Below are 111,799 nucleotides of genomic sequence, written 5' to 3'. Positions count from 1 at the left end.
GGAAAAATAGGAAAAAGGTGGTGCTTGCAAGCCGAAGAACACCATCCCAACCGTGAAGCACGGGGGTGGCAGCATCATGCTGTGGGGGTGCTTTGCTGCAAGAGGGACTGGTGCACTTAACAAAATAGATGGCATCATCAGGAAGGAAAATTATGTGGATATATTGAAGCAACATCTCAAGACATCAGTCAGGAAGTTAACGCTTGGTCGCAAATGGGTCTTTTTATTTATTTATTTTTTATTTCACCTTTATTTAACCAGGTAAGCCAGTTGAGAACAAGTTCTCATTTACAACTGCGACCTGGCCAAGATAAAGCAAAGCAGTGCGATTTAAAAACAACAAACACAGAGTTACATATGGAATAAACAAAATGTACAGTCAATAACACAATAGAAAATCTATATACAGTGAGGGGAAAAAAGTATTTGATCCCCTGATGATTTTGTACGTTTGCCCACTGACAAATAAATGATCAGTCTATAATTTTAATGGTAGGTTTATTTGAACAGTGAGAGACAGAATAACAACAACAAAATCCAGAAAAACGCATGTCAAAAATGTTATAAATTGATTTGCATTTTAATGAGGGAAATAAGTATTTGACCCCCTCTCAATCAGAAAGATTTCTGGCTCCCAGGTGTCTTTTATACAGGTAACGTGCTGAGATTAGGAGCACACTCTTAAAGGGAGTGCTCCTAATCTCAGCTTGTTACCTGTATAAAAGACACCTGTCCACAGAAGCAATCAATCAATCAGATTCCAAACTCTCCACCATGGCCAAGACCAAAGAGCAGTACGCCACAGGATGTTTTTGTGCTGGTCAAGGACAGTCAAGTCTGGGGTGAACCAGGGGCTATATCTGTTCTTAGTTCTGAATTTTTTGAATGGGGCATGCTTATTTAAGATGGAGAGGAAATAACTTTTGAAGAACATCCAGGCATCCTCTACTGACGGAATGAGGTCAATATCCATCCAGGATACCCGGGCCAGGTCAATTAGAAAGGCCTGCTCGCTGAAGTGTTTTAGGGAGCGTTTGACAGTGATGAGGGGGGTTCGTTTGACCGCGGACCCATTACAGACGCAGGCAATGAGGCAATGATCGCTGAGATCCTGGTTGAAGATAGCGGAGGTGTATTTAGAGGGTAAATTAGTCAGGATGATATCTATGAGGGTGCCCATGTTTACGGATTTAGGATTGTACCTGGTAGGTTCCTTGATAATTTGTGTGTGATTGAGGGCATCTAGTTTAGATTGTAGAACGGCCGGGGTGTTAAGCATATCCCAGTTTAGGTCACCAAGCAGTACGAACTCTGAGGATAGATGGGGGTGGCTGCAGCAAGCGGCAACAGTGAGAGACTTATTTCTGGAAAGGTGGATTTTTAGAAGTAAAAGCTCAAACTGTTTGGGCACAGACCTGGATAGTATGATAGAGCTCTGCAGGCTATCTCTACAGTAGATTGCAACTCCGCCCCCTTTTGCAGTTCTATCTAGACGGAAAATGTTGTAATTCGGGATGGACATTTCTGAATTTTTGGTGGCCTTCCTAAGCCAGAATTCAGACACTGCTAGAACATCAGGTTTGGCAGAGTGTGCTAACGCAGTGAATAGCTCAAACTTGGGGAGGAGGCTTCTGAGGTTGACATGCAAGAATCCAAGGCTTTTACGGTTACAGAAGTCAACAAATGATAGCGCCTGGGGAGTAGGAGGGATACTGGGGGCTACAGGGCCTGTGTTAACCTCTACATCACCAGAGGAACAGAGGAGGAATAGAATAAGGATACGGCTAAAGGCTTTAAGAACTGGTCTTCTAGTACGTTGGGTACAGAGAATAAAAGGGGCAGATTTCCGGGCGTTGTAGAATATATTCAGGGCATTATGTACAGACAAGGATATGGAAGGATATGAGTACAGTGGAGGTACACCTAAGCATTGGGTAACGATGAAAGAGGTAGCATCACTGGAGGCACTGATTGAGCCGGTCTCTGCGTGTATGGGGGGTGAGACAAAGAAGCTCTCTGAGGCTGGTTTAATGGGACTGGAGGTTCTACAGTGAAATAGTACAATAAGAACTAGCCCAAACAGCAATAGGCTAGGCATATTGACATGGGAGAGAGGCATAACGCAATCACAGGTGTTATTCGAGAGGGCTAAGACAACAACTGGTAATGGCGATGAAAGTTTGGGCTGAGGCTAAACAGATAAACAGGATAGGGTACTGTGTAAAGGAACAGTCTAGCAGGCATCAGCTGTGTAGCTGAGTGATCATAAGGTCCAGTGAACAGCAATAGCTGAGTCCGGGAGCAGTTCGAATGGCTGCTACAGCACAGGCGAGCAGGAGGCACGGCTGTTGATTGCGCATGCTAGCGGGCCGGGGCTAGCAGATGGATCTTCGTGGTCGTCGCAACGGGAAGCCTGTTGAAACCACATCAGACGATTACGTTGGCAGACCAGTCGTGATGGATCGGCGGGGCTCCGTGTCGACACTAGGAGGTCCCGTCCGGTTGACAGAGAGGTAGATAGCCGGGAGATGGGCCTGGCTCGAGGCTAGCTCAAGGCTAACTGGTGCATCGGGACAGTGGTGAATTAGCCAACAACAGCCATTCAGTTGCAGCTAGCTAGTTGCGATGATCCGGTGTTAAGGTCCAGTGATTCAGTGATTCCGGCAGAAAATCCGATATGCTCTGGGTCGATAGCACGTTGTGCAGACCGATAATTGTCCAGGCTAGAGCTGGCTGGTAGGTAGTGCAGGCCACGGACAGTGGGGAAGACCGCTAACGGTGGCTAATAGCAAGTAGCTAGTTAGCTGGCTAGTTTCAGCCGTAGGTTCTTGATAAAAATAAAGAAATAATAGAATCCGTTCCACATTTGGTGAGGCGGGTTGCAGGAAAGTATATTTGGTAAAGGATGGGAAGTGAGAGAGAGAAATATATACGAAAAAAAGAAAAAAACAGGCTATTTACACGAGGACACAACACAATACACGACCACACTGCTACGCCATCTTGGATTCCAAATGGACAATGACCCCAAGCATACTTCCAAAGTTGTGGCAAAAAAAATTGGAGTGGCCATCACAAAACCCTGACCTCAACCCTATAGAACATTTGTGGGCAGAACTGAAAAGGCGTGTGCGAGCAAGGAGGCCTACAAACCTGACTCAGTTACACCAGCTCTGTCAGGAGGAATGGGTCAAAATTCACCCAACTTATTGTGGGAAGCTTGTGGAAGGCTACCCGAAACGTTTGACCTAAGTTAAACAATTTAAAGGCAATGCTACCAAATATTAATTGAGTGTATGTAAACTTCTGACCCAATGGGAATGTGATGTGGGAAATAAAAGCTGTTAATAAATCATTCTCTCCAGTATTATTCTGACATTTCACATTCTTAAAATAAAGTGGTGATCCTAACTGACCTAAGACAGGGATTTTTTACTAGGATTAAATGTCAGGAATTGAGTTTAAATGTATTTGGCTAAGGTGTATGTAAACTTCCGACTTCAACTGTATGTCAAGTGCTCGACATGACAAGTAGATCTGCATGCCTTAACTATGGTTACCATAAGATCACCAAGATGAAGGGATATGGGAAGGAGAGTCCTGCATTGTGGGGTGGGGTTCAGAACTTCCACATGCTTTCATTTTGTCTTGGGTAGTTTACGTAGACCTATGGCCCTCCATAAAAACTTCTTAACAGCTGACATAGGCATTCATAACCGCACACTGTGCTCCCAAAGAAAACACGTCATGTCATAGACAATTATACATCCAGATGTGTGCTCCTCAGTTGGTGTTACCAATGTATCCCACCTGTTGACAACAAAATTATTATACTGAACAAAAAATATAAACGCAACATGTAAAGTGTTTGTCCCATGTTTCATGAGGTGAAACATGTGCACAAATTTGTTTACATCCCTTTTAGTGAGTATTTCTCCTTTGCCAAGATAATCCATCCACCTGACAGGTGTGGCATATCAAGAAGCTGATTAAACAGCATGATCAGTACACAGGTGCACCTTGTGGTGAGGACAATAAAAGGCCGCTCTAAAATGTGCAGTTTTGTCACACAACACAATGCCACAGATGTCTCAAGTTTTGAGGGAGCATGCAATTGGCATGCTGACTGCAGGAATGTCCACCAGAGCTGTTGCCAGAGAATTGAATGTTAATTTCTCTACCATAAGAGAATTTGGCAGTAAGTCCAACAAGGCCTCACAATCGCAGACCATGTGTAACCACGCCAGCCCAGGACCTCCACATCTGGCTTCTTCACCTGTGAGACCGTCTGAGACCAGCCACCCGGACAGCTGTTGAAACTGAGGAGTATTTCTGTCTGTAATAAAGCTCATTCTGATTGCCTGGGCCTGGCTCCCCAGTGGGTCGGCCTATGCCATCCCAGGCCCAACCATGGCTGTGCCCCTGCCCAGTCATGTGAACTCTATAGATTCGGGCCTAATTCATTTATTTCAATTGACGGATTTCCATATATGAACTGTAAATCGTTGAAATTGTTGTATGTTGCGTTTATATTTTTGTTCAGTATATTTGTATCCCCTTCAATTTTATTTATTTGGTCATTTTTCTATTCCAAGCTGCTAAATATTTATATAATATTTTCTTACACTGTTTATTTCCTTATGTGGGAACATGCAATGCAATACATCTTGGCAAGCACAGTCTATGTAGCTGCAGCTTTCATATAAAGATGTTGCTGTGCATGTTCATAGCTGTCACTGGCTCAAATTGAGAGAAAAAAAGTTACAAAATAATGCTTATTATTAAAGCTGTTGCAATAAAGTTGTTTTATTCACCAAAGCTTTGTTTCATTCTGACCTAACTGGCTGTTCAAGCAAGCCTTTTTATGAAAGCACCCATGCAGTCTTTGTAATTTAGTTGTTAAATCACTATGTGTAAAACATCACTATGTTTATTTAATGAAAATAACTCCAATACAATTTTTTACATTTATTTCCCTAAGCCTCCTTTGGCCCTTGAAATGCTCAGTCTGATTGTGTTGGCGTTAGGAAACAAATGTGGAGATATTTACATACACAGCACTAATTGGCTGAGAGGATAGTCTAGAGCCCACCCCCTTACCCAGATGAACATTAATTGGTCTATTATAATCAGATCACATTGTGATGTCATGATGTGGGCCAAAAGGCTGAAATTCAGTTTTTTCTTACACAAAAAGGCCATTATTATGATTTTCACAATTTCAGTGTTATTTCGACCTTATAGTATGGAAATATATTATTCTTTTTAAACAGAAAATCACGTTTTTTACCACTTCCCCTTTAAGTAGAGGTCATCAGTTGAAGCATTATTAAAAATGTTCAGTGGATCCTTTAAGGGGGTGAACTGCATGGATCAGTCCAACAGGTTTCTCTCTTGCCTGAACAACAGAGATGTCTATGTACAGTGCCTTCAGAAAGTATTCACACCCCTTGCCATTTTACAAATGTTTTTGTTTTACAGCCTGAATTTAAAATGGATTACATTGAGATTGTGTCACTGGCCTACATACAATACCCTGTAATATCAAAGTGGAATTATGTTTTTCACATTTTTTACAAATGAATGAAAAACTGAAATGTCTTGAGTCAATAAGTAATCAACCCCTTTGTTATGGCAAGCCTAAATAAGTTCAGGAGTAAAAATGTGCTTAACAAGTCGCATAAGTTGCATGGACTCACTCTGCGTACAATAATAGTGGTTAACATGATTTTTGAATGACTACCTCACCTCTGTACCCCACACATACAATTATCTGTAAGTTCCCTCAGTCGAGCAGTGAATTCCAAACAGATTCAACCACAAAGACCAGGAAGGTTTTCCAATGCCTTGCAAAGAAGGGCACCTATTGGTAGATGGGTAAAACATGTAAAAAGCTGACATTGAATATCCATTTCAGCATAGAGAAGTTATTAATTACACTTTGGATGGTCTATCAATACACCCAGTCACTACAAAGATACAGGCGTCCTTCCTAACTCTGTTGCCAGAGAGAAAGGAAACCGCTCAGAGACTTCACCCATGAGGCCAATGGTGACTTTAAAACAGTTAGTTTAATGGCTGTGATAGGAGAAAACTGAGGATGGATAAACAACATTGTAGTTACTCCACAATACTGACCTAAATGAAAGAGTGAACAGAAAAATGTGGCAAGAAATGAACCTATTGTCCTGAATACAAAGTATTATGTTTGGGGCAAATCCAACACAACACATCACTGAGTACCACTCTTCATATTTTCAAGCATGGTGGTGGCTGCATCATGTTATGGGTATGCTTGTCATGGGCAAGGACTAGGGAGTTTTTTAGGATAAAAAGAAAAGGAATATAGTTAAGTACAGGAAAACCTTGTCGTCTGCTTTCCAACTGACACTGGGAGACAAATTCACCTTTCAGCAGAACAATAACCTAAAACACAAGGCCAAATATTCACTGGAGTTGCTTACGACATTGACTGTTCCTGAGTGGCTTAGTTACAGTTTTGAGTTAAATCAGCTTGAAAATCAATCGTAAGACTTGAAAATGGCTGTCTAGCAATGATCAACAACCAACTTGACAGAGCTTGAAGAATTTTAAAAAGAATCATGTGCAAATATTGTACAATCCAGGTGTTCAAAGCTCTTAGACTTACCCAGAAAGACTCACTGCTGTAATAGCGGCCAACGGTGATTCTAAACTGTATTGACTCAGGGGTGTGAATACTTATGTAAATGAGATGTTTCTGTATTTCGTTTTCAATCAATTTGAAAAAAATCCCCAAAACATGTTTTCAGTTTGTCATTATAGGGTACGATTAAAAATTATGAATTTTGGATTCAGACTAACACAACAAAATGTGGAATAGGTCAAGGGGTATGAATACTTTCTGTAAGAATTGTATTCCGTTGTCTCCTGGCTGGTTAAATGGTCCACTCCATAATATATTACACATTGAGTCATGTCACATGTCCATGCACAAACTCATTGTCAAGACAGTTGCGCCCATGATTGAGTCTTGGAGCATTATATCTGTAGCAAGATATACACTGAGTGTACAAAACATTAAAACAACTCTTTTCATGACAAACTGGCCAGGTGAAAGCTATGATCCCTTATTGATGTCACTTGTTAAATCCACTTCAATCAGTGTAGATGAAGGGGAGGTCACCGGTTAAATAATTATTTTTAAGCCTTGAGACATGGATTGTGTATGTGTGCAATTCAGAGCGTGAATGGGCAAGACAAACGTTTTAAGTGCCTTTTAACGGGGTATGGTAGTAGATGCCAGGTGCACCGGTTTGTATCAAGAACTGCAACGCTGCTGTGTTTTTCACACTCAACAGTTTCCCGTGTGTATCAAGAATGGTCCACCACCCAAAGGACATCCAGCCAACTTGACACGACTGTGGGAAACATTGGAGTCAACATGGGCCAGCATCCCTGTGGAAGGCTTTCGACACCTTGTAGAGTCCATCCCCCGACTAATTTAGGCTGTTCTGAGGGCAATGTTTTGTACACTCAGTGTATAGTATCTGCATGTCTTCTATTTCCCCCCAGATTGTTTTATTTTATTTTTGCAATAATTATCCTATGCTGTTCATTGTTGTTTTCTATTTTTGTCTGACCTTTTTATGTGGGCATGTTTGCCATCCACAAATCACCTTATGAATATCTATGCCTTAACATTCAAATGACACTAAGTGGTGTTGCGCTCTGTCATAACCTGGACATTTGTATTATTTCAAGCTGAAATAAAAGACAATCTGAAGAAGAGGAATGTTCTGGATTTGAATATCTTAAGAGAACCATTTGTTTACTGCAATTGGGTAGAATTTTTTTGAGCTCAATGTTTGTTGCGGGGATTATGCATACCGGTATTCCTTTAATATTTGTTTTCTTATGGCAGTCATATCTTTAATACAGCCCAAAGGTCCTTCTTTGTTGAACAGTCTTTAATTTCCTTGTTAGCTATACTTAACCAAACTCTATCGATCTACAGTATCTATATCTCTATGAGAATGCAGCCTTTCCATTCAAACTTCTACTGCTATATGCCCACAAGCCTACCTCAACATGCAAGACTGAGAACACACTTCTCAAGATGTCACCAAAGCAGGAGTAAGGGACCATTGGAAAATACTACTAAGCTATGTTTTAGGGAATTCTCTCATAGCCCAATGTATGATTATGTGCGTATGTTCAGTGTCAGGAGAATTTTCCCAAATGGAACACGATAAATCCACTCTGTCAGATGTCAAAGGCTTCCCATGTCCTTCATCCAGCCAATACAGTGATTTTAACCAATTTAACTAGCAGATGTTATATGGTTGTGCAGCCTTAAAACTCATTCTATAAGACCAAGACACAAGTGGTTTCTGAGCAAAGAACAAAATGCATGTTTCATCATTTTTTGTGAGGTTTAGTAGGATAAGATTAACAAGAGTTAAGTATTTATTCAAATAGCTGCAGTTCATTCAAAGTATTTCCACCGCTATGTTGTGCTAATAGTTTTGCCTGGGATACAAATCCAGTCTCCTAAAGTTAATATAAATTAAGTCATTGAGAAAAAATAGAAAATGGTTATATATACAGTATATAGTGAAAAATACAGTTCTCATGTAATCAAACAAATAAATCTCATGGTTACAATAGAAAAATACACACATTGACCCAATAAATGGCTCCATCTACCAGCCGATAGAAATACTGACTCAGAAGAATACTGTAAGGCATAACGTGGTTAATGGAAAGGACTTATTTTCACCATGTTAAATATAGGTTTTCTTGTAGGCTTCTGGTTTCTGGAGGAATAATCCATAGCCAGCAGCATTCTAAAGAAGCTGTTTTGCGTTTTCCCCACAAATTGTTAAGGTTATGATTGTCAGAGGGGAAGCGGATCCTAGATCTGTACCTAGATCAAGAGAAACTTCACCCTGGAGTGGTCTAGACATTGTTTGGCAGGGCCACTTTGACAGTCTTTATCTCTGAGATGTGGGAGGACTTCTGGATGATGCAGCTGGTGGTGGTAGTCCCTGTGGTGCAGCACTGCCCCTGGGCCAAGTTAGTCAGAGCCATGGCAGCGTGGATCTCTCTCCACTCTGCCTCCTCCCTCCTCTGGCCTCTCTCACTCTTCCCCTCACTGCGAACGACATAAAGGAGAGATTTTGAGCCTAGACCGTATCATTACTCCCCAAGATGAAATCATCATTCACAACAGGGAGACTTCCTACTAACAGACAACAGCATGTATTAACAGAAATGCATCTGTCTAGACTGCCATTATTTGCTCACCCCAATGTGGGTGTGCCACAACGAAATGTTGCATTATTACATGTTTATGAATAATACTACATCTTTATGCTGGACTGTTAAGGGAATATAATAATAATAATAATAATAATAATATGTCTGCATTCTTATGCAGCTAGAACACTTATACTCGCTATAAAGAAAGGTACACCAGTTAGAAGGGCTCCATAAACAAACATACTCTTACCTGTCACATCTAGTTGATGCATAGTCCATCGTGTCTGAAAACATGAACAGAAAACCCCCAGAATTACATTTATTGTACAGGAAAGGCCAAAAAAGGATCAAGTATGCAGTTTTCTGGAACCTATACTTCGCATACATTTATATATGTGTGAGTGTTTGTTGGCATTGTGTTTTCTATTCAGGTTTTTCCGTTTCTGTGTGCGTTACAGTATTTGCATATGTGTTCTCTCTGTGCGTGTACATGTGTGTGTGTGCATGCACATGTGCACTTTAACTGCCCCAGAGGGCCTTAACTCACTGAAGTACTCCAGTCTGGCTGCTCCTAAGCACTCCGGCCAAAACAAATGCAATTATGTTTCTCCTGTGCCTTTTGAGATGGAAAAATACGATATCTGTGCAGTGTCATGAACAGGTCTCCAGAGCTCGTTTGCGTCCATAAAGTTATTTCACTGTTTTTCAATCCACCATCTGCCCTCGCCCTTTATGTTTGGACTGAGAACTGCAGATCATCATACATCATAGAAATGTGCATGGGAGTATTGTGTGAATGAGCGACATGTACTGTAATACTCCCTCTATGGCTCTTTAGTGGCAGTGTCTCACCTTCTGGGTGTCTTTGGTTCTGCTAAACTGATCGAATCACCATATTGATTGATGGCCATCTCCCGTTGTATTCTTTGGATCTTAAGTGCTTTTTGAACAGTGTTGTTGCCAGGTTGAAACTTTTTATGGAAAATGTATGCTCAAATGTTGGTTTATCAATCTACAAAATACACTTTGTGTACAGTTTGGGTGTTATCATAATTTGTTATGTTTTAGTTTATAAATTAGTAAGAAATAGTGTGTTGATTTGCATGTTTGCAGACATGTTTTTCATGTGTACACAGCAGTAGGGCTATCTGTTTTGTTGCGTCAAGTCAGACGGGTCAACATATATTTCTCTTCAGGGAGCTATAAGCAGGAAAATTAGAGGCCAATTGCGAGCATACAAAATGCCGCTTTCAATATTCGCTGCCTGAAACATCTCAGACTCCGATTTCTATAACAAGGCCCAGGCCAAGAGCAACTATAGGCAGACAATAAATCATTTGGCGCCTCTCACATGTTGCTACTGAATGTCTCTACTCTTTTTTTGTTGGTTCTGACATTTATGTTTTAAAAAGGAAAATAGTACTTTTCTGGAAAACTATCACTAAATCAAAATGTACATGTAAATCATTATGGGGAAATTGGACTGTGCTGTGTTTGTCTTGTGTCATTTATGTTTTACAAGAATTCTCCATTCGTTTTACTGAAATAGTGTTTTGTGCAAGACCTGTAAAATCATGTTAGCGTCTATCAGACCAATTCTGACCTGGGACATCGACTACAACAAATATTAAATTCCTTGGCTTACTCTGAAAATAGCATTTCCATTCTGATCATAGAAGTCCTCCTAAGTCATGAACTCATAAAGGAGTGTTGCTCAACCCTGGACTTCAAGGGGATGCAGTGGCGGATAGTTTTCACTTGCCCTCAAAAGTTAGTCAAAGCTTGATTGGCACTTCAGATAGACAAATCAGATATAAAAATCTAAATCAGTTGCTAATTGAGAGACAGATTGAAACCAAGCTACCAAGAATTATAACTGTTCATCTAGAGCAGGGCTGCCCAACCCTCTTACTGGAGATCTACCGTCCTGTGGGTTTTCAGTCCAACCCTAATTTAACACACCTGATTCTACTTATTAGCTGCTCAACAAGACCTTAACTAGCTGAATCAGATACGCTAAATTAGTGTTGGACTGAAAACCTACAGGACAGTAGATCTCCAGGAAGAGGGTTGGACAGCCCCGATCTAGGGTATCAGAAAACGAGGAACTTCTGTCTCAGCATGAATGTTTTAATTTTGCAACAAACTAGGTGAAAAAAGTGTGCAGTGTCTAGATGGGCTTTCCTCACTCCATATAAGAAATGAATGTAGTAAGATTTATTCGTCTCTAGCTCATTGAAGGGAAATCCTGGACTTGATGGGAAGGCCACTTGTTATAGTTTAACAGCATATTTCAACGTCAAATTCAAACTTCAAATGAAGACTTTCACTTGGCAGGCAGATTTAGTGTTTGATGACCTGTCGTTATATTGGACATCCAAGAAACAACACTAATTAGCATGTCCCAGATAGGCGTAGTGACTCTTTTACCCCTCCCTAGTGCAGTGTAAAAAAGTGTTAACGTTCTGAGTTCTTTTGAGGCTGCATCAAGGTTCAGCACTGCTCTTTTTGCTGTGTGCCTGTATAGAAATCTGAAATATTTATTGATATCTGACTGTAATGTTCTGTTCTACCAATGTTCTGTTGGTAGCTTACCCTAAAACTAGGCTAATGAGGTAAGAAATTAATGTGATATATACTGTCGTGTTTATGAACCAATTTGAGAAACTATACTTGCAACTTTGAGTGTGGATATAGTTGTTTGAACTTCCAGAAGCAGGTCTGTGGGGCTTTAGTAACAGGGTCAAAGCAAAAATCCACATTGAAATGCCATTTGTACCAGAAACTTTGGCAAAGATCCTCATGTCTCACCTTGGGAACAATAAAATCTCAGACATTCTGTAATTGACCCTGAGACCTGACATTTTCCACCATGGCAAGGAAACAACGCACTCTAGAATATGATCATGGAAATCATAGGACCAATGAAGTAGTCTCCTACTTTGGCTAAACAAGATCAAGGATTTTTTAAGCAAGGGATTTAGATGTCAGCACAAGTTTCTATTAGCTGTTGCTTTGGCTCCAGGACCTTTCTGGAGTTTAGAGTTGTCAACCTGATTTAGGGCAGTGCTCGTAACTTCAGGTCCTGAAGTGCATCCAAGTGTCAAACATGTCTCCCTCTAACCTATTTGTGTCCTGTTAAAGCTTTCAACATTGACAGATAAGACCAACTGAATGAAAAGAAGTTCTGCAAACCTAAAGCGGCAAATCTTAAAACTGCAATATAACTTTTTGGGCGACCCGACCAAATCCACATAGAAAAGCAAGTCTATGAAGCGGTAGATCTGTTCTATGTGTGCTATTTCTATGCTTTTTGTTTCTCAAAATCATTTTCACTTGGTTAATAATACAAATCGGAATTAAAATGATAAAAATGAAGTTAAAATGCCACCAATGCGAGAGCACCGGCCTCTGCTATAGACATTGATTATTGATTCACCGTGAACCATTGGCAGCTAAAGAAATGAGAGACAGCCTAGGCCAATGTAGCAGTAGGCCTGTAACTTCTATTGTCAACTTAGTAAAAATGCATAAACCTGACAAATAATAAAACGTAAAATATCCTGATGAAAATGCAGGTTATTTTATCTCACTATACTCTGCCTGTCTGTCTCCCTTTCTATCTGTCTTACTGGGTCCGGCCCAATGACTGTATATGAAGGTCCAGCCCTAAGCTTGCTAACTTGCAACAGTATATCAGCTAGCCTATTCCGGGCCCTCCGAGTTTCCGCACCAGTGAGCTCCGGACAGACACAGCTGTTTTTGCGCAAAAGGAAATGTGTTCAGGTAGGCTAAATGACTGAGAAGCTCAGCTTATTAGTGGTGGTGAGTTAAGACAATCAGAAATCAGACATCCAGTTAGCCTATGCGTGCTCATGCGCTCCATCAACATTAAGAGGACAGAAAAAAACAGGCACGTGCTCATTGCTCACATTTAGCGCTCCCCCCAAAATGAAAACATTTACAAAACTCGTAAATGATGTTAAGAAATATAAACCACAACTTGCTTCTCACAAGTGTAGCAGGTTGTGATGTTTCCACTCCAACTTCACAGTAAATGACTGTAGGCCTAATTCATCCATGCATTAACAGAAATTAATGTAACCAAATGACAGGGATTAACGGTAAATTTACTGCTGGTGACGTGTAATGGGGAATTGATACGCTACGGTCACAAGACGCAGGCCTCCTAATTGTCCCTAGAATTTCTAAGCAAACAGCGGGAGGCAGGGCTTTCTCCTATAGATCTCCATTTTTATGGAACAGTCTGCCTACCCATGTGAGAGACGCAGACTCGGTCTCAACCTTTAAGTCTTTACTGAAGACTTATCTCTTCAGTAGGTCATATGATTGAGTGTAGTCTGGCCCAGGAGTGTGAAGGTGAACGGAAAGGCTCTGGAGCAACGAACAGCCCTTGCTGTCTCTGCCAGGCCGGTTCCCCTCTCTCCACTGGGGTTCTCTGCCTCTAACCCTGTTACAGGGGCTGAGTCACTGGCTTGCTGGTGCTCTTTCATGCCGTCCCTAGGAGGGGTGCGTCACTTGAGTGGGTTGAGTTACTGACGTGATCTTCCTGTCTGGGTTGGCGCCCCCCCTTGGTTTGTGCTGTGGTGGAGACCTCTGTGGGCTATACTCGGCCTTGTCTCAGGATTGTAAGTTGGTGGTTGAGGATATCCCTCTAGTGGTGCGGGGGCTGTGCTTTGGCAGAGTGGGTGGGGTTATATCCTTCCTGTTTGGCCCTGTCCGGGGTTTCTTCGGATGGGGCCACAGTGTCTCCGGACCGCTCCTGTCTCAGCCTCCAGTATTTATGCTGCAGTAGTTTATGTGTCGGGGGGCTGGGGTTAGTTGGTTATACCTGGAGTACTTCTCCTGTCTTATCCAGTGTCCTGTGTGAATTTAAGTATGCTCTCTCTAATTCTCTCGTTCTCTCTTTCTCTCTGAGAACCTGAGCCCTAGGACCATACGTCAGGACTACCGGGCATGCTGACACCTTGCTGTCCCCAGTCCGCCTGGCCTTGCTGCTATTCCAGTTTCAACTGTTCTGCCTGCGGTTACGAAACCCCTACCTGTCCCAGACCTGCTGTTTTCAACTCTTAATGATCGGCTATGAAAAGCCAACTGAGAGACCTGAGCCCTAGGACCATACGTCGGGACTACCGGCCGTGGTGACTCCTTGCTGTCCCCAGTCCGCCTGGCCTTGCTGCTATTCCAGTTTCAACTGTTCTGCCTGCGGTTATGGAACCCCTACCTGTCCCAGACCTGCTGTTTTCAACTCTTAATGATCGGCTATGAAAAGCCAACTGAGATTTATTCCTGATTATTATTTGACCATGCTTGTCACTTATGAACATTTTTGAACATCTTGGCATGGTTCTGTTATAATCTCCACCCGGCACAGCCAGAAGAGGACTGGCCACCCCTCATAGCCTGGTTCCTCTCTAGGTTTCTTCCTAGGTTTTGGCCTTTCTAGGGAGTTTTTCCTAGCCACCGTGCTTCTACACCTGCATTACTAGCTGTTTGGGGTTTTAGGCTGGGTTTCTGTACAGCACTTCGAGATATTAGCTGATGTACGAAGGGCTATATAAAATAAAATTGATTGATTGATTGATTGATACAAACAAGCAAAGGGCAAACAATTAACACAATAAAACAATAATGTGCAAGAATTGGCGAGAGATGCATCAGCACATTCAGGAGAATTGAGCGCATTCTGGAGAGAGACAAGCCAATATATTTGCCACACCCCCCCTCCCCTTCTTCTTGTCTCAACATTTCAAATTATACTGAAGACACATTATCTTCACATATTTTACATGCATTGCTTTTCATTGACAGCGGCGTCTCAATAATCAGGCCTATTAACACTCGCGCTGCCCAAATTGTGGGCTTCCCAACTAGGCATAGGCCTACACACTTGTGGTTTGAAACAATACAGCTTTAAATAAGCTAATGATCCTTTTTGGCTAAGTCATGCTCTCTGGTGAAGTATTTGGAATGATTTTATTTCTGTAAACAGGAGACAGGAGGAATTATATAATTTTGGCAAATGTATTTACATTTACTTTAGAATGCAGTGATACTGTTACCGAATCTTGTCCCATGCTTAGGCGACTCATCACAGCACCCTCCTACGCAAAACATCTTCCCGCGGCTGTCTCCGCCCCATGGCAAAATTGGTAGAATTGCATGAAATTTGTTATAAAATTGCACAATCTTCTCTCCGCCCCATAGCAAAATGTGTAGAATTGCAGCAAACTTGCTATAAAACAGCAACATTTTCTCTAAACCCCATGGCAAAATGTGTAGAATTGCACGAAATTAACTCTAAAACTCTAAAAATTAACTCCATCCCTGGTTTAGACGGTACAATGATTCTCTACACAATGACTGCTTGTGTTGTCACGTAAACTGAAATTAGGAAAACAATTCAAATTTTTTATCAACCAGGAAATGGCAGAGCAATCTCTACATATTCTACCGTTAACCCTTGAAGTAAGCTAGTTGGTTAGCATTATGCCAAGCCAGTGAGCCAGTCATTGTAAAGCTACAGTACGTTAGCTAGTATGTCTGCATATGACATCTCTTATGTCCTGCGTATGGCAGTGTTCTGTAGACTTTGGTCAGAGTTTCAAGTAAAGTGTCACCAAAGAATAAGGAATCTCTTACCCATATGGTAGAGCGAGTTTGTCTCTGCCTCAGAGGAAGAGGGCGAGACGAGGTCGTCGTCACACTCGTTGGAGCTGAACGACCCTGAGTGGTTCCTCAGGTGGGACTTTGTGATGTCATCAGGGGTCGCCATCACGTGTCGTAGGGTGTCGTTAAGGTACCGGTTCAGCAAACTGCTCTTGTACTTGGGGGGTGGAGAGACGTAGTCGTCACTGAAGGCAGGATCAGTCCTGTTCTCCTGTTTGATGACACTCTTAAGGGAGGGCCTGGAGAGCTCTGATTGGCTAGCTGGGGTTTGTAAGGGACACTCGTCATCTGCAAAAAAGTTAAAAATAAAAACATAATGTTGGTCCCTCGTCAACTGCCACTGGTCTCCAAAAGAGGCTGAATATCTCACACATTCATTTGAAAGTTTTAACTACAGTGTTAAAAGGTTAGCAACTCTATTAGTCAAAAAATTACACAGAGAGTTGATTTTGAATAACATAAATTCACACCCTACAGTGTTATTGTAGTGTGATCTTTTTGTGAATGGCCGGTGTTCATTTTCAACTTTTTACAGAGTTACAGAAATGTCAAAAGTGTAACATTAACTATGTGTGGGACACTATAAACAGTTGGTGGGTGTTAAAATGAACACTTAGAGTTGATTTTAAACTTGCGGTGTTGCTATGTGTAATGCATATTTGTTGAGATGACATCCCCAGCTATAACCCTGCTTAGCATACGTACCGCCAGTCCCTCTTACCCTCAGAGTTGGTGTCTTCACTGCTTACACTCAGTCTCTCAGCGTTGCCCTGGATGTATTTGTTGTAGAGTTTGATCCGTAGAGCCCAACTCAGGTCTGGCTGCCTCACTGTGTTCTTCAGCCTCCGCCGGGCATTGGCAAACCAGTTTGAGACCTGCAACATAAGCATCAAGAAAATAAAAAATGAACATTCATTTTATGTATTTCAGAACTTCAACTTGTCAGAAAAAAATAAAATCTGCCTGGCTTCTGCTTTTACTTCTATGGTAGTATCCATATGACCCAACCCATACCTTGCTTTGAGGGGTGTGTGGTTTGCCTCAGCTCACCTGTACTAAAGTCATGCGGGACCCCAGGGCGAGCAGGACCTTCTCTGTCTTGGTGGGGTAGGGGTTGTCCTTGTGTTTGTACAGCCACTGCTTAAGCGGCCTCGCCATGTCCTGAAGCACCTGGCGCTTGTGGCAAACTTTGACCCCGCCCAGACAAGACCTGTGTATGAGGTGATATATGATATGGCATTTTTCCTATTTTGTTGCCTTACTTACCACTTTGAAGATGCAAAATATATTTTCTTGTGAAATAAACAAGAAATAAGACAAAAAACTGAAATCTTGAGCGTGCATAACTATTCACCCCCCCCAAAGTCAATACTTTGTAGAGCCAGCTTTTGCAGCAATTACAGCTGCAAGTCCCTTGGGGTATGTCTCTATAAGCTTGGCACATCTAGCCACTGGGATTTCTGCCCATTCTTCAAGGCAAAACTGCTCCAGCTCCTTCAAGTTGGATGGGTTCCGCTGGTGTACAGCAATCTTTAAGTCATACCACAGATTCTCAATTGGATTGAGGTCTGGGCTTTGACTAGGCCATTCCAAGACGTTTAAATGTTTCCCCTTAAACTACTAGAGTGTTGCTTTAGCAGTACGCTTAGGGTCATTGTGCTGCTGGAAGGTGAACCTCCATCCGAGTCTCAAATCTCTGGAAGACTGAAACAGGTTTCCCTCATGAATTTCCCTTTATTTAGCGCCATCCATCATTCCTTCAATTCTGACCAGTTTCCCAGTCCCTGCCGATGAAAAACATCCCTACAGCATGATGCTGCCACCACCATGCTTCACTGTGGGCATGGTGTTCTCGGGGTGATGAGAGGTGTTGGGTTTGCGCCAGACATAGCGTTTTCCTTGATGGCCAAAAAGCTCAATTCTAGTCTCATCTGACCAGAGTACCTTCTTCCATATGTTTGGGGAGTCTCCCACATGCCTTTTGGCAAACACCAAATGTGTTTGCTTATTTTTTTCTTTTCTTTTTTCTTTAATGGTTTTTTTCTGGCCACTCTTCCGTAAAGCCCAGCTCTGTAGAGTGTACGGCTTAAAGTGGTCCTATGGACAGATACTCCAATTTCTGCTGTGGAGCTTTGCAGCTCCTTCAGGGTTATCTTTGGTCTCTTTGTTGCCTCTCTGATTAATGCCCCCCTTGCCTGGTCCGTGTGTTTTGGTGGGCGGCCCTCTCTTGGCAGGTTTGTTGTGGTGCCATATTCTTTCAATTTTTTTTATAATGGATTTAATGGTGCTCCGTTGGAAGTTTCAGATATTGTTTTATGACCCAACCCTGATCTGTTTGGAGAGCTCCTTGGTCTTCATGGTGCCGCTTGCTTGGTGGTGCCCCTTGCTTAGTGGTGTTGCAGATTATGGGGTAATTGGTTGCACCAGATCTTATTTAGCGGCTTCATAGCAAAGGGGGTGAATAAATATGCACAGACCACTTTTCCGTTATTTATTTTGTATAATTTTTTGAAACAAGTTATTTTTTCCATTTCACTTCACCAATTTGGACTATTTTGTGTATGTCCATTACATGAAATCCAAATAAAATTCAATTTAAATTACAGGTTGTAATGCAACAAAATAGGAAAAACGCCAAGGGGGATGAATACTTTTGCAAGGCACTGTAACTATGCTGGAAGAGGATTTGTCATCATTTCATAGTTTATTACAATGATAGGGTTGGTATACCTGATAGTTCAGGAACGGACTAGGACCAAAAATCAGCCCGAGCATTTTTTGTCTTTTCCCACTAGCACTAACTTTGCTGATAACGTCTTTGAAGATACATTTCCGACTGTGAAATGTGGTTGTCTCTTAGCTATCTTAAGATGAATGCACTAACTGTAAGTCGCTCTGGATAAAACCGTCTGCTAAATGACTAAAATGTAAAGTTATTTTTGGTGTCAATCCGTAGGTGCCACTGTTGGGCTGTGTAAGCAACCTAAAGTTTGCTCTCAGTGATGGGGATGTATGGATCAGGTTCCTTAAATATGCAGATATAACCTGGTTCTCCCAATTAATTCGAACATGCTTTTTGATCATGATCATATCTGTCATCAAGTAATGTCTATCTTACACAACACTTACAATTGATTTTCCATATGACAACATTTTTTGCAGCATTACAGACAATGTTCAATATATTTAATAAAATATAGTGTTTTATGTGTGAACATTTTTTGTAAATGCAAATATGGGGCTGCACTGAAGATATTTAAGCTGTGTGTAAAAATACATCTGATCAATTACCACGTTTCCATCCACAGTTTTTATGAGAGTAAAGTCATACCGTATAAAAACCATCATATCGAAGTAAACTTGGAGTCACTCGATGATATGCTGTGTGTTCCACTACGACTCGGTTAACCGTGCAGTTTATTAGGCTACAGATTAAATAAATTATGAGGAACTTCACAGAGTGTTGGAGCTTGATGCTCCTTTCCAATAAATATTGAGGGTCTTCTTCTGCTGACATGATGATCGATGCTTGACTGCCATTTGACAAATACAAATATTCTCTCTCTTATCCATATTAATCTCATCAGTATCTGTATCTGCGAGCTGTTGGCTAGAGTCTTGGCCTTTTGTTATTTCTCTCAACAGTTTTTGTGACAAACTATCATTCAATTTGAAAATGCGTGGGAAATACGTTGAACATTCAATTTTTATTCGGTACATGAAACGTAAGCGAAAAAGTACATTTTGTGTTCACTACGTCATCACACATTGAGTTTAGTGGAAACACACCACTGGTGGGAAAATGTGCATAATTGAATGGAAAGCTAGCTACAGGTTTGTTTTTTTTTGCCCTTAGTAAGTTGTACTGTATATGACAAAAAAAAAGAAAATGTGCTCACCCATACCTCCTATGTTTAACAACAGGGTTGTCTTCTATTGCCTCTTGGCATGGTTGTAAGTCTGTATGCTGTCTATCTGTTACCAGACAGTCCACAATGTCTCTCTCCCCCTCACTCCTGCGCTCCTCCAAAAGCTTGTGTTGATTTGACCTCTTCACAACAATGTTGTTCATCTTTTGATTGCGCATTTTATCCATACAACATCAGGCGCAACTGCAGAAGTTCAAATCCGAAGAGATGTTGTAGCTTTCCATCCTCACTGTGACATATACAAGCAGAGAAGTAACCCAGAGGTCTCGAAGCGCTCAGGACTTAAGCCATCGGTCCAAAAGACAGCTCATCTGGAGGAGTCCCTTGGAACCAGACCTTTACAAACCAGACACTGATGCCAGTCTTGCCTTTACCAATGAGAGAGTGTTGTCTGGGGAGTTCAAGTAACCTGCTCTCCTGCGTCTAACTGGCTGGCTTTGGCTCTTTCAGCATCCAATTACAAGTCAAGAGATCTCTCTGCTCGGTGGAGGTAGCTGTTCTCTGTATGTCGTACCAAGACTTGGGATGAATACCATGCGACAAGAACGCCAATAGATGAACTAACGTGTATGGATTGTGACGGGGATCAGCACATTTTGGGCACTTTACTGAGCTTTGTTGAAGTTTGTAAGCGTTAAGAATGTAGGCTATCCGATATCCCAATGTCCTGATGTCTTAAGTCATCTGACACATGCACCCAATATTTACTTCTTAAGGATCATGAAACCTTGTGGTTTCCTCAACTGCCATGTCTGCAGATAATATATGTTTTACAAAAGGATTCTGGAAATGTATAGGTGTAACGACACGGTTTCTAATGTCCACTGAAACCCCTCAGCTGTGTTTTGAATTAGCTCTGTTACTGTAATAATACCAGCATTACTACACAGGTGTAAGAGGAACATAATGTAGTGTTACCAGACATTTGAAAAATAGATATACTTTACTTTACAACATCGGCGCTCCTCCACCCCAAGCAACTGTGTGTGTGCATTAGTGCGAGCGAGTGAGTGAGATAGAGAAGAGTGAGTGTAAATATAGTAGTGAGCACACTTATGTGTTAAAAAAACAAAAATGAAGCAGCACTATAATTGATAGTCAGCTGTGCAGTGATGAAAACTCGCTCTAACAGAGGCATCTGACTGTTCATAAGTTACTTTATGACAACCTTCAGGCTCTGTGCCCAGCACGATGTTGGACACTTCACTTTTACAGTAATCCCTCAAATGGAAAAGGAGTCAAATAAAGGCCTCCAAATACTCCCAACACAAGCAGAAAATGTGTTTTTCTCTATCTCAAATCTGTATTGCAGACAGTGCATACCTTCCACTGCAGTTTGACACTATAATATAGTTTTATACCCTATTGAACACCAGATGACCAAAACACGACAAGATCCCTGTCTCTATACTAGGCTACTTGTCACACACACTTGGAATGATACGGCAGCTTGTACCAAAATACAGGTACACTTCCCATGACACTCAACCACACACATAATTCAGCAACAACAGGGGAGGTTCGGGTTAAACGTCTCCAAGCTGAAAAACACATGCAGCATCTACCATCAGGTACCATACATTTCACACATGCATTCCTTAGCGGTAGTCCGAGAATATTACATGGCACCACAGCTCATAAAGTCCTGTCCCTCAGTGATACATTAGACTGCTCTTTCTTCATTCAGTAGCTTGAAGACCTGTAGAATAAACACATTGGGAATTGACTTTGTCTCGTTTAGGTAGCTTGGAGCTGTTATGTTCCACAATAAAACGGAGCAGGTTGGTTTCCTTACTTTTTTAAACTGTCTGTCTGCTTTGAGAACATTAAGGACCCAGCCTGCTCAGACACGGTTACATTATTGTGTCAACAAGGGTCAGAGTCAGTTCCATTTCAACTTGTTCCAATTCTGAAAATGAAACTAAATGTAACATGTCCAATTGCCCTCTATTCTTAGTTAGGATCCTCAAATAGGCATGACATCGTATACTTTTAGCTTGTGAAATATTGCACGTTTACAAAATAGGAATCGATCATATCACTGTGTATATTTAACTGTACTGAAATCGATGGTTCTAATGACCAGTCCACTTTATAAGGCATTTTAAAGGATTATACACGCTTATAACAAGTTATAAAGCATTATACCTGGATGCTTTAAGTAAAGTATTGCCCTGGACATTCCTTCATTCTCTGAAATGGATCATAGGTGAACGGCGAGCCACTGTAAACAAAGAATAGAAGGATTTTCATTGGATCGTTACACTCTTTTTAATAGGATCGTTATGATGTCAGAGGGTGCCTGTGGATGCTCAGTCCGGTTATAAAATTATATTGTCACGCTCAGATGGATCCATGGCTAGTGTCTAGCAGCAAGGCTGCCACGGACAGTGTCCAAAAGTCTGGTATTGGACGGTTGGCAAGATTATGAACCGTATACCACTATTTCATCATCAAATCATTTAGCCGTTGAAAACATCCAACAGTAAGCCTGTAACAACTTGAGGAGATACATTTTTGAAATGATCTTTAACTTAGCAATATTTGTATTAAATCAATCTCTAGTTCAGGCTAACACATCATTTCCCTTGTAAGAGTTGCCATGTTTCCTCCCTAAAGCTACAGGATTGATTTGACCTCGGAATAAAGTATTCTCTTCCTCTCGTAACTTCCCTCTCTCTTTAAAGATACTACTCCAAAGTCTCCACTGTGTGGATACCCGCACAGTGGCACTCCCCTCATGCACCCTTCTGGACACCCTGTTAGACCTTGCATGTCATCTCCAAAATGACCCACCCATAGTGTTACACAATTTGTCTGTTTGCTGAAATGAGACCATGGACCATGCTGTTTTGCATAAATGTTTATTAACTGTAATGTTACTGAAAGTGCTGAAAATAGACTCATGATGTTGTATTTCTCTAGAAGTCAAGAATATATATATTTGTAGTGTTTCTGTATGCCTTTGCATGCACCAAAAATAGTGAAACCTGACTTGATGGCAGGACAACTCATTCTTTCTTAATATTTTTATTTCAATGCTTCTGGATGATTCAGCCATATTTTCATCAAACAATCAACAATCTTATACAATTACTAAATTCCTAACTCCTAAGTGAACATGACCAATTATAGTAAGGTCAGTGATTTGGTCATCTCAGTCTAATTCCACTCGTTGAGCCTCCACATCTAATAAAAGAAAAGAAAATACAGTATGGCTTTTTATGTTCCTAGTAACTCTTAGGCGGCTCGAGAGCCTAAATCCCCGGGAAACACATAACTGCCTTCACATCACGGCGGTTTCCTCTTGAAGACATGATGGACACATTTACATTCTTTCACACCCAATTGACAGCATGATCCAAAAGAGGAAGGAAATTCCCCTGTACTCACAGGAATGCAACCATTAAATGGAATTACTGAAAGATTTACTGGCTGTGTTGTGTGCTGTATGTCATTCTCATTAGCCGTGAAGTCTGTAATTGTTGAATGGGAATGTTTGTCAATGATGTGTCACTAATGACAATTTTCTGACGTTGTCTGTAATCATGAACTCTTGCCAAGTGCACACTTTGCAACTTTGAAATCATACACTTGCTTATTAACTTCACACATGAATAGAAACAAATTCTAATTACAGTTATCTTGCAACGTAATCCTTTCATATTCAACCACTCCTCCCACGTCTGTACAATTCAATTGCTATTACACCATTTCAGCAACAAAAGCAATGAATCTGCTTCATCTTGTCCATGTTCCCTTGTTAACCTTTCCCTGTCAAAATGTCTTCAATTCATTTAGTTTCACCTACACCTTTTTTTCATATATTTTGTTAAGTGTTGACTATGCTTGTGTGTACTGTTTCCCTGTTCTACATGCCACATGCTGTTAGTGTTGGTGAGTGTCTGGGCCGGGTAATATTTGCTCTGGGATACATTACAGTTAATTGAGGTAGTGCAGCTGTCAAAGTAATTACATGCTCGTGTTTGTAACTTGGCAGGGAGAAGGTCTGTGTGGCCACAAGCTTTTGGAGGTTTTTTTATGTTTCGACCCTAATTGCCAACGTAGAAATGACAACTCGAAGAAAAGAAAAGCTGGCACATAGGCGGCAGGGACTGATAACACTTTTTTGGCCATGTAAGTACTATGATCAGACAGGAGGCGTAGGGATTTGGATTCCTATAGTTCTTTAAGAGCCGTGCTCTGTGACTAACTTGAAGTTGGGACTAGTTCTTTCTCATGAAGGCTGTCTAGATTCTGTCTACATATTACACATGTAAATAACGATGATAGTATTTTACATTTAGTCAAATCTGAGTTTGTACATTATTTTCTCTGCCTTGAGTGCTTCCCCATACACTTCTGTATTCCTTTCAGGGGTGTGACCATGTTCCATGACATTTCCTCTGTTTTGGCCAAATAGTATTTTTCCAGTTTAAAATGGGCAATCTGGGATTCAAACAACAACAAAGTGGTCACCCCACAGGTGAGGGATGGTGCTGGAGAAATGTAACCACCCTCAATGTTGACTGAAAACCGGTGGCCGGTGGCATCTTAATTGGGGAGGACCGGCTCATAGTAATGGCTGGAACGGAATTAATGGAATGGTATCGAACACATCAAACACATGGTTTCCATGTATTTGATACCATTCCAGTAATTCCATTCCAGCCATTATTAGGAGCCATCCTCCCCTCAGCAGCCTCCTGTGAGTGTGAATGAGGCATGTTTGACCAGGCTCTTAAAGTGTGTTCAGCACAAGCTCTCTGTGTTCAGTTCGGTGTGACTGGTCCACTCCACAGGAATCCACTGAGGCTCCTCCGTCTCAAGCTTTTCCAGCTCCGCCCTCAGTTTGTTGAATGCCATGGCGAAATCGCCGTTGACGATGACCATCTCAAACAGGTGGCCGTACTGGCGATCCATGGCTTCTGCTGAGCTAATCATATCTTCAAAGTCCTCTTCCTGTGAGAAACAGAAAGTACATGTGTGAATTCTGAATTCATAAATTCTACAGCTGAATTCTCACCTGTAGGCCAATTGTAGGTCATGCTTTGGAAGGATGGTAGTATGGGTCTTTCCATCCAAAAACATGAGTTTTATCACTCACTGTCAGGTGATCCTGCCTTTAGCTGCAAAGGGGTTTATGTGAAATAAACCCTGCACTGTTGAAACATCACATCAATAAACACCAGCATAAGGCAGGGATGGGCAACTTTGATGAGGGTGGGGGCCACAAAAAAAAAACGAAACTCATCATGAGGGGCCGCAGTGGCTCGTGGGTCTGTGTACCCACATTTCCTGCAATTCTACACATTTTGCCATGGGGCGGAGAGAAGATTTTGCAATTTTATAACTAATTTCATGCAATTCTACTCATTTTGCCATGGGGCAGAGAGAAAAATGAGCTATCTTACAGTTAATTTCCTGCAATTCAACACATTTTGGCATAGGGTGGAGGCAAATGTTTTTAATATGATAACTTATTTACATTTACATTTACATCATTTAGCAGACGCTCTTATCCAGAGCGACTTACAACTTATTAACTTATTTAACTTATGATCAAATGGGAAAGTCGGTAATTCGACAATGCTTACTACAAGTTTAGATAGCTGGCAGCTAGACTAACTTACGAATCAAAATAAAATTAGCTGACATAGGATAATTGAGTGACTGCTGATGAACAACCAAATTTCGAAATGACACCTTGTAAGTTGTAAATTAATTAAATGTACGCAATGATTCTTCAAAAATATAACTTATTATTGCCTCATGAGCTTAGTTCAACTGTCATACCCCATCAGAACCCAAAATTAAAGCTTGTTTTACTAAATGTGAAAAAACACTAAATAGCCTCAAAAATGGTTTTCATCCATAGCTCTGTCTATGAATTTGAGAGTGGTTACATTACTCCAGCCCCATCCCTCATATCTTTACCGAAACAGGGGCGGGGAGATACTTTGTTTCAACTGCTGATTGACGCTTTAAGCATGGAGGCATATAATATGCTTAAATCGTGTTAGGCTCTGATGCCTGACATCGGACAACCTTAGACCACGGTCCAACCCAGATGTGTGACCCAATGTTTTCATAGAGGTGGCTGTGACCACAAACTGAATGAGAATACAGATGGGAGTTATGAGAGTGACCTGACAACATCCACCAAGGCCCTCTGCCCCACCCAGAGACACTCATATGCTGGCAAACAGATATGTTATTTTGGAACATACAGTGGGGTCCATAATTATTGGCATCCTTGATAAAGATGTGCAAAAAATACTGTATAAAATAATACAAATACTGAGCTATAATGTATGCTCCAAAAAATTCGGAAATTATATTATTTTATTGTAATACAATTGCTCAGAGAAAGAGATGTTGTTTAACAAGTAATGAAAAAATATATTTTTTAAGATAGCCGGTCAAAATTATTGGCACCCCTGTTTTCAGTACTCCAGCACCCTCCCCTTGCAAGGATAACAACACTGAGAATTTTTCTAAAATGTTTTATGACATTGGGAGTCGTCTAAGACCATTCCTCCATACAGAATCATTCCAGATCCTTGACATCCTTCGTCTGCCTTTTTCAATTCAAACCACAGGTTTTTAATGGGGTTCAAGTCAGGAGACTGAGATGGCCAGTGCAAAATGTTGATTTTGTGGTCAATTAACCATTTCTTTGTGGATTTTGACGTGTCCTTGGGGTTATTTTCTTGCAGTCAAGTGTCAGCCTCCTGGCAGAGGCAACCAGGTTTTTGGCTAAAATGTCCTACAATATACAGTCTTTTTTGCTCATCTTTATCAAGGATTCCAATCATGGACCCCACTGTATATGCAGCCCACCCAGCAGCCATTTTATTTGTGACCTTTTGGCCACTGACTACTCTTATAAGTCAGAGGATCAGCCATGTGTAAACTGAGGTGTGTGTGACCTCACACCACCTCATGCTTCCATGTTACAAGACCTGGGACACAAACATGTTTGATTATGTGTGTGTGTGTCCGACAAGTGAGAACAGATGACTTTTTTCAGTGTTCCCCTCCACCTTAATGATGACATGTACGAAAGCTACATTGCAGCAAAAACATAAAGAACAGTTTCCATTCAAACATAGGTTAAAAAAAAATATAATAATACTTACTTATTATGCATTTAAACAATTTGCGCACCATTTATGAATCATTGTAAATGTTAGTAAGCTAGTTATTCACATATGTATAAACAACTTTTAAATAATGTATTAACGATTCATCAGATTTATAAAGTATTTATAAACTATAAATAGCGCTCACTTTAGATCAGGGACTGCAAAAAAATTACTAATGATTAGGAAAATGGTTTATAAGGATCTATATTAAACACCTTATGAATGAGCTTAGGAATTATTAATAAATGTGTGAATAACTAGCTTTCAAAGAAAAGAGAATCCCTCACATTTACAAATGTAGGAGTACTGATTAAACTATTTATAAATGTCTTATAAATGGTTTGTTACTGAACGTTTTTATAAACTGTTACCAAAAACTGTTTCACCCAGCCTTGACATTACCGAAAATGTCTTTGTCAGTTTCGTCATATCTTGGGTGGAAATGAATTTAGCTTTCCTTCGGCTTAAACGTAGCTCCTGAATCGATGGTGGCTTCACAAAAACAACACACGGTTTGAACTCGGTTGTGTGCAAACGCTGTACAATCTGTGGTATTGAAAAGAGGGAAAGAGAGCCAAGCAGAAGGATAGAGAGAGAGACAAAGAGAGATTTGAATAAAATTATAGTTAAGAAGCACACAAATTAGGCCCCATGTCACCATTTTTATGACGTGATCATTAGAAGATTAATACATCTAATCAATCAAATCATTGGCTCCTTGAATTGTAATTTACTGGTCTGGGATTGTGATTGGCCTGCTGGCCTGTCACTCACATGAGGCTGCACATCGAGTAGGCACACCTTGCCCTCCCCTATGACCTTGTGCACCGACTCCAGACTGGTCCCGTAGTAGTTCCCTCTGTGCTCCCCATACTCTAAAAACCTGAGACACAAAACCATACAGAAACACTATTTAAAATTGAGCCAATCAAATATCAACTTAATGGAATACTTTGATATATGCTAAACGGAGGAGACTTACATGGGGAATTGATCCAAAATGCTAATGTGTAACGATCCCGGCAGTCTGAGTCGGGTCCTGTCTGTGGACTAGTTTTTCTGCTCGGGATCTCCAGTTTCCCGAGGGTTCTGGAACGCTCCGGGGAGCTCTCTTGATTTCCGCACCTGCATCCCATCAGCAATCTGCACACCTGGTCCTGATCATCACCCTTCTTAGGCTCTGGCCTAACATCCATTCCCTGCCGGATCGTTAGCCATGAACAGTAGGTTTACCAGAGTATCAGTCTTAGAGCCTAGCGTTAGTTTTGTTGTTTTTGCACCTTGTTGGTTTGTTGCTTACTTACCCCCGTTTTGTTCCATCTGCAGTCACCCGTCCGGAACCTTCATCCAACCTCTGCCTGGTGGTCGGCGGCTGCCGACCCAGGATGGGATCAACCACTGCACCCCCAACAACTAATCAACGCCGCCCGCTCTGTTCCCTGGATTATTCAGCATCACTCTTGAATTTGTAAATAAACACTCACCTTCGTTTCAACTTACCTTGTCCTGGTCTGCTTCTGGGTTCTGGCTTAGCAACTCGTGACAGAACGATCCGGCCAGTAATGAACCCAGCGGACCTGGACTCTGTTCGCCATGCCATTACCCAGCAGGAGAAGATGTTGGGCCATCATAGCACGGTACTACAGGAGATCGCGTTGTCAGTTCGGAACCTTTCTACCGGTCTGACGGAGGTCCAGAACCAACGCAAGTTTCCGGTGGAGGATCCACTACCGGTTTCACCCGTCTCGCCTGCCGCTTCTGAAGCTGTGTCCTTCCGTGAGCCCAAGGTTCCGACGCCGGATAAATATGAGGGGGAGCTGGGAAGATGCCGTTCCTTCCTTATGCAGTGTGGATTAGTGTTCGATCTACAGCCCTACTCTTATGCCACAGACAAGGCTAGGATAGCCTTTGTGATTGAGTTGCTGCGTGGTCGAGCGCTGGAGTGGGCTTCAGCCGTTTGGGAACGACAGGATCCCTGCATGGCTTCATACCAGGGGTTCACGGCCGAGATGAGGAAGCTCTTCGACCATTCCGTCCGAGGGAGGGACGCAGCTAGGCGCCTGTTTTCGCTTCGCCAAGGAACTCGCAGCGTGGCCGACTTCGTGATCGAGTTCAAGACGTTGGCTGTGGAGAGTGGGTGGAATGAGGAGGCTCTGCAAGCGGCCTTTACCAGGGTCTGTCGGAGCAGCTCAAGGATGAGTTGATCTCCTATCCGGAGCCTAGTGACCTGGACAGCTTGGTAGCCTTGTCTATTCGGGTGGATAATCGAGTCCGAGAGCGAAGGAGGGAGAAGCAATGGGTTCCGTCCAACCGATCAGCTTCTCAGGTTCCAGTCGGGTCGTCAAACTGCGCGGCTCGCTAAAGTTGGGAGGACTTTTAGCGAGCCAGTTTCGACCTCTCAATACCTCTGTCAGACCCCGTTTCCCGGCTACCCTTATGAACAGGAATCAGAGCTTAGCGATTAACGCTTTGTCGATTCAGGTGCCGATGGAAGCTTTCTAGATGCCGAGTTGGTGGAACAGCTGGGGCTTTCCAAGGAGCAATTGCCGGAAGCCATTGAAGCTACCACTCTGGACGGCAGTAGTCTGGCACGTATCACGATGAGGACTGAACCGGTTAAGATGCTGTTGTCGGGGAATCATTCTGAGATGATTTCATTCTTCATTCTGCCGTCTTCCCATGTTCCTCTGGTCCTTGGATACCCCTGGCTGAAGGAACACAATCCCACGTTCGATTGGGTGACGGGCAAGGTAACGAGTTGGAGCCTTGATTGTCATGCTAACTGTCTCAAGACTGCCTGCCCCCATTCGGTTCCCAGTCAGGTGATTGAGGCTAAACCCCCAGATTTGTCCCTGGTTCCCGAGACATATCACGATTTGGGGGAAGTTTTCAGTAAGCAGAAGGCTCTGTCACTCCCTCCCCACCGACCATATGATTGTGCCATCAACCTGTTCCCTGGAGCTGTCTACCCCAAGGGAAGGTTATACAGTATCTCCCGACCTGAACGTGAGGCTTTGGAGACCTACATCAAGGAGTCCCTAGCTGCTGGTCTCGTTCGTCCCTCGTCATCACCCCTGGGGGCAGGATTCTTCTTTGTGGGTAAGAAGGATGGCTCTCTTCGACCGTGTATTGATTATCGGGGGTTGAATGACATCACGGTCAAGAACAAGTATCCCCTGCCCTTGATGAGTTCTGCCTTCGACTCCTTACAGGGTGCTACGGTGTTCACCAAGCTAGACCTACGCAATGCGTATCACATGGTCCGGATCAGAGAGGGGGACGAGTGGTTGACGGGTTTCAATACACCGATGGGTCACTTCGAGTATCAGGTGATGCCGTTTGGACTGACCAATGCTCCAGCGGTATTCCAGAGTATGGTGAACGACGTCCTGAGAGATATGATCGGTCTCTTTGTGTTTGTTTACCTGGATGACATTCTGATCTTCTCGAAGGAACCTTCCGACCACGTCCAGCATGTCCGGCAGGTTCTGCAGCGATTGTTGGAGAATCGCCTGTTCGTGAAGGCCGAGAAGTGCGAGTTTCACGCCCACACGACATCCTTTCTCGGGTACATCATCTCCAGGGGAGAGATTAGGATGGACCAGGAGAAGGTTAGAGCGGTTCTGGAATGGGCCCAGCCCGGTACGAGATTGCAGCTCCAGAGATTTTTGGGGTTTGCGAATTTCTACCGCAGATTCATCCGGGATTACAGCCGTGTGGCCGCTCCGTTAACTGCCTTGACTTCCAGTATCAGGACCTTCAAGTGGAATCCGGAGGCGGATCGAGCGTTTCTGGATTTGAAGAGGCGATTCACCAACGCACCGATTCTCTCTCAACCGGACACGGCCCGTCAGTTCGTCGTTGAAGTGGACGCGTCTGATGTGGGAGTTGGCGCCATCCTGTCGCAGCGATGCTCCACGGACAGTAAACTCCATCCCTGCGCCTACTACTCTCGTCGCCTTTCGCCTGCGGAGAGGAATTACGATGTGGGTAACCGGGAGCTTCTCGCGGTGAAACTTGCCTTGGAGGAGTGGCGCCACTGGTTGGAGGGGGTGGAGCAACCGTTTATTGTCTGGACTGACCACAAGAATCTTGCTTACGTGCAATCGGCTAAACGTCTCAACTCCCGTCAGGCCAGGTGGGCGTTGTTTTTCGGACGATTCAAGTTTTCCCTGACGTTCCGACCTGGATCTAAGAACGGCAAGGCGGACGCCTTGTCTCGGATGTTCTCCAAGACGGAGGAGAGTGGGTCCAAGACCGAGACAATTCTCCCCCGGAACTGCGTTGTGGGAGCTGTTAGGTGGAAGATTGAGGAGGAGGTGATGGCGGCTCTTCGGACGCAGCCCGGTCCCGGTAACGGTCCACCCGGGTCGGTTGTTTGTGCCTGAGTCGGTTCGTCCTGCGGTCCTCAAATGGTCCCACGCCAGCAAGATGGCTTGTCACCCTGGCGTGGCTCGGACGATGGCGTTTCTTCGCAGACGCTTTTTGGTGGCCTGCCATGGCCGAGGATACTCGGGGTTATGTTGCTGCCTGTCCAGTGTGTGCGCAGAATAAGGGTACCAATCGGCCCAGCTCTGGACTACTTCACCCCCTTCCTATTCCCCGGCGACCATGGTCGCATCTGGCCCTGGACTTTGTCACTGGGTTGCCCGCTTCTGAGGGGAACACGGTCGTTCTGACTATCGTGGACAGATTCAGCAAGTTCGCCCACTTTGTGCCAATTGCCAAGCTTCCCTCTGCCTCGGAGACGTCCGAGATCCTGGTTAGGGAGGTTTTCAGGGTCCACGGGTTGCCCAGTGATATCGTTTCCGACCGTGGCCCTCAGTTTACCTCTGCTGTCTGGAAGTCCTTCTGTTTGGCCATTGGAGCTACAGTCAGTCTCACATCTGGTTTTCACCCCCAATCTAATGGTCAGGCGGAGAGAGCCAACCAGAAGATGGAATCCACGCTACGCTGCCTGGCCTCTTCCAACCCCACCTCCTGGGTCTCTCAGTTGCCTTGGGTTGAGTATGCCCACAATACTCTCCCCTACATCGGCCACTGGGATGTCTCCCCTTCCAGTGCCTGTATGGCTACCAACCTCCCTTGTTCCCTTCTCAGGAGAAGGAGCTCTCAGTGCCTTCTGTTCAGGCCCATATTCGTCGTTGCCACCGGACCTGGCATCGGGCCAGAAAGGCACTCCTTAGAGTTTCGGACCGGTATCAGCTCCAGGCGAATCGTCGCCGGATCCCCGCTCCCACCTACACCATCGGAGATAGGGTCTGGTTGGCCACACGGGATCTTCCTTTACGGACTGAGTCTAGGAAGTTGTTACCGAAGTTCATTGGTCCGTTTGTGGTGGAGAAGGTGATCAATCCGGTGGCAGTTCGACTCAAACTCCCGAGGACGCTCAGAGTCCATCCCACCTTTCATGTCTCCTGCCTCAAGCCGGTTTTCCTCAGTCCTCTGTTGCCTCCTCCGCCTCCTCCTCCTCCTCCTCGGATGATCGGAGGTGGTCCTGCCTACACGGTGCGACGCATCATGGATTCCAGACGGCGGGGCCGGGGTTTCCAGTATCTCGTGGACTGGGAGGGGTATGGTCCTGAAGAGAGGAGTTGGATTCCGCGGCGACAGATCCTAGATGCTGACCTCATCCGTGACTTCTACCGCCTCCATCCTGGCGCTCCGGGAGTCCGCCCGGTGGCGTTCGTCGGAGGGGGGTACTGTAACGATCCCGGCAGTCTGAGTCGGGTCCTGTCTGTGGACTAGTTTTTCTGCTCGGGATCTCCAGTTTCCCGAGGGTTCTGGAACGCTCCGGGAGCTCTCTTGATTTCCGCACCTGCATCCCATCAGCAATCTGCACACCTGGTCCTGATCATCACCCTTCTTAGGCTCTGGCCTAACATCCATTCCCTGCCGGATCGTTAGCCATGAACAGTAGGTTTACCAGAGTATCAGTCTTAGAGCCTAGCGTTAGTTTTGTTGTTTTTGCACCTTGTTGGTTTGTTGCTTACTTACCCCCGTTTTGTTCCATCTGCAGTCACCCGTCCGGAACCTTCATCCAACCTCTGCCTGGTGGTCGGCGGCTGCCGACCCAGGATGGGATCAACCACTGCACCCCCAACAACTAATCAACGCCGCCCGCTCTGTTCCCTGGATTATTCAGCATCACTCTTGAATTTGTAAATAAACACTCACCTTCGTTTCAACTTACCTTGTCCTGGTCTGCTTCTGGGTTCTGGCTTAGCAACTCGTGACATAATGTTGCTAATTGTTTGAAGTGGCTAGTTTGACAGAACCAAAGTGTGGATTGCAGTCATTCCTTGTCCATAGACAGCTTTCAAGATAAACAAAATATGTAAAATAGCTGAACTTTCCCTTGAACTATTGGAATTTTCCTTAATAACATGTCATTCCTGATTAAGAAAAAATCCAAAAGTTATCTCGTTCCCTGTCGCTTGCTATCAGTTTTGGTTGTAATGAACTATCAACCCTTATACTTGCCTGCTACAGTGGTAATTACATTGATGTCTTCGCACTAAAAGACACACAAAAGGAGGATGGGAAAACAGGAATCCATCCCAGGTCATTACCTCCTTTCTTAATCTCCTGTCCTGGTTCAGCATTAGCGATAGTAAATGCCATGAAAACAATGGAATATCAGGCTCACTACTTCTCTCTGAGTAATGGCCTAAACTCGCCAAAGGCGAGAGTGCGAGGCATGTGTGTGATTTATTTTAGAATGCGGGTAGTCCCTCAATTAGAACGTGTCTCTATTTTTGCTTTTTATCGCTGGCGCTGTAGTCTCACAAAACAATACAAATGTTGTCATTATTCACTTTTGTTTTTGCTGATTTGAATTGGAAAAGGTAGCTAAGGGTTGAGGCTTTACCATACATGCTAAATTAGACCAATTCATCCACTTGAGGAAACACAACATCGCTATCAGCAAAGATGATTGGAGATATTGACTATCCTGCAGGCATACAGTCACTGCTCTGTCTGTCCCCTCCTTTCCACCCGCCTCGCTCTGCTTGCTCCGCCCACCCGCTTCTTGTGAGTTTTTCGCTTAAGATATAGCATTTTGCAGAGCCCTGGCTGTTCCAAACATCTTGGAATGGTAGCGTTTCAGCTAATCTCCCATGTTGCATATTAAATGGGAACCACCTGCTTGTTTTATTGTTCAATGACTAGATGCCTGAATGTGTCTTATCCAAGGCTCTTGTTAAATGGAATGCCAACAAAGGAAGTGCTCGTGTGGTAGCACTGCACTCAACATGCAAATATGCATTGTTGGTTAACACCTTACTCAAAAGGGTATAACTTACTAATAAAGTACTAACGTAGTAACAATAGATACTGCTAATTTCTTTAACCATATGATGATCACTGCCTATTGAACAGCATAATCAGTAAAGGTCTTTGGCTACTTTCTCTCCCATCAAGAAATACATACATGTGGTTGACGATGTCCATTTCAAACGTCTGCCTTGAGACAAAGTGGTACTCTACCCCATCTTTCTCCTGCTTCCTCTTCTCTCTCGTGGTGTCTAAAAGGGAGAACGTTGTAAATTACATTGTGGAGTAATGTTGTGAAAAAAGCATCACTGTGGGGAAGAAATAGAGCTGAATTTAAAATACACTAATCACAGTTCTAGAATCAGCTCGCCATACCCCAATTCAAACCGTGACCATTAGGAGAGCAAAAACAACCCTGACCCTAGATCCTGGCCTTAGGAGCAGTATAGTGAAACATGGTTTAGGATCCAGAGTTTAAACATATCAAAAGGTCAATTCTGGGACCTAACGTGGTTTAATAAATGTCCGCGCCTGCAGTGGAACGTGGCAGAGCTACAGGGGTGTTAGTCAGACCAGGAGACATCCCGAAAATCGGTATTTTCACGAAAACGTCTGTAGCGTCTGAACTGTTTGGGCTAAAAACTAATATGACCCTCTATGGGACTCTCATGAGACTCTCACGAACATGATGGTATTCTCTGTTTTGCTCTACGACCCCCACAAGCATGACGGGACTCGTCTGAAGTCGGTACGGCCGGTCTACCAACTTCTGTCTGTAGTGTCCGAAACGTTTGGGCTACACACTAACATGACCCCACCAGCAAAACGTGAGACTCTCACGAACACGTACATGTCGGCTGTTTTGCTCTAGGACGCCCACATGACTCACAAGACTCATCTGAAGGTAGCCTGGTACCAGTTTTAAAAATGAATGGAGGTACAGTATACAGTATATGGAAGTAGTTTAGTGCCAAAAAAAGGGGTTCAATATTATTATAATTTCCTGATCTTTCTTATATCGCTCAGATATACAGTAGGACAGACACTTCAAAACAAACTTCCTTTAGACTATCTGTTTTGCCATGTATGAATGCTATTCAATGTGTTTCTATGGGCTAAAAGCAGTAAGGCCAAGTTCAATGTTTAATTAAAAAATTACAAATAAATATGTCTGTATGCCTACAGAGGTCCTACAATTCTAAATGAAATAGCAAAATGATGCATGGTATGATAATCTTAAAACAATTCCATATGTTACCAAAAGGATGAGACTTTTAGGGGTTTTATCTCACGTGGAACAGTGACACCAAAGTGGTCAGGGTCCGAGAGCAGGAGTCTCCTCTTCAGCTTACTCAGTCCAACTCCATTGGGCCCTAAAGGGTTAACCACAACACATTATAGGTCAGCACCTCCATTGGGCCCTAAAGGGTTAACCACAACACATTATAGGTCAGCACCTCCATTGGGCCCTAAAGGGTTAACCACAACACATTATAGGTCAGCACCTCCATTGGGCCCTAAAGGGTTAACCACAACACATTATAGGTCAGCACCTCCATTGGGCCCTAAAGGGTTAACCACAACACATTATAGGTCAGCACCTCCATTGGGCCCTAAAGGGTTAACCACAACACATTATAGGCCAGCAACTTCATTGGGCCATAATAAAGTGTTAATTACCACAACACATTATAGGTCCATAATAAATTAGTTATATCAACAGCACTTTATAACAACAGTCAGCATATAGTGTACAAAAACACTCTCAAATCTCTACCTTTCATATTGTCAACCTGCACATTTACTCCATAATACCACCCTCTTAAATTACAAAGTGATCTTTATTCACATAAAAACATCAGAATGAACAATCCTCGAAATGAAAGAAGGCCTTTATCCTAGTGATCCAGCTGTGTTTCCCATCATTGACAGGATTGCGTGTCTGTGTGTGTCTGCGTGTGTGTGCGTGCGTGTCTGTGTGTGTGTGTGTGTGTCTGCGTGTCTATGTGCGTGAAAGAGAGAGGTTGATGCTATTTTGATTATAGACTGTGGCTTTACTGCTCCAGAGACCTTGCTTCTCTATCCAGGTGGTTCAGTATCTGCTCCATCTGTCCACAGACGCTCTGGAAAAGCAATATCGCCCCATCTAGATGAACTGAGAGCCATCTGCGATTCCTTCAATGACTCCACACAATATCAATGTCATGGCACGTCTTCGGACAGGATTGCATACACGCACACGCAGCATCTGGGAACATCTTTAGGGATCCGGGTTGCGTTCTGGAACATTCAATAGAGTGCAACGTACTGAGCATTGCAGATAGAAATGCCATGAATTTACAGTCAGCTGCCATGGTTCCATACCTCTACATGTCGGAGAGGCATGACTGTTTTGTGTAACGCAGGGTTCTTCAATTCCGGTCATGGAGGGCCGAAACACCTCTGTTTTTCATCCTCTCCTTCTAATCAGGGGCTAATTCAGACCTGGGACACCAGGTGAGTGCAATTAACTACCAGGTAGAAATAAAAAACAGGTCCCTCCAGGACCGGAATTGAAGAACCCTGGTGTAACGTATTTCTGTCTGATCGTTCCACAACGCTGTGCCCTACTGAACATTGCAGATAGAAATGCCATGAATAAAGCTGTGTCACGATCGTTGAGAGACGGGTCAGACCAAGGTGCAGCGTGGTATGCGTACATGTTTATTAAGACGAATAAACACTTGACAAAATAACAAAACAACGAAACGTGACGCTCAAACAGTGGCTACACACAACATGCCAAACACGAGTCAAGATCCCACAACAGGTAGGCAACCAGGCTACCTACGTATGAACCCCAATCAGAGACAACGAGCGACAGCTGCCTCTGATTGGGAATCACACCCGGCCAAACATAGAAATATCAAACTAGATCTACAACATAGAAATACAATAACATAGATCTCAACAGAAACTCACACCCTGACCCAACCAACAAGAGTTCTCTAGATCAGGGCGTGACAAGCTGCCATGTTTTTGCATGTTCACATCACGGGCCATAGACCGGTGCATCGTGGTTCAGCTTAATCGAATGCTGCCATTGACATTGGATGCTAGAAAGAGCGAGATTGAGAAAGAGTGTGTGTGTGTGTGTGTGTGTGTGTGTGTGTGTGTGTGTGTGTGTGTGTGTGTGTGTGTGTGTGTGTGTGTGTGTGTGTGTGTGTGTGTGTGTGTGTGTGCGTGTGCGCGTGCGTGTGCGTACGCGTCTGCGTGTGTGTATCTGCTCATAAATATCTAAATGAAACAGAAACGTCCACCTAATTATCAAACCTGATCCATCAATACACATTTGTCACTTGTGGAGGAGTGCCCAGGCAAGGTCTTCCCACTCATAAGAGATATATACATATATCTCCCTCCCCACTGATGACTTCTGGCAATGGTGGATGGAGTTGGTCCAACTCAATTACAGGGTGAAGTCTGGATTCAAACTTTGTTATTTTCTTTACATCCCTTATGTCTGGATGATGAGCTTCCCTGTCATTATCTGTGATCCTATTCACAGTCCAGCCCAGACCTGGGTTCAAATAGGATTTGTTTTCTCACAGAAACTGCGCTCGATTGAGCTTGTCTGGCACAAAGGAACCAATGGAATAGTCCCAAAAGTGGCGCTACAGACAGGCTCAAAGTAAATGATTCTGTGTGTGACGCAAAATAATATTCTCTCTTCAGTAACGACCAGAGGTTGCCAACAGATATGACATTACAAAAAAGCTCTCAGCAAATGCCTGAACCCCATAGGGAGAGACATCGTAAAAGATACAGACACCAGACTAGATTCCCTGGCCGTAGGAAAGCCCTGAAGGTGGGTTCCAAATATAATCTGTCTGAGAATATTTACATTAGTATGAAAGGAGTGCTTTCCGACAAAGACCACGCATTTGGTTGCCTAGATTTTATTGATTGAGCCGTTAATTAAATAGACATTAAATAAACATTAAATAAACTTTATCTGATCAGAGCCAGAATTAAATATGTGAGTGTAATTTAAGAATGATGACAGCCATGGATCAGACAGGAAACAGTTATCCACACCAAGAGTATGGCAAGGCCAATGCTAGATTTAACACCAAGGATGACCGTAGAAGAATTCTAAATAAGTGAAAACATTAAGTAACGTTCCTCAACATTTCCTTATAGTTTACATGTACTTGGTCTGGATTCCTTAGCTACACCAACAAACTTAGCAAACCTAGCACTCTCCAAATTTGGAGAGTTTCCCTATTGTTTATTGTCTTACACAGATCCCGCAACCCATTCTATAGACCAGGGTTTTCAAACATACGGCCCGCGGGTCCTATCTGACCAGCGGGGCGTTTTAATAAATAAAATATATATATTTTTTAAATAGATATACTGTAACAGTCAAAAGTTTGGACACACCTACTCATTCAAGTTTTTTTTTATTTATGTTTACTATTTTCTACATTATAGAATAATAGTGAAGAAATCAAAACTATGAAATAACACATATGGAATCATGTAGTAACCAAAAAAGTGTTAAACAAATCAAAATATATTTTATATTTGAGATTGTTAAAAGTAGCCACCTTTTGCCTTGATGACAGCTTTGCATTCTCTCATCCAGCTTCCCCTGGAATGCTTTTCCAACACTCTTGAAGGAGTTCCCACATATGATGAGCACTTGCTGGCTGCTTTTCCTTCACTCTGCGGTCCAACTCATCCCAAACCATCTCAATTGGGTTGAGGACAGGTGATTGTGGAGGCCAGGTCATCTGATGCAGCACTCCATCACTCTCCTTCTTGGTAAAATAGCCATTTCACAGCCTGGAGGTGTGTTGGGTCATTGTCCTGTTGAAAAACAAATGATAGTCTCACTAAGCCCAAACCAGATGGGATGGCGTATCGCTGCAGAACGCTGTGGTAGCCATGCTGGTTAAGTGTGCCTTGAATTCTAAGTAAATCACAGACAGTGTCACAAGCAAAGCACCCCCAACCATAACACCTCCTCCTCCATGCTTCACGGTGGGAACTACACATGCGGAGATCATCCATTCACCCACACTGCGTCTCACAAAGACACCAAAAATAAAAATCTCAAATAGTGTTTTTTGGATACTACATGAGTCCATATGTGTTATTTCGTCATTTTGATGTCTTCACTACTATTGTCCAATGTAGAAAATAGTAATAATAAAGGAAAACCATTGAATGAGTAGATGTGTCCAAACTTTTGACTGGTAGTGTATATACTGAACAAAAATATAAACGCAACATGTAGAGTGTTGGTCCCATGTTTCATGAGCTGAAATAAAAGATCCCAGAAATTGTCCATACGCACAAAAAGCTTATTTCTCTCCAACACAATGCCACAAATGTCTCAAGTTTTGAGGGACCGTGCAATTGCCATGCTGACTGCAGGAATGTCCACCAGAGCTGTTGCCAGAGAATTAAATGTTAATTTCTCTACCAACATTGTTTTAGATAATTTGGCAGTTCGTCCAACCAGCCTCACAACCGCAGAACACATGTAACCATTGGCTGGGCCTGGCTCCCCAGTGGGTGAAAAATATGAAAGCAACATGCAACAATTTCAATGATTTTACTGAGTTACAGTTCATATAAGGAAATCAGTCAATTGAAATACATTTACTAGGCCCTAATCTATGGATTTCACATGACTGGGCAGGAGCGCATCCATGGGTGGGCCTGGGAGGGCATAGGCCCACCCACTTGGGAGCCAGGCCCACCCATGGATGCGCTCCTGCCCAGTCATGTGAAATCCATAGATTAGGGCCTAGTAAATGTATTTCAGTTGACTGATTTCCTTATATGAACTGTAACTCAGTAAAATCATTGAAATTGTTGCATGTTGCTTTCATACTTTTGTTCAGTATATATAATTATACATATTATATTATTAGTTTGGGGGGTTTGGGGGTTGGACAAACTCAGTATACTTAAAAATTACTACAACCAAATCAAAACATGTAGAAATTATAATGGACATACATTCATACAGTTTCTTTGCTATGTCCCACTCGCTAATAATCACCGAAATGAAAACTAGAGACAGTCAGGGATCATCGAAAATTCAAAAACTATCTTTTGATTATTTTGATGGCGAGGACATATAACCAATTTTCAGTGCAGCCCTCCGGACCTCGTTGAAGAGCGAATGGGGCCCCCAGGGCAAAATGAGTTTGACACCACTGCTTTAGACAAAGAAGTCCTTTGGAGTGATCATGTTACAATTTAATTCCAACTCCACTGTAACCGTTTGTCACGATCGTCGGGAACAGAGGACCAAGGCGCAGCGTTGCAGGCAAACATACTCTTTAATTAGAGACACGATCAAAACAACAAACGATACGTGACAGTTCACGGTCTAACATCAACAGACTTGAAACAAGATCCCACAAACACAAATGGGAAACAGACAGTTTAAATATGGCTCCCAATCAGAGACAACCAACGACAGCTGACACTCGTTGCCTCTGATTGGGAGCCACTCAGGCCAACATAGAAATACACATACTAGATAAACAAATGAAATGCACACCCTGGCTCAACATACAAGTGTCCCCAGAGCCAGGGCGTGACAGTACCCCCCCCTAAAGGCGCGGACTCCGACCGCGCCCACCAAACACCACAGGGGAGGGACCGGGTGGGCACTCCGCTTAGGCGGCGGATCCGGCGCCGGGCCTGATCCCCGCTACCTCTCCAACCCCCCAAAGTACTCCTGGTCCGGTCTGGCCCCGCTGGCCGGAGCTGGACTGCACACTGGTGGAGCGGATTGCTCTAGCTCCGGCGTGAAGCATCTGACCGGTGCCGGACCAGCCACCGGTGGAACAGGCACGGGCCGTGCCGGACTGACGACGCACACCACTGGCTTGGTGTGGGGAGCAGGAGCGGGCCGCGCCGGGCTGACGAAACGCACCATTGACTTGGTGCGGGGAGCAGGAGCGGGCCGGACCGGGCTGACGAAGCGCACCACTGACTTGGTGCGGGGAGCAGGAACGGGCCGTGCCGGGCTGACGAAGCACACCACTGACTTGGTGCGGGGAGCAGGAACGGGCCGAGCTGGGCTGACGAAACGCACCACTGACTTGGTGCGGGGAGCAGGAATGGGCCGGACCGGGCTGACGACGCGCACCACTGACTTGGTGCGGGGAGCAGGAACGGGCGCGCCGGGCTGACGCAAACGCACCACTGATTTGGTGCGGGGAGCAGGAGCCGGGCCGGACCGGGCTGACGAAGCGCACCACTGACTTGGTGCGGGGAGCAGGAACGGGCCGGACCGGGCTGACGGCGCACCACTGACTTGGTGCGGGGAGCAGGAACGGACGTGCCGGGCTGACGGGCGCACCACTGACTTGGTGCGAGTAGCAGGAACAGGCCGGACCGTACTGGGAACACACACCACTGGCCCTACGTGGGGATCAGGAACAGGCCGGACCGGACTGGCAACACACGCCAGTACCTCTCGCCGTGCCTCTACATCCTCCTTCCCCCTGGTGACCAGTGACTCCCGTAACCTGGCGGCCTCCTGCTGCCCCCGTCGTCCCACGGCGTTAGCCCCCCTAAAAAATTTATGGGCTTCACTCCTACCCGTGGACCAGGTCTCCATGCTCCTCGCCAGCCTTTCGCCCTTCTGCCTCCACGTCAAGCCCCTCTCTTCCTCACATGGCTTGACCCAGTCGAGGAGGCGAAGGAGATCCGCTAGAGATCTCTCAGGCGCTGGCTCCTGGACTTGCTGCTTGGTCCAGTCTTGGTGGGATCTTCTGTCACGATCGTCGGGAACAGAGGACCAAGGCGCAGCGTTGCAAGCAAACATACTCTTTAATTAGAGACACGATCAAAACAACAAACGATACGTGACAGTTCACGGTCTAACATCAACAGACTTGAAACAAGATCCCACAAACACAAATGGGAAACAGACAGTTTAAATATGGCTCCCAATCAGAGACAACCAACGACAGCTGACACTCGTTGCCTCTGATTGGGAGCCACTCAGGCCAACATAGAAATACACATACTAGATAAACAAATGAAATGCACACCCTGGCTCAACATACAAGTGTCCCCAGAGCCAGGGCGTGACACCGTTCACGCTGTATGATGGCTGCTATGCCATATCTGCTTTTAGCAACCTTGGTGTATTTACACTAGCGTTGCTCCCTATTGGGTTAAATACAAACTGTCCATGGGAAGCCAGAAGTGAAATAAAATTGAATTTCAACTTACTGTGCCAGTGGGCAGGAAGGTTGGTCCTTCAAATGGGGGTAATTTGAGTCAAAATATCTAAACGAACATATTATTAAACAGACTTTCCAAAATGTGGGTCTGTTGTAGTCCCACTTCCTCTCTGCTTAAATTAAAAGTATTGCAGAAGTCTTGCAGGTGTGCCATATGTGCCAAAAAAAAATGAATAATTTGGGGGGGACTTTTATTTTGACATGAGGTAAGCAGAGAGCACCTTTTGGAATGTCTGTATAATTGGACGTTCCTTTAGATATTTTGTCTCAAATTCACCCTGTTTTAAGGAACAACCATCCTGCCCACCGGCACAGTAAGTTGAAACTGAATTTTATTTAACTTCTGGCTTCCCAAGGACAGTTCAGTTTTTAAACCCAATAGGAGGAAACACTAGTGTAAATACACGAGCGTTGCTAAAAGCAGCTAGCTATGGTGCATTAAGAAAATATTCAGACCCCTTGACTTTTTCTACATTATGTTACGTTACAGCCTTATTCTAAAATGGATTACATTGTTTTTCCCCCTCATCAATCTACACACAATACCCCATAATGACAAAGCAAAATCAGGTTTTTAGACATTTTTGCAAATGCATAAAAAAACTAACTGAAATATCACATTTACATAAGTATTCAGACCCTTTACTCAGTACTTTGTTGAAGCACCTTTGGCAGCGATTACAGCCTCGAGTCTTCTTGGGTATGATGCTACAAGCTTGGCACACCTGTGTTTGGGGAGTTTCTCCCATTCTTCTCTGCAGATCCTCTCAAGCTCTGTCAGGTTGCATTGGGAACGTCGCTGCACAGCTATTTTCAGGTCTCTCCAGAGATGTTTGATCGGGTTCAAGTCTGGGCTCTGGCTGGGACACTCAAGAACATTCAGTGACTTGTCCCAAAGTCACTCCTGCGTTGTCTTGGCTGTGTGCTTAGGGTCGTTGTCCTGTTGGAAAGTGAGCCTTTTCCCCAGTCTGAGTGCTCTGGAGCAGGTTTTCATCAAGGATCTCTCTGTACTTTGCTCCATTTATCTTTCCCTCGATCCTGACTAGTCTCCCAGTCCCTGCCGCTGAAAAACATCCCCACAGCATGATGCTGCCACCACCATGCTTCACCGTAGGGATGGTGCCAGGTTTCCTCCAGACATGACACTTGGCATTCAGGGTTCAATCTTGGTTTCATCAGACCAGAGAATCTTGTTTCTCATGGTCTGAGAGTCCTTTAGGTGCCTTTTGGCAAACTCCAAGCGTGCCTTTTACTGAGGAGTGGCTTCTGTCTGGCCACTCTACCATAAAAGCCTGATTTATGGTGTGCTGCAAAGATGGTTGTCCTTCTGGAAGGTTCTCCCATCTTCAAAGAGGAACTCTGGAGCTCTGTCAGAGTGACCATTGAGTTCTTGGTCACCTCCCTGACCAAGGCCCTTCTCCCCCGATTGCTCAGTTTGGCCGGGCGGCCAGCTCTAGGAAGAGTCTTGGTGGTTCCAAACTTCTTCCATTTAAGAATGATGGAGGCCACTGTGTTCTTGGGGACCTTCAATGTAGCAGAAATGTTTTGATACCCTTCCCCAGATCTGTGCCTCGACACAATCCTGTCTCGGAGCTCTACGGACAATTCCTTCGACCTCATGGCTTGGTTTTTGTTCTGACATGCACTGTCAACTGTGGGACGTTATATAGACAGGTGTGTGTCTTTCCAAATCATGTCCAATCAATTGAATTTACCACAGGTGGACTCCAATCAAGTTGTAGAAACATCTCAAGGATGATCAATGGAAACAGGATGCAACTGAGCTCAATTTTGAGTCTCATAGCAAAGGTTCATTTCTAAAAACCTGTTTTCGCTTTTTCATTATGGGTTATTGTGTGTAGATTGACGAGGAACAAAATTAATTTGATCAATTTTAGAACAAGGCTGTAATGTAACAAAATGTGGAAAAAGGGGAGGGGTCTGAATACTTTCCGAATGCACTATATACCCAAGCATGAACATGCTGCACCTACTAAACCTACCCAAGCTTTATATGTCCGTATTGGTCTTTATATGGCTGTTTTGGTCTTTATATGGCTGTATTTGTCTTTATATGGCCGTTTTGGTCTTTATATGGCTGTATTGGTCTTTATATGGCTGTATTGGTCTTTATATGGCTGTATTTGTCTTTATATGGCTGTTTTGGTCTTTATATGGCTGTATTTGTCTTTATATGGCCGTTTTGGTCTTTATATGGCTGTATTGGTCTTTATATGGCTGTATTGGTCTTTATATGGCTGTATTGGTCTTTAAATGGTTGTGTTGGTCTTTATATGGCTGTATTGGTCTTTATATGGGCTGTATTGGTCTTTAAATGGCAGTATTGGTCTTTATATGGCTGTATTGGTCTTTATATGGCTGTATTGGTCTTTGTATGTCTGTATTGGTCTTTATATGGCTGTGTTGGTCTTTATATGGCTGTGTTGGTCTTTAAATGGCTGTATTGGTCTTTATATAGCTGTATTGGTCTTTAAATGGCTGTATTGATCTTTATATAGCTGTATTGGTCTTTATATGGCTGTATTTCTTGGTATAGGATTGTCTCCTACTCACCAACCAGCAGGACCAGCCGACGGCCCTCTTTGGGGTCCCTGCAGTACGGGGCCACCTCCAGGTAGGTGGGGGTCTGCGTGACTCCTCCCATCTCCTGGCTCTTCCTTTTAGACTCAACACTCCCACTCCTACTGCCTCTCCTGCCCAGCCTGAAACTCCTCCTCAGACCAGCTGCAGGGAAAGAGATACCTGTCACACACCTGTCACTGTTTGCATGTGTGTGGGGATGGGTGTGTGTGAATGTTTCTTTCAATGTCTGTGTCTGTGAGTTCTAACAGTCAAATCAAATGTCTCACCAGAGGCAGCACATGCAACAGAGCAAAATAACACAGTATTAGATGTTAGGCAGTTGGCAGCTAAATGTTGTACATGAATCCTACTGCATATTGTGAACATATTTAATGTAAACACAACACTTAAGTACAGGGAGGGCACTGTTTGAGTGAAATGAATAATTTAAAATGATAGAATTATGTGTGTTGGAGGCCGCATGTGCCAGGAGCAGAAGAAAACTAATGGGGTCCAATGGAATAGAGCAAACATAAGTTATGATTAAATAAAACTTGTTCACAGTGTTGTACAATATCTACCTCTTATTCTACTAATTTAGCTTGATTGCCATAGAAAATATGACTTATTTTGTAGTCGTGGTCAAAAGTTTTGAGAATGACACAAATACTAATTTTCACAAAGTTTGCTGCCTGAGTTTTGATGATGGCAATTTGCATATACTCCAGAATGTCATGAAATGATCAGATGAATTGCAATTAATTGCAAAGTCCCTCTTTGCCATGAAAATGAACTTAATACCAAAAAAACATTTCCACTGCATTTCAGCCCTGCCACAAAAGGACCAGCTGCCATCATGTCAGTGATTCTCTCGTTAACACAGGTGCGAGTGTTGACGAGGACAAGGCTGGAGATCACTCTGTCATGCTGATTGAGTTAGAATGACAGACTGGAAGCTTTAAAAGGAGGGTGGTGCTTGAAATCATTGTCTGTTAACCATGGTTACCTGCAAGGAAACACGTGCCGTCATCATTGCTTTGCACAAAAAGGGCTTCACAGGCAAGGATATTGCTGCTAGTAAGATTGCATCTAAATCAACCATTTACCGGATCATCAAGAACTTCAAGGAGAGAGGTTCAATTGTTGTGAAGAAGGCATCAGGGCGCCCAAGAAAGTCCAGCAAGCGCCAGGACCGTCTCCTAAAGTTGATTCAGCTGTGGAATCGGGGCACCACCAGTGCAGCGCTTGCTCAGGAATGGCAGCAGGCAGGTGCGAGTGCATTTGCACACACAGTGAGGCAAATTCTTTTGGAGGATGGCCTGGTGTCAAGAAGGGCAGCAAAGAAGCCACTTCTCTCCAGGAAAAACATCAGGGACAGACTGATATTCTGCAAAAGGTACAGGGATTGGACTGCTGAGGACTGGGGTAAAGTCATTTTCTCTGATGAATCCCCTTTTCGATTGTTTGGGGCATCCGGAAAACACCTTGTCCGGAGAAGACAAGGTGAGCGCTACCATCAGTCCTGTGTCATGCCAACAGTAAAGCATCCTGAGACCATTCATGTGTGGGGTTGCTTCTCAGCCAAGGGAGTGGGCTCACTCACAATTTTTCCTAAGAACACAACCATGAATAAAGAATGGTACCAACACATCCTCCGAGAGCAACTTCTCCCAACCATCCAAGAACAGTTTGGTGACGAACAATGCCTTTTCCAGCATGATGGAGCACCTTGCCATAAGGCAAAAGTGATAACTAAGTGGCTCGGGGAACAAAACATCAAAATTTTGGGTCCATGGCCAGGAAACTCCCCAGACCTTAATCCCATTGAGAACTTGTGGTCGATCCTCAAGAGGCGGGTGGACAAACAAAAACCCACAAATTCTAACAAACTCCAAGCATTGATTATGCAAGAATGGGCTGTCATCAGTCAGGATGTGGCCCAGAAGTTAATTGACAGCATGCCAGGGCGGATTGCAGAGGTCTTGAAAAAGAAGCGTCAACACTGCAAATATTGACTCTTTGCATAAACTTAATGTAACACTTATGGAATGCTTGTAATTATACTTCAGTATACCATAGTAACATCTGACAAAAATATCTCATAACACTGAAGCAGCGAACTTTGTGAAGACCAATACTTGTGTCATTCTCAAAACTTTTGACCACGACTGTAGGATTGAATGTTCTTTCACGCATCACTTTAATGAAAACAGAGCCCATGCCATGTGAACGTGGTCTGGCCCGGATTGGCATGTCCTCCATGGTGTAACTGCCCGCTATAGTATGAGTTTCACCGACTTTATCAAAGACCCTTTTGTCAGACAGTCAGCACAGTTGGAAGAGGGTGGCAGAGCTCAAATTAAACCAATATCAGATTTGATTAATTTGATTACAGCGACATCAGGATATTCATGTAGTTTAAGGAAATAGGATATTGAGCATGCTGAAAACAATCTCCAAGACGCTGTCACCAAGGGTCAGTCTGATAAATGATCGACAGAATCTAAAATAGGAAAAATAACTGTTATGTATTTCTCTTCTAGCTGCACTGCCAAACACCCTCCGTATAGTACTGTACTGTTCTGAACATACTAAAACCTATGCAGTCAGTGCATGTATTATTTTGCTTCACTTTCAAATTCAAACTTCCTCCTACAGTACTAAACTACTATGAAGTGCACACTACATCCTCCATCACTCTGAAGTTTACCTATGTTCCTTTTCCCTCTAAATCATCTAGAGTACTTCAGTGCACTTCACATGTAGTGCACGCGCATGTCATCCCCCACTAGTTCCTCCTCTCCAGTATCTCCTCTTCCAAATTCTATGTAGCTAGTGTGCAGTCAGTCGTGTGGCATCCATTAAACAATCAATAGCACTTTGGAGCTGAGACTCAGAGAAAGTACAGAGCGCTACCACATCCTGTTTTGGAATCTGGACAGAGACTACACATGTGCAGCACAAAGATATGACATGTTGTAACTTCAGTAGCCAATAATAAACAACACCTGACACTTAACTCAGTCAAACCTGAACCAGGAGTGCAAAATCATACATGAGGATGCCATTGACATCAAATATGCGGGTATCTATTCAAATATGCGGGTATCTATTCAAATATGCGGCTATCTATTCTTCTCAAGATCTTGCTGCTTAAAACCTAATAATGCACCTGTGACCATGAACAAGGATCAGACAGCTACCCATTGTTTCTATTATTCTGTCTGGCAAATGCATTATAAGTTTCGATAAAGCGGAACACACAGACACACATTCTCTCTCTCTCACACACACACAAACACATTGACACACACACTATTGCTAAACCGACATCAAACACATCCAACGGATCTGGAGAAATGGGGGAAATGATCTGGCTGTTTAAACCTCGATGGCGTTCCTTGGCTTCCCCTATAGCTCTGGGGAGCACATACTGATTGAATAATCTGGTTTGTAAATAGAGCTTTTTTTTCAAACCAGAAATGGACTGGCCATATGGCAGTTCGGGAAAATGCCAGATGGGCTGGTCCATCTTTAGCCTAATGGTCCTCTCTAAAAATGGGCCGGTGTGTTAGAAATGCCCTGGTCGATTTCTGGTTCCAGTCCGTCTCTGGTTCAACCCCTGCTTGGTTTTTCATTCCGTGTCTGGATCTTATTGGTAGTAATGAGTTGATACCTTTTCCAGGGTTAGGGATGAGGAAAATGTAACATCTCACCGATGTGGATTCCAGTAATAGCTCCATAGTCTGCATCCTCCACCACTGGAGAGAGAGAGAGCAGAACACGGGAGAGAAAAGGATGGATCAAGGAACAGAACCTTGTGACATCATTTTAATTCCTAATCAAATCAGTACAGTTCATTACTTTTAAATTTTTTTAAACACAGAGAGTATTTTTTTTACATTGTTCGATAGGACAAAAAGGGAAACAAGACCAACTATGACAAGCAAGCAGTACCTTCCTCCTTGTCTGAGCAGCATGGATACAAAACAAGACAAGTGAATCATGGAGACAGTAGTTAGTTATGTCTCTACACAGATGAAGGAAGAATTAGAAAAGAGTGATTCATAAAAAGGCCCATAAAGCAGGGGTCGACATCAGGCAGTCCAAGGGCCAAAATCAGGCCACGAGTGATTTTTGGGGGCCCACAAAGTTTTTAGTCAAAATAATAAGAATACAAAAATGTTGGTTAAAAAAAGCCTGTAAAATCACCAGGAATTCAGCTAAAAATGTGTTTAATTTAGGAAATCTGTTCCCAAGTATTCCCACAAATAAAAAAGAGATATGTGATTGTGTCTCAATCAAGGTATGACATTATTGTTATTTTCAAATACAATCTATTTTTCGGCTTAGTTGTGGTCAATTTGCAGTGTACAAATTATTATATTTATTTTCCGGCCCCCGACCATTCGCTCCGGCATTTTGAACCATTTAATGTGTCTGAAGGTACAAACTCTGCCTACTCGGCGTGCCCGGAGAGCAAATCAAGTGCACCTATAGACCTACCGCTAGCCAATTGGTTTGCTTAGATCACAGTATCAAAATAAGTTGATACTGTGATTTAAAAACGTCTAAAACCATGACTAGAGAGAGACTGTCAAGGAATACAGAAAAGAGCTGCTGTTTTTATGAGTGAGTTCATGTTAAAGTTTTTATTCAGCACTGTCCACACTTTTTGTTCAACACTTTTATAAGCCATGAAATGCACTCCTCCACTCATGCTGCATCCAGCATTGCAGCTTCAATGAATGAGCAGCAATGTGTATCGATAGGCTTGCGTTATAATTATTAACGGCTGTGTGTTTTTTAATATCAAGTGATATTTTACTTTCTCTTGTCATAGAAGTAACAACATGAATTTGTGCATGCGCCAGCATGCTTCCCATGCGAAACAGTTCGGAACAGTTCATGTATACTATATTGTGACAACATTTTGTGAAGTTTTTGTTTGTTTTGGTCTTTGGCAAGGGTTTTCTCGGTTGTTCATGCACACAATTGTTTTCTCGAGGCAAGTCGAAGTTCGGGAGCCGAAGTCTACGCCCCTTCGTCAGTCATTGGTCAACAGTAGGGATTCCTCAATGAAGTGTTTGTTGTCATTCAACGATAGACGACTTGTTTCCATGCAAGTTTTTTCACTTGAGAAATACTGCACCAAAGATGTAAAATTGTGTGACTAAGATCTCCTTAACAAAAACGTCAGAATTCATGACAGATTTCTTGCGTTATCTTAGAATAATTCGGACTACTTTGAGGAAGTGTATACTGGCTACGGCATCTCAAGATGGACAAACAGTTCTATTGCCGCTTTTTCTCGTTTTTCAAGCAAAGGTCTTTTAAAGGAGTATGCAAGCACACTCGTTCGGTTCGCCTACTAGGCGCCAGCCGAACCTAAGCATGCGGAAGCCTTCACTATTAATGGAGAGGAGAGAGCTGAGGGACGGTCCGACGGTAAGAGGCGGGCCCTCTGATGCTCTCCCTCCGCTGAGACTGACCATCAGATTCAGGCACAATCAGTCCAGTAAAATAAAGAAAGCACATTATTTCAATTTATGCTCACTCAGCTTTGCCTCACAAGTAACACAACAAATTACAATCTATCCTTTACCAGTGTGATCATAAACCTCAAGTTTTGAAATATCATTTTTAAATGGTCTGAGAAGAACAACATTGGCAGGGCAATTCAAGCATAGCCAATATGCAGTGATAATGTACTGGGCATATAGCCTACTACAAACCTCATAGCTACAGAACTGTTTTTAAGTCAAAAAAATAATAATCTGAGCAGTAGATCTCAGCCGTCATTTTGACTCAGAAAGTGATCTCGGCTCAGAAAAGTTTGGGGACCACTGCCCTAGATTAACTATTCAAGACCCAACAGTTGCTACCATTTGGGAAACACTGACGTAGAACATAGTGCTTGACTATGTTAACTGATTAACTGATCTGCTCCTGAGATAATTAATTTTGTATTGCAGTATAGTATTTTAAAGTATTGTGTATTTAACCCAGATCTGGACCCGTATCCAAACAGAATAGAAAATGGGTTGTAAGTGCTGAGAATAGAGACTTCTTTCACCTACTCTTATGGGTAAAAATAAAAGCTATGTCTTAAAACAGGTTTTAACAGGATTCCTAGGACCTTTTCTGAGACGCTTTGTGGATACGGCCCTTGGTGCGATCCTAAGGGATTCCCTTCAACATGTGGCATTGCCCTTACGTGTGACTTTCACCTTGACCTTCAGGTATGACCTTAGATTTTCACCCTTTGTCCTGGGGAGAGTGTTACATTACTGTTTTATTCCCTGCAGGTGGGGGTTTACTGGAGAGATCATCACCTGTCAGTCTTTTTTGGACTCTCTGAGGTTTAAATAAGGCTTTGGGCCGCTGGAGAGCGACTCTCCTAAGGGAAGGAAAAAGAGAACAACAGTTATGTATACAGTACCATTACCTGAGTTAACCATTTTGGGTGCCATAATGGATCAGGCTAGGGATAATGTTCCTCAAACCTCGATTTGTCTAGTTTTCAGTTTATCAAAGGGTTCCGAACTCCAGGTTAACCCTCCTTGACCACTGAATTATGATCTGAGGAGGATTTTTTTTTTTACTGTTGTTAAAACCTTTCTGGAGTTTCATGCTTGACTGAAAACATTCAAATTTAGAAGACCATAGAAACTGGGGACTTTACTGTGTTCTCATCTTCTAATTGTACATTCATATACTGTTCTCGTGTTAGAGATGTCATCTCAAGGTGATATAGACGTACAATAGCTGTTTGTATTGCTGTCAAATAACTCTTTTCGAGTTAAAAAAACGGTTAAGATTGGAGTTAAGAAAACTATCCCTTTAAGTTATCAAATAAAGTCAAACTAACACAAAGCTGATGTGAGGGTAGTTATAAATGGCTGTGCATGGATTGACCATGGACATGGAGGCCCACCTCTCCTGAAGTTGCCTGGAGGGGATGAGTCCTGCTCGGGAGTTGCTGTCACCATGACGACAGGCCTGCCACCAGGTGTCGTCCTCCTGGCTAACGATCTGAAGGACGTCCCCCCTCTTGAACCCCAACCCCGCCTGTCTGCAGGGGATGGCGGGGTCCTCCTCAGGGTTGTAGTCAAAGAGCGACCGCACAAATAACTGAGAACAACAACAAAAAACACAAGAGCTTTACTTCATTAAAAAAATTTGACCAGATAGGTGCAATGAAATATGTTAATTTACAAGGACAGCGATAGTAGTACGGCGCCCCTGGAGCAAATTAAGGTTAAGTGCTTTGCTCAAGGGCACATCGGCAGATTTTTCACCTTGTCTCGGGCTCAGGTATTCGAACCAGCAACCTACGGTTACTGGCCCAACGCTCTAACTGCTATGCTACCTGCCGCCAATGGTTCAACAATAGCGTCTTGAACATCCTAGGAGAAAGTGCTGTGAAGGTGGTGTGGCGGTGTATGGTTTTCATGTTGCTATCTTATACTCTGATGCTGTCATTTGCCTGAAATGTCAAAGAACCAATGTAAGCAGAGCACGATAGCTTTACCATAGTCTCATTGGCTGACAGCTCTTCCTTGGTGCCAGGTACCGGTATCACTTTAAACGTCACCTCTCCCTGCGATTGAGCCTGGCACGAAAATAATCACAAAATGTAGACTTGACTGACACACAGACATGTACACATTAAACCACACAAATACATCCGGGATGTACACACAATGATCCAAGCTAACAAGCAGCTAGACACTAGCCTCACTTGGCCAGACTTACAGACTGAAACAGACCAAACACACACACACACACCAGAATAGGAATGATTTCCTCCGGTGTCTTATCCTCCATTGGGACTCCATTGACTTCCCTTAGCTCATCGCCCTCATGAATCAGACCTGCAAAATATCTTTGATTTCAGATCACTGATTTCTCTGAAACGGTTTATAAATGTATGATTACACTGTTATTACATTGTATATATGTAAAGGACATCATGCTGCTTGCTTAGTGAGTACCATTTCCCCCTTATATGGCCCATACCTGGCAATAACTCGGGACCTCTGCCTTGCGAGCACACGTGACCACCCTCCTGAAGCGTCTTACCAGTTGGCGCCACTCAAAAAGCTAGCTATTTGCTGGCGCAAGTGGGGACACTTCAGGCTGAGGAGTAAGCTTCACACATCCCCATGTGCTACATAGTCATATATTATCGATATAATGTCATTGTTCATGAATTCACTTTCTAAATGATTTTTACCACTTCTGTCTGCAGCACCCCCTCTCATGATCCTTGCTACAACTATAGCTCCAGTGGATTCATCCCTCTTTATGGTGGCCCCCTGAAAGAGAGAGAGAGAGAGAGAGAGAGAGAGAGAGAGAGAGAGAGAGAGAGAGAGAGAGAGAGAGAGAGAGAGAGAGAGAGAGAGAGAGAGAGAGAGAGAGAGAGAGAGAGAGAGAGAGAGAGAGACAGTGAGAGACAGAGAGAGACAGAGACAGAGAGACAGAGAGAGAGAGACAGAGAGAGAGAGAGAGATAGAGAGACAGAGAGACAGAGAGAGACAGAGAGAGACAGAGACAGAGAGAGACAGAGACAGAGAGAGACACAGAGAGAGAGATAGAGAGACAGAGAGACAGAGAGAGACAGAGACAGAGAGACAGAGAGACAGAGAGACAGAGAGACAGAGAGAGACAGAGACAGATGGATAAACAAAGGGAGCGTGAAGAAAAAGAGGAGGGATGAGAAAGTGAGTGAGGGCCAGAAAGATATAGAGATGCAATCATACAACAAGTTCTTCATTGATGTTAATAACAGAGAAAAAAAATAATGTCTGCGCACGTTTGCTGCTCCCAATAAGCAATCTTCTAATAAAGCCATGAACATTGATGCTGTTACCCCAGGCCATAAATGTCACTTAATTTGCCACTGCAATTTGTTTAGAGACAGAACCATTTTGGCAGTGTGTGATGGACACAATCACATATCTGGAGAGGTTATCCCACATCTTTTTTTTACCAGATGTTATCAATGGGTGGAAAAACACAATGGGAACAGAGCATCTCATGCCGTTACCAACGATCAGGTCACGCCAGGGTGGAGCACTTTGCATTACGGATTAGAAAGATGGCGGCATGTTGCATCAATAAAACAGATCCAGTCTTAAAAAGGTCAGCACTAAACTTCCATACGTATACGTTTGGTAATACTTATCAGTCTGCATAACGGTATGTTTTCTATTATTGGCCGAAAATACCATCCAACCTCGATCGTTCACACACACACACACACACACACACACACACACAAAGAGAGAGACGCACACACACAACAATGCTCGAACTCTGCAATGTGTCACTAGATATATGGCAGCAAAGATATGGAAGAATTGACTCTCCAAAGCTTGAGTATGGAAAGACTTTGCAGCCCCCAGGTTTTTCTATATCCCTGCTCATTATGTTGTCTTTCCATCTTGGGGCTTTTGTCATGGTTACACCTTTGCTTGTGTGGCTTCCATGGACTTGGTTGTGTGGCTACAATTTATCTCAGGACCCAGAAACAAATCAGCTACTTAGGCTATAAAAGCTATTTTATATGGCTTTAACCCTCAGCACATGTCCCATATTGTTGCAGAATGAGCCAACCTGGCCTCAGGGCAATTTGCATGATTTGGGATGTTTATTTTACCCCTTTTATATGTAGACAAAAACCTGCAATCTTTACCATACAAACTTCTTTATACCGCCTTTTCTTTATATCTGAACGGTGTAGGGGGTACAAATCGCGGTACAGTAAAACCCGCCAAGGGACCTAGACATGATTGCAGTATTTTCTTAAAAGAGATCATTCAGAAGTGGCATTGGCACGCACTAGGCTCTTATGCGCTGCGACTCTCACGTCCTGACGCACAATGCTCACTTGGGTGTACCACTTCCTGCCTCTGTTTCCAACCCCTCCCACCCTCCCCAGTGCCGGCTACACACAGGGATGTATATAACGGGGTATACTGGCAAGAAAGTGGTAAAAATTGGACTGTTCTATTTTTTTTTTACAGGTAACATACCGTGAATTCTGTCTGAAATACTGTAGGTATTTGTGTCCCTCCATTTAGTAAGATATGTTAGGTTACGTTACATTACGAATGGAATAACGGTCGTACAATTGCATACAAATTGGAGGACGTATAGACGGGTGCAATAAAACTAATGCGTGCGCAACTTTGGGGCAAAAGAACTGTCAACTCCAAAGGATTATTGACAACGTGAACTATATTTAGTCTCCAAATATTTATTGAAAACATAAATACATTTACACAATAAGCACTTGAATTGGAGGCCAGGCTGCTTGTTGCTTTGTTAGCATTTGTGGCTAATGTTAGCAGCTAATGTAGCGAGAATTCACGTATCGGTTAGGAGAATAAGGTTAGGGTTAGAAACGGGTTAGGTCAAATGTTACATTTGTCCCCGACAAGATTCGAACCCGCAAACTTTGGGTTGCCAGACAGTCACATTATACGCCCACCCACCTCCTTTTATTTAATTTGTAACGTAACGTAACAAAATGTTACACAAAATGGAGGTGCACAAATGTAAGTAAAATATCCCATGTATGGCACCGATTTCAGGCTGCATGAGCACAATCCTAACTAGAGATCTCAATTAAGGATTCATCCCTACGCCCATGATCCACTCACCAGTGGCTCCTGGCTTTTGACCAGGCTTATAATCTTCACAGAGTCCTCATCCTCTTCCTCGATGTCATCAGGTAGGGGTGGCAGCTCGGGGTCATAACCTTTCTGTGCTACTGTGTCGTGAACAGAGAGAAGGCCCTGGACAGAGAACATTAGAAAACAGCGAGAGTAGCTTTTCATATACAGCGGGGTTTGAATTTACTGACACCCTTGATAAAGATGAGCAAAAATGACTGTATAAAATAAATAATTCAAATACTGAGCTATATTGTGTGCTCAAAAAATTGGGAAGTTATATTATTTTATACTAATACAGTTGCTCAGAGAAAGAGGTTTTGTTTAAAAAGTAATATTTGTATTTCTCAAAAATGTAGGGGTCAAAATTATTGACACCCCTGTTTTCAATACCTTTCAATACCTCACCCTGCGAGGTTAACGGCACTGAGCCTTTTTCTAAAACGCATTCTCATTTCGACGCCAAACCTACCACTGGTGTGCATGGCCAAAGAGCACTATTTTCACGTCATCTGACCAAAGCACCGGTTGGGCGCCGAAGACGTGGATGTCGATTAAGGCAGCCCTCCGCACCTCTCTGATTCAGAGGGGTTGGGTTAAATGCGGAAGACACATTTCAGTTGAATGCATTCAGTTGTACAACTGACTAGGTATCCCACTTTCCCTTTCCAATCCAAGTGCCAATGCCGTTTAGCAAACTCCAGGCGTTTACATTTGTTGGATGACATGAAAATAGAGCTCTTTGGTCACTCACACCAGTGGTGGATTCGGTGTGGAAATGAGAATGCATGAGCAGAAAATAACCCCATACCTACTGTAAAATATGGTGGTGGATTTTTGATGTTATGGGGCTATTTCGCTTCCACTGTTTCCGGGGCCCTTGTAAAGGTCAACGGCATCGAGAACTTTACCCAGTACGAAGATATTTTAGCCAAAAATCTGATTGCCTCTGCCAGAAGGCTGAAACTTGGCCATAAGTGAATCTTCCAGCAAGACAATAACCCTAAGCACACGTCAATTATTTGAATTATTTATTTTATACTTTCATTTTTGCTCATCTTAATCAAGGGTGTTAATAATTTTGCACCCTGTATGTATTAGTGGCGGTCGGTCCAGGTAGGAAGGAAAGAATCCATATATCTATCCATACTTTAATCTATCTATCTGTCTGTTTGTGATACATCTGTCCATAGTCATAAGAATTAAAAGGCCAATACAATACAATATAATACTGGTCAGTTCATAACAGGTTAAAAAATCCAGTAACGTTAACAGTAACAAGCATATGTATGAGCCACCAAGCGAGAGCCAGGAACAAACAGGTCGTTAAAGCTATCCAGATAAATCTGCAGTGAAGTCCTGGGTTGCATCCCAAATGGCACCTTGTTCCCTATATAGTGCACTACTTTTGATCAGGGCCCATAGGGAGTAGGGTGCCATTTGGGACGCACTCCTGGGCTGGCAACAATCCCTCGTTAATAAAGGAGCTCTACTGCAGCCCTGGAAAACCAGGCACTCTGTGTGTCTGCTTTGTAATTAGACCGAACAATTCCAGAATATTAGTGCTTCTGAGATGCAGTCGATAGGATTGAATAGAAACACATGCAGTAAAGGGCAATCTGGGATTCAAACAGGTTATATTCTTCAAGAATCAATTGCTATATATAATGAATTTAAAAGTCAAAAAATGTATGCACCAATCCTAGATTTCCCCTTTAATCGCTCAGTTTCTTTCTCTGCCCGATGCAGACCGGCTGCAGTTGTAATGACAATAATGAACATGATTGGTTATGTTACCTTTGCTGCTAATGACGCTAATTTGAAGATCTTAATAGCTTTGTGTAAAGGGCAGATGAAGGGAGGGGGAAACCAAACTACATTTCAAGCCTGGATAAATTTTTCTCCCAACGAATTGGGCCATGTAAGTAGTAATTATAGGCTATACTGAAACAGCACCTGTTGATTAGTCAGAAGAGGTTGTGTGTGTGTGTGGGTGGGTGTGTGTGTGTGGGTGGGTGGGTGTGTGGGCGGGCGGACGTGCGTGTGCGTGTGGGCGGGTGTGTGTGTGTGTGGGTGGGTGGGTGTGTTTGTGTGTGTATGGGTGGGTGTGTTTGTGTGTGTGTGTGTGTGTGTGGGTGGGTGGAAAGGGCAGCGGGTGTGTGTGTGTGTGCGCGCGCGCATGTGTGTGTTTACATGCATGCAATAACATTGGCAGGAGGAACAGATTACTTTAAGGCCAGGCACCACAGGCTAAAATTACATTTTTGCATCTACTTATCAATTTGGAGATTTTCTGTATTTTGGTCCATTAATGTTAGTATTTTCAAAAAGTTAAAAAACTAAAAAGTCAAAAAGTTGATGAAAATGCATATTTTCATTAGTCATCAAAATGTCATGAATTGTAACCACTTTTAAATGGACATATATCCATCATTTCAAAGCTCACTACATTGAATCACACAAAATTTAAAAGCTAATTTCAAAGAGAATGTTATAAACTGGACTATATATAGTAACTTACTTTGAAGCAATGGTGAATGGGTCTAAATAGGTGTTTGGCGTTTGGTAGTCTAAATTCAGTGTCCTTGTCTTTAACTGCTATTTCCCTAAAGTCAGACTCTTCCCACAGGCCAACTAATTTTTTTCAGACTCAGAAGAATCTGCATTCACCACATTTTGTGTGGTTCTCTTAAGACTTATAGTATACATAGGGAATTGTTGATATATTGTATGTAAGGGTTGGTGTGAGGTGTGACCCAGGTGTGGGGCAGGATAGACAGTAGGCAGTAGGCAGAGATGGTGAAACAAGGATCTTTACTGGTGGTCCCAAAGCCAGGATACAAAATAACGGACTCGTCACGATAAAATAAAGGAGGAGCAAATTGGTCTCCAAAAACAGGCTGACAGCAAAAATATGAAATACTAACTCACTTCCTTGTGTTCCCTTGCTCAGTTTTCTCTGCTAGGGAATAAATACACAGGATCACGATTAGTCCAGACAGTGAGTGAAGAGGTGAATAAGGTTGTCGGAGGAGGACACCTAGCGGGTGGCCCCCCCCAGGGGACAGGTGGCGACGGGCTTGAGGAGGGACACATGGAACGTGGGATGCATATCTGGGTTGCTGGAGGCGTAGCACCTCAGCACCCCCTCCAGATCCTGGTTGACCCGCTCCGTCTTCCCGTTCGACCGGGGATGGAAGCCGGAAGACAAGCTGACAGAGGCGCCGAGGCAGGTGGCGAACGCCTTCCAGAACCTGGAGGCGAACTGAGGGCCCCGATCCGACACCACATCTTGGGGAAGGCCATGGACCCGGAAAACGTGCTGCACCACCAACTTGGCCGTCTCCAAGGCCGACGGGAGTTTGAGAAGGGGAATGAAGTGGGCAGCCTTCGAAAACCGGTGAGTCTTACCGTCCGTGAGGAACCGCTGGGACAGGATTGCTCCCACCGCAATGTCTGAAGCATCCACCTCCACAATGAACGGCAGGGACGGATCTGGATGCCCTAGGACAGGGGCCGATGTAAAGCGCTGCTTAAGCGCATTGAATATGTTCCCCGCCTCCGGGGGTCCAGGCGAAGGAGCGCACGCTCGTCTGGGTGAGGGCTGTCAGGGGAGTGGCTAGGGAGCTAAAATTGTGAATAAATCGACCTATAAAAATTAGTGAACCCTAAAAACCGTTGTAGTTGCTTGAGGGAGGAGGGCTGGGGCCAATCCAGTACCGTGCTGACCTTGGCTGGGTCCATCCGTAGGTCCCCCTGGGTGAAGATGAACCCCAGGAAGGAGACTGTCTCCGTGTGGAACACGCACTTCTCCACCTTGACGTAGAGCTGGTGATGGAGAAGGCGTTGGAGGATCTGCAGAACGTGCTGCTGGTGTTCACTCATGTCCTTTGAAAATATTAGGATGTCATCCAAATACACAAAGACGCTGTAGTCGAGGAGGTCCCGGAGCACGTCATTGACCAAGGCCTGGAACACCGCAGGTGCATTGGCTAGACCGAACGGCATGACTTGGTACTCATAATGCCCACTGGGTGTGTTAAAAGCCGTCTTCCACTCGTCCCCCTCCCGAATCCTCACCAGGTTGTAGGCATTTCGTAAGTCCAGCTTGGTGAAGACCTGGGCTCCCTGCAATGACTTGAATGCCGTCTTCATCAGGGGGAGTGGGTAGCGGTTCTTAACCGTGATGTCGTTGAGCGCCCGGTAATCAATGCACGGCCACTGCCCACCATTCTTTTTCCCCACGAAGAAGAAGCCCGCGCCCGCGGGTGAGGTTGAGGGACGGATGTGAACCTCGACGAGTGCCTCGTCGATATACTCCCTCATGGCCAGCGTCTCCGGCCGGGACAAGGAAAATAATTGCCCTCGTGTGGGCATGGCGCCCGGCAGGAGATCGACAGCGCAGTCGTATGGCCTGTGAGGAGGTAAGCCCTTGGCACGCCTCTTACTAAACACCTCCCCTAGATCCCAATACACCCGGGGAAGGCCTGCCAGGTCTGGGCCGGTGACTGACACTGTAGCCGCCGTCCACCCGGTGGCAACCGCCGCTAGGGCGGTAGGCGGTTCGGAGTGCAGGACCTGGGGAAGAGGTAAGGACTGGTAGGTGGTCTGGGATGGTGGTTTGGGCTGATGAGTGGTCGGTGGAGACCAGAACAGGACGTAGGCGGAGAGGTGTCGAACACCTTGCGTAGCTCCCGGGTGAATTGGTAGGAGTCGGAGCACGCCGGAGTTTGACTTTCCCACTCCGCGGTAGCCCAGGAAAGGGCCCGATCTGTCACTAGAGTGATAATGTAGGCCACCCCGCCCTGCTCCGTCGGGAAGGAGGAGGGTTGTAGGTTGAATACCAGGGAACACTGGGGTGAGGAATTCCCTGCAGCCCTCTGGACATCCGTCGTACCTCTCCGGAGGTGGTAGGCGGGGTTCCCGCGATGTCACAGGCGAGACTGGAGACGCAGCTGCCGCGGCTTCTGCTCCACCGGCTGCCGGCGTTGGTCGGTGTCCACCCGGCTCTGCACGGCGATCGTCAGCTGGCGGAGATTCTCGGTTATCTGCTGCAGGCTGCGGTCGTGCTGGTTCAGTATAGCTCCCTGCATTGCCAATGCGCTACGATACTGTGCTGCCTCCGCTGGGTCCATATTTGCTCAGTTTTCTGTAAGGGTTGGTGTGATGTGTGACCCAGGTGCAGTGCAGAATAGACAGTAGGCAGTAGGCAGAGATGGTGAAACAAGGATCTTTACTGGTGATCCCAAAGCCAGGATACAAAATAACGGATAAAATCACGATAAAATAAAGGAGGTGCAAATTGATCTCCAAAATCAGGCTGACAGCAAAAATACGAAATACTAACTACGACTGAAACAACAATGAAACAGGGAGAACACTTCTCAAGTACCTGTACATACATCTCGCGATCAGACACTGATTCGTACTGCTTGGCATCGAGAAACTAGCAGAGAAAACTGAGCAAGGGAACACAAGTGAGGGCAAAAATACACAGGTGAACAGGTAGACACAGTTGACACCAGTAGGATCATGATTAGTGAGTGAGGAGGTGCCTAAGGTTGTCGGAGGAGGACACCTAGTGGGTCGCTCCGGAACTGCAACCCCCTCCTGTAACAATTGTACACATTTTATTCTAGTTGAGATTTTCTTCTGAGAAATGCTGCAAAAATGCATTTTACATACCTTTCTTTAGTAGTTTACAGATAGAAAGTTGAAAAATGTATTTATCCACAATCGGCTATGTGTAATATATGAAAGTAAAATATTCAGGCTGACTTAATCTAGTGTCCAGAAAAATGTATTTGCGTAATATGCAAATACAGTATATACATTATTTTGTGAGATATCACCAAATTTGCATATTTTAATTCAATATTTCAGAAGAATTGTAATAGCAAAAAGTATTATATATGTGTCCACATTCTGGTAAAAGTTGATTGTGAAATGATCAAGGGAAAAAAATACAGTTTTAGGGTGTGGTGCCTGGCCTTAATGTGTGTCTCTAAAAGAAACGGAATGAGGAATGTGTTTGACTGAATGAGAGAGTCTGACATTATTTACTTTCATATCCTTTATGGGAGACTCACCTTGATGTGTGGGTTGGACAGCAGGCTGATCAACTCTGAACATTCAGCACTGGCCACTTGAGTCCACAGCTCCTCAGCCAACTATGACACAGACACACACACACACACACACACACACACACACACACACACAGTATGCAGCCTCTGATATAACAATGAGGATGGTGTGTTTCGTGGTGAGATGTCTAGTGTGATACTGTTGTAACTTATTGCTTCAAGACAGTTGCAATGTTTCCCCATAGATTTATCCAAGGCAGAGTGCAACAGCCTCCAGGGAAAACACAACATTCTTTGAAAAAAAAGGTGCTATCTAGAACCTAAAAGGGTTCTTCGGCTGTCCCCATAGGATAACCCTTTGAAGAACCCTTTTTGGTTCCAGGTAGAACCCTTTTGAGTTCCATGTAGAACCCTTTATACAGAGGGTTCTAGATGGAACCCAAAATAGTTCTACCTGGAACCAAAAAGGGTTCTACCTGGAACCAAAAAGGGTTCTCCTATAGGGACAGCCGAATAACCATTTTGGAACCCTTTTTTCTAAGAGTGTGCTTCAAGATGTTGTGTGCACAAACCAAACAATCCGTAAGTCTGCCTGAAGGTCAATACTTTCCGCTGTGAGCAAACAGAAGCCATTTTGAAGAAAAACAGCTCTTTGGTTTGGCCCCTTCAGTAGACATTGATGATTTAAACCAGGCCTGGAGTGGCTGTCTAACAGGACCTTGAGTAAGGGGAATGGGAGGCGGAACAAGGATAGGGCATAAGGAAAGAGGGAATGGGGCGGGGGGTACTGACAGTAACTGTATCTTTTCCACCGATTTACTGAACTCTGCGCATGTTAGACACAAATACGGATGCCCACATTGGACATACTACAGAACAGTGGGGTAGGGGAGTGAGATAAGGAGAAGGTACTTAAGACAAAGGAGTAGGGTTGAGAGTTAAAGGGGAGGGGTGAAGTAGAGGATTATGGGAGAGTGGGAATTCTCAGTGTCACTTTATGGAGTTGACATTAATTCTAGTCCTCAAAGCTGAAACATTACACTTGGGGTGAAATTATTTTAACACCTTAATGCTGAAAACTGTCCCCCATGATTTCACTCTGTATAGAAGAGATATGTAAAATAATATCACTTTAAAACAAGGCTTTGCCTCGGTTGGTCATAGTTGCTTAGTCAATGGATGTCATGAAAAAGTATTTAGGCCCCTTCGATTTTTTCACATTTTATTGTTACAAAGTGTGATTGAAATGAATTTAATTGTAATTTTTCTGTCAACAATCTATACAAAATACACACAAAATTCACACACAAAAAAAGTCATAACTACAATATATTATCAGCCCCTTTGTTTAGGCAAGCCTAAATTAGTTCAGGAATAAAATGTGGCTCAACAACATTTTATATATAAATAATAATAGAGGTTGACATGAATTTTGAATGACTAACCCTTCCTCTGTCCCCAATACATACAGCATCTGTAAGGTCCCTCAGTCAAGTATTGCGTTTCAAGCACAGATTAAAATACAAAGACCAGGGAGCTTTTCGAAAGCCTCATAAAGAAGGGCAGTGATTGGTAGATGGGTAACAATAACAAATCAGACAGGCGTCCTTCTGAACTGAGCTGCAGGACAGGAAAGAAATTGCTCAGGGATGTTACCATGAGGCCATAGGTGACTTTAAAACAGCTACAGAGTTCAATGGCTGTGATGGAAGAAAACCGATGATGGATCAACAATATTGTAGTGACTCCACAATAATGAACTAAATGACAGAGTGAAAAGAAGAATACAAATATACAGAATATTCCAAAGGCACTAAAGTAATACTGCAAGGAAATGCTAAATGGCCTGAATGCGAAACCTTATGTTTGGGGAAAATCCAACACAACACATCACTGAGCAACTGCCTCCTTATTTTCAAGCATGGTGGTGGCTGCATCATGGTATGGGTATGCTTTACATTGGCAAATACTGAGGAGTTTTTCAGGATAAAAAGAAACCGGACGGAGCTAAGCACAGGTAAAATACTAGAAGAAAACATGCTTCAGTCTGCTTTACACCAGAGATTGGGAGAGGAATTTACCATTCAGCAGGACAATAACCTACAACACAAAGCACTGGGGTTGCTTACCAAGAACACAGTGAATGTTCCTGAGTGGCCAAATTACAGTTTATTTTGTCATTTAGCAGACGCTCTTATCCAGAGCGACTTACAGGAGCAATTAGGGTTAAGTGCCTTGCTTAAGGGCACATCAACAGATTTTTCACCTAGTCAGCTCAGGGATTAGAACCAGTGACCTTTCAGTTACTGGCACAAAGCTCTTACCCACTAAGCTACCTGCCACCCTAAATTTGCTTGAATATCTATGGCAAGACTTATGATTTATGTCTAGCCATGATCCCCAGCATCTTGACAGAGCTTGAAGAATTTTGAAAAGAATAATGGCAAATATTGCACAATCCAGGTGTGTAAAGCTCTTAGAGACTTTACCCAAGAAGACTAACAGCTGTAATCGATGTCAAAGGTGTTTCTAACATGTATTGACTCAGGGAGCTGAATACTTATGCAACAACTATATTTTAGTCATTCATTTGTTATTAACCATAAAAAATACAAAATAATTGTTGATTTACACTTCGACATTACAGAGTTTTTTGTATAGATTGTTGAGCAAAAATGACAATTAAATCAATTTTAATCTGACTTTTTAACACAATAAAATGTGAAGAAATCCAAGGGGTCTGAATACTTTTGCAAGGCACTGTATGTGGGGACACTTATCATTAAAAATTTCTCTCTCTCTCTCTCTTTATCTATCTATATTTATATCCATCCATCCATTCATCCATCCATCTGAAGGCACAGAGAAAGACTTACGTTACAGGCCAGACTCTTTGCGTTATCCCGGACCGGGACAGGATTCCTTCTTCCAAACCGCCTCAACCTCGCGTGGATCTGAGAAGAAGGAGAGAGATTCAGGCTATGACACTGGTTGTTACTATTACAGTACATCACCGATGATGTACATCTGTTGTATTCATTAGTGCACACCACAGCAAAACGTTTCGCAAGAGAAAACGAGGAAACAAGGGAAATGTTCAGGTAGTCCCTCCATGTTTCGGCCCGTTTGCTTCCGGTTGGTTCCTAGTGAATACTACCCAGTACATCCCTCTTGCATTTCCATAGCTACACACTATGACATACTGTAATTGTACATGATAAACTTTCTCAGATATCATTACATAACTGTAGCATTGCCATGACATCACAGTAGTTAAAGCCAGTTTCACCTTGACCAGTAGATGGAATCTCCTTTCCATGATCATGCTTTTAAGAAACGCAAAGTCCTCATTTCTGTCCATTATAGATTTCATCCCAGAGATCACCAAGGACAGCAGTTCAAACACACCTGAAGTAGAGGAGAGAGGAGTTCACAACAAACATGTGCACACACACACACACACATACACACACACACACACACACATACACTACCAGTCAAAAGTCTGGACACACCTACTCATTCAAGGGTTTTTTCTTAATTTTTTACTATTTTCTACATTGTAGAATAATAGTGAAGGCATCAAAACTATGAAATAACACATATGGAATCATGTAGTAACCAAATAAGTGTGAAACAAATCAAAATATATTTTATATTTGAGATTCTTTAAATATCCATCCTTTGCCTGATGACAGCTTTGCACACTCTTGGCATTCTCTCAACCAGCTTCATGAGGTAGTCACCTGGAATGCATTTCAATTAACAGGTGTGCTTTCTTAAAAGTTGATTTGTGGAATATCTTTCCTTCTTAATCCGTTTGAGCCAATCAGTTGTGTTGTGACAAGGTACGGGGGGTATACAGAAGATAGCCCTATTTGGTAAAAGACGAAGTCCATATTATGGCAAGAAAAGCTCAAATAAGCAAAGAGAAATGACAGTCCATCATTACTTTAAGACATGAAGGTCAGTCAATACAGAACATTTCAAGAACTTTGAAAGTTTATTCAAGTACAGTCGCAAAAACCATCAAGCGCTATGATGAAACTGGCTCTCATGAGGACCACAACAGGAATGGAAGACCCAGAGTTACCTCTACTGCAGAGGATAAGTTCATTAGAGTTACCAGCCTCAGAAATGTCAGCCCAAATAAATGCTTCACAGAGTTCAAGTCACAGACACATTTCAACATCAACTGTTCAGAGGTCACTGTGTGAATCAGGCCTTCATGGTCGAATTGCTGCAAAGAAACCATTACTAAAGGATAACAATAAGAAGAAGAGACCTGCTTGGGCCAAGAAACACGAGCAACGGACATTAGACTGGTGGAAATGTGTCCTTTGGTCTGGAGTCCAAATTTGAGATTTTTGGTTCCAACCGCCGAGTCTTTGTGAGACGCGGTGCGGGTGAACGGATGATCTCCGCATATGTAGTTCCCACCGTGAAGCATGGAGGAGGAGGTGTTATGGTGTGGGGGTGCTTTGCTGGTGACACTGTCTGAGATTTATTTAGAATTCAAGGCACAATTAACCTGCATGGCTACCACAGCATTCTGCAGCAATACGCCATCCCATCTGGTTTGGGCTTAGTGGGACTATCATTTGTTTTTCAACAGGACAATGACCCAACACACCTCCAGGCTGTGTAAGGGCTATTTTACCAAGAAGGAGAGTGATGGAGTGCTGCATCAGATGACCTGGCCTCCACAATCCCCCGACCTCTGCCCAATTGAGATAGTTTGGGATGAGTCGGATGGCAGAGTGAAGGAAAAGCAGCCAACAAGTGTTCAGCATATGTGGAAACTCCTCCAAGACTGTTGGAAAAGCATTCCAGGTGAAGCTGGTTGAGAGAATGCCAAGAGTGTGCAAAGCTGTCAGTAAGGCAAAGGGTGTCTATTTGAAGAATCTCAAATATAAAATATATTTTGATTTGTTTAACAGTTTTTGGTTACTACATGATTCCATATGTGTTATTTCATAGTGTTGATGTCTTCACTATTATTCTACAATGTAGAAAATAGTAAAAATAAAGAAAAACCCTTGAATGAGTAGGTGTTCTAAAACTTTTGACTGGTACTGTACATACACACAGATGCAGTCCACCTGCTCCTCTCCCTCCATTTACAAGAGGGTCAGTGGGAGGGTCATACATAACCAGTCAGAGGACAAGGTCAGGGGTCATGAGGGATGATTCAGAGGTGTCAAAGGTCACACCAAGGGTGTGGTGAAAACATCAAATAGGGGAGCCCATGTAAGGTATTCCCAAACAGACTCTCTTCCACATCTACATTTCAGCATACCCAAATAGTCTTCACTGTCTTCCTTTCCTTTAGCCCATTTCAGTTACAAAGACGGATCTGGTCTGACTTTTTGGGAGAATACTCATGCTGTGAAGGTCGCTCCATCAGACAAACACACACCTCCAAACGTACCTTCTGGTCCAATAGAAAGACTCAGCATACTCCTTGTCTGTGGAAACACATATCGAAAAATAAAATATCTAATGAGTAATCTAATCTGGTAAGATTATTCCTGGTAAGATTTTTCCTTATATGTCAGTTGTGTATTTGTATATATTTATGTGTTAACCCTTTACACCTGTGGGAATTGGCCTACAGTGCATTCGGAAAGAATTCAGACCCCTTGACTTTTTCCACATTTTGTTACGTTACAGCCTGAATTTAAAATGGATGAAATTGTTTTTTCCCCTATCAATCTACGCACAATACCCCATAATGACAACGCAAAAACTCGTTTTTATAAATTTTTGCAAATGTATTAAAAATAAACAACTGAAATATCACATTTACATAAGTATTCAGACCCTTCACTCAGTACTTTATTGAAGCACCTTTGGCAGTGATTACAGCCTCGAGTCTTATTGGGTATGATGCTACAAGCTTGGCACACCTGTATTTAGGGAGTTTTTCCCCATTCTTCTCTACAGATCCTCTCAATCTCTGTCAGGTTGGATGGGGAGTGTTGCTGCATAGCTATTTTCAGGTTTCTCCAGAGACACTAGATCGGGTTCAAGTCCGGGCTCTGGCTGGGCCACTCAACAACATTCAGAGACATGTCCCGAAGCCACTCCTGCGTTGTCTTGGCTGTGTGTTTAGGGTCGTTGTCCTGTTGGAAGGTGAACCTTCGCCCCAGTCTGAGGTCCTGTGCGCTCTGGAGCAGGTTTTCATCAAGGATCTCTCTGTACTTTGCTCCGTTCATCTTTCCCTCGATCCTGACTAGTCTCCCAGTCCCTGCCGCTGAAAAACATCCCCACAACATTTTGATGCCACCACCATGCGTCACCATGGGGATGGTGCCAGGTTTCCTCCAGATGTGACGCTTCGCATTCAGGCCAAAGAGTTCCATTTTGGTTTCATCAGACCAGAGAATCTTGTTTCTCATGGTCTGAAAGTCCTTTAGGTGCCTTTTGGCAAACTCCAAGCGGGCTGTCATGTGCCTTTTACTGAGGAGTGGCTTCCGTCTGGCCACTCTACCATAAAGGCCTGATTGGTGGAGTGCTGAGATGGTTGTCCTTCTGGAAGGTTCTCCTATCTCCACAAAGGAACTCTAAGGAGCCCTGTCAGAGTGACCATTGGGTTCTTGGTCACCTCCCTGACCAAGGCCCTTCTCCCCGATTGCTCAGTTTGGCCGGGCGGCCAGCTCTAGGAAGAGTCTTGGTGGTTCCGAACATCTTCCATCTAAGAATGATGGAGGCCACTGTGTTCTTGGGAACCTTCAATGCTGCACATGTTTTGGTACCCTTCCCCAAATCTGTGCCTCGACACAATCCTGTCTCGGAGCTCTACGGGCAATTCCTTCGACCTCATGGCTTGGTTTTTGCTATGACATGCACTGTCAACCTTGGGACCTTATATAGACAGGTGTGTGCCTTTCCAAATCATGTCCAATCAATTTAATTTACTACAGGTGGACTCCAATCAAGTTGTAGAAACATCTCAAGGATGATCAATGGAAACAGGATGCACCTGAGCTGAATTTCGAGTCTCATAGCAAAGTGTCTGAATACTTATGTAAAATAAGGTATTTCTGTTATTGTTATTTTTATAAGTTTGCAAAAACTTCTAAAAACCTGTTTTCACTTTGTCATTATGGGGTATTGTGTGTAGATTCATGAGGACTATTTTTTATTTAATCCATTTTATATTAAGGCTGTAACGTAACAAAATGTGGAAAAAGTCAAGGGGTCTGAATACTTTCCGAATGCACTGTATATGGACAGGGCTAAATGTAAATGCAAAATCATATGCATAACCATTGTAGCAATTGAAAGGGAACAGTTTGAGATAATGGGAAAAATATTAGACCAAAGGTGAGTACACAACAGTTAACCTGACAAGACTGAATCCAAACATTACACTGTTGATTTATGTGCATTTTACATTTACTGTACTTTCCGATGCATTTGTTGATAACGAAATCAGAAAAATATACTCTGCATACATTCAGTAACATGATAAGACTATTCCTGGAAAATGTGGGATAGTCGCAACATAAAACAACAACAAATACAAGAGTTTGAGTAAGATGACTAACTGGTGTCTCCAAGTGGCCACAATTTCAATACACTTTTATGACTCAAAGAATAGTCTTCAACTACAGTGGGGGAAAAAAAGTATTTAGTCAGCCACCAATTGTGCAAGTTCTCCCACTTAAAAAGATGAGAGAGGCCTGTAATTTTCATCATAGGTACTCGTCAACTATGACAGACAAAATGGAAAAAAAAATCCAGAAAATCACATTGTAGGATTTTTAATGAATTTATTTGCAAATTATGGTGGAAAATAAGTATTTGGTCACCTACAAACAAGCAAGATTTCTGGCTCTCACAGACCTGTAACTTCTTCTTTAAGAGGCTCCTCTGTCCTCCACTCGTTACCTGTATTAATGGCACCTGTTTGAACTTGTTATCAGTATAAAAGACACCTGTCCACAACCTCAAACAGTCACACTCCAAACTCCACTATGGCCAAGACCAATAAGGTACTTTTTTGAGCTCTCCTAGCTGTGCCATTGAGGAACTACAGCAAGTACACTTGTAGTAATTTTGTTTGGAACACAACCCTGCATCCCCATCATCACACAATTACTGTTGTTGTTAACGCAATCCAAAAATTGTATTCACACCCCTAGACTTTTTTTTGAACATTTTGTGTTACAGCCTGAATTTAAAATTGATTAAATTGAGATTTGTCACTGGCCTACACACAATACCCCATAATGTCAAAGTGGAATTAAGTTTCTCGAAATTTTTACAAATTTATACAAAATGAAACGCTGAAATGTCTTGAGTCAATAAGTATTTAACCCCTTTGTTATGGCAAGCCTAAATAAGTTCAGGAGTAAAAATGTGCTTAACAAGTCACATAATAAGTTGCATGGTGTTTAACATGATTTTTGAATGACTACCTCACCTCTGTACCCCACACATACAATTATCTGTAAGGTCCCTCAGTCGAGAAGTGAATTTCAAACACAGAGTCAACCACAAAACCAGGGAGGTTTTCTAATGCCTCGCAAAGAAGGGTACCTATTGGTAGATGGGTAAAAAAAAGCTGACGTTAAATATCCCTTTGAGCATGGTGAAGTTATTAATTACACTTTGGATGGTATATCAATACACCCAGTTACTACAAAGGTACAGGCGTCCTTCCTAACTCAGTTGCCGGAGAGGAAGGAAACCGCTCCGGGATTTCACCATGAGGCCAATGGTGACTTTAAAACACTTACAGAGTTTAATGGCTGTGATAGGAGAAAACTGAGGATGGATCAACAACATTGTAGTTACTCCACAATACTGACCTAATTGACAGAGTGAAAAGAAGGAAGCCTGTACACAGTGCTGACCCATCATTCAGGTAAGGTGGGGCAGAACCACATCTGGTTTGAGCCCCACCTGTTTAGCTCCAAAAAATATATATACATATTTATCTTCTTTTTTTTGTGCCTGTTTTGCATGTTATTTTGTCATTAATACTTGTCACATATCAGTTTGCAAACAATGTAAAAAAATAAATAAAAAAAAACATTGAGTTAATAAAGCCACATACAAACATGGTCTCTTTTTTGCTTTCTTGAGTAAGGCAGCACCAAATGCTGTTGTTTCAGCCTAGCTCAGTGCTTTCTGTGGTGGTGGGGCAGCCAGCGGAAAATACGGAGCATAGGGGTTGGTAATGTTCTCTAGTTGCACCGTGTTTGACTCAGTGTTCTGTCACTCATGTGGACACTACGTCACCGCAAAATCTATGGGGAGAGCTCGAAAATTCAAGACCCTTGGGTGCTGCCATAGAGTTACATTAGAAGTACCCATCCAAGAAGGCTCAAGGTCATTGACCACAGATAAAATTACGTCAAATCACGTTATATCTACCGTAGCTTTGACTGGACTGATCATGTCAACATCATACTTTCAAAATCGTACCTAGTAAGCTAGACAAGCAGTCAGCATCATGAATTACGTCAACAATCTACTCGCAAATCCTTTTCAATCCTTGTCATATGAAGAGAAATTATAGATAAAACGTATCGGTGCTCATCGGCCATTGGACATAAACATTACACAACAAGTTGGAAATCGAAAATTCAACAATGAGTGGTTTGGAAGGAATCAGTGGCTAATTGTTGCAAAGCAATCACTAGCCTGCTATTCAGTGGAGTGGGTTCGTGGGATATCTCAGACTTCAGTGAGTGGGAACTCTGATAAAAACGAGCACCGACTGGGAAAATAAGTTTTGAATGGTTATCCAACTCGGAATTCCAAGTTGGGAACTCAGGCCTCTTTCTAGAGCTCCGACCTGAAGATCACTGACGTCATGATTCGACCTTGTTTTTTTCAGAGTTCCCAGTTGTCTTGAAAGCACTTTAAATCCAGAGAATGACAGACTTTGATGACAAAGTTTGATGACAAAATTTGCCCACAAGGACCGCCGCGCCACCTTCCTGTTCAAGTGAGCACAGCACAACAAGGTGAGTCCAAAAATGTATTGTATGCTGCTGCATAAATTATGTAATATGCCAGAAAGTAATACTAAGTGTATGTGGTGTAGTAAGCTGTTAGTAGCCCATGTGCCTCACCCTAATATTTTGGTCCCTTTCCCCCTAATAACTTAGCCTACTGTTCTGACTTGGTGGTGCACATGTCTGTTTTAGAGAAATGTAATCATCGAATATTGTAAGAGCTTTCATTGTCTGCTTATATGCCCCCTTTATTTATCCTACGGTTCTGACTTGGTGTACAGGGAGAATACTGTAAGAACGGCCCATGTTCTGACTTCTGTCGCTGTACATTTCAAAAGTGCTGAAAAAATAGTTATATTGACTACGTCCGTCCTAGCTCGCTCATTAATGTCTTAATCAAAATTACAGATTGCCTCTTATCCGCTCGTCGTCCCCTTATGCCATAGTTTGTACATCTCAACTGTCAGTAGAAACCACATTTGTTTAAGCAAGTCACCCATATCAGCTATGTTTTTTTTAAGGCAGTAAATGAGGCTGAATGAACTGTTTCGCTGCCAGCCAAGGCTCCACTGATAGCCAGGTGTAGCAGTGGTAAGGATTCACTCCATGGTGCTGAAAAGAAAGCTCTGCTGTTGGGACAGCTTTATGTAGGCCCTAACAGTTTGTGGGTACCGTTTGTCACCGTCATTGTGCAATTAATGTATTGTTTAGTGTTGTGTTGTGTAGTGGCTTTGCTGGCATGCATCTACCAAGATTTACATACTAAAATCGCCACTGACTGTACAGAATAAAAATATTCCAAAACATGCATCCTGTTTGCAAGAAGGCACTAAAGTAATACTGCAAAAAAATGTGACAAAGCTATTTACTTTTTGTCCTGAATACAAAGTGTTATGTTTGGGGAAAATCCAATACAACACATTACTGAGTTCCACTCTCCATAATTTCAAGTATAGTGGTGGCTGCATCATATTATGGGTATGCTTGTAATTGTTAAGGACAGGGAGTTTTTCCAGAAAAAGAAAGAAATGGAATGGAGCTAAACACAGGAAAAATCTTAAAGGAAAACCTGGTTCAGTCTGCTTTCCACCAGACACTGGGAGATGAATTCACCTTTTAGCAGGATAATAGCCTACAACAAAAGGCCAAATCTACACTGGAGTTGCTTACCAAGAAGACAGTGAATGTTCCTGAGTGGCCGAGTTACCGTTTTGACTTAAATCTACTTGAAAATCTATGACCTGGAAATGGTTGTCTAGCAATGATCAACAACCAGTTTGACAGAGCTTGAAGAATTTTGAAAATAATTATGGGCAAATGTTGCACAATCCAGGTGTGAAAAGCTCTTAGAGACTTACCCAGAAAGACTCACAGCTGTAATCGCTGCCAAAGGTGCTTCTACAATGTATTGACTCAGGGGTGTGAATACTTATGTAAAATAGATATTTATGTATTTCATTTTCAATAAATTAGCTAAAATTTCACTTTGTCATTATGGGGTATTGTGTGTAGATGGGTGAGAAAATGTTTCAATTTAATCCATTTTGAATTCAGGCTGTCACACAACAAAATGTGGAATAAGTCAAGGGGTATGAATACTTTTTGAAGGCCCTGCAAAATACAACATTACAGTGTTAGGCTTTCACAAGGCAATTAAGAGAAACAAATATTAATTGTGGTTCGCTTAGAAAGGAGTCATGAGTGCATTCAGGTGCATGTGCCGCAGCAAATTTTCGACACAATAAAACAAACATATGCTCATTTGGTTCAGAACAACCCAGGGTAATCTTTTAACTGTACATCAAACATAGTGATCAGAAATGTTGACACTGTATATGACATGAGTTTTATGATTTGGAAATGTGAAGAGCACATTTGGATTCATGGGTGTTTGGCTTGCTTTTATGACATCAAAGCTGTATTTATTATAATCCTCAGCGTATCATCTTTCAAAATATATCGAGCCATCTTAATTTACAGCATTTCCCTCACTCAGACAACAAAACATTTGCAAAAGTTGCCTAATTACCAGGAGGGATTGGGGCAACTTCTTGTTGCTCGTGATCAAATTCAGATCAGCTGTCAGTCAAAACCCACACAGCGCTGTGAAGCGCAGAGCCCGAGCTCTGATGTCATGTATAGCATACTGTACAACCACTACATAGGAGCTTATTAGTGACCAAATTTTCAACACTGTATATGGGTATGAATGTAAAGCACTACCTTATATACCTTATTTGACATACACAATTGAATGATTGTGGTGCATTTCCTACAAATATATAATATGACATATTTGAGACAAAATATATGAATTATATGAGTCATCTATGAATATTATAGGAGGGGGGGGGGGACTCCCAACTTACTATTGAGAGTAAGAATAGTAGAATACACCAGGTGCAATTTCGAAATGTGGTTGTTCATCAGCAGTTTTTGTCTGTTGTATCAGTCACTGACAGTCACTCAATTAGCCATTTCAGGTAACAATGTTTTGCTTTAAAATGCAAAAAAAGATCTCTTCCCCATGGAAAATGAGTAGAATTGCATGAAATGTGTTATAAAATTGCAACGTTTTCTCTCCGCCCCATTGCATAATGTGTAGAATTGCAGGAAATTAACTTTAAAACTAAAATGTTTCTCTCCACCGTCAAGAGGCGGGCCACGAAAATGGTGGGAGGCCCCCCAACCAAATCTCGCATAGGGCCCCCTAAAGGCTAGATTATAAGAAAAGTTTATGTACTGAGTATGTTCTGGGAATGTAACCTCTACAAAAGAAATGCATTCTTTATAGGTTTCACATTCTCTTTTATAAGTCAACATATAAAAAAACATGACAATTTCTATAAGAAAATTAAAATATTTGTATATACATTTTCATTTTCAGTTATGAGTTTCCATGGTTAAGGCTGGGCTCTTACTGGACAGTTGATTTATCTACAGCTATGCCTTTGGTCTCCCATCCAGGGTTTTAACCAAGCCCAGCTTTGATATGCAACTTGTGTATTCTACTATTCTAACTCTCAACAGTAAGTTGATACCCCGACTGAATTCCCCCCAAAAATGATTATGTCGCTTATGCCTGGAGCCGGCTCTGCCTTAGAAGGCTTAGCTTACATGGCTCTTGTACAGTGAGGGAAAAAAGTATTTGATCCCCTGCTGATTTTGTATGTTTGACCACTGATAAAGACATGATCAGTCTATAATTGTAATGGTAGGTTTATTTGAACAATGAGAGACAGAATAACAACAACAAAAATCCAGAAAATTCATGTCAAAAATGTTATAAATTGATTTACATTTTAATGAGGGAAATAGGTATTTGACCCCTCTGCAAAACATGACTTAGTCCTTGGTGGCAAAACCCTTGTTGGCAATCATAGAGGTCAGATGTTTCTTGTAGTTGGCCACTAGGTTTGCACACATCTCAGGAGGGATTTTGTCCCACTCCTCTTTGCAGATCTTCTCCAAGTCATTAAGGTTTCGAGGCTGACGTTTGGCAACTCGAACCTTCAGCTCCCTCCACAGATTTTCTATGGGATTAAGGTCTGGAGACTTGCTAGGCCACTCCAGGACCTTAATGTGCTTCTTCTTGAGCCACTCCTTTGTTGCCTTGGCCGTGTGTTTTGGGTCATTGTCATGTTGGAATACCCATCCACAACCCATGTTCAATGCCCTGGCTGAGGGAAGGAGGTTCTCACCCAAGATTTGACGGTACATGGCCCCGTCCATCGTCCCTTTGATGCGGTGAAGTTGTCCTGTCCCCTTAGCAGAAAAACACCCCCAAAGCATAATGTTTCCACCTCCATGTTTGACGGTGGGGATGGTGTTCTTGGGGTCATAGGCAGCATTCCTCCTCCTCCAAACACGGCGAGTTGAGTTGATGCCAAAGAGCTCGATTTTGGTCTCATCTGACCACAACACTTTCACCCAGTTCTCCTCTGAATCATTCAGATGTTAATTGGCAAACTTCAGACGGGCCTGTATATGTGCTTTCTTGAGCATGGGGACCTTGCGGGCGCTGCAGGATTTCAGTCCTTCACTGCGTAATGTGTTACCAATTGTTTTCTTGGTGACTATGGTCCCAGCTGCCTTGAGATCATTGACAAGATCCTCCCGTGTAGTTCTGAGCTGATTCCTCACCGTTCTCATGATCATTACAACTCCACGAGGTGAGATCTTGTATGGAGCCCCAGGCCGAGGGAGATTGACAATTTCTTTTGTGTTTCTTCTATTTGCGAATAATCGCACCAACTGTTGTCACCTTCTCACCAAGCTGCTTGGCGATGGTCTTGTAGCCCATTGCAGCCTTGTGTAGGTCTACAATCTTGTCCCTGACATCCTTGGAGAGCTCTTTGGTCTTGGCCATGGTGGAGAGTTTGGAATCTGATTGTTTGATTGCTTCTGTGGACAGGTGTCTTTTATACAGGTAAAAAGCTGAGATTAGGAGCACTCCCTTTAAGAGTGTGCTCCTAATCTCAGCTCGTTACCTGTCTAAAAGACACCTGGGAGCCAGAAATCTTTCTGATTGAGAGGGGGTCAAATACTTATTTCCCTCAATAAAATGCAAATCAATTTATAACATTTTTGACATGCGTTTTTCTGGATTTTTGTTGTTGTTATTCTGTCTCTCACTGTTCAAATAAACCTACCATTAAAAGTATAGACTGATCATTTTTTTGTCAGTGGGCAAACATACAAAATCAGCAGGGGATCAAATACTTTTTTCCCTCACTGTATGTTTTTTTATACAATACATTCAACATTTCTGTTATGTCTAAATGGTAACCACCCATATAAGTCAGATATTACAAGAATCTTCTATGAATCTTCTAAGTGTATTTGCTGCCATATTTTGTTACTTGCAAGTTCCAGGTAGAACATATAAGAATCTTGTTAAATTCTTCTATATCTTTTCCATAATTGGAAAATAGCACTGCAATGTGATAATGTTTATATCTGCATACTGTAGTGAGATTGGGCTGTATTCACTCATCCATTCATTCTCTATCAAGGCAAGTCCTTTTTTTTATTATCAATTGGCTGCCTCACAAATGTATTAAATATGTACTGGTTGACCAACTTGGACTGTGGCTGGCATGCCTTCCTAAACAAAGGACAACAGAATTATGATCTCACCTAGTATAAGAGACTAGAATTACTGGAGCATACACTGAAACTGTTCTGTCTGTCTTGTTCACAGTATTTCATTCTAGTGTCCAACAATCTTAAAGGCCCAGTGCAGTCAGAAACTTTATTTTCCTGTGTTTTATATATATTTCCACACTATGAGGTTGAAATAATACTGTGAAATTGTGAAAGTGATGATAATGCCCTTTTGGTGTAAGAGCTGTTTGAAAAGACTGCCTGAAATTTTAGCTTGTTTTGGTGGGATGGAGTTTTGGCCTTGACTGGTGACATCACCAGGCAGTGAATTAGCTAATAGACCAATAAGAAAGAGAGCTACAAACTTCTCTGCCAATAACAACTAGTTTTCGGTTTTCCCTTCCACACTCAGACCACACCCAGACAGTCCTAACAAAATTATTGCTTGAGAAACTGCTCTTGCTAAGAAGCTATTTTTGTTTCTTTTTGAACATTTTGATTGAAAACAATCACAGTAAGGTACTTAACTGTTACGCATAAATTATTTGATATTGATATAAAAATGGCTGCATTGGGCCTTTAATGGAGTAGAAAAAGAAAATAAAACCGCTATGGTCTGAAAACATGTTCTGTTATATGGTATTACTGCCACCAAGTGGATAAAATAGGCTAAATGTTTGCAATTTAGCAGATTTGACATCTATTATGTAGTTTAGTGTAGGACCTGACTGATTTCAGATAGAAATGTGAGTTATAGAGTTGTCACTCTCATTGAAAGCCATTATTTCAATAGTCCACATTCTAAAACGCGGTTCTCTGTAGCTCAGCTGGTAGAGCACGGCACTTGTAACGCCAAGGTAGTGGGTTCGATCCCCGGGACCACCCATACACAAAAAAAAATGTATGCACGCATGACTGTAAGTCGCTTTGGATAAAAGCGTCTGCTAAATGGCATATTATTATATTATTATTATATTATATATTATATATTATACTTTCTACAGTCCACATAGTGCCATGTTATTGAAGTGTAAGTTCTCTCACCCAATTATATAAGTCTATGCTCTCTCACCACTGAATCATAGCTTTTCTGTCCTTCATGTAACATCATTGATTGATGTACACAGACTGAAAGTACACTGAAACCGATCAATCAAATGCATCTGTGGTATACTTGACAGCAAGTACACGGCTGCGATCTATATTCCTAAACAGTTGACTAACAAGCAACTGAGTCAGTTTGTGACTTTTGTTGACATTAAAAATATGAATATTGTACTGTGTGAGTGGAAAATGACTCAATACTTTAAAGAGAACGGGGAAAACTAAAAATGGTGTTTGATAAATCAGATGAACTGTGTTGAAATCAAAGAAGTCTACACACTGTTTGTGACCAAAAGTGCTGAATTTATTCTTACTGAAAAGAACAGACAGCTTTTCCACTCATAACAGTTTGTTTATTTGTTTTACAAACCATCCTCTACAGATATTGGATCAAAATAATGTAAATCATATCAAAAATGATGCTGTCAACATGCAATTCAGCAAGCTCAGCACAGTCCAAATTAGGTAACACTCACCAGAGAGAAAGTGACTCCATGGATGTTTCTCCTTCTAAAACATGAGATGTTGGGTCCATTTGAACATCCACACGCGAACAAAATAAGAGACAAACATACAGTAAAAGCAATGAGCGCCAGTCTGATCCAGACAGTATTGGCCCATGTGACCTGTCACCAGCTCTGACCCAAATTTACCAGGCAAGCATAAAGGTTCAATAAAACTTTGGTGCAAATGTCCCCCTCCCCCTACATGTTTCCCCATCAGTTCTATATCACAAGGTTGGTTCATTTTGATCTGAGTGGACCAGACCAGGCATTGGAATGCAGAGGCCAAATAAAGGCATGGTCTGATGTCTCCTTGCCATTATACAGACGGGCAGACAGACAGACTAGACAGACAGACAGACAGCCATACAGAAAGACAGCATTGGTCCTGATTGGTAGGCTATCCAGACCAGGGTCAATCAAAAAAAATCATGGGAAGTGTTCTTACTGGTCCCGAAGGGCCACAGTCTGTTTAGGCTTTCGTCTCAGCCTAGTGCTATGAAATTCAACAAACTATCACTTTGATTAGATTGGGTAATGCTTTGCAAAGTCCATGGATGAATTAAGAACACTAGGGGTAGGGGATAGTGGTTGATTTATAATTGAATGTTGCATTGGGCACTGTGAGTTTTTTTGGCTATCTGATATAGGCTACTGGGGGCAGGGGAAAGTGCATATGCCTACCGCTTTTATAATTACTTTTGTGAACCTTGCTTTCATAACCTCCTTTTCTTAGCCATGTGCATTATCAGTTAGGTGGGCTGTGTTGTTTTTTCAACCACTGTATTTCCTCTGTGTCCACCTTTCTAGGTGAGAAAGTTATTTGTGAGACTGCGTTGTAAATCATTATTTTTAAATGGTTTGCGACTATTTTCCGACATGGGAGTATCCCGGAAATAGCTAAGAGCTTGGAGGCGGGGCAGTTCGCATTGCTACGTCTGTTTCATTGCACTGCACAGGATATATTGTGCAGTTTAGGCGAGCAAATAATGGACCAAAGGCCGTTTTCAACATAGTGTAGCTAGCTAGTCACTGTGCAAAATTAGTTGCTAGCTTCCCAGCTGGCTAACTAAATACCGAGACATCACCAAGATCAAGTTACCAAAGACGATAATCATATTTTGTTGTCCATAGTTCACCCCCTCGCGCACACACACATCAACACGGCATTGATGGTAATGCATGCAAGGAAACAACCGAGACTCAGCGATGGGTAAACGACAATACATTTTATTGCCACCTCTCCTTGACGGCTCCACCACTCCTTTAAAATAATAATGCTGCTAGCTAGCATGTCTAGCTAGTTATAGCTAACTAGGTTTTCGCTAGCTAGCTAATTGTAGTATATCTTTGCAGCGCGAGCAGAGGCTGCATCAACATTTCAGACGTGTGCCCTATAACTTGGCTAACTTTATTTTCCTATATTTCAGGTGCAACGACCGAAGGGATTCACAACCCTATCAGGTAAATAAAGAGTATACAGGCTAATTAGCTAGCTAGGTAGTTAGCAAGTATGTTATCTAGCTAACTAACTGGTTAAAATAGCCACCTAAATAACGTTAGCTAACTTAACTCGTAACCTTAGTTAGGCAGGCCTCTGCTTGGCTTTGCAACTCACAAGCCATTGCTCAGTTTTGTGCAAAATTACGTTACTGGAGATACGTTGGCCTATATCTAACGTTAGCTATTTACACTAACTAGCTAACTACGTTAATGTGTTTAACAACAACTGATGGTTAACTAGCCAGCGAGCTAACTGCTGACTGTTTTTCCCGTGACGTAGCTAGCTAAAGCTAGATGGCTAACGTTAGATAGCTAGCTAGGTAAGCTAGTCGTTAGCCAACGCTAACTATGTTTACTTTTACGAGAACTTGACATTTCAGGCCTTGATAGCCAGCTGGATAATTAATGTAGCATAACAATATCGTCTATAACTAACTAAATAGCTAATTTGCTAGCTAGTGTAGCTGGGTAATTATATTCTGCTAGCTAACGAGGTAACGTTATCTGGCTAATGTTAGCGCTAAGATAACTATAGGTCGTTATCAATAAAACGTCACAAATGGTGCAGGGCGCTAAAACCATTGACAACTGCATGCCGTTTTCAAGGGATTGTTAAATACATTTGAACTATTTAGTTGTAATAACCCTTTGAAGAGCATAGTCAGAAATACACATTTCCAATTATTCCATGCAAATCAGTTGCGCACATTTAGCTCGAATCCGAGTTATACAGCAAGTAACCGCATGCTTTTCACGATCAGTAAACAACAATTGATAATGTAATTTCAGATACGTGATGGTAGCCTCGAGTCACGATATCTCTCATATATTGGCCACCATTAATTGGATATTTGAGTGATATAAAATAAAAGTGAACGATAGCTGCCTGACAAGCCTTTGTGGGCTCTGTCTGTCAAGCAGCAGAAGGGCACATGTGCCGATGTAGGCCTACTGACGGCTGATAATGTTTATTGTGCAAGCTACCGGTAGAAACGTTGTACAGCTGGCTAAACATAGTGTGGTAAGTAGACCTAGTAGTGTACTTTTTTCTCGTGGTAAGTAGACCTAGTAGTGTACTTTTCTTCTCCAACCAATGTAGGCCTAACGTTACCTAGCGAAGTTAGCGAACGTTATCCCCTTTTCAACATTGTTTTAATCACAATTGTTGACAGACATGATAGGCTATATTGAATGATGGACCACATCAAATTGGCTAGCTAATCACATATCACGTCAATATGGCTAGTTAACAAGCTAACTTTCAGGGGATAAACTAGATGGCTCTATCCAAATATTGTTTTATCTATGGACCGACAGTAGTCTGACAACTTTATCAGGATGAGGAGTTGCCGATTTCCAAAATCATAATCTCTGATGAAGCAAGCTAAATGACACGTTGTTTGTTTATCTAGCTAGCTACATGCCAAATTGATAGGCTACACTCACATATCTGAAAATACATGATCAATGTATGTTAAGCTACTGATCATGAAAAGCATGCAGTTACTTGCTGTATAAATCTTACAGAACTAAATGTGGAAATGTGTAGTTCATGTGACTATGCTCTTCAAGAGGTGATGATATTAAAACTGTAGTTGTCCATAGTTTTAGCGGAGCTCGGGGTCTCCTTGCTCTCCAGCAGCTAAATCAAACGCTCTTCATCTTATTGTGGCGTTTTATTGATAAAGACCTAATAACGAAAGTTAGCTTGCCAGCTACATAGCTTGCTAGTCTGAATACAGCACAAGGATTTACCCACCATAAGATGCTTTATAAAAGTGCAACAATTACAGAACAGTAATGACAAATGCAAACAAAAATAATTGGGGTAATATTAGGGAAGAAAACACATTACAAAAGGTTGTGCATTCATAAGCAGACACGAGAAGTACAGCACAGTGTCAAGAGTGGGAAGTAGGCCTACAGTATGTGTCTGTGGTTGGGAAGTATTCATCCAACAGAAGAGGTGGCTTTGTATTGATATGTTGACTAACACAAGCCTATTTGTATTGCAGACTCACAAATCCCAGCCAAAGAGTCAATCTACCACCCTTCACCGTCACGATAAAATGCGAGATGGGTTATCAGATCCTACACCGCCCTACAAAATGCTCCGGCGCTCTGAAGAAAGTCCGGTCAATAAGTACAGCGATGGGCACAGCAAAACAAAAACATTTCACACACTCCGAGGCAAAGATGGCGGTAAGCCCAAAGAGAACCAAGCTACACACAAATGCAGATGTTGCCTTCTCTGTACGTTTGTCAACAGTACTGTGTGCACAGGGAAGCTTGTACGTTTGTTCAGCCAGATGAAAGAGCTTAACCTGGTCCTAGATCTGTTTGCTGGTTAGCCAATTCCTGTGGTCTTTGTTATGCCAAGCAACCTTTGGAGTTGGCTATATCTGGGACCAGGCAAGAGATATCCTAAATCAAAATAAAGTAATCTGTTATCTTACTGTTCTGCTGCTTAAAATATATACACTGTTGATTGGGCTATTAAAAGCACTTGGACTTCTTCTGCACACACGTTACCTGCTCAAAACATGCATAGATACTCACGTACAACAAGACATAGACCACTAAGGCCCAATTCCTGACTGAAGATATGCACACACGACTGTTGGTCAAGTCCACACAGACATCAATGCAACATTAACATAATAAGTTATGTAGCTGAAGTTCCACAGGTGCTAGTATACCTCCCGGGAGACCCATGGGGCGGCGCACAATTGGCCCAGCGTCGTCCAGGGTAGGGGAGGGAATTGCCTTTTTTATGCACTCACTAACTGTAAGTCGCTCTGGATAAGAGCGTCTGCTAAATGACTAAAATATAATATATGGTACCGTGGGCACCAGTTTTTAGCTAGTTAACTTGTCATTGTCTTGCCAAATGAGCAAGCATTGTAGAATTCCGAAACTGACATGCACCTAGGCGATATTAGTATGATTGTCTTGTGCGAGTATGATTGTCTTGTGTGCTAATGTATACAATTTCGACATACTATACCTGGGTATTTCATAAAATGGATAGCTGCTGTAAATTCCATGGTACTGCAAAAAATATTTTGTTCAATGGATGGGTAGCCTAACCTGTCATGTCTATGATTGCTAATACTATTGTATTTCTCGTAAGTTTTCTTGTAAATGTTCTCATCATATTGTTTCTTTTATAGGTACCAGCTGCTCTCCGCAAGAGAATTCGCACAACCACAGCTCTCAACACAGCTCAAACTCACACTCAAATCAAAACAAGGCGTCAGACACAGTAAGATACTTCTTTCTTCTTGAACAAATTATTTCTGAAAGTAGGCATTCACCAGGCTATGGTTATAATAATACATCATGGGCCCCTGAGCCACAGGACAAACTCATATACAAGTCATAGGCAAGTTCTATAGCTGCGCTATTGAGAGCATCTTGACTGGCTGTATCACCGCTTGGTATGGCAACTGCTTGGCATCCGACCGCAAGCCGCTACAGAGGGTAGTGCGTACGGCCCAGTACATCACTGGGGCCAAGCTCCCTGCCATCCAGGACCTCTATACCAGGCAGTGTCAGAGGAAGGCCCTAAAAATGGTCAGACTCCAGCCACCCAAGTCATAGTGTTCTCTCTGCTACCACACGGCAAGCGATACCGGTGCACCAAGTCTGGAACCAACAGGACCCTGAACAGCTACCCCCAAGCCATAACACTACTAAATAGTTAACCAAATAGCTACCCAGGCTATCTGCATTGACCCCCCCAAAGTTATCGTAACTCATTGTGTATTTATTCCTTGTGCTATTATCTTTCTAGTATTTTTCTATTTTCCTCTCTGCATTGTTGGGATGGGCCAGTAAGTAAGCATTTCACTATTAGTCTACACCTTGTTGTTTATGAAGCAAGTGACGACTAACATTTGATTAGATTTTACGTAGACATTTGAATGTGTAGTCAAATTGTGTACAGTTCAGTTTCGTGTGACAAATGACAATTGGCTCTGTCCGGATGTTGTGCAGAGGATGATTTTGATATGTCGTTCTCTGGTGTTCATCTCCATCAAGAAGTTGATGATGATAATCTGTTGTTTAAGAGGAAATTCTTTCCACAGCTCACCACAGTTATACATACATACACTACCGTTCAAAAGTTTGGAGTCACTTAGAAATATCCTTGTTTTCCATGAAAACATACATGAAATGAGTTTGAATAGGAAATATAGCTAAATGCATATGAAAGGTAGTCATTGACAAGGTTAGAAATAATGATTTTTTAAATTGAAATAATAATTGTCTTTCAAACTTTGCTTTTGTCAAAGAATCCTCCAATTACAGCCTTGCAGACCTTTGGCATTCTAGTTGTCAATTTGTTGAGGTAATCTGAAGAGATTTCACCCCATGCTTCCTGAAGCACCTCCCACAAGTTGGGTTGGCTTGATGGGCACTTCTTACATACCATACGGTCAAGCTGCTCCCACAACAGCTCAATAGGGTTGAGATCCGGTGACTGTGCTGGCCACTCCATTATAGGCAGAATACCAGCTGACTGCTTCTTCCCTAAATAGTTCTTGCATAGTTTGGAGCTGTGCTTTGGGTCATTGTCCTGTTGTATGAGGAAATTGGCTCCAATCAAGCGCCGCCCACAGGGTATGGCATGGCGTTACAAAATGGAGTGATAGCCTTCCTTCTTCAAGATCCCTTTTACCCTGTACAAATCTCCCACTTTACCACCATCAAAGCACCCACAGACCATCACATTGCCTCCACCATGCTTGACAGATGGCATCTGTAAAGTACACAGCATTGTACGAGATCTTCAGTTTCTTGGCAATTTCTCGCATGGAATAGCCTTCATTTCTCAGAACAAGAATAGACTGACGAGTTTCAGAAGAAAGTTATTTGTTTCTGGCCATTTTGATCCTGTAATCGAACCCACAATTGCTGATGCTCCAGATACTCAACTAGTCTCAAGAAGGCCAGTTTTATTGCTTCTTCAATCAGCACAGGTTTTCAGCTATGCTAACATAATTGCAAAAGGGTTTTCTAATGATCAACTAGCCTTTTAAAATGATCAACTTGGATTAGCAAACACAACGTGCCATTGGAACACAGGACTGATGGTTGCTGATAATGGGCCTCTGTACACCTATGTAGATATTCCATAAAAAATCAGCCGTTTCCAGCTACAATAGCCATTTACAACATGAACAATGTCTACACTGTATTTCTGATCAATTTGATGTTATTTTAATGGATTAAAAAAAAATGCTTTTCTTTTCGAAAACAAGGACATTTCTAAGTGACCCCAAACTTTTGAACAGTAGTGTACATACATGCATCCAAAACCAAACCCCCCCCTCCCATCTGCAGAGAAACAATGGAGTAGAGTTACTTTTGCATTGAGTTATCAGCCCCTGGAACCGAAGGGTTAGTTCAACATGCATTTCAAGACTTTCAACCCTGTAAAGAAAACGCCTGTAAATTACAGAGTGAATGCCTGGCCCAGTAGCAGAGTATCACTGCTAGCCTTGTTGAGTACGTTCTCTGTCCTCTGTGTAGACAGGATAGGCAGGTTACCACTGATAAGCAGAGCGTTTCAGCATATAGGCATACACCCTGACAACCACATTTGACTGAGGAGGCAGACTAGCCTAAATAGTGGGCAGGTTTAGCTAACTTGCTCTTATCAACAGTGCAAGGCCTATATGCTCACATCCTGTATTTATTTACTGTGTTGTCTTTACTTGATGCCTTCTAACATTGCTTTTTGTATGTTGTAGGGTCAATACATTTAGACTAAAATGGGTTTTCCAGATAAACCACACTTTCTTACATTTGAATCGGTTTCTGCTCATAGAATGGTTATAAGCATAAAACAAACGTTAGGCCCAATACTTTATTGAGGAAGGATCTCCACACAGGACTTTACATGTGAATCTGATCACTAGCCACTAGCCTTTCCCCTGATTTTCCATGGAGTGCTGATCACATCCCCCGAATGTAGGCCTACTTGATCTTAAAACTAAAACCTTAGTTGGTGAAACTGCCACGTCCGTTTGGGATATTACAACAACAAAGTAGTTACTGCAAACAATGAACACTGATTTTCTTCACTCTGACACCATTGCACGCGCAATAGATCTGTACTGCAAAAAGAACATTCCCGCTGCATGACACCCCTCTCCTCGGTTTCATCAACAAAACAAAAAACAATGGCAAAAGTGCTAGGGCGAACAATGGTGCAATGCGGATTGAAACTTGGTTTGCACTCTGCCAAACCTACCCTAGAGTGTTAGTTTGCCTATTTGTCGCGCCTTCTTCCCTCAGCCTCACGAGCCTGCAGACGATTGGTCCGAGCACATCAGCTCCTCGGGCAAGAAGTACTACTACAACTGCAGGACTGAGGTCTCTCAATGGGAGAAGCCCAAAGACTGGCTGGAGAGGTAAGGCCTTGAATCATGGAAAAAGTGTCACTCTCCTAAACGCCATACTCTTCTCCGCTTTTCCCTCAACCCTTCTGTTTCTACCCTAAAACTCAATACAGAATCCACAGCTGCGTGGCTGCCATAGTCCGGTGGCCCATTATAACATATTTACGAACCTAATTTCATTAATTGAACTATAGTAGGGCCTATAAAATCCCTGATGCGGAAAACACAGATGGAATCACTGAATCCAGACATTAAAACGGAATTCAACAATATTAAATGTATTGAACTAATTTGAAAATTATTTTACATTTTCCCAAAATTGTCATAAGTCAAGAATCAAAATGCATCAGTGATTAGTATTTTCCTTCAACCTTCTGTAGAGCAACATGGGAATGCCCCTTTATGTATGCGTGCATCTGTCTTTGTGTATGCCTAGCTGTTAGCGATGATGCTAATGACAACGGTCAACGATGGAAAGGCTTTCTCATAATAACTCTTCTCAACTAAATGTTCACCACAAAGTATCTTATGCCTACCTGGCAGAATGATATCATGATTATTTTAATCAATCCAGTGGCAATTTGTTTAGCAAACTATGCAATCACGTGCGCTACAGAAACACTGCTAACCAAACAAGTCTCGTGCTGTTGTTGATTTAAAGGTTTTTTCCAGATATCAAAAGTTGTCTCCTGATGTGGTTTAAGCATTTTTGTGGACTTGGAACACCCAATTTTGTTGTTTTTCTATTGAAATGATTTTGAGAGCGTAAATCTGAAAAAGCAGGGAACAATTCTAAACTGAAAAACCAAACAGAGAAAATTGAATTTAGGAAAAAACTGAATTAGGCAACAAATAAAACAGATTTCATATGGCCCTACTTTAGCATGCTAAAAGTTCCCAAAACTGAGATTGGTAGAGTACACATTCTGACAGAAGTCTGAACATGAAATTACATTCTGATTTGGAATTCAATCAGCAATTACACTCCGTTTAATTAAACCTGACAGTGACCTTGCTTTTATGTTTGTCATTGTGTCCAGAGAGCAGAGGCAGAAAGATCCGTCTAAGAGAGAGTCCAACACGTTCCCCAAAGACCGGGACTACAGACGAGAGTCTGTCGACACAGCCACCACAAGTGAGTATGAAAACTACAGATGTACAGTGTATGGGGGGTGTAGTCTAGGTTTCAGATGCAGCAGTAACATCTGGATTTTGACTTACCTGCCTCTTTTTAAAGAGTACCTTTTGTTGTGATATTATGATGATACCTGTATGTGAAATCATCTACAGTCTTACAATATGGCCGTGTGTCAATAGTGAGAAGTGACTTATTTTCCTTGTGTCCTCTCCTTCCTCTGCACTGATCTGAAAAGACTTGACAATTGTATGCATTATGGCTATCACCTTTTCGATGTGTGCAAAAAGTAGACGAGGAAAGGAAGTCATTATGAACTATAGATGTGCATCCTATGTGTCAAGCCAGTGTCCGCAGTCCTAACTTGTTCTTCTTTTCGCCCCACAGAGAGCACTTCAGGGGTCAAGTCCTCCTCCAACTCTGCTCCTTCCCAGTCCTCATCTTCCTCCACCAATCCGGGCCTGAACCAAGCCTCTGGCTCTAACCCCACCCCCTCATCTTCCTCCTCCTCCACGGTCCCAGTGTCCCCCTCTGTCCAATCCCAGGCCTCGGGCCTGCTCCAAGACCCCGCCCTCCTGCGGCAGCTCCTCCCAGCGCTGCAGGCCACCCTGCAGATGAACAACGGCAGCATGGACATGGCCAAGATCAACGAGGGTGAGTCGGCCAACACCACATTTCTCCTGCTTATTCTTTAGCTCACCAGTTGAAATGTAGATGAAGCATAGGTATTGTAAAATAATTGGGGGGGGGTGTAAAAAAACCCTGCTGCTGTACTGAAATGTGAAACACACATTTGGTTCTCTGAAATGTTGAGTTATCAAATGACCACAAAACCAAAGTGGTTTTGATCTTCAGTCTGATATTTCAGAAGACATCCTATTTGGTTTGATTTCTAGAGTTTCTCTTACTCAGACCAGATATTGAATAGGCTTAATACACGATATAGGGAGTAGCTTAATCGAGGCGAGGTTGGTGGGTCCTATTGTTGTGGATGAGCGATCCTGAGAAACTGGGTTCTTGCTTACCAAATGGGTTGTAAATACAAATCATCAAATTAAACCACCCATTCAATGACAGTTTTGAATAGCCTATCATGTCTGCTCACCTCTTTTCACTGTCACTCAACAACCCCTCTCCTTCTCTCTTGATCTTTGTTAATGTATGTGTATGGACCCATCTGTGTATGTGTTACATACATACATAAGTTTATTGTTGCCTTTATATCTGTGTGTATGTACAGTTGAAGTCGGAAGTTTACATACACTTAGGTTGGAGTCATTAAAACTCGTTTTTCAACCACTCCACAAATGTCTTGTTAGCAAACTATGGTTTTGGCAAGTCGGTTAGGACATCTACTTTGTGCATGACACAAGTAATTTTTCCAACAATTGTTTACGGACAGATTATTTCACTTATAATTCACTATATCACAGTGGGTCAGAAGTTTACATACACTAAGTTGACTGTGCCTTTAAACAGCTTGGAAAATTCCAGAAAATGATGTCATGGCTTTAGATGCTTCTGATAGGCTAATTGACATCATTTGACTCAATTGGAGGTGTACCTGTGGATGTATTTCAAGGCCTACCTTCAAACTCAGTGCCTCTTTGCTTGACATCATGTGAAAATCCAAATAAATCAGCCAAGACCTCAGAAAACAATTGTAGACCTCCACAAGTCTGGTTCATCCTTGGGAGCAATTTCCAAACGCCTGAAGGTACCACGTTCATCTGTACAAACAATAGTACGCAAGTATAAACACCATGGGACCACACAGCCGTCATACCGCTCAGGAAGGAGACACGTTCTGTCTCCTAGAGATGAACGTACTTTGGTGTGAAAAGTGCAAATCAATCCCAGAACAACAGCAAAGGACCTTGTGAAGAGTATCTATATCCACAGTAAAACGAGTCCTATATTGACATAACCTGAAAGGCCGCTCAGCAAGGAAGAAGCCACTGCTCCAAAACCGCCATAAAAAAGCCAGACTACGATTTTCAAACTGCACATGGGGACATAGATTGTGCTTTTTGGATTAATGTCCTCTGGTTTGATGAAACAAAAATAGAACTGTTTGGCCATAATGACCATTGTTATGTTTGGAGGAAAAAGGGGGTAACTTGCAAGCCGAAGAACACCATCCCAACCGTGAAGCACGGGGGTGGCAGCATCATGCTGTGGGGGTGCTTTGCTGCAGGAGGGACTGGTGCACTTCACAAAATAGATGTCATCATGAGGAAGGAAAACGTATGTGGATATATTGAAGACATCATCTCAAGACATCAGTCAGGAAGTTAAAGCTTGGTCGCAAATGGGTCTTCCAAATGGACAATGACCCCAAGCATACTTCCAAAGTTGTGGCAAAATGGCTTAAGGACAACCAAGTCAAGGTATTGGAGTGGCCATCACAAAGCCCTGACCTCAATCCTATAGAACATTTGTGGGCAGAACTGAAAAAGCGTGTGCGAGCAAGGAGGCCTACAAACCTGGTTACACCAGCTCTGTCAGGAGGAATGGGCCAAAATTCACCCAACTTATTGTGGGAAGCTTGTGGAAGGCTACCCGAAACGTTTGACCCAAGTGAAACAATATAAAGGCAATGCTACCAAATACTAATTGAGTGTATGTAAACGTCTGACCCACTGGGAATGTGATGAAAGACATAAAATCATTCTCTCTACTATTATTCTGACATTTCACATTCTTAAAATAAAGTGGTGATCCTAACTGACCTAAGACAGGGACTTTTTACTAGGATTAAATGTCAGGAATTGTGAAAAACTGAGTTTAAATGTATTTGGCTAAGGTGTATGTAAACTTCTGACTTCAACTGTATCTGTATTTCTCTCATTGTGTGCGTGTTCTCCCTCTCCTCCAGTCCTCGCGGCTGCTGTCACCCAAGCTTCCTTGCAGTCTATGCTTCATAAACTCCTCACCGCTGGACCGTCTGCTTTCAACATCACTGCTCTGCTTTCCCAAGCTGCTCAACACTCCTCCAGCCAAGGTATGGCCACTGTCACACGTTCTCCCAATGTCACCTTTCTGGTGATCTTTTTGATACCTCTCTCTTTGTTAGCTAGACTGGTTTTACTGATTTTTCAGTGTCTTGTGGTTGATAAATAGAGCTATGCCTACATTGCGCTCTGACATTTGCATTTTATTCAGATAGAAATACATTGTAAGCATTCTCCTATTAAATGTTTTCAGGGAAGCTGTTATTGTTAAAAGCTGTAACTGGAAGTGTTTGACTCATCTCTGAAGAAGGTGTATGGGCGTCCTTCAGTTCAGGGCAACATCTGGTAGTTTTCTGTTAAATAATCTAGAGAACTTTGCTATTGATGTATTTAACCAGGGTAGTCCTCTAAGCAAGGATAGCCACTGCATTTCATTAAGTTTTGGATGCATAAGAAAAATAAAACCTTTAAAATAAATGACTGTCCTTGTAGGCATATTTATAATGTATACTAAACAAAAATATAAACACAACATGTAAAGTGTTGGTCTCATGTTTCATGACCTGAAATAAAATATCCTACACATTTTCCATGCACACAAAAAGCTTATTTCTCTCAAATTGTGTGCACACATTTGTTTACATCCCTTTTTGTGAGCATTTCTCATTTGCCAAGATAATCCATCCACCTGACAGGTGTGGCATATCAAGAAGCTGATTAAACAGCATGATCATTACACAGGTGCACCTTGTGCTGGGGACAATAAAAGGCCACTCTAAAATGTGCAGTTTTGTCACACAACACAATGCCACAGATGTCTCAAGTTTTGAGGGAGCGTGCAATTGGCATGTTGACTGCAGAAATGTCCACCAGAGATGTTGCCAGAGAATTTAATGTTAATTTCTCTACCATAAGCTGCTCCAACGTCGTTTTAGAGAATTTGGCAGTACATCCAACCGATCTCACAACCGCAGACCACGTATAACCACGCCAGCCCTGAACCTCCACATCCGGCTTCTTCACCTGCGGCATCGTCTGCGGGAGGGTGTGTGCTGAGGAGTATTTATGTCTGTAATAAAGCCCTTTTGTGGGGGCCTCCCATGCCCACCCATGGCTGCACCCCTGCCCAGTCATGTGAAGATTAGGGCCTAATGAATTTATTTCAATTCACTGATTTCCTTATATGAACTGAAAAATCTTTGAAATTGTTGCATGTTGCGTTTATATTTTTCTTCAGTATAGTAATAACCTTTGTATGTGAGATTAAGGTTGCTCTTATAAAAAATATTTCCTACTTTGTGCTATTCCCCTCCTGGACATGAACCAATAGCGGCCCAGCAGGCAAGTCCGTCGCCCATATCGCTAATGTCGGATGCCTCCTCGCCCCGCTCATATGTGTCGCCCAGGAACGGAACGCCCCAGACCAACCTCCTTAACCAGAAAACCCCGCTCAGCATGCCTCCCGCCTCCTCCCAACCAAAGGTCAGCACCTCCACGGAAACTCTAAACTTGTCCAATAATATTGTGTTATGATTGGGGGTGTATTGTTTTTTTTGGTGTAATTTTAACCCTGTGATCTCAGTGTTTCTGTCTTTCTCCCAACGTCACCATTCTTTTCTCTCCTTCCCTTTATCTTGCTTTAATTTTCTCTTTCTTACCTTGTTTCCTTCTTACTATTTCTTACACTCTCCCTTTTAATGACTTACTCTCTCCATCCCTCCCTCTCCCCTCTGTGCCGCTGTAGGTTACCCCAGTGAAACCAGGACCAGTTTCTCAACAGGCTTCAGCAGAGAAACATCCAGAGGATCCCCGAACCCTACGACAGCGGAGGTAGTTTGAAATTTGTGGAATGTTTCTTAGACACTGTGCTCTTTACTTGCATGCTCCCACAAAATAAATAGCCGGATGAAATGGAAATACAACAATCCTGTTTTGGATCCTTGTCAGAAGAATAGTATCACTCTTTGAGTGTGTGTAATTTTTTGTGGACGAACGTCCTTCCTCGTAATGCGTCATCTACCTTTGTGCATCTGACCTAGTTGATATGTAAAGGCACTTGTGTATATCTGGAAGGATTGGATGTATAAAAGCGCGATGGTAGTAGCCACTTATCCAAACCGTTCCAATCAACACAAGTGTCTAGGTGTTAGACTGGAGGTTGTTTCTGGATGGAGCCTTACTCTGTCCTTATACTACTCTGCTTTCTCTGTCGTCCAGCAGTCAGGGGAGTCCGCCATCAGGACCTAACGGCAACGCCACCGGCGGCCACTCGCTTCCCAACGCCGCGTCAGCTCAGACCAGCACTCCCGGCTCCTTCACTCCCTCGCTGGCCTCTCACTTTGATGAGAACCTCATCAGGCACGTCCAGAACTGGCCCGCCGAGCACATCGAGAAGCAGGTAGGATCTCCACTGTGAAGTGGGAGAACGGGATGATCAACATATGGGAACGTTGAGTTAGTAGTTTATGTGAATATCTGTCAACTATATGACTAAAAATGTTATTGGTTCAATGCAGTCATCATCGAAATAATACCACACTGTGTGGATATAACGGGAATACACAGAAGGTCATGTTAGCTGTTAAATTAAGATTTATGTGATAGCAACTTAGTAGTCATGCATTGATGTTAGTAGGATATATACGTCATTGAATTGTGTGCATATTATTACGTAACAGAAGTTTTAAATGGCATTTAGTCTAGATAGCCCTACCATACAATCACATTTCGTACCTAGATGGCAGTAGCTATACTCTCAAGGCCACACTCAGGCAATTTCCTATTTGGAGTTGATTGAATACGAAAAAGCGCAACGGTCGCTTTTCGATAATACAAAAGTTCGGTTACACTTGCTCATGGAGACCTGATGGACAGAAAAGGGACACAAATTCCTTTTGGACCTTTTTTAATTATATTAAATGGTTAGCCATCACTTCAACTACAAAGAGCTGAGCTACCAAACACTGTTGGAGCTGGCCAGTTAGAAGCAGTAGGTAAGCTGCCTGCCTCAGCGTACACAGACAACAATGGTTCACTTCACTTCTATACATAGTGAGCGTAGGCTTTTCGGTAGTCAGGTTCATGTGTGTTTTGGTGCACTCCCTCAACCAGCTCCGCCTTTCTCTTTCAGGCAGCACGGTTACGCGAAGATGCCCACAACATGGGCAGTCTCTACATGTCTGAGATCTGCACCGAACTCAAAAACCTCCGATCATTAGTCAGAGTGTGTGAGATCCAGGCCACGCTGAGGGAACAGAGGTGAGAACAGGACAAGCGAACACACACACACACAACGTGTCATAATTGTCTTGTCTAGGAATTGCGTCTTCATGTCACACGATCAATTGCTGATTTTCTTAAAACTGGCCTTTTCTTTCTCCCAGGATACTGTTCCTTAGACAGCAGAGCAAAGAACTGGACAAGCTAAAGAACCAGAACTCTTACATGGTCTGAGAACCTGTGTGGGAGACGAAGGACGGTGAACTGCTTAAGAAGCCCGCAATGAGGTCCTCTATGCCCCAATGCGCCCTGGTCTGAACACTTCCCTAACGTCATGAACCAAAGGGCAAATGAGGAATACGGAAAAGAGACTTGGGCCTGTTGAAGACGTCATGGGTCAAGCAATGAAGCGTACTGTTGCCCAAGCCCCTGAAAGTGTAGATTTCGTTAGGCGTCCAAGATGTAAATTTTCGAGGCTAAATGAATGCGAAGCCTATTTGAGCTTTTCATGGACACCCAAACAAGTCGATTCTGAGGAACCTACAGGTCATACTTTTTCTTACCTGAGAAACTCAGCTGCTGCCTTTTGGAATCGTGAACTGTTGGACTGTGTTTGTTGTGCTGGAGAAACTGAGAGTCTGGCTTTTCCTCTGGAATAGTTTTGGTTGGGAATGCATACTTTTCTCCACTGACTTGTGGCTTAACTGAAGTTTCTAGCGTGAACTCAGATTGGCTTGAGATGTATGGATCACCAACTGATTCCAGGAAGAAGCAAACACGAACACTTCTTCAGCATAGACTTCAGCATAGACTTGAAGGAGTGCATCGCAAAGAAGATTCTTGAATGAGCCAACTTTATGATTCCTTCCAGACTCGTATAGTTAGGAATCATGAATCTAGCAGTCCCAGGATCAGGGGTTCATTATTTGATGAGTACTTTTTTTAAAATGTGAGCTGACAAAGATGCATAGCTGCTTGATGGAAGTTGTCTGTCTGTCCATGCTCCCCGCTTTCCTGCTGGATGGAAATAGTCTGTAGACTTCCTAACTTCCCACCCCAACATGACAGTGACCCCTCCTCTAACGTTGGGCCAGGAGACTTCTCAGAACATACTGCCCCATGGAGTAACCTTCTGGTAACTTCCCAGTCCCTATCACTAACCCCTCAACAGGATCCTACAATAAAGGGCACGATTCTCATCCTCCACAACCTCGAAATACCCTCAGAAGCGCACCTGCATCTGAACCCCCATTTGCTCTGTACTTGATTATTTTTCCTCTCTCCTCTGAACTTTGATGTTTTGTTTTGTAAGCTTGTCTGTTTAGTCTATCTTGAGTCGGCAAAATAATTCATTCCTTATCATGTGCAGTTTCTTGCGAAATTGTGAAAGGGTCTTTAGTTTCACGTGGTTATGTAAACCTAAATTATTGCACATTATTAATTGCGTCCTTGTGAACAGGATGGCATATTTTCATGGGACTCCTCTTTCTCTTTGCTATACCAGCTAAGCCAGTACAGCACTAGTTAAATGGACTCCGTAGTTAACATTTGCTACATTTTGTTTTACCGAAGTTAAACTTTTTTAGGCCTCAGTAAATAAAGTAACTATTTTACAATTAAACCTTCACACGACAATGCTGTCTCACTCTTCCGGATCCACAAACTTAGCTATGCCCTCCTAAGACCCCGCCGATCGATCAGTGGCATACTGAAATTGGGAAGGCACCGGCCAAAGCGTTGGTCTGCAGAACTGGAGTGATGTACGCACTTATCAGATAGTGGGGGACCAGAGGTTTTTGTGAGGATGGGGCGAACATAGCTTTGTATATTATTTCTTTAAAGTATATCAGAATAAAATAAATTATTCTACCACAAATCTCTTGATATTCTCATTTTATTTGTTATCACTGTTATGTTGATGTTTGTAAGAAAGCAAATGCATTATTCCAGAGATTGTGGATAAAAACAAAATGGTACCTTTCCTCAAACTCCAAAACCTGCTGAAGATGACACCAAACACCCCAATCCTTTAAACCAGTGCCCTGCATGACAAAGCAGAATGTCACTTCTGTATGTTGTAAACATGCTCGTCATTTAATGATTGCTGCATGAATTCAGTAATGTTGGTCATACTTAAAACCTGCAAACAGAAGTACAGTTGTGCTAGTTCAAACATAATGCTCAGTTGCTCCCGTCATTGGGCACTAGATGGCGATATTCAGCTGGCAATGGCAATGATCACCCTATTCTGTTCTGTGGCTTGTCTTTCACATTTGTCTCCTAGATTCCCTTGAAGGCATTTAATTTAAATGTAGCATGTTTCTCAACAATGGTTACTGAATAGACTTCCCTGTCATTACTTCTCTTTCACTGCTGATTTCTATATTTTCAAGCTGTCTGAGCTCATCACAAGTTTTGCATTGTGATGTTCCTCAGAATTTAAATGGGTGGTTTTAATCTAGGTTGAAGATATCTTCAACCTACGTTTCAATCAGGAAATATGAATCCAATCAGTTGACCTCAGCCACTGGATACATGCATGAATAATGGCCCTTATTAATGATTTGATGGTGGCTAAAGCAATCAATCTGAGATTCTTTCATAAGCATTTACATTCTTCACTAGCAATTGTGTATATATTTTTTTGTTTATGATATGGAGCTATTTTTAGAGCACCACAATTTCAAGGTTGAGGTATAAAATACATGTTCACATTTCTACTGTCTCTCATCGTGATAATTTAGTTGAGCCTTAGCAACAAAATGAAGTGGGTAGTGACGGAGAACATTGAACAGGAGATGGGTAGGTATTCATTTACCATTGGGGCCTTCATAGGCAGATGTTATGGCCAGCATTCTGTCATTGATTTGTTGGTATTTTTCCTACTCAACGAATAAGTGTCTGTCAACTAGCAAATCAACACATATGCAAACCTCATGCCGGTCATGTAAACACTTATTATTATATCATGTTCCTGAACAAGGCACTTGTCTACTCAAGAAATGCCTCAGCGCACATCTATTGGTATTATTGACAGTACTCATGTGGAGCTGACTAGTCTCTTGTGGTTCCCTGACCATTTCAGTGGCCAAGAGTAGCATGATACTGTTTCAGTACTATTTAGCGCTATAGATCCTCCAGAATGAAGAGCGCTTAGTTCTAATTGGTCCATGAGCAAGTGATGCAATGTGCATGGGGGTCACCCATTGGCTCTGAAGGTGGATTCATCTAGAAGCCACTGCTCACATTACAACAATTTGCACTGATCTCCAGTTTCTATTTGTGCCTCAATGTTGGCATAGAGACAAGCACAGTGAAACTTATGTGAGCATGTTTTTACTAGAATACAGATGTATTCAGTTTGGGGATTGTATCCACCAAGTAACTTTGTCCAATGATAAAGATAAAGATAAAAGAAAGTTGATCTTTAGAGTAAGTCAATATCCAAATAAATATTATCCTGATTCTATAGGCTATACTACTGACGAACCCTAACGACTGGTTGGCTAAATGGAAACCAGCAAATTGTCCAAAGGGTGACCGGCCTGCCACACTCCTGAAGTGTTTTGGACACACTTGCTCAAACCTGCCCACGTCCCTATCGTAGCAGCCAAGCAAAACTCAGTTGCGGATCTTGTCAGCCATTTCACATCGCAGTGGTTTGTTATCTGACAAAGAAAGCATAGCTGACATTTTACATTTGCTATAACACATTTTATTATTTCACAGACACTGCCTAAATATGTGACACTGCCATAAAGCCATCTAGGCTGTTTGTCTTTGCACAAGTTATTACATCCAATACCAATTCAATACTTCATTTTAATGTCTCTTTTACGCTAGAATCCACCTAACAATTGAAGCGAAACATCTTATATATAGATATAGAACTAACATTTGAGAAGTTTAAAGCATTCTGTGCACCCTTTTAAAAACGTACTAATGTAAGAAACGACTTATACCCCTCCCCCCTCAGTCCCCAGCCAGAGGGCAATGTAGGCCTATAGAGCAGTCAGGAAAAGGTCGCTACAGCCTTCCCTACTCTATACATCACCCTTCAAGACCTGCATAAACCTCAGTGTCTACCAACTCCAACAGAGTGACGTCTCCTTCTTGCCTCCAACTCCCCCATGTCGGGATACAAAAGAAACCCGGAGAAGGTGGAGTCGTTAGTGTTGTCAGCATACACCCCGCCAAACTCCTCATCTCCGTAGATCTGCAGCCAAACCTCGTCCCCAGACTGCAGCCTCAGTATGAGGGCCCCCGAGGCCTGGTCCACGTTGCCCTCGTGGTACTGGTCGTAGGTGAACATGACGGGCTTGTCGTTCTTGAACAGGCTCACCCGAGCATCTTTGGTGTAGACTGTGAGGTGGTACGTGAAGAAGTAGACCCCGGGGAGGGAGCAGTGGAACTTTCCGCTCACGTCATCGTAGTGGTGCTGCTCGTTGTGGAAGAATTTGTTAAAGCGGATGGGCACGTTGGTGGCGGGGACTGGATCTGTCAGGCCCACGCTGAAGGAGGAGTGATACGACAGGGCGCTCTCACCCTGTGCCCCCTTCAGACCGGGGTTGCCCGGGAAACCGCGAGGTCCCGGAGCGCCGTTGTCGCCCTTTTCGCCGGTCTCTCCCTTCTCACCTGGTTCACCTGTACACACAAAGACGTCACCAGAGTCGGGGCGAACTTAGCAGCCTGTACTGGTGTTCATTGACTGTGCCTCATGCGGGTTACTGTGATTAGATTTACTGTGAACTTTGGATGATGTAGCAGCAGCACAGTACAGTTGGTCTTCTTACCTGTATCTCCTTTCTCTCCTCGAGGGCCATCGTGCCCATCTCTCCCATCTCTCCCTGGGTTCCCATTGTGCCCTGAAGTGCCTGGCACTCCTCCCATCCACATGGCACAAGGCTTCCGGTCATCAGTCGGGCCGGCTTCTGTCCCAGGACCCTCAGGCTCTGCCACCTCCACCACCGCCTCTTCATTGTCTGCAGCTGCCTCTTCCTCTTCTACTGCTGCCTCCTCGGCTGGTTCCTCTGCCTCTTCTCCATCTTCCTCCTGAGCCACGCTAAAGCCCCCGGCCAGCAGCATGCCCAGCAGCAGCAGGCTCCACAGTAGCTTCATGGCACTTTCTAAACAACCCCTACTGTAATAAACACATCAGTATCACACAGGTTAGTGCTGTTCTGCGACCTCTCACTTTGGGTCAAGGCAAGGCCCCATGCCCAAGGCAAGGACTTGTATATAATGCAACATTTTTACGTCTGCTGCACCAAAAAATGGGTCTGGACATGCGCTAAATGCTGGGAAACATAATTCCAGAGCACCCGACAGCTATTGATTGTAAGGCACACGCTGTACAGCCCTGTGGTTTTGTGCCGTACTTAACATCTAAATGAAAGACGCTATTGCAGTTAAGCGGCTAATGAACAAAAAGCTATACAGGCAGTATATGGTCCTCTGTAGCTCAGCTGGTAGAGCACGGCGCTTGTAATGCCAGGGTAGTGGGTTCGATCCCCGGGACCACCCATACCCAAAAATGTATGCACGCATGACTGTAAGTCGCTTTGGATAAAAGTGTCTGCTAAATGGCATATTATATTATATGATATATTATTATATAATGTAACTCATATAATGCCCTTGGCCAAAATCATTGCCGTCCACCAGCAAAGCTACAATACAACTTCAAAGAAAATAACTCAAAAGTATGTATGAAATAGGATTCAATTCCAAAGTAGGTTAATATCAATTTGGATCCAAAATGTTTACAGTGAATAGGTAAACAGTTGCCCCCTGGACAGTTGACCCCCTCTCCCTAGCGATAAGAACATCATCTGATCACATGTTTTGCCAATACCTGTAAACTTGCATCAGAGGTTACAGTCCCTTACCTTGTCTATGTTTTTCCCCCTCGGAGAGGAGAGTGTTCAGTGGCGTCCCTAAGACGACTATCCTCACTCAGCGCAGCAGTGTGTCACAGTCCAGTTGTCCTGTGGCCAGTGTCCTTGGGGGACATGTGTAACTTATTACTGATTGCCTGTCACACTATATTTATCTCTGTCCTACTTTATTTATGGGCCCACTGATCCAAAAGGGCAGTGGGGATTAGAGAGCCCACTCCTCCCCTTAACCCTGGCTGTCCATTTTCTGACTCTCTGCCAGTCTGGTCACACTCACTTAAAGGGGGGGACTTTAGGTGACCGATTTCTCTCCAGAAACTGTGTAATCTCTTTTTTTTTTTTACCTGGTGAAACTTTTGATCAACGAGGGCTAATGTTTATTTGTTGATGCAACATTTCATTGCCGTTTCAAATATGTGCGGCACAAAACGCCCTGACGTGAATCATCTCGTTCCCAAGACAACCGATACTCTTTGCCTGTTTGCCTTGTCATGTAGACATGGTGTTGTCAGACAAATGTAACACATTTGTGGTGGAAAATTGTCTTCTGAAAACATTTGTGTCATTGTCAGCTATTAACTGGACAGTTATTTGAAACATCTGAAATGTCAGTTTATTTGTTCTCTGTGATATCAATGTATTAGTAACTGAAAACTGAGTGTGTGGGGCTTTATAAAAATGTGGATACAAATCTCAAATTTACGACAATCCTACCAGAGTTTGTCATGACGACCTCAGAAATGATTACTCAGTCATCTGATTCACACCTAGAATAAGAAGCCTCAACAAATACAGGTCATGTTAGAGACATTTTACTTTGCCCCCTTACAGCCACCGTATCAGATACACTCCCCTACATATAGTGAGGGAAAAAAGTATTTGATCCCCTGCTGATTTTGTACGTTTGCCCACTGACAAAGAAATGATCAGTCTATAATTTTAATGGTAGGTTTATTTGAACAGTGAGAGACAGAATAACAACAAAGAAATCCAGAAAAACGCATGTCAAAAATGTTATAAATGTATTAGCATTTTAATGAGGAAAATAAGTATTTGACCCCCTCTCAATCAGAAAGATTTCTGGCTCCCAGGTGTCTTTTATACAGGTAACGAGCTGAGATTAGGAGCACACTCTTAAAGGGAGTGATCCTAATCTCAGTTTGTTACCTGTATAAAAGACACCTGTCCACAGAAGCAATCAATCAATCAGATTCCAAACTCTCCACCATGGCCAAGACCAAAGAGCTCTCCAAGGATGTCAGGGACAAGATTGTAGACCTACACAAGGCTGGAATGGGCTACAAGACCATCGCCAAGCAGCTTGGTGAGAAGGTGACAACAGTTGGTGCGATTATTCGCAAATGGAAGAAACACAAAATAACTGTCAATCTCCCTCGGCCTGAGGCTCCATGCAAGATCTCACCTCGTGGAGTTGCAATGATCATGAGAACGGTGAGGAATCAGTTCAGAACTACACGGGAGGATCTTGTAAATGATCTCAAGGCAGCTGGGACCATAGTCACCAAGAAAACAATTGGAAACACATTACGCCGTGAAGGACTGAAATCCTGCAGCGCCCGCAAGGTCCCCCTGCTCAATAAAGCACATATACAGGGCCGTCTGAAGTTTGCCAATGAACATCTGAATGATTCAGAGGGAACTGGGTGAAAGTGTTGTGGTCAGATGAGACCAAAATTGAGCTCTTTAGCATCAACTCAACTCGCCGTGTTTGGAGGAGGAGGAATGCTGCCTATGACCCCAAGAACACCATCCCCACTGTCAAGCATGGAGGTGGAAACATTATGCTTTGGGGGTGTTTTTCTGCTAAGGGGACAGGACAACTTCACCGCATCAAAGGGACGATGGACGGGGCCATGTACTGTCAAATCTTGGGTGAGAACCTCCTTCCCTCAGCCAGAGCATTGAAAATGGGTCGTGGATGGGTATTCCAGCATGACAATGACCCAAAACACACTGTAATTTTCATCATAGGTACATGTCAATTATGACAGACAAATTGAGAAAATGATTTTTTATGAATTTATTTGCAAATTATGGTGGAAAATAAGTATTTGGTCACCTACAAACAAGCAAGATTTCTGGCTCTCACAGACCTGTAACTTCTTCTTTAAGAGGCTCCTCTGTCCTCCACTCGTTACCTGTATTAATGGCACCTGTTTGAACTTGTTATCAGTATAAAAGACACCTGTCCACAACCTCAAACAGTCACACTCCAAACTCCACTATGGCCAAGACCAAAGAGCTGTCAAAGGACACCAGAAACAAAATTGTAGACCTGCACCAGGCTGGGAAGACTGAATCTGCAATAGGTAAGCAGCTTGGTTTGAAGAAATCAACTGTGGGAGCAATTATTAGGAAATGGAAGACATACAAGACCACTGATAATCTCCCTCGATCTGGGGCTCCACGCAAGTTCTCACCCCGTGGGGTCAAAATGATCACAAGAACGGTGAGCAAAAATCCCAGAACCACACGGGGGACCTAGTGAATGACCTGCAGAAAGCTGGGACCAAAGTAACAAAGCCTACCATCAGTAACACACTACGCCGCCAGGGACTCAAATCCTGCAGTGCCAGACGTGTCCCCCTGCTTAAGCCAGTACATGTCCAGGCCCGTCTGAAGTTTGCTAGAGTGCATTTGGATGATCCAGAAGAGGATTGGGAGAATGTCATATGGTCAGATGAAACCAAAATAGAACTTTTTGGTAAAAACTCAACTCAGTCGTGTTTGGAGGACAAAGAATGCTGAGTTGCATCCAAAGAACACCATACCTACTGTGAAGCATGGGGGGTGGAAACATCATGCTTTGGGGCTGTTTTTCTGCAAAGGGACCAGGACGACTGATCCTTGTAAAGGAAAGAATGAATGGGGCCATGTATCATGAGATTTTGAGTGAAAACCTCCTTCCATCAGCAAGGGCATTGAAGATGAAACGTGGCTGGGTCTTTCAGCATGACAATGATCCCAAACACACCGCCCGGGCAACGAAGGAGTGGCTTCGTAAGAAGCATTTCAAGGTCCTGGAGTGGCCTAGCCAGTCTCCAGATCTCAACCCCATAGAAAATCTTTGGAGGGAGTTGAAAGTCCGTGTTGCCCAGCGACAGCCCCCAAAACATCACTGCTCTAGAGGAGATCTGCATGGAGGAATGGGCCAAAATACCAGCAACAGTGTGTGAAAACCTTGTGAAGACTTACAGAAAACGTTTGACCTGTGTCATTGCCAACAAAGGGTATATAACAAAGTATTGAGAAACTTTTTGTTATTGACCAAATACTTATTTTCCACCATAATTTGCAAATAAATTCATAAAAAATCCTACAATGTGATTTTCTGGATTTTTTTCTCTCGTTTTGTCTGTCATAGTTGACGTGTACCTATGATGAAAATTACAGGCCTCTCTCATCTTTTTAAGTGGGAGAACTTGCACAATTGGTGGCTGACTAAATACTTTTTTTCCCCCACTGTATCTAGTCCTCCCCCATAGAGTACCACAGTATGAATCATAATACCCATAAAACCTAGCCGTCAGACAAGGAAATAGTTCCAATTGTTTTTCCACCATTCATGGAAAAACTATTGGAACCATTTCCCTGTTTGACCGCTAGGATATATGGGTATTATGACACCACCACTGTGGGGCTCTATTTGAAGGTGTCGTAAGTATTTGGACAAATTAACTTAGTGTATTACATTTAGTCAAGTATTTTCTTCCATGTTCCTAGCAAGCAATAACTACATCAAGCTTGTTTTTTATTTTACCTTTATTTAACTAGGCAAGTCAGTTAAGAACAAAATCTTATTTACAATGACATCCTACACCGGCCAAACCCGGACGACGCTGGGCTAATTGTGCACTGCCCTATGGTACTCCCAATCACGGCCGGTTGTGATACAGCCTGGAATCGAAACAGGGGATCTGTAGTGACGCCTCAAGCACTGAGATGCAGTGCCTTAGACCGCTGCGCCACTTGTGACTCTACAAACTTGTTGGATGCATTTGCAGTTTGTTTTGGTTGTGTTTCGGATGTTGTGCCCAATCTTAAATAAATGCTAAATACTGTCTTGAGTCACCTTTATTGTAAATAAGAATGTAATATGTTTTTGAACACTTTACGGATAATCATGAATGAATCGTGAATATTGAGTGAGAAAGTTACATATGCACAAAGATCATGCTAACCTCTCACCATTACAAATAACAGCAGAGGTTAGCATTTTTGGGGGCGGGGTATGATATTTATGCATCTAACTTTCTCACTCATCATTCACAATTCATTCAGGACTATCTGTAATCATGGTAGCATCTATATGAATGTAGAAGTGTTCAGAAACATTCTATTCTTATTTACAATAAAAGTGACTCCAAAATGACACAATACATTATGACACTACATTAGCCAAGTAGCTCATGAATAAAGGGGTTTTAAATGGTCTACTGAGAGTACTTTGAAATATTTTGGAGGTTTTTGCCCTCTGCTTTTTCATTATTCACAATTCACATGCCTTCATACTTAATTTAGCTTGTTCAAATAGGCTATCTGTCCCCTTTTTCAATGAGTGCCCCTTGTCCGATTACCAAGGGCTCCTCCATACTAGACAGTCCTTCTCTAATGCCATATCAACTGCAGATTTTTTAAAATCTGCCTCGCACATAGGCAACGATAAAATTGACAAGAGGCTAGTATTTTCTGTAGAAGTGTGAATGTTATACGTAAATATATTTAGGCCTACGTGTGCAAACAGTGCCATTGAACAAGAGAAGTGATTTATAATAATAATATGCCATTTAGCAGACGCTTTCATCCAAAGCGACTTACAGTCATGTGTGCATACATTTTTACGTATGGGTGGTCCCGGGGATCGAACCCACTACCCTGGCGTTACAAGCGCCATGCTCTACCAATTGAGCTACAGAGGACCACATATCATGCTTCTTTAAAAAAAACGGATGGCTTGTTTTCTGTTTCTTATCAAGCCCTCCATAGGTTGCCTTTACCCCAGGCTACTAAGGCTGGTTCAGCAGCAATGGGTTGTCTTTTTTGTCCTGGCCTTGCAAAGTAGGCTATCCATAAATTGTTTAAATGGTCTATTCGTCAGAGTACTTTGAATTGAAAATATACTGTACATCCTAAAACATACACACATACTGTATGCCTAGCTGCATATACTTGATTGCGCTTTTTCAAGTATCCATCCCCATCTCCAAAGAGCGCCTCTCATCCTGTTACCGAAGATGCGCTCCTCTAAACATTTTATAAAATGTCAGTCCTATAATGCAGTATCAATGGTAGGGCTAGGCTATATTTTGCTTATTGAGAACGTGCCTCACACATACAATACAATTTACGGGAGCCTAGTATTTCTTATTTTAGGAGAAGTGAGATGGGTGAAGACATGTAGGCAAGGCTCGTTGAAGACAATTACAACAATGTTGTCTGCCAACAATCCAAACATACGCTATTGAGGAAATACTGGATTTAATTTTTTTAAACTGTTGCTATTACTCATTACTGTGCCCTATGCTATTTAATAAACTGTAGTATCAATCCACAATGGACTAGGATGATAATATTCCGTGTCCCCAGCTGAATTGGTCCTTGCTATCCAGGTTCCTTGGGACATCCTTACCCCATTTGAAGTTGACATTTAAAATGGTTAGGGTTTAGGGTAGGGACATCCCAAAGATCTGTTATTGCACTAACCCAGCCAAATAGGAGTTGATGACAACACAAAGACTGTCAATAACCTACAGAACTTGAGACAAAAACGCATGCAATATTAGGCCATGGAGCTCATTCATTGGCCAGTGAGTGGCCAAGCCTTCATCAGACCTACAACTTGTTTATTCATCAAAACCCAGCCCTTTCGCGCTACCACCAGCTACTGCACTCATAATACCGGCTGTGAAAATAGCAAAAATATTTCCGGACCTATAGCGCCAGTGCTTAGATCTACCATTCCGTTAGGTTTGTTAAAATAGAGCCCTTGATCTCAAATCCAAAATGCTGGACTATAGAGCTAAATAAAATGTTTTAGCTTCACTGTCCAAATAAATACATTGGGGAGTGTAGATTGTCCTCCACGACAAAGACTATGAAGCAATGTCATAAACCTTATATGCAAATATAATCAGAGAACTCTCATATTTTGATATTCATCCAACACAAATATTCTCTCATACACCATTCAAATCACCACCTCCCCTCTGTGGGTAAGGAGCCGCTCCGAATTCAAATAAATGCACTTTCACTGTCTGAATCGTTCATTTATTTCTATTCATTTCCCAAACCAATCTTAGCCTCACGGCTTTGGGAGTAGCAAAGTCGTCTATGAACACGTTGATTGCTCATTTTCTAACTGACTGTTGATAAAGTGGCACAGCGGTCTAAGGCACTGCATCTCAGTGCTTGAGGCGTCACTACATGACCCCCTGGTTCGATTCCAGGCTGTATCACAACCGGCCGTGATTGGGACTCCCATAGGGCGGCGCACAATTGACCCAGCGTCGTCCGGGTTTGGCCGGTGTAGGCCGTCATTGTAAATAAGAATTTGTTCTTAACTGACTTGTCTAGTTAAATGAAAGTACCAAAAAAAAAGAAGAAGAAGCAAAACTAAATTCTGACTCGCTAAATATAATAGCTCAGCACAATTCATTGAGGAGCTCTAAAGAATTGGCCAAAAATAAGTTTCACTCATACAGTTTTATCTTAATCATAAATCTAAAACATCACCATCATGGTTTATATAGCAGAATGTTTGAAAACCATTTGACAATTCCCTGGGTACAGAGATGGGTGGGATTGATTCCTACATTCCTGCTGAGGAGTATTTCTGTCTGTAATAAAACCCTTTTGTGGGGAAAAACTCATTCTGATTGGCTGGGCCTAGCTCCCCAGTAGGAGGACCTGGCTCCCAAGTAGAAATCAATAGATTAGTGCCTAAAACATTTATTTCAATTGATGATTCCTTCTACGAACTGTAACTCAGTAAAATCTTTGAAATTGTTGCATGTTGCGTTTATATTTTTGTTCACTATATATGCTAACCATAGTAAAACTGCACTAACACAAAATCACCACAGGGGTGTGCTCTCCTCTAACGTGAGTCATGATTTCATAACAAGGAACACTCCCAAAGGAGTAGTTTGATTCAGGTCTACAGTTCAAATAATAAAAATAACTAGTTCCTAAAGATAAAGCACAGGCTCAAAGTAATTTTCTCCAAAGCAAATGAAATGTTTTATTGTAGAGACAGTCCTCGAATGCTTGCAGATCATAAGACTTCTAGGTACAAGTTGTTGGAGCCCTTTTTATTCTAATCCCATATTGACGGGTTAGACATACCCAAGTCTCCCATCATGTTCCAATTCACACTGAAACAATCACTCAATGAAGAATAAATCAGGTGGACGAAGACGGTATACACGCATCACTTGTAAATGTGAAGCCACTCCAAAGATAGCAAAGAATCTGCAGAAATAAATACCCCTTTGCACACTTGTTGCAGTCTTTTAAATTCTCAGTCTCTTTCTCACTCCTTTCACTAGCCCTGACCAGCGCGTGGATGGAGGCCAAGGCATTTCCACATAGGTGGCAAAGACGTTCTGAGAAAAGCTATTTGCATACATTATCAACAAAAGGCCAAGATGAAAGAGTAGGGAGGCTTTTATAAAGATGTGAAACCTGTCCGTCTGTAATTACATTTATTAAGGCGAGGTTGTGTATGGCTGAGTCAGAAAGTGAATACGGGCAAGTAAATTATACAGACACCCAGAAACATTTACCGACCCATTTACCGACCCGGGGAGTCTGGAAGGTTGTTCTGCCCTCTTCTAATGAAGATCACCTGTGAAAACTTCCAGACAATATTACGAATGTGATTAATCGCAGGTGAAATACATGGCATTTTTATGACCTTTCCAAGGGGGTCATTAGAGGCCACGTACTTTATGTAAAACATAAGGCGATTTATTGGCCAGGGAACTGGGGTGACCCTCTCTATATTACAAGCTCAACACATGAGATGTAGGCTTTTCTTTTGTCATTGATTCAGCGATTTGTATTAACATGTTAGTTACATAGTATAGTAATTGCATGCCATAGGAGTTGAGCGATTTGTGTAATTACACAAGAGGAATAATTATAACTATACTACAGAAGTGGAATGCCAACTTATTGTAAGGTTTTACTGTTACTAACAACAAATAATAGCTAAGTCCTCATCTTACATGACCACAAATACACTTGAACTATTATGGTGATCTTCATTAACCGGGAAGTCCCAAGAGATTAAATATCTTAACTGGGACTTGCAAATACATATTGGCATAACATTAGAAGGGGTGAAGCCACATCTGTTTTCATCAACTGCTGGTGTAAAACCATGGAGGAATTACGCTTCTTGCCTTTGGCAAGAGCGTGTGTGAAAGTAATTTAGAAAACCCTGAGGTGTGTTAATGAAATTGAAAATGCCATGACGTTGTGCCCTACAGTCAGAACTTGCAGTGCCTTCAGAAAGTATTCATACCCCTTGACTTATTCCACATTTTGTTGTGTTACAGCCTCAATTCAAAATGTATTAAATATATTTTTTTTCTCACCCATCTACACACAATAGCCCATAATGACAAAGTGAAAACATGTTTTTAGAAATGTACTGTACATAAGTATTCACACCCCTTTGCTATGAAACTCCAAATTGAGCTCAGGTGCATCCAATTTCCTTTGATCATCCTCGACACTACAACTTGATTGGAGTCCATCTGTGGCCAATTCAGTTGTTTGGACATGTTTTAGAAAGAAACATCTGTCTATCTAAGCTCCCACAGTTGACAGTGCATGTCAGAGCAGAAACTATACCATGAAGTCCAAGGAACTGTCCATAGATCTCTGAGATAGAATTGTGATGAGGCATTTATCTGGGGAAGGGTATAAAACAATTTCTAGAGTGTTTCCAAGAGCACAGTGGTCTTCATCATTTGGAAATTGAAAAAATATGGAACTACCCTGACTCTGCCTACAACTGAGCAACCGGTTAAGAAGGATCTTGGTCAGGGAGGTTGATTGAAAATCTTTGTAAAGACATGAAGATTGCTGTTCACTGCCGCTCCCCATGTAACTTATCCAGATGTGCAAAGCTGATACAGACATACCCAAGACGACGCAAAGCTGTAATCGCCGCCGAAGGTGCATCTAGAAGGTATTGACACAGGGGTGTGAATACTTATGTAAATCATATTTCTGTATTTAATTTTCAATACATTTGAAAACATTTCTATAAACATGTTTTCACTGTCATTAAGAGGAAATATTTGGGATTTCTCTTATGGAATGAAGTTGCTTCACATTTGACACTTTTTTTAAATTATTTGGATCCCCATCAGCATTTCAGAAGCATCAGCTACTCATCCTGGGGTCCACAAAAAACACAAAACATGACAAGTAACAAAACACTTATACACTGATAGACAAGGACAGTCACACAAATAAAAAATACAACGATACGCATACAATACAACAAAAAGTGTCTCTGTGTCCCCGATCAGTCCCCGCTGTTCCATTAGATGTTAGATTTTATTTTATTTTATGTAATTTTGCTGTTTGCTTGAGTAATTGCAGATGGAATGGAGCTCCATTGTATAGTACTGTGCGTTGACGTGACTTCGTTTTGGATTTGGGGACTGTGAAGAGACCCCTGGTGGCATGTCTTGTGGGGTATGTATGGGTGTCTGAGCTGAATTTTATTTTATTATGCAGACAATCTGGAATTTTGTTCACAGTAATATTTCTGAAAAAGTAGAAGAGAAGTAGTGCACTATACAGCGTTCTGTTGGCATTCATTGAAACGCTTGGCCTTTTTGTGGTTTTCTTTTGACCTATTTCCTAAAACTTGTCAATACTTAACATCATATTAAGGTGTGGGACATTCATTGTGTGACAAGAATTAACTAGCTGGTCTATTACGCTCCAGCAGCTAGAATTTGTCCGTCCACAATTCAACTGTGGGAACATGGTCGGCTCTCAACACTAGACAACAGAAAGAGCTGGCCGCTACTATACGAGAGATTGTTCGTGAGGAGATTACCTCTGCCCTCGATTTACAATTAAAACTGGTGAATGAATCCTTGGCAGTGCTCACTGCTAAAGTGCATACCTATTCAACCAAAGTGGAAAGTCTGTAGAATACAGACAATGTGACAGAGGTGCCACTCCATGACCTGGAAACAGCGCAAGCTAAGTTGGAAGGGATAATTAAACTCCTGAAAGAGAAAACGGAATCACTCAAAAATCATTCCCGTAAATTCAGGTGAACAATTCACAGGACTTGAAACTGGTGTGGAAGCGGGCAACCCAACTTCCTTCATGAGCAATCTTTTCAATGAACTGTTCCGGCAGGAGAAGCTGTGTCCCATTCCGCTGATTAACACAGCGCACCGCACAGTCCTTACAAAAAAAGGCAGGGAAGGGAAGGGGGAACAGTTTACAGAGAGGGTCTTCTGGGTAGGGAGTGACCGATGGGTGTGTTTCCCTGTGGGTCCTGCTTTTTTATTTTACATCCATGAGTAATTGGAGATAACAATTACATTTTTGAAAAACAATGGCAACACTAGCCATTCTCTCGTGGGATTTGAAGGGCCTTAATATTCCTATTAAAATGTTCCATCTGTCTTGATATTCTAGCAAGAAACCATATTGATATAGCAATGCTCCAAGACACACAACTGCTCCAAAAGGACGCAAATAGAATCAGCCCCAAACAAAACTGAGGGTGTAATCATAATGATACATAAGAAACTCAAAATCACCATCCTTGGTAAAGGCGAAGACCAAGAAGGCAGAATCACTTTCCTTAAATATATCCATAATGTAAAGAAAATTGCCTGTATTAATTTGCATGATCCAAATTCATATGATCCCACGTTTTTTGGTTCATATTGTTCGATTAACTGAATTCCAACGGGGGATTGGGACGGATGTGATGCCATTCTGGACATGCGGGACAAATCTACAGTAATAAGACCAATTACAATCTACAGGGAACAAAGGCTATCCAACATATACTCTCTGATTACAACCTCATTGATGCCTGGCAAGCTCATAACCCTAAAGCAAAAGAGGACACTTTCTATTCAAACAGGCACAAAACATTCTCCTGAATCGATTTCCTACTATTATCTACTCCTCTATTTTCTTTAATCAAGAAAATAGAAATTCGACATATGAGCCACAAAATAACCACAAGATGACACTTGAATGTTTCCTTAATACAAAATCCTACTTTCTGTGAACAGTTTGAAACTGAATTGAATTAATTCATAATGATTAACAAAAATTCAGTCGATGATCCTCTGATTTTATGGGAAGCCATTAAAGGTTTTATACAAAACAATGCAACTGCATTCGCATCTGGGCAGAATAAATCACAATTAAAGAAGATATCAGAATTTGAGAAGATGTTAACGATGTTAGAGCGTTCTTAATAAACACTTTAGTTCTGTCTTTTTTTGTCAAAACAGAATTAAATCTATTAATAAGAACGAGAGCAGAATTTGCCATCCATCGAGTTAGACTCAACCATTACTTCCATGGTAATCGACCCAGTTGTCAACTGGCTAACAAGCTTCGTAGTAATTATCAATTAGCGGATATTGCAACTATTGAATCTGAATCAGGTGAACTACTAACAGAACCCAAACTAATCAACCAAAGATTCTCCCATTTTTTTTATAAAGAATTGTCCACCTCTGATTGTAAATCCACACCAAGCCAGATGTAATCCTTTTTAAATGATATAAGAAGTCCTCTTCTCTCAACTGAGGAAGCTGGCTTGCTGGGAGCCCAAATCTCTCTCCATGAACTTAAAAGTTCATTGGATAACATGAATAAAGGCAAATCACCTGGTTTGGATGGTATTCCACCTGAGGTCTATTAACAATTTTGGAACCAGTTAGGCACACCGTTACTTGAAATGATTAACACAGCCATTCACAAAGGTACATTTGGAAGGGATGTAAATACAGCACTAATTTCGCTTTTAGAAGAAAAAGGTAATGACGCCACCCAGTACTCT

General features: G+C 42.6%; 4 protein-coding genes across 5 annotated transcripts; 1 reads left to right on the top strand and 3 right to left on the bottom strand.

Moving 5' to 3' along the window:
- Positions 1–8,428: 8,428 nt before the first annotated feature.
- Positions 8,429–20,205, bottom strand: LOC121534566 (homeobox protein Mohawk-like). Its single transcript, XM_041841141.1, has 6 exons — positions 19,839–20,205; positions 16,984–17,143; positions 16,655–16,808; positions 15,907–16,221; positions 9,494–9,527; positions 8,429–9,136 (listed from the first exon to the last, which is right to left on the bottom strand). The coding sequence occupies exons 1-6, from the start codon at positions 20,027–20,029 to the stop codon at positions 8,941–8,943; spliced, it is 1,050 nt and encodes a 349-aa protein (XP_041697075.1). The 5' UTR covers positions 20,030–20,205; the 3' UTR covers positions 8,429–8,940.
- Positions 20,206–24,525: 4,320 nt separating this feature from the next.
- LOC121534565 (MAGUK p55 subfamily member 7-like) lies at positions 24,526–78,646 on the bottom strand. Its single transcript, XM_041841140.1, has 19 exons — positions 78,564–78,646; positions 67,335–67,371; positions 65,193–65,311; positions 64,780–64,857; positions 61,907–61,987; positions 55,806–55,940; positions 53,375–53,456; positions 52,927–53,012; positions 52,670–52,750; positions 52,073–52,269; positions 51,471–51,535; positions 49,093–49,104; positions 48,852–48,896; positions 45,127–45,297; positions 35,581–35,661; positions 34,446–34,539; positions 27,785–27,893; positions 27,413–27,556; positions 24,526–24,824 (listed from the first exon to the last, which is right to left on the bottom strand). Exons 2-19 carry the CDS (start codon positions 67,360–67,362, stop codon positions 24,615–24,617), a joined length of 1,818 nt encoding a protein of 605 aa, XP_041697074.1. The 5' UTR covers positions 67,363–67,371; positions 78,564–78,646; the 3' UTR covers positions 24,526–24,614.
- An 866-nt stretch (positions 78,647–79,512) lies between these two features.
- Positions 79,513–95,687, top strand: LOC121534925 (WW domain-containing adapter protein with coiled-coil). 2 transcript variants are annotated; one of them, XM_041841550.2, is made up of 13 exons: positions 79,513–79,803; positions 80,021–80,054; positions 82,109–82,295; positions 83,267–83,358; positions 86,400–86,515; positions 87,544–87,638; positions 88,026–88,292; positions 90,517–90,642; positions 91,923–92,074; positions 92,337–92,422; positions 92,813–92,990; positions 93,723–93,850; positions 93,976–95,687. In XM_041841550.2, the coding sequence occupies exons 1-13, from the start codon at positions 79,763–79,765 to the stop codon at positions 94,043–94,045; spliced, it is 1,572 nt and encodes a 523-aa protein (XP_041697484.2). In that variant the 5' UTR covers positions 79,513–79,762; the 3' UTR covers positions 94,046–95,687. The 2 variants fall into 2 exon arrangements, with proteins under 2 accessions (XP_041697484.2, XP_041697483.2); XM_041841549.2 differs by having other exon boundaries at positions 92,810–92,990.
- A 513-nt stretch (positions 95,688–96,200) lies between these two features.
- LOC121534927 (adiponectin) lies at positions 96,201–99,833 on the bottom strand. The gene is made up of 3 exons (XM_041841551.2): positions 99,700–99,833; positions 98,605–98,951; positions 96,201–98,455 (listed from the first exon to the last, which is right to left on the bottom strand). Exons 2-3 carry the CDS (start codon positions 98,927–98,929, stop codon positions 97,887–97,889), a joined length of 894 nt encoding a protein of 297 aa, XP_041697485.1. The 5' UTR covers positions 98,930–98,951; positions 99,700–99,833; the 3' UTR covers positions 96,201–97,886.
- Between the last annotated feature and the right edge of the window lie 11,966 nt (positions 99,834–111,799).

The sequence above is a fragment of the Coregonus clupeaformis genome, chromosome 21 (genome assembly GCF_020615455.1).
Source record: "Coregonus clupeaformis isolate EN_2021a chromosome 21, ASM2061545v1, whole genome shotgun sequence".
NCBI lineage: Eukaryota > Metazoa > Chordata > Actinopteri > Salmoniformes > Salmonidae > Coregonus > Coregonus clupeaformis.
The sequence above is the reverse complement of the archived record's forward strand: the minus strand, read 5'-3'. Positions and strand labels throughout refer to the sequence as shown.

Bases quoted from the DNA above. Each gene is read 5' to 3' on its own strand.
- LOC121534566 (XM_041841141.1), bottom strand. From the start codon at position 20,029: ATGGATAAAATGCGCAATCAAAAGATGAACAACATTGTTGTGAAGAGG. The intron at 16,809-16,983 runs GTGAGCTGAGGC...CTTATGTTGCAG, and splicing joins CCCGCATGACTTTAGTACAG to GTCTCAAACTGGTTTGCCAA. The intron at 9,528-15,906 runs GTAAGAGATTCC...TCATGTTTTCAG, and splicing joins AAACTCGCTCTACCATATGG to ACACGATGGACTATGCATCA.
- LOC121534565 (XM_041841140.1), bottom strand. From the start codon at position 67,362: ATGCTGAGTCTTTCTATTGGACCAGAAG. The intron at 52,751-52,926 runs GTGTGTGTGTGT...TTTTCGTGCCAG, and splicing joins AGGAAATCATTCCTATTCTG to GCTCAATCGCAGGGAGAGGT. The intron at 52,270-52,669 runs GTAAAGCTATCG...TGTTGTTCTCAG, and splicing joins TGTCAGCCAATGAGACTATG to TTATTTGTGCGGTCGCTCTT.
- LOC121534925 (XM_041841549.2), top strand. From the start codon at position 79,763: ATGGTAATGCATGCAAGGAAACAACCGAGACTCAGCGATGG. The intron at 80,055-82,108 runs GTAAATAAAGAG...TTTGTATTGCAG, and splicing joins GGGATTCACAACCCTATCAG to ACTCACAAATCCCAGCCAAA. The intron at 87,639-88,025 runs GTGAGTATGAAA...TTCGCCCCACAG, and splicing joins TGTCGACACAGCCACCACAA to AGAGCACTTCAGGGGTCAAG.
- LOC121534927 (XM_041841551.2), bottom strand. From the start codon at position 98,929: ATGAAGCTACTGTGGAGCCTGCTGCTGCTGGGCATGCTGCTGGCCGGG. The intron at 98,456-98,604 runs GTAAGAAGACCA...TTGTGTGTACAG, and splicing joins AGGAGAGAAAGGAGATACAG to GTGAACCAGGTGAGAAGGGA.